This window comes from Schistocerca nitens, chromosome 9, assembly GCF_023898315.1.
Source record: "Schistocerca nitens isolate TAMUIC-IGC-003100 chromosome 9, iqSchNite1.1, whole genome shotgun sequence".
Lineage (NCBI taxonomy): Eukaryota > Metazoa > Arthropoda > Insecta > Orthoptera > Acrididae > Schistocerca > Schistocerca nitens.
Genome location: NC_064622.1, coordinates 230,627,413 through 230,771,591, shown reverse-complemented (window position 1 = coordinate 230,771,591; position 144,179 = coordinate 230,627,413). Strand labels below are relative to the sequence as shown.

The 144,179-nt window shown below is 39.2% G+C and overlaps 1 protein-coding gene across 1 annotated transcript; it reads right to left on the bottom strand.

Annotated features, from left to right (window-relative positions):
• Nucleotides 1-38,410: 38,410 nt before the first annotated feature.
• Nucleotides 38,411-113,640, bottom strand: LOC126204146 (uncharacterized). Its single transcript, XM_049938555.1, has 7 exons — nucleotides 113,542-113,640; nucleotides 107,656-107,920; nucleotides 93,609-93,730; nucleotides 70,251-70,422; nucleotides 66,016-66,143; nucleotides 43,288-43,496; nucleotides 38,411-38,501 (listed from the first exon to the last, which is right to left on the bottom strand). Exons 1-7 carry the CDS (start codon nucleotides 113,638-113,640, stop codon nucleotides 38,411-38,413), a joined length of 1,086 nt encoding a protein of 361 aa, XP_049794512.1.
• Between the last annotated feature and the right edge of the window lie 30,539 nt (nucleotides 113,641-144,179).

Here is a 144,179-nt window from a genome sequence, read left to right as displayed (position 1 = left end):
CTCACGCGCTGCAGTCATGGACTGTGCGGCTGTTCCCGGCGGAGGTTCGAGTCCTCCCTCGGGCATGGGTGTGTGTGTTTGTCCTTAGGATAATTTAGGTTGAGTAGTGTGTAAGCTTAGGGACTGATGACCTTAGCAGTTAAGTCCCATAAGATTTCACACACATTTGAACATTTGAAAGTTCGCTAGCACTGAGTGAAGCAAGCTGCAAATTAATGTACGCCTGCCTACCTCCGTACAGCGTTCGTTCACCATACGTTGCTCTGCATTCGTAGTTACTAAGTACACGATGTTAAAAGCAGCGTTGAAGAAAACCATCGTCCATACTTACGATTAATAGTCCGTGTAACTCAGGTAACAAAATAAACCTGTAAATCTCTAGTAATAACGAGCGAAAGTAGATGCTTCCTTCCTTCATTGAAAATGTCCGCTTCCCGATACTAATGTTTTTTTATTGTCTTTTAGTTATGGTATCAACAAGCCCACATTTACGTCGATAGCACATCTACTATTAGTTAATGCAACTTATATCACACGCAAGATAGCCAGAAATGTACTAAGTCCAACCCGAAATATTACGAGATTAATACAGTCAATACTCTGTTACGAAATGAGTTTCAAACTTGGTCCTTTTGAGTGGATTCTTCAAAGGAAGAGGCTCGCCAAAAAAATGTTCTGTAAATGTATACTGAACACGCCATACAGAATTCTTCACAAAGGCCGATAATTTCACACGCGGTTTCCTCTATAACAAACACTCCAAAATCTCCCAAACTTCACAGAACTGTCCGTAAATGCACCTGCTTCCACGGTGATATAACCCGAACGCGAAATAACAGTCACTTCTTCATTTTACAAATAATTTTTTGGGACACGTCTAACATGACCTTCTCGTTAGCCAGCTTGTACACAACTCTCTCAATGCCGCTGCTCACAGCGCATATAACTTGATAGAGTGCGGGAAAGACTTCACTCTGATTGGTTGATCAAATGAACAGCCAATCAGATCAATCTTTCAAGATCATATTGGTGCCTAAACTGTTTTACTCCAATCAACATTCACAGATACATTTACGTCATTTTATGCTGCGAATATTCATAAAATGTTCCACCAAACCAAACGAAAACTAATACTGAACCAACTTTAGGAAAACATTACTCTACAAATAACTATTCTGGCTACCTTCTTACAAATAAAAGTACGCTTGGATATACGTCTTCAGCAATGTGAGTACAAACGTCTTACCCATGCTATCATTGCGTAATGCATTACATAAAATTAATCTTGAAATTTAACGTATGTCCCACATCCACACTCTCACTCACTCTCATTTACTCCCACAATGACATAAAACACAAATAATAATTTTGTCTGAATTTTATATTACGAAAATGAAAATTAGAGTTTTAATGTGAAAATCTGAATTAATTAATTCAGCATACTGAGAGTACTGTTTACGTTATCAAACAATACCAAAAGATAAACTAGTATAGTTCCTTACTGAACGTAATTCCCTAAGTGTCGGTTTTTTGACATTTTAAGTAATTTTCTTTATCTCCGAAACTATTATAGGTAGCGGTATCAAATTTTGACACAAAGTTCGTCTTAATAACATAAGGTCATGTACCAAATTTGGAATAAAACAGATAATATTTAACATAGTTATTTAGTTTCTTAAGTGAGGTGAATAAGTGATTTTAGTACTCGCCACAGTGAGCATTCTCACGGTCCGCTTTAGCGACAGGTGACGCATACGGCAGGCCACAAGGCGGCCGCCGCCAAATGCTACTATACTGCAGGCTTCCAAAACAGCTTGGCATAACGTAACAAAACTTACTGCAAAAATATGCAGTCGCGTAATAGCTGCGACGCTACAGACCCACGCTCATCTCGTTTATACAGGGTATCCCACATAAAACTGGTGAGCCTCATGCCCGAGATTCTAACTAAAACAGAATAGATAACAGTAACGTTGAAAACATCCAGTTATCTGTTTATAAGAGATGCTGGAAGTAGTACCCATGGGCATCCAGGCATAGCTGACTTCATATAATGATGTTACCAGCAACATGCTGCAATTCTGCAGGCGTTATGTCGCTAATTTCTCTAGTAATGTTCCATTCAAGATCGTCTATTTGTGCGAGGATTGTCAACACACACTTTGCGTTTTAATAATCACACGATGTTAAGTCCAGGAACGTTGGGAGCCAGAGGCCTCTATTGGTCGCAGGGCATACGTTGATGATGTGAACTGTGTGCTTTGGTTGGATGTGTGAGCGGTTGCTCCATCTTGTTAGAATACTGCACGCAGCTTTTCTGCATGGAAATAGTCACAGATCTCTAGATATATGGCACTGTTTAAGGTATAATACATATCCATCGTGGGGATGAGGGGGCGATGGGGGGGAGGGGGGGGGGACACGTTGCAGACAGGCCCCTGCCCACTTCACCCTGCTGCTGACTCCATCACGACTGAGTTTTGGGATCAGGCTCCCAAAAATTAAACATCTTAGATTCAAGTCCTGATCTGGCACACAGTTTTAATAAGCCAGGAACTTAAAGCAAATTGTCATCTTGCACCTCCACACCCAGAATAAATATTGTTTATATACATATTTGTAGCAAATTAGTCCTCTATGGTTTGAAACATAAACATCATCGCAAAACACGTCAGACACAGGAAGAATAACTAACTCTCAGCTGGCATGACGAGTAGACTTCTTGGACTATATGCAAAATGTGTTGAATGCGCTCTATGTCTTGACCGAGCATACAGGAATAACCTGAAACTTCTGATGGTATCATCTAACGCTTTGAGTTCAAGGAGGTACATTGCCATCCTCTCGTCGAAAATTGTATCTCACAGTTGTAACTGAATTCCACCTGTTCAAATGGAGAATGCAAAACGCTTTTGTCGATGAGTTGCCTCATATCGGTTCAATGCGTGGTGGGTAATGAACAAGCGAGCGAACTAGCTGCAGCAGGGAGACCCCCTACCAGCAGTTACATAAACTGGCAACTTACAACTGGCATTAAAGTAAACGACTTGTTAAAATTTACTCAAAGTGTCTGTCTTCATTCACGTAGAAGACACAGTTGTTTTTTTAAACATCCTGTACTACCAAAGCGCTGAAGACACCACGCCTAGACTTCCATTCCTACAGCAAGCCTGTCTCTTAGTGACAACATTAGACGAGCTAGAGCTGTGTATTAGTCGCCCTGCAGGAATTGTACTTCAAATACAAATCCTTAGCACAGACAATATGCTTGCTGCAGATGTTGCACAGTTGTGTCATGGAGGTATCTTCACTACAGCCTCAGAACACGATGTGAAAATCCCCCTTTTGCAACATTTGACGAAGCTTACCTTAATAGACATTCAACCAAACAGAATATCCCAACATCTTGGAATGTCAAAGGGCGTCACAGACTTGTAGAATCTTTTAAAGTTACCCAAGTTTCAGATTAATTAGCTGCTGGGGGCCAAAAACACACACAAACACACACACACACATACACGCTATTCCTAAACTACCACATGGCCAAGTTACCTTACTCATCACATATCCTAGGATGTCACAAAAGCATACAGAGCCAAGATACTGCAAAGACAGTTAACTTTACCAATGTAATCTGAAACATTAAAATACTAATAGTGGCTGAGCGGTTCTAGGCACTTCAGTCTGGAACCACGCGACCGCTACGGTCACAGGTTCTAATCCTGCATCGGGCATGGATGTGTGTGATGTCCTTGGGTTAGTTAGGTTAAGTAGTTCTAAGTTCTAGGGGACTGATGACCTCAGATGTTAAGTCCCATAGTGCTCAGAGCAATTTGAACCATTTTTGAAAATTCAAATAATAACATACAAATCTGGTTTAGTATGCAGAAAATCACACATCACCAGCTAATAATTACACTGGCGCTAGCCATAGCGTAAGTTAATCCACCTGGTGTAGCGTAAGCTAACAGCAGTGTATCTCAGACAATGAGTGTATCCATGCATGCACGTATGTGAGTGGAAGCAAGCTATAAAGAGTGAGACATACGCAGTTCGATGTGCTAGCATTGCACGGTATGGGAATTCTACGATACAACAAGTGGTGTCACCTCAAATCTGAAGGATGATAATCCTCTCTGTGTCAGCAGTATTTCTGAAACTACATGTGCATCCTGATTGGTATCAAATGGCGAACAGCCCAGTCTTCAGCTGCTGAATTCATATTGGGGATTATGGGCAATGCATGTAGAGGCTACTCCGTGACACCAGTAGTCCTCTATAACCTTAGTGCACATTTACTCATTTCTTAAAGAGTGCAACAAAACATGCACTAAAGTAAAGGAGAAAAGTCGCGTGTGTTTAGACATGGCACAAACTGCAGTTAGTAGACCCTACCTTATGCACAGAGAGCAAGCTGTCATCATGTCAAGTGCTAAAAGGGAACCAACAGTTCCTGCTGTCTCTGCACGTAATTATGGATTCCTAATTTCTGCAGTTGCTGCACAAATTATTGATTCCAACTGGACCCAGCAACATAAACTAATGTAACTGGATGCTGTGGTGAGAGAATAATAATTATTTCTTCAGAGAAGGTAGCGGCTACTCTGATTCCATGCCACCAGTGAATCGAAGTCAGTCAAAAAACTATACTTCTGGTACATAAACAGCCTCACAGTCAGCATCACTTCTCTTGAATCTCAATGACTTGTCATTTTTGGCACTACTGTAAATGCAGTTATTATTTTATTTTAATTTTCCTCCACTGTTGTCTGCAGCCAGCATTCTTGATGTATAGTATATTATGTTTAAAGCTGTATCACCTTTGTTTTTATTGTGATAATCCTTACTTCCGTTTCAATAAGAGATGGCTTCAGATTATATTGTTCAGTTAAAGCACTCTTATATTCTTTGCACCAAGCTGCTATATTTTACCTTCATTCTTCGTGAAATCACATAGTCGGTGCACTGCAGGGGCTGTCAACTGCACAGCTGTGGACTCATCTCCTGTGAGTGAGTGCTTTGGGTTTTGTCATCAGCATTCATGTGTCATTGGAAATTCTTTCATGCATGGATATACGCTTGCATTCAAATCAGTGAAAAATACTGCAGTAGGTTGTGGGTAGCTTGCTTAAGCCATTTGTACAACTACGCGGATTCTTGTTCTGTTAAAAAAAGAATGCATAAAGGGGCATTTAATCTATAGGCATGCTGCAGAAAGCACTACAATTTACTACTTTGGGTCATTGTGTACCAATGAGAACACTCAGATGGTACAAATCTCTACAAAAATCCTCAACCTCAAGATTTGCTAAATACTGATGGGGCAGATTGCTGTTTTGGTGAAGCAGTTATCAGAGGACAACCTCTGGGTCATTTGCCACATCATAGTTGTGTGACTCTTATGATGAAAAAGGAATTAAGAAATTTAAATTTAAGTCCAGCAGTTTGGATAGACTGCGAGGGACAACCATTGCTCAGCAATCTTAGGGGTTCTTACTATCGTGGCACCCTTAACCATTTATTTATTTACCATCATAATTAGTGGCTATGGTAAAATAAGGATAACAGTGATAGAATATTACCTATTTCCTCTAATGTATTTATCACCACAAAGAGCATAGGAGGCATTTTCTGAAAGCAATTGAAGGTAAAGCTGATACACAGACATCTTTTAAAAGGCTGTGTAATCGTATATCAATTATTAAAATGGAGACAGCAATCTGCAACCCCCCCGCCCCCCAATGGTTTTGGGGGCTAGTAAAGACCCACACCCTTCCTTGCCTGTTGTAGGAGGTCTTTTTATTGGGTCAAGTTTTTCTACCTTGGTCTTGTGACTTTCTTCAGACTTTTGAAGGTTTTCACTCTTTCCAATTTTTTAGTGTTTTTTCTTTCACCTTTTTTGGCTTTTTAAATTCTCATGCTCTTTTTGGGTTTGACCTCCACTTTCCAAATTTTATTGAAGTGCAGGCCACTAGCAGAAGGATGCCTTACTGTGGTGCATTAACTTCCCACTGTGCAGTGTTATCTTTTGCACTTACCAATCAAGTGGATCTACCTCTGCACCAGAAATCCCGTGTGGCAGCCAGTCCGTCATGGTGGAGTTGTCATGTATCCTCTTCGTGGTAGCCCCCTGACAATGCAGGGAGCGCACTGATGATGTCTGAGCTGTAACCTCCCCATATCACCCAAGGAGTTGGAACCTGTCCACTTTGGGGTACTGAGACTCCAAACAATGGCTACTTTGCCAGGTGGCCTTTGCCTTGGTGGGGTGGCACCAGCAGGGAGAGTCTTTGATTAGAGTGAGTGGCATCGGGGCGGATGATCTGCAATGAAACCGATCAAACTTAATGGTGGCTATGCCAAAACAGCTGTTTCATCAGTCAGGAACAGTGATTTTAACACAGAAGTTTACAATTCTATGCCATTTCTGTCATTGGCAATGCCTCAATACCAGAGCCAGGCATGAAGAAATGGAAGTGGACAGTTTGCTGAGTTCTTAGTTTGTTCCTGCACTGACGGCAGCTCTTTCACTACAACAAAGCCAATGTTTTTCCTTGAAAATATTAAAAATCGGTTTAGGGAGGTTGTGGCAATCGAGAAATGGATCTTTACGGATCAAAACATCAGACAACAACTACTCATGGGCAACTCAGGCCCGTGTCAAGTTAGGAGATCTACCAGTCATCATTTCTCCTCATAACAATCTCAAATAGAATTCAAAGTGTCAGCTTCCATCTGGACCTAACACTACAAACAAATGAAGAGCTGCATGCTAATGTGGTGCAGCACAAAGTCAATTTTGTTAGCCACATCCAGAAAGGACCCAAGGACAACTGAATGGACATTGGGGCTTTTTTTTCTAGCCTTCAACAGCAACATCTTTCTTGAGAAGATTAAGATCATGGTTTATAGGTGTGATGTTAGGCCTTACTTTCCTCCTCTGATGAGATGTTTTAAGTGCCAAAGGTTTAGGCACATGTCCTCCCACCGTTCTAATGAGGGTGTCTGTAGGGCATGTGGATGGACGTCCCATGAGGACAGACCTTGTGACCAACCCCCTCAATGTGTCAGTTGTCTAGAACCACACCCTCCTCATTCACTGCAATGCTCAGTGTTCAATACGGAGAAGAAAATTCAAGAATATACAAAGCTTGACCGCCTGTCTTACCAAGATGCAAGGAAAAAGTTTGAAAGACTTCATCCGGCTAATAAAGTCTTCAATTTTGCGCCTGTCCACACCTCACACAATGACTGTGTCTTGCATGATACCTCCTGGCCCTGGTTGTATTCCATGGCGCGCCTTGCCATTGGGAGAGGGAACATCAGCTCCCTCATCCCCTAGACCTATAGCACTGGAGGTTCCCACATCATCAGTGCAGCCAGACATGCTGCAGAGATGAGGACACCTGTCAAGGTACCTCCTCTCAAGACAAGAACCAGCAGCCACAGGCTACAGGCCAAAGGAAAGTACAATCCTCTGCGCTCATGAAATATAAAATAGGATCTTCACAGAAATCGAAGTCTCGGGGGGGTTTGGATGTTCCACTCCCCAGCCCTGCAACAGTTGAGCCTATAGACAGCGGATCACTGAAAAATTCCTCTCCCCTTTTGGAATCATTGGAGCTGTACAGTTGATATGCTTCTGCTGCTGTATAAAAGATAACTGACATTTTCTGGTGATACAGCCACTGGCCAGGAAATTAGTTATATACCATTAACTTGTGCTACAAATATTATTTTTATAGTTTCCAAAATGTTTTATTCACATCTTGAGGTTGTTAAAATGGAACTAAGAAAAGCTGTTATATCAATGTACTGTCATTATACCTCCACGCCAAATAAAAGAGAAAGTCTTCCACTGCCACCTCCAAAGATCTCCCTCCAAAAACGAATGTCCTCTTAATTTTACTAAACTCATTGGCAAGGTGACCACTGTGAAATCTCTCAAAAAGTGGTGCAAATCAGTGACCTTGCAGGGCCTATATACATAGATATTTTGCAATAACGTCATTCATTTTTCTTTTTAACACAGCAAATTAATAAAATATATTTGATTCTGACAGTGTCGATTGCTAAGTACAGTGCCACCAGATAGCAGGTCAACTTAAACTTGAAATAACCTTCGTCACAGTAAATTCATGAAATATACATATACTATATTTCACAGATACAATATTTCACATGATCTATGGATTATACTTGTCAGTTTGGAATTATCATAACAAGACTCAACGTATACTTTTAATTTAAAGTGGGTGGGAATCTGTTGGCTGTTACGTTTCACACACCCCTGAAAGACTTGTACAGCCGGAGACTGGATGAAACTTTTGAAGCCTGTTTGAGTAATGGAGTGCACAATTCTACAGTGTGGCTGTGAACAGACAACATTAATTTTCTGTTGTGTGTGCATTATAACATTACATAATCAGTGTACCAATGGCACAAACAGTTTCTGTGAAACTTGACTGTAAGACAAAGATGGAGTGCAAGTTCATCAACTTATCACAGAATTCAAAGGTGAATAGGATTGCATCATAGTTAATATTGCACCACTTGTATTATCTGCTCTTAACTAATTTTGGTCAGCAGGTGAAAATATTGGTGTTTCAAGCTTAAGCTAAGTAAACTTTTTGTATTTTTAGTACACAAATACGAAACAAGTAAATACAATATTCAAGAGAAAGAAATAATTAAATGTGATTACTTGTTCTGTTTGTGCATACATATTTTCAAATAAGAGGACACCGTTGTTTCACAAAGTATTTACCTCTGCAGTCTCTGAGCTACTGAGTGGGACAGAAGTAGCATCTGTTACTGTCATTCAGGTGACAAAACATTTCAATATTTTAGCAAAGATCATAGATAGCCTTGAAAGCTCCTGGATTTCACACCTACAGGACAGAGACCACCAAGGAGACCCAAGGAGTGTTGGAGGGATGGCCTCCATGAAGATTTCAACAAAGCATGTGGATGGATGGTGGATAGCAGCAATGGACAGATTACAGTGGAGGAGGAAAGTTGTAGAAGCATGCAGTCCACTGGGCCAGATCATGTAGAAGAAGAAGAAGCAAATACAAATCACATGTGTAACATAAATTATTCATAGAAACGTGGCTTATATGTTGTGGCATACATAATAAATCTTTACATTATAAAATGACATATACAAAACAAATTTCAAAGTGATTCTGTTCACACACTGCCATTCAGATGATCTATAGTTACAATGGCAGTCCTAGTGTTGCAGTTTACATTAAATATGATTGCAGCTCAAATGCTGTAAAAGCACATTTCTTCTTGTATAGTGCAGCTGACATACTGCTGGTTGAGTAACAACTCTTAATAAACCTAATTTTACATCTTTTATTATCAAATGTCAGATGAGCCAAATTCCTAACACTAACTTTCAGTTTCTGTGTGCTCTTACATTTCATGTCATTGTGTAAGGGTGGGCCACTCAAAATATACCGAGGGTCTCATTGAAGCCTTCATTGGCCGTAATTATCCTCCCATCCTTGTACAGAAACAAATCTCCCGTGCCTTATCTTCCCAGTCTCCCACCACCTCCCAAAGTCCCACAGTCCGGCCACAAAGGAGCATTCCCCTTGTAACTCAGTACCATCCGGGACTGGAGTAACTGAATTACAGTTTCCGCCAGGGTTTCGATTACCTCTCGTCATGCCCTGAAATGAGAAATGTCCTGCCCACTATCCTTCCCACCCCTCCTACTGTGGTATTCCACCGTCCACCGAACCTACACAATATACTTGTCCATCCTTACACAACCCCTGCTCCCAATCTCTTACCTCATTGCTCATATCCCTGTAATAGACCCAGACGCAAGACCACTCCCATACATCCTCCTAACACCACCTACTCCAGTCCAGTCACTAACATCACCTATCCTATCAAAGGCAGGACTACCTGTGAAACCAGTCATGTGATTTACAAGGTAACCTGCAACCTCTGTGCTGCATTCTATGTAGGTATGACAACCAACAAGCTCTGTCCGCATGAACGGCCAGCGACAAACTGTGGCCAAGAAACAAGTGGACCACCCTGTTGCTGAACACGCTGCCAAACATGATATCCCTCATCTTAATGACTGTTTCGCAGCCTGTGCCATATGGATCTTTCCCACCAACACCAGATTTTCTGAATTGCGCAGGTGGGAACTTTCCCTGCAATACATCCTACGTTCCCATAACCCTCCTGGCCTCAACCTTCGTTAGTCACTGTCCTCATCCATCCAGCCCCTCCCTGTTCCCATTCGAGCACTACACAGCCATCATTTCACTGCCGCACCCAGTCTTTTAATTTCTTTTATTTCTCTCCTTTCCACTACTTAACACCCCCCCCCCCCCCCCCTCCGCACCTTCTCTCCTGCCCTCTGTCTAAACTGCAACACTTGACTGTCTGCCACTCCCACCATACTATCCCTCCCCGTCCTAGCCTCCTCCTCAGCCCCACCCAGTCGCCACTACCATCATGCACTGGTGCTGCTGTTCGCAGTGTGCTCTCACCTCTTTGAGACTGTAGATGTGTGTGCAAGTTGCGTTTATGTGAGTGTGTGTGCGTGTGTGTGTCTACTGCTGACAAAAGCCTTAATGGCCGAAAGCTTTAATTGTGTGAATCTTTTTATTGTGCCTATCGCGACTCAGCATCTCCGCTATATGGTGAGTAGCAACTTTCCTTTTCTGGTACTGGTAAAATAATTATGTTACAATGGAATGTGGGTCTCCTAAACAATGTCTGAGACTTGGTAATAAATCCAAAATGGTTTTAAAGCAAAAATAAAAAATGAATGCCTTCAGTAACATCCCTCAAAGATAACAAATTCCATCAATCTGAGAGAACACTGGTGAATTTTTCACTCCACCTGGAGCAGTGTACACTGGTTGACTCTGACATAGGGTATGTAGTAACATTCATGTCAAAGCATTCTACCTTTATGTCCAGAAACTTATACTCTGCAAAACAGGATTCTTCCAAAATAATTTTGATGGGAAGAAAGGGTTATGGCTATCTTATCAAATTCTTCATCTGTGTTTCAAATTAAGGATAAAGTTGGTTATAATCACCGCATCCAAAAATTAAGCCATTGTCCATAACTGAATTTATACTCGAAAGGAACTAAATTAAAAATAGCTGCCTAGTAGGGTACAGCACTCCCATTCAAAATTGTGACAAAAGCAACACATTGCTCGGACTCCACAAGACACAGAAAGCCATTCTGATACATTACCTCTCAACAGCCACTCACAAAAATACAGAGATTGATTGGATGCAAGTTTCTTCTTCATAGCATCACAAATATCCTGTGATCTGATGAGAAGGTGAAGGTAGGAATGGGGTGGGGGTCAGAAGCACTTTCTCACTCAAATCATTACAAGACAATTCCACAGTGATGACGTGGTACATTGATCTGTGCTGGAGGTACAGATTACCTTTGCAGTACTCTGTTGCAGGAGCACAAACAAATGTATGTGACTGGACAATATATTCCTGTATCATGCAAATGAATGATGGTAGACATATCATCCTGTGTAAATAATCATCTTCTGCAACATGAGCATTATATTCACTATCTGCCTGAAACCCAGCCTGTCAGCAAGAGGCACACATTACCTCATCTGGGTTTCGATGCACTTGTACATAGGTATGGTCATGTACCAATGTGTGTATTCATCATTCCAAGTGACCTTTTTTCAAGTCTCCAGCATCCAACAGTTATGTTGCTGCTCCCATGTTAATCTCTATCTCATCAAAGACAATCTTCATTCATTTTCACATTGTAATATCTTATCCAGTCATTAAATCAATCATAATTTGCTGCACAGATGCCTCATCTATATTACTACACTACTAACTCGATTACTGGGGCAAGGCCCAAGTTGCAGGTTGTCACTTCAATGACTTCTGGGGCAACATAAATTTGATTTTTGGTATTTCACATAATTATTGTTCTTCTTCTTTAAGTGTCTGGTCTTCCAACAAAATTGGCAACAAGTAGCATGATCTGCTGCTTGTCCATGTCTTTTCTGAACAATGTTTCTGTACGCAAGCCAAACAACTGACTTAAGTTCTTAGATAGGATAATTCTCTACATCCTAGACAACATCTGCCATCAATCTTCCTTTGAAGTAATACTTGCAACAAATGTATTTGTCATCATGCATTTTGTGGGCAAAACATTCAAGTTTTCTTCTCTTGATGGTACTGAGAATTTCTGAATCTTTGTTCACATGCCACAATATTCCCACATTTGTGACTTTCTGACCATGGTATCCTTAATGTCCTTCATACACCCACATTTCAAATGCCTCCAATTTGTTAACTAATACTGCAGTAAGTATCCCTGACTCAACTCCATAGAGATACTGAATACATAGCATTGAAGTAGCTGCATGTGAAGTGTAAAATTTAAGTTTCAGCTAGTTGCAACTTCCTTTGTTTCCTGGAAAGAAGTTCTGGCCTGTTGAATTCTGCAGGAAATCTATTTGAAAGGAGCCCCAGTTACTGTTGATTTGACAAGCCAAATAATTACACGATGAAACCTTTCTGATCTTACCATTACTGAGTGCACAGAGTCCTGAATCTCATCTTGGTTTCTGCTGACAACCATCCATTTTGTCTGCTTGACACTTAAATGTAGCCCTTTGGTGTTGCTCCTTCAGTAACAGTGTTTAGTAGTTCTTGCAGATCTTCCAGTCTCATTGCAAATAAAACAGTGTCATCGCCATATCTGATGTTATTGATGATAACTCTATTCACCATCATTCCTTGTTGTTTTCAATCAACAGCATCTAAGAAAATCTTTTCAGAACAGATGGTGAAAATTAATGGGGAGAGCATGCAGCCCTTGTGAACTCCTTCACAATGAATATTTCTTCTATAGCTGACCTGCAATATGCAAGCCAGCACTTCGATTGTTCTACAGATTCCAATCATACAGTCCCAGTTCACCTAAGATAAGCATCAGTTTGTCATGTGAACAGTGTCAAAAGTTTTTTTCATAATTGATGAACCAAGCATAAGCTTCAACGCAAACATGACATTGCTGAATCAGTATCTTAAGACTGAGTAATGCCTCACAAGTCCCAAAACCAATTTGGAATTCAAAATGAGAGTCTCCAGATGCTCTTTTCACATGTATGTTATATTCTCTAATGCAGTATTTAAGAGGACGTGACTCATTAAGCTATTTGTGCTGTAGACAGTGCAGCACTTTGCATTGGACTGTTTGGGAAGTGGTACACTCATGATTTCATCTAGTTCAATGGAATGACTTTGTTTCAACAGGTACGTTGAACAAACCAACCAGCAAGGAAAGAGACTGTTCATCCTTGGGCAACTTTAGTACTTCAAAAGGCATTTCATCAGGACCTGGAGCCTTTGCACTACGCTCTGCTTCTGCTCTTGTGATATCCACAACATCACTCTCCAACACTATGACCAGCACTTCTGTTGTCCCCCAAGCCGTGGCAGGCAGCATGCTGTAAATATCACACTACAATTACATCACTTCGCTTTGAATGTAAGGTGGAAATTGCACTAAAATTACCATTTCTCTTTGTTTGTTTGCTCAATGTAAATAAAATAAACAAAAACATGTTTTTAGTGCCCTTTCTGTGATAACTGAAAATCAGTATTAATGCCAAAACGATGGTCAGCTGCGCTATGATCAACTCAGAGGAGCTACTGCACATGCTCTGGCGTCACATCATCCCTTCAGGAACTACGAATGCTACATTGCTCACAGCACCAGGTCAGTATTTTTCTTTGGAATTGCATATAACATATTGTACAAGCATAGAGTATGGGGGTTTTTAAAGGTCTGTTGCCATGACTCCACTGTGATCAAGTGGTCAAAAGCGTGGAGTGGTAATTTGAGGACTTGAGTTTGAGTCCCACCAATACTAATATTTTCTTTATTATTATATTTTATTCCTCACAATGTTAAACTATTAATTATAAAATTTAAAAATAACATTTAAGCTTATATACAAAAAAATAATACATTTGATTTAGTTTTCATCACTACCCTTTCAAGAAACAGGCTATAGGCTAGACGGTGGTAAAGCGAACAAGCGTACAAGGAAATATAATATGAAAGTGTTTTCTGCAGATAATTTGCTAAAGAGGCACTTTTACAGTAGATGTTTAAAGAGTTAGGTGGATGTACTGCGGATGTAAATCTAACAACAGAGGGGCATTGGACGAGACTCACCTACATGGCTTACGTAATGCTAAAAATTTCAGAATACTTGAAAGATATTTTGAGCAGCTTCTTAATTGTCCAGAGCTAAGCCATACGCTCAAATATTCAAAACACCTATGAAAATCTAGAAGAAAATTTACTTCCAACTATCAAAGGAATTGGAAGAAGGTATTAAAACCTTATAAAGCTAGTGGAGACGACGATTACAGCAGAACTTTTGAAATGGTCTCCACCAAAATAAAAAAAATGAGCTAAAATTGATCTTTGAGAAACTTTGAAAAACAGAAAAACTACCAACAGAGTGGAAGGCAGCGTCAATATACCCACTACATAAGTAAAGAAGATGTTAACAAGAACAGAGAAATTCTTTGCAACCAGCTGCATACGACATATTTTTCAAGATTGTACTAAACTGAGTAGAAACAGCACTACAGAGTAATTTAGATGAATATAAAGGTTGTAATGGGAAGAGCAGTTCATGTTTTAAATAAATATTTAATTTGAAGTCAATCATTTTCCACAGATTATGGAATTCAAAAGATCAGTATTTTGCATTAAAATTGCATGTAGTTTATTGTGTAAGTGTAGAGTATGAATGATTTTTAAATTGCTATGGTGGGTACGCATATATGAGTACCCACAAGTTCTTTAATTGTAATCAGTCTAGGCAATTGCAAAATGGCTTTAATGTTCCCATTCAGTGCCAATGAGCCTGCAGAGAATCTCCAGTTCCTAGAAATTAAACTCCTGGCTGTCCAAACACACATTTGATCATTTTCAAAATCACACTGCAACATTCTAAATGATGGAAAGCCTCCCTGAGATGTTGGCAGTGTTGGTTCTTGGATGACAGAACCACAACCACATTGTCTACAAACACAAAGCGAAACGGCAGCCTATGCAAAATGATTGATTCATTGCTGCCATATCTGCACAGCATTGCATAGTCAAAACGTCATGAATTTTTTCTCAAATAACCCAAATAGCATGATGCTTGCAGTCTTTGGCATATCCTCTGCTGCCACAGGAATCTGGACATATATCTTCATGCAGTCGAACACACTGAATATTGTCACGCCACGCAGTGCGTAGTTGTAGTCTCTCAGGTATGGTTTGGGCATTCAGTGCATGATAATTGGCACATGGGCATCAGGCTCATCCTTTCTTTGGAACTAAATGCAGGGCAGATGCCCATGGGCTATTTGAAGATCTGATGATACCCTCTCGTTAGTTCTGTTTGCGGATGACACTTCTGTTTTAATTGAAGATGATGCAGAAAAAATTCAGAGCTCCATTGTGAGCACAATGGGTACTCTAGAAAACTGGTTCCAGCTAAACGGCTTGAAACTGAATATTGCAAAAACCAATATGGTACATTTCAAAACCAAACATTTGAAATATGTGGATCTTAAAATACATCATCACAGTCATCCTAAGGAAGAAGTTAACACAGTCAAATTCCTAGGACTAAACGTGGACAACAATTTAAACTGGAGTAAATAAATTGAGTTCCTATCAAATAAACTAAGCAGCTTTGCATTTTACAATGCAAATACTAGCAAACTCTACTGACATGAGTACACGAAAAATAGCATATCATAGTTATTTTGAATCTGTCATTAGGTATGGTATCATTTTCTGGGGAATTCAAGTAGAGTATCTCAAATACTGAAACTGCAAAAGAAAATTGTAAGATACATGTGTAGACGTGTAGTGCACAACAAACAGAATCTTGTCGCCCATTATTTTGGAACCTGTAATTTTTTTTTTTTTTTTTTTTTTTACCATAATGGCGGCTAGTGACAAGAGTAAATCGTGTCTTAAGTGCAATAAATTAATAAAAACCACAGAAATATTCGTAATCTGTGGATTATGGTGTAGAAAACAGTTTCACAGTGATTGTGTTGGTCTAAGCAACAGTGAAATACATCTTGTGAGAAATTCTAAAGAGCAAATTAAGTTTTGTTGTGAAGCATGCGAGTCTGCCTTACATGTTCAGCTGACAAAAGAGGTAGGAACTACAACGGATTGGGAAGCTGTACAATATTTAAGGGAAAGCATGTCAAGTGCAGAAGTGAGTAATACTAACGAGACAAAAAGCTACAGCTACGTTGTAAAAAATAGTGTTTGTAATGACGGTAAAGGCAAAATCGAAAAGTTAAATGAACGATTAAAAAGTCTTCAGCTAGTTGCTGATATACTGAGACGAGATATCACTAAACTTGAGAACGAAAACAGTGAGTTAAAAACATTGGTTGTGAGCAGTAAACGCCAAAAGAGCATAAACAACTTAAACATGCATTCCAGTGAAAGTAATGGTCAAAATTGCGTAAATAGGCCGATTTCAAATGCCAGTGAAAGTAACGGTCAAAACTGCGTAAATAGGCCTAACTCAAATGCCCTTCAAAGTGAAAACAGTGGCCTAGAGTGTGTAAACAATTCAAAAACTATTTCTCGTGTAATGCCAAACAAAGTGACTAAAAAAGTGCCTTGCTCACAATGAAATACATGGAATAAACCTAATCTCATGTGCACAAACAAGTACAGTGTGTTATCAGAAAGCAGCAGCAACTCCATAAACATTGAAAGTGAGCAAGCCACCCAACGTGAAGATAAAAACATTGTAAGAAGCTGCAAAAGCATCGCCAACAGCCAGAAACAGCGAACAAAGAAACAAAATGTGCTTTTTCTAGCGGACAGCCACGGAATAAAGCTAGCAAATATTCTACAGGATCTGAATATGGATCTTCATGCAACTGGCACCGTAAAACGTGGTGCGAGGGCAGAAAATATTGTTGAAGACATCTTAGAACACAATAATACAATAAGGGACAGTGAATTTGTTGTTTGTGTGACTGGTGCAAATGATGTAGCACATAATGATGCCAAAAAGTGTATAACAGGTTTGAAAATTTTTTTAGATATAAGTAAGATGGAAATCACTATTGTTGTGACGATACCTCACAGACATGACTTGATCTATAATTCATGTGTTAACAAAGAGATTCATAAAACAAATATTAAAATCAAACAACTATGTTCCATTTATGCTAAATGCAATGTAGTGGATATTAGCAGACTTGAAAGAAATTTGCACACTGAACATGGTTAGCATCTAAATTATCATGGGAAAACATTTTTGTGCCGGGAGATAAACAAAGTTGTAAATGAAATACGAGCACACAGCAGCCTTGTCATAAAAGACAGTCCCACAAAGCATGACTGTACACCTCCCTTTTTTTTTTTTTCTTTTTTTTTTTTTTTTTTTTTTTAATAGAGAAAATGACATTACAGATTAAGGAAACTTAGAAACCACATTAAGTGGAAACTGCAGCAGTCTAATTCATTCAGATAATTGTGCAAGCCTAGATCATGTAGTGAAAATAAATGAATACAGAAGGTTCTGTGAAAGCAGAATACCATTATGTAGCAGTGACAGTTTCCTCCTCCTTCATATAAATGTACAATCTCTTAGGTGTCAAATCAATGAATTACAATACTGGCTCAATAAAATCAACTGCAGTGTTCTATGCATCAATGAACACTGGATGAAAGACACTGAAATAGACTTGTGTGTTCCTCTTGGATATTCGTTAGTTACAAGCTACTGCAGAAAAAGTATTACACTTGGTGGGGTCTCAATATATGTCAAAAGTAACCTTGAATTGTATTACTCAGTTATAGACCTTAGCAGAATATGCCTTGAAGCTACAATAGAAGTAGCTGGTGTGGTAATGCACAAACAGAAAACTGTAATTGTCTCAATCTATCGAATCCCAGGCTCTGATGAGATAGTATTTATAGAAAAAAATTAATACTTTAATATTGCTGTTGTCAAAATATAAACAGCATAGAATTGTAATTGTAGGTGATATTAACACAGATAAAAGGGCAAAGAGAAAAAATGTAATTCATATGATTAACACTCTGAAGTCATTAAACTATTACTGTCTCAATGAAAAACCCACTAGACTGAATGCATGCCTTGATAACATAATTAGCAATGTACAAAGAGACTCCATACAATGTGATGTAATAGAATTAGGAATATCAGATCACGCAGGGCTATGGCTTCAAATATAAAAGTCAGCCTTCAGTTCTACAGAGAGAGAAGTGACATATAGAATTCTAGGTGAATCCAATGTTAACAAAATGATAAACCAGTTAAAAGAAATGGATTGGACTCATGTAATGGATAACAAGAAAATGATTAATAAATGTTTTTCTATTTTCCTGACAGAGATCAAGCATATAGTAGAAATGACATGCCCCTTGGTAACCAATAGATACCAGAGTAATATTACTCATAACAACAAGTGGTACACCCCACAACTTAACAAACTCATAATACTACTGATGATTATGAAAGACAAATCTCATAACAGTGATAGGGACAAGAAAAATTACACTAAAATGAGAAACCTTTACAGATTAGAAATAAAAAATGCTAAGTGCTGTGCAAATGATGAATATATTATAAACTCTAAAAATAAATGTAAACCTACCTGGACTGTCATTAAAAGGGAAATTAATAATACCAATTAAGGAAGGGGTATCCCTATTGAGTGCAATATTCTCAATGAATATTTTGTAAATAGTGTCACCACCCCACCCATCAATTCTGCCTCTAATACAGAAGCATTGCTCACTTGTGCAAAACAACAAGAAGTGAGAAGTTCACTTGGACCCGAATCACATTAAATGATATTCATAAGTCAATAAACAAATTAAGTAATTCCAAAACAGAAGACTATTATGGACTCAGTAATCTCATCATAAAATGTATAGCAAAAGAAATTAAAATGCCACTTCTCTCACTATCAAACAGAGTACTTGATGAAGGAACATTCCCCGACTGTCTAAAGCTCACAGTTACATTGCCTGTGTATAAAAAAGGTGAAAGAAACCTCCCAAATAACTACAGACCCATTTCAATAGTACCAATCATATCCAAGTTAGAAGAAAATTGTGTGCATAAGCAGATATACAGGTATTTTGAAACCAACAAAATTTTAAATTAACAACCGTTTGGCTTCAGGTCACACCTATCAACTGTAAAAGCAGTAGAAGCTTTGGTGAGCAATGTTTATGAAGGGTATGAAAAAAGGGTATCAATGTCTGGAACACTTATTGACCTAAGTAAAGCATTTGACTTGGTGTCACATGACATACTCATCAAAAAGTTAAAATACTATGGCATTGAAGATGATACACTCCATCTATTCAAATCTTATCTAAGAAATAGGTTACAACTTGTATATGCAAATAAGCAGAGGTCAGAAATACTCCCTATAGAAAGAGGAATACCCCAAGGCTCTGTTCTTGGACCTTTTCTGTTCATTGTCTATGTTAATGACTTCTCGAATTACATACCGTGTAAAAACATACTATATGCTGACGATATGACATTAATAAGTACAGGGGAGAACTTACAGAGTGTACTGGACAAAAATAGAGAAATGATACAATTGGCTAATAACTGGTGTCAGGCTAACCAGCTGTGCATAAATCAAACAAAAAAATAAGAAATAATATTTAATCTCAAAGTAAGTAAAAATGAAAACAAAACAGTGAAATTACTTGGACTAATCATAGACCAACAGCTCTCATAGGAAGGACACACCAATTATCTATGCAGTAAACTAGCACGAGTACTTTTCTTATTGTATAAATTAGAAACAGTGTGAGCAATTGCTACTCCACTCACTCATACTATGCTTTTTTTCATTCCCAACTGCAATATGGAATATTGCTTTGGGGTACCTCCCCAGGGGCTGAATGTATTTTCAGATGGCAGAAGAAAGCAATCAGGTGCATGGAAGGGTTAGCACCCAGAGAGTCCTGCAGAAATTATTTTAAATCTCTTGGTGTAATGACAGTGCCAAGCATGTACATATATAACTGTTTAATATACACAAGAGAAAATCTGAAAAAATTAAACATGAAATGTGATGTGCATGTACAGAGTACAAGAAACAGTCACCTGCTGGACTTGCCTTCCACAAGACTTGCTGTGCTCCATAATAACTATAAGTACTTAAGCATAAAATTTTTCAATAAGTTACAATGCTCAACTCGTACAGTACCACTAAATAAATATAAGAATACATTGCAATCCTGGCTAAAAAACAATGAATTCTATACAACTGAAGAATTCTTAGAAACTAATCATCAAAATATATGTTTTACCTAAGTTATGAAGAAAATGTTTTGATATTATATAAGCTAGTTATTTACTGTGATTCTTTTCTTATGTGTGTATTTAATTATTGTATAAAACATTGTTTTACACAATGCTGAAGAGAAGGTCCTTAGTTCCTTTTCTCCCCTTTCTGTAACTATTTGAATATCGTACTGAAACTAAAACCCTCTGTTAAATTTGAAGAAGCCAACTGTATGAAAAATACTGAAAGGCTAATAAAAATATTCTATTCTATTCTATTCTAACAGTTCGCTCCATATACATTTATGAAATTATAATCTTTGTACACAGCAGACAAAAATTATTTGAGGAAAATCATTTTAACCACCCATACAACACAAGAAATAAAAATAATTTTATGTTACCCACACACCATTTGAAATTAGATGCACGAACTCCACAGTATATGGGGATGACAATACATAACAAGCTAATGGGCAAAAATATATTTAATATGAAGCCAGAGAGTCTAAAAATAAGGCTAAAGCAGATTCTGTGGGAGAAATGCTACTATTCAGTAGAAGAATTCATAGAGGATGAGATGATAATTTGAGCAAGGGGTAATTAATTGTTGGTCTTTTATTGTATGTGTAACAAAATTGTATTATTATTATGATACCATTTGTTAAAATCAATTGTTGTGATTAATTGTTAGTTTTTTTATTGTATGTGTATTTTTATATTGTATTATTGTTATGGTACCATTTGTTGAAATCAGGTGTTTGTTGTATGTATATGGTAAAACTTTACCAAAATTTTGACGTGTCTCCTGTACCTGAATCAAATGATCTAGATTATGTACATTATGAGACTAATAAACCACAATTCACAATTCTCGCAATAGCACATTAAATTCAACCAGTATTACCTTGACACCATGTTCTCTGGCATTCAAATGCTACATGGTACCTGCAGGTCCTGTGACTTTGGCCACTAACCAAGTGTTAACCACACCTGGCAAGACTTGGTAGTGGACCAAAACAACTGCTCCAAAAAGAGCTTGTGACATCCGCTACTGTAAAATCTCATGAAAACTGGCTTAATCCCAAGTTTGATTCTTCTCATTGTGTGCCATACTTTGAAGTGGCAGAATTGTTTGCAGCAGACAGTTAAAATGCTGTTGGTAGCCCACAACAACGCACTGATTCCTGGGCAGGATACTGAGGTCAGAGCCTGTACATATTTAATACTTCTAGGTAGATACTCTGTCAGTTATAAACAGGTACCATCACACGGTTGGACTGCTGGTGTTGTCTATAACAAATCACTGATGGCTTTTGGGTATGCACAGATGCTAGTGGATTTCTTAGCTTGCTTGCAAAATCTTCTATGGTACCAACAGACTGTCTGGTATCTGATGTACACCGCAATCAGGAATGGCTCCTAGATCATCTGAGGTTACATTCTTTGTAGTGTTTGGTATCACCTTGCAACAATGATGTGCCAGAATGAGTGCACAGTATATCCACCTTTGTTGACAGAGCATCAAAATCCACGTGCGAGATTGTAGGTTGCACAATCGCACTACTACATGGCACTGACACACCAATAATCTGGCTCGGAGTGATGAAAGCTGTTCCAGCAGGCTTGTAGAAGATTGTTTGGTACCGTCTCAATATCCGTCTCTGGAGGTGCCACAGGCACTGCAATGGTTTCTATCATCAATGTCCTCCTGCATCAGTTCTTGCCAGATGCAATGCTCCCAAGATGTGAAAACTCAACAAGTTAGTTCTGCTTTTAGCTTGTCATGGGTGTTCCCTAAAGGCAAAGCCATAATGAGATCTTGCACTTCTGACATATAGTGTTGGTCTAATTGGCTCACTATAAGTGTGAATCTGCTTGTGTTGGCTGTGATACCAATATAACAGAAACTGGCCTCAACCTGAGCAAACCAGAGTTGCAGGTTATGTGACAAAAATGGGGGAAGACGAATGGCCAGTCATGACACTGAGGTTTATTCCACCATTCCTGCACTTCTGCAGAACCAGTATATCATGTTAAGGTCACAACTGACAGTATAACTGTACCTGCAGCTCCCTTATTTGAAATAATGTTCAATTACATACATCAAAAATATACTGAATGCACGTTTATTGTAACACTGATGAAATAGAGAGCTGGACAGGTTTAGTTGTCAAAAGTGACTCCAAAACCCAACAACAAAAGAACATACAAAAAGGTCACAAAAACACTCCAAAGACTAAACAGAAAGCATATAAAACTTAGAAAATAACAGAGCTCCTGGCGGGAAACCCAGAACTGCTGTGATTCACTTGTTAACACATCATAACTTCAAAGACACCATATGACTTCCTGGCAACAGCAAATGATGTTTATGTGGATGACTATCACTAGAGACCAGATTATAAGCATTTGCATGTTGCATATGCATTTGCACATTTGGCTCCTTTTCACCAGTTATTGCATATTTTAACTAAAACTAGTTTGTTTTGTTTTATTTTACAGCACAAAAACAAGTGGGTCATATGCGCCCAAGTCAAAACTATGGAACACGGGGACACAGTTCCAATTGACGTAAGAGAAGACAGCTAAAAACTGAAGTGGGAACGTAAACAGCTAAAAAATGGGCATTCTGTCAGGAAGTGGCAGACAGTTAAAACTTGAGCGCAATTTGTATAAAGTGGTGGGGGAGCGCCACTTATCTAATGATGATGGCTAAAAAGGCAGTGCCCAATACGCAACCTATTTAAAATGACCTCCTCCGGCAGGAGGGCTGAGAGGAGGTCATCCAAGCCGTTACGAGAAGCTTAATAAGCTGGAGCTTATTCCCATGAAGGGAGGACCAATGGCAATGCCAAAGGGACACCACCTCCTGACAGATGGGAAGTCAGAGATCACTGGAGGGAATATAGGAACTAGTGGGCAGAGGTACAAGGACTGCAGCCTTGGCAGTAGTGTCAGCAGCCTCGTTTCCTGGCAGACTGACATGACCAGTAACCCACATAAACATCAGATTGGTTCCACCAAGAGTGAGCAAGTGACAGTTTTCCTGGACCCATTGCGCTAAGGGATGGGCGGTGTACAGTGAACATAGACTTTTAAGGGTGCTGAGAGATTCTGACCAGAAGACACAATTGAAAAGTATGTGTTGCCGTATGTAGCTTGGCTGTAAATATTAGGACTGTGCAGGGAGCTGATATTGAGAGATGTTTGCGCCAATGACAAAGGCACACCAGACACCACAATCAGTCCAAGAGCCATCAGTGTACACAAAGGTACTATTGTGAAGTTCCCTGCGAAGGTCATGACTAAAAGCTAGTAACGACGCATATTTTCACTCCATGTTTATAGTATTTTAAAAATTTAGATGGGCGTTCTCTAGCTCGATCTAGTTTTGATGTCTTACAGATTGACTGCGACATAGAACTGCATGCAATCGCTAACTGCGAGGCCACTGCCTAGCAAAATCATTACAGAAGAGGAACAGGAACAGGCAGACAGAGTCAATGCCCCTGTGCCCGTGCCCCTGGTTAATCCCTTCTGGTGTCATATCGTATGCATCAGCAACAATTAAACTACACAAGCTTTTAGTCTCATGTCCATTGTTTCAGTTTAGCTCTCTATTTACTTGTACACAGCTGAACGTGTATACAGTGTGTAGTGTGTTATGTGTTGTGCGCCATGCAGGCAAAAAAAGAAGCATCGTTTCTTGGATAGCTGACCATTCTAGAACATTTACATATGACAGAAATGTTTTATATTGTCAAGTTTGTGAGAAAAATGTTACGTGCAAAAAAAGTTTGAAAGAGACCAGCACGTCAAGTCAAGTCTTCATATCGCAGGAACTCAGAAGAAAGGACCAGGACAACAACTTCTGACAACAGCAAGTCGCAGTAGCAGGGATTTGTCCAAATGTAACCAAAAAGTCGGCTAAGCTATCTCAATAATTTTATTTTTACATGAAAGCCTGTACCTTAATCTACAGTCTGATTCTTCCTTGTTTACATTGTGTACTGAGTGTTTAAGATGCCTCCGATAATTGTGAGTCCCGCCGACTGTGACGTATGGATTGTTATAAGATTTCTTAGTGCTAAAGGCCTAAAAGCGATCGATATTCATCGTGAGATCTGTGCAGTTTACGGAGAAAACCTTAATAGTGATGGAATGGTAAGAAAGTGGGTGAGAGCATTTAAAGATGGCCGCACAAATGTGCATGATGAACAACGGAGTGAGCGTCCTTTGGTTGTTAATGAAAGTTTGGTGCAGGAAGTAGACAATAAGGTGAGAGAAAACAGACGCTTTATGATTCCCTTCTTGCGGGATGACTTTCCTAATGTTTCTCGTAGTGTTTTGTATGGCATTGTGACCGAGCACTTGAATTATCGAAAATTGTGCGCACGTTGGGTACTGAAAATGTTGACGGATGTGCAAAACACCAAACGTTTAGCCAGTGCATTGACTTTATTTGAGCGGTACCACAACGACGGTGATGATTTCTTAAGCCCAACTGTTATGGGCGATGAAACACGGGTGGCCTATGTCACACCAGAACCAGAATCAAAGCAACAGGCCATGGAAGTTGAGCAAGGGCATCATTTTGCTGCAAGACAATGCCCGTCCGCATGTGGTGAATCAGACCAAAGATCTCATCACATGTTTTCGATGGGAAACTCTAGATCATCCTCCGTACAGCCCCGATCTTGCGCCCAGTGACTACCATCTGTTCCTGCACTAGAAGAAACACCTAGGTGGTCAGCGTCTTCAAGACGATGACAAAATCGAAACAGTGATGATGCAGTGGTTAACAAGTCAGGTGGCAGACTTCTATGAGGAGGGTATTCAAAAACTGGTACATCATTATGACAAGTGCCTCAATATTGACGGAAATTATGTAGAAAAGTAGATTAAGGTACAGGCTTTCATGTAAAAATAAAATTATTGAGATATCTTAGCACGTCTTTTTTTAATTTCAAAACAGTACTTACTTAAGAAACATGCCTCGTATGTGAAGCATTCGTTGCAAGCAATATTCCTCTTCACTAACTTACAAACCCTATCTTCAAAGGCTTCCTGTGCAAATATTGCTTAAATAAAAATATATCAGATGAATCAATATTGTGTAAAAATTACATACCAACAATTTATGTAAACGTTCTGGAAGAAATACACAGTGGACTCAAGGACAGCATTATCTGGATTTCAGTTGATGGAACCACAGACACTTGTGGCCATTACATTGCAAATTTAATTGTTGGTGCTTTAAAAGAAGGGCCTTCGTCTTCCTATCTAGAGGCCTGCAAAGAAATTAAAGAAGTAAATCATTCTACGATCACTAGATTTGCAAATGAGGGTATTAGAAAAATATTTCCAGGATCTTCTGCAGATGAAGGGGTGTTTGTGTTTATTTCAGATGCTGCTCCATTTATGATCAAAGCAGGAAAAGCCCTCCGAGTATTTTATCCTAATTTGATTCATGTGATGTGCTTTGCTCATGGACAGCATTATCTGGATTTCAGTTGATGGAACCACAGACACTTGTGGCCATTACATTGCAAATTTAATTGTTGGTGCTTTAAAAGAAGGGCCTTCGTCTTCCTATCTAGAGGCCTGCAAAGAAATTAAAGAAGTAAATCATTCTACGATCACTAGATTTGCAAATGAGGGTATTAGAAAAATATTTCCAGGATCTTCTGCAGATGAAGGGGTGTTTGTGTTTATTTCAGATGCTGCTCCATTTAGGATCAAAGCAGGAAAAGCCCTCCGAGTATTTTATCCGAATTTGATTCATGTGATGTGCTTTGCTCATGGGAGTACATCGCCTTGCCAAAGAAGTACATTCCATATTTGTGAATGTAAATAAATGGATTTTGTTCACAAAGAAAGTGTTCCTCAAGGCTCCTGCACATACCAAGACCTACAAAGAAAAACTACCAAATGTGTCTTTACCTTTCGAACCAGTGGTAACTCAAGAGTACGTGGGTCGAAGCTGTGTTGCTTTACAATGAACATTTTGAGGCCATTAGAGGGGTAGTAAATGACTTCAATAGTACAGAGGCTTTGGCAGTTTGCCAGTGTGAGGAAGCTTTTAATGATTCCAGTATTAAATAAGACACTGTGATTAGCATTCGTTTTTCCCATATACCAGCAAGTACTGAAAAGCTTCAAACTCAAGGTTGGTGTTGAATGAATCTATTCAGTTAATGAAGAAAATTATTCTAGTAAACTTCTCATTGCTGGAGTATTCCCAAGAAAACATTTTAAACAATAACCCAAGCTTTCAAGCCTTGTGCCAAATTGATAGTTTCATTAATGGGACGGGTGAACTTTTACAAGAAACAGTAAGTGCCAACATAGCACACAAATTCAAATACAGCCAAGTTAACTCAGTTGATGTAGAATGGTCCTTTTCTGCTTATAAAAATGTTTTCAGTGATCGAAGACACAACCTTACTACCGAACATTTGACACGGTACTTGGTCATTTATGTTTACAGCAGTAGAAAAATGTACAATAAATTGTAAATAATGCTTTGGTCCAATAGTATTATTTAAAAGTTCATGCTGTTCAAAAAATTCATGATTGTATGTTGTTTTTTAAATAAAATATTATTGAGTTTTTGAACATGTCCCTCTGTGTGCAATATATCTCAAAGTAGGTCCTGTAATACGACTGTTTCGCTGCGACTCACTCACTTAAAATCTGTTTGTTACTGACAACAATACCAAAAAAGGAACAATTCTTGAAATATCGTGTGTGTCCCAATTTTTCAGATTTTTAAAAAATAATCCCAGAAAGGCCTCCTTCCTAACCTTTACTAGGAAGTATTCAGAAAATGATATGTGTTCTAAATATACCAATTTTTCACGTGGCTGGCACTCTTCCTCGTAATTGATATGCACAGTTTGTACTTTGAGATATAATACACGCAGAAACTACCATGTATTTTTATTATTTGATCTTGCATAGTTCAACACTTTTCATGCATATTTTAAGACTTTTATGATGCACATAATCCGATCTCTAATTATGACAATCAACACATGTTGTGGTTGCTAAACTATCATTGTAATCGGAAGGCTATAGGCCAATGCATTGTAGCACACTGGCATAATTTTGCATGCACCACCACTGACGTCATGTGATTTTCTGTGTTTTCCCTCCACTCACCAGTTTCTCATCAGCAATAGTGAGGATGTTGCTGTCCTTGTTTATGAGGAGCCCACTTCCTCTGCTGTTTCTTTATTTTCTTGTACATGCTGAATGAATCATACTTTGCATTCAGTACTTCTATTTTGCTACATCACTGACTATCAATGAAGAAATAAAACAGGCAAACGTCACAATGTCTTACACACACTTTCTTGTAGAACCTCTTTTCTATCACACATATGAAAGAGAGTTTGAGATCTTACTGATAAAAGAAGTTGTAAAATTGGACTGGCCACCACAATAGTTTGCTGAACTGCTAACACACTCCACTACAATAACAAAGTGACCAATGTTTGCTAGTTGTCACAGGCACTCAGTCTGTTCTTAGTTTGTAATTGAAAATAGCTATTTTGAGTGTCCTCCAATCTGACTCCAACCAACACCATTAAAGTCTACGGAGAGGCAGAATGTTTGTAGTGCTTGTTAAAAATCCATATCTGAAGTTGCATATTCATTTTGGAGTGTAATGCCTCAGAGAATGGCCACAAGTGAGCCAATAGCAAGTAAGTCTGGCAAAAAATTGTTTCACACATAAAAGTATAGGTAGAAATGGTATGACATAGCCTAAAGAATGAGGATTTTAAACTTCTCAATTTGATTTGTGCTCACAGTCATGAGATTTTTGTCCTATTGAGCACTTTTGAGGAAGCACTGCATGAAGAGTGGATATGCATATCTTGCAAACTGAAAATGTGTATCACTATATACACTGCTGGAGGAAGGAGGGGGTCAGGGGAATGCAACATCTTCAAGACTGTGTTCAGCAGCTCCTGTGTGAAGCTGGGTGGGCATATCGAGAGATTGCTGCTGATATTGGGCACTGTGTCTCGTCAGTGTGTCGGTGCTTTCAGCAGTGCTCTGTGGAACATTCCCATACTCTCAGAAGAGGTTCTGGATGTCCGCATAGTACAGACACATGCCAAGACTGATGCAATGTGCAAGCAGCGGTGGCCAACTGAACATTGTCCAGGGAAGAAACCTGAGCACATGTTAAATCTGCTGTGTCACCAAGGACCAATGGGTACCATCTGCCTTCAGAAGGACTTAGTTGTGTGTCACTGTTCAAGCTACTGCTGACACCATGACACCATCAAGCACAGCTGCTCTGGTGTCTGTAGGTATACAAGTGATGGACATACATGTGTATGGCATAGACCTGGTAAGCAGCCTACCTATTATGTAGTGCATCTGCCTATGACACGCAGGTCCTACCCCAGGCTTCATGGTGTGGGGGGACCATCAGTTACAAATCGGGCTCACATTTGGTGTTTCTGCAGGATAAAGTAACCAGTACTTACAACATTTCACAGGCTGTTATCCCCATGCTACTGTCCTTTCTTCATCAGGAAGGTGATGCGATTTTTCAGAAATACAATGCATATCCACATATGGCTGTGCTCTTTGTTGTGTACAACTTCCCTTGTCAGCAAGATCACCAAATTTCTTACCAACTGAAAATGTATGGAACATACTGAAATGGGAACTTACTTGTTCTCCAGAGCCTGTGAGAATCCTTGCTGAATTGCAACGAAAGGTGAAAGATGCTTGGGACAATATATTGCAGGACATCATTCAGCACCTTTATGATTGTTTGCATTCAAGAATGCACAACTGCATTGTCACCACAGGATGTGTATTGATGAGACTGTTTGTACACAATTTATTGTGACATATGTTTTTCATTTTGTCTGAATTTGTAATCATGTACTCTTACAATGATGAAGTATGCATCACATCACTTGTCAATAAAATGACCTTGTCCTTGAGAGTGCTGCATTTTTACTTTCTAGCAGTGCAGATTCACATGGATGATTGATACTGTAAGTGTCTACATATCTTCAAGTTCACCAAGGTTGGTGAGCACTACTGAATGTGTTTGCTGATTTGGATCAAGCATCTGATATGAAGGTTGCTAAAATTGTTTGTGAGTCAATGAAATTGTATTCTGAACTGCTCTAAATGACACTGAACAAAACAATACAGTAAGTTGAGATGACTAACACCTGTTAAAGAGTGTTCACATGTGGCACCACAGCTCTAGAGGGTAAGTACTTTACCTACTGTTGCAATGTTACGTTATCAGGGTTAAGCTTTGAGTGGATGCTCATATTCACACTGAGGAAGTTCAGGTGATATGAAAATCCCTCTAATATGTATCAAATAATGATCGTTCAGGTCACTTATCTCTAATGTCACATCAAGAAGAAGAAATTCTAATTTTTACTGGCCCAGTATATTTTTGAAACTCTTTTCGTATTTTCATTCATCAATCTGTTTTTGTCATTACTAGGGAAGTTCCTGACATTTCTGTGTACAAGCTGACTTCTCTTATGGCTAAAAACATGATTGTTAATGTGTTGTGATGTGGAATGTTAAGTTTTGACTTACATGAAAATATCTTGGAGGAATAAAAAGTTAAGATCATACACAACATTGCAACCTGAAAAGATGATGTAGATTAGACTGACTGAAATGCCACAGTGTCTCAACACTGCCAGCTGTCTGGAGACTCAAGAGCTTTTATTCGGTAGTGGCATTGTTGCAGTCTTTAGTCCAAATTCTGATTTGATGCAACTTTCTGTGCTAGCTTATAATGTAGAAGGCTCTTCATCTCTAAATAACTACTGCAACTTACACCTATTTTCATCTGTATACTGTATTCATGCCTAAGTCTGTCTCTACAATTTTTACCTCATAATACTTCTATACATTACCGAAACAACTATTCCTTCATGTGTTAGGATGTGTTCTATCAAACCAGTCTCTTCTGTTAGTCAGGTTGTATCATAAATTTCCTTTCTCCCCAGTTTGATTTAACACTTCCTCATTATTAATTTGATGTACACATCTAATCTTCAGCATTCCTCTGAGCACTGCATTTCAAAAGCTTCTATTCTCTTCCTGCCTGAACGGCTTTTTTCAGAAAAGCTATTCTTGTAATACCAGTCTGCATTTTATATCCTATTTTGGCCATCATCAGTTATTTTGCAGCCCAAAGTGCAAAACATGTCTACTACTTTCAGCATCTCATTTTCTAATTTCCTTCACATTGACTAATTTAATTCAGCTACATTACATAACGTGTGTTTTATTTTTGTTGATATTCATCTTGTAATCTCTTTTCAAGACAGTATCCATTCCACTCAATGGCTCTTCCAAGTCCTTCACCATCTCTGACAGAACTACGTCACCGGTAAGCCTTGCAGTTTTTATTTCTTTTCCCTGAATTCTAATTTCCTGTCCAAATTTCTGCTTCATTTCCTTTAATACTGATTCAATGTATAGATTCAATAACATCTGCTATCTACAGAACTTCAATGTGTGTAATCCAGTTGATATTGTTAAAAGTTTCTTCTAAATCTACAAGTCCTATAAATGAATGTTTGCCTTTGTTCAATCCTTCTTCTGAGATACAACACAGAGTGAGTTTCGCCTCATGTCTTACCACATTTATCTGGAACCCAAAATTATTTCTGTGAGGTTAGCTTCTGCTAGTTTTTCCATTCTTTTGTAAATAATTTTATCAAAATTTTTGCACCATGATCTATTAAAATGATGGTTCAGTAGTATTCAAACCTGTCTTCTTTGGAATTAGAATTGTTATATTCTTCTGGAAGTCTGAAGTTATTTCCCCTTTCTCATACATATTATACATTACATGGAATAGTTCTGTCATCGCTGGTTCTCCCAAACAGCTTAATATTCTGTGAGAATTTTGTCTACTCCAAGGGTCTTGTTCCTACTTAGGTCTTTCAGTGCACTGTCAAATTCTTCTCACAGTATCATATCACCTTTCTCTTCTTCAACTGCTTCCTCTTTTCCTTTCTATAATATTGTTCTCAAATTTGTTTGACTTAGACATTCCCTCTATATACTCCTTCCACCTTTCAACTTTCCTTCTTTGCATACTACTGGCTTGTCTTTTCTACAAAGGTTTACCTAATTTCCCTGTAGGTGGCATCTATCTTTCCCCTAGTCAAGCATGTTTCAGCATTTGCCCTCTAGCCATCCCTGTTTGACCACTTTGAAATTTCAGTCATACTCATTTTTTAGATGTCTTCATTCTCTTTTGCCTGCTTTATTTATTATATTTTCTTCTCTCATGAATTAAAATCAATATTTCCTGTGTTACCCATGGACTTCTACTATGCCTTGTCTTTCTATCTATGTGATCCTCTGTGCCTTCACTATATCATTTCTCACAGCATTTGTCTTCTGCTATGTTTCCGTCCATCTCTATAAAATTCTATCAGTTGGCTTCCTATTTCATTCCTAGCCTCTCTTCCCTCAGTCCATGTCCTACCATTTTCCTTCCCCGAAATGGAAAATCCAGGATGGAATAATTAGAATATTATGAAAAGGATTGTTTGCTACTCACCAAATAGTGGAGATGTTGTTGTTGTTGTTGTGCTCTTCAGTCCTGAGACTGGTTTGATGCAGCTCTCCATGCTACTCTATCCTGTGCAAGCTTCTTCATCTCCCAGTACCTACTGCAACCTACATCCTTCTGAATCTGCTTAGTGTATTGATCTCTTGGTCTCCCTCTACGATTTTTACCCTCCACGCTGCCCTCCAATGCTAAATTTGTGATCCCTTGATGCCTCAAAACATGTCCTACCAACCGATCCCTTCTTCTAGTCAAGTTGTGCCACAAACTTCTCTTCTCCCCAATCCTATTCAATACCTCCTCATTAGTTACATGATCTACCCACCTTATCTTCTGCATTCTTCTGTAGCACCACATTTCGAAAGCTTCTATTCTCTTCTTGTCCAAACTGGTAATCGTCCATGTTTCACTTCCATACATGGCTACACTCCATACAAATACTTTCAGAAACGACTTCCTGACACTTAAATCTATACTCGATGTTAACAAATTTCTCTTCTTCAGAAACGATTTCCTTGCCATTGCCAGTCTACATTTTATATCCTCTCTACTTCAACCATCATCAGTTATTTTGCTCCCTAAATAGCAAAACTCCTTTACTACTTTAAGTGTCTCATTTCCTAATCTAATCCCCTCAGCATCACCCGATTTAATTTGACTACATTCCATTATCCTCGTTTTGCTTTTGTTGATGTTCATCTTATATCCTCCTTTCAAGACACCGTCCATTCCGTTCAACTGCTCTTCCAAGTCCTTTGCTGTCTCTGACAGAATTACAATGTCATCGGCGAACAAGTTTTTATTTCTTTTCCATGGATTTTAATACCTACTCCGAATTTTTCTTTTGTTTCCTTTACTGCTTGCTCAATATACAGATTGAATAACATCGGGGAGAGGCTACAACCCTGTCCCACTCCTTTCCCAACCACTGCTTCCCTTTCATGCCCCTCGACTCTTATAACTGCCATCTGGTTTCCGTACAGATTGTAAATAGCCTTTCGCTCCTGGTATTTTACCCCTGCCACCTTTAGAATTTGAAAGAGAGTATTCCAGTTAACATTGTCAAAAGCTTTCTCTAAGTCTACTAATGCTAGAAATGTAGGTTTGCCTTTCCTTAATTTATTTTCTAAGATAAGTCGTAGGGTCAGTATTGCCTCACATGTTCCAACATTTCTGCGGAATCCAAACTGATCTTTGCTGAGGTTGGCTTCTACCAGTTTTTCCATTTGTCTGTAAAGAATTTGCATTAGTATTTTGCACCTGTGACTTATTAAACTGATAGTTCGGTAATTTTCACATCTGTCAACACCTGCTTTCTTTGGGATTGGAATTATTATATTCTTCTTGAAGTCTGTGGGTATTTCGCCTGTCTCATACATCTTGCTCACCAGATGGTAGAGTTTTGTCATGACTGGCTCTCCCAGGGCCATCAGTAGTTCTAATGGAATGTTGTCTACTCCCGTGGCCTTGTTTCGACTCAGGTCTTTCAGTGCTCTGTCAAACTCTTCACGCAGTATCTTATCTCCCATTTCATCTTCATCTACATCCTCTTCCATTTCCATAATATTGTCCTCAAGCACATTGCCCTTGCATAAACCCTCTATATACTCCTTCCACCTTTCTGCCTTCCCTTCTTTGCTTAGAACTGGGTTGCCATCTGAGCTCTTGATATTCATACAAGTGGTTCTCTTCTCTCCAAAGGTCTCTTTAATTTTCCTGTAGGCAGTATCTATCTTACCCCTAGTGAGACAAGCCTCTACATCCTTACATTTGTCCTCTAGCCACCCCTGCTTAGCCATTTTGCACTTCCTGTCGATCTCATTTTTGAGACGTTTGTATTCCTTTTTGCCTGCTTCATTTACTGCATTTTTATATTTTCTCCTTTCATCAATTAAATTCAATATTTCTTCTGTTACCCAAGGATTTCTATTAGCCCTCATCTTTTTACCTACTTGATCCTCTGCTGCCTTCACTACTTCATCTCTCAGAGCTACCCATTCTTCTTCTACTGTATTTCTTTCCACCATTCCTATCAATTGTTCCCTTATTCTCTCCCTGAAACTCTCTACAACCTCTGGTTCTTTCAGTTTATCCAGGTCCCATCTCCTTAAATTCCCACCTTTTTGCAGTTTCTTCAGTTTCAATCTGCAGTTCATAACCAATAGATTGTGGTCAGAATCCACATCTGCCCCTGGAAATGTCTTACAATTTAAAACCTGGTTCCTAAATATCTGTCTTACCATTATATAATCTATCTGATACCTATTAGTATCTCCAGGATTCTTCCAGGTATACAACCTTCTTTTATGATTCTTGAACCAAGTGTTAGCTATGATTAAGTTATGCTCTGTGCAAAATTCTAACAGACAGCTTCCTCTTTCATTTCTTCCCCCCAATCCATATTCACCTACTATGTTTCCTTCTCTCCCTTTTCCTACTGACGAATTCCAGTCACCCATGACTATTAAATTTTCGTCTCCCTTCACTACCTGAATAATTTCTTTTATCTCGTCATACATTTCATCAATTTCTTCATCATCTGCAGAGCTAGTTGGCATATAAACCTGTACTACTGTAGTAGGCTTGGGCTTTGTGTCTATCTTGGCCACAATAATGCGTTCACTATGCTGTTTGTAGTAGCTAACCCACACTCCTATTTTTTTATTCATTATTAAACCTACTCCTGCATTACCCCTATTTGATTTTGTATTTATAACCCTGTAATCACCTGACCAAAAGTCTTGTTCCTCCTGCCACCGAACTTCACTAATTCCCACTATATCTAACTTTAACCTATCCATTTCCCTTTTTAAATTTTCTAACCTACCTGCCCGATTAAGGGATCTGACATTCCACACTCCGATCCGTAGAATGCCAGTTTTCTTTCTTCTGATAACGACATCCTCTTGAGTAGTCCCCGCCCGGAGATCCGAATGGGGGACCATTTTACCTCCGGAATATTTTACCCAAGAGGACGCCATCATCATTTAATCATACAGTAAAGCTGCATGTCCTCGGGAAATGTTGGCACAACAAAAAGACTGCTAAAAACGTAAGCTTTTGGCCAGAAGGCCTTTTTCTGGTATAGAGCCCTGTCTCTGGCTCCTGGAATCAGACTGATTATGAATCCTGCATTATCCCACTGCATTACCCCACTTTGACTTTGTGTTGATAATCCTGTACTAACCTGACAAGAAGTCTTATTCTACCTACCACTGCACTTCCCTATTTCCCATTATATCTAATTCAAACCTATCAATTTCCCCTACAAAATTCTCTAACCTTGATTATGGAATATAACATTCTGTGCTCCAATTTGTTAAATCCCACTATTGTTTTCTCTAATGATGACGTTGTCCTGAGATCCGAAAGGGGGACTATTTTACCTCTGGAATTTTGTACCCAACAGGATGTCATCATCATTAAGCCATACAGCAGAGCTGCATAACCCTGAGAGAAGAAATAATGGTTGTAGTTTCCCCTTGCCTTCAGCCCTTCACAGAATCAGGACAACAAGGTTTACTACTATTACACAGCCAGGTCAGATGTCCATACTGTTGCCCAGCAATAACAGAAAACACTGCTGCCCCTCTTCAAGAACCATGTGTTAGTTTAGCCTCTCCACAGATATCCCTCCATTTTAGTAGCAGTTATGGTATGGCTATCTGTATCACTGAGGCATACAAATGACCCCAACTTGCCAAGTGGTGCATACATTGAGAAAACCCACCTTCATACTTACTCACTGCTCATTTTATTCCTTTTCTTTGGCTATCAACTGTTAATACATAATTTCCTTTTGACAGGATCATGATTTTGTATAACTTCATCTCATTCAAACAAAACAAATATAGTGAAAGAAGTATATTACACCTTATGATGGACCCAAATGGTGTATGGCTGTAAGAAAATAAAGCCCATAAATTTTGAGAGTGAAGAAACTGTATATTATACTTCCTGTGAACAGTTAAACTACTTCTGTCCCTTAAATGTTTGAAAATCCACTGACACAAAAAGATAGGGCAATCCAAACAAGGTCGAACAGTATTAACCATTGTTCTTCCTCATTATTGGGTCTATGTCTTAGCATATAATTATCTTATGGCATCTGTAAATGACAAATGAAAAATCTTAAAGTATCTCATAAAATTCAACAGTAAAGTGGTCCATTTGAAGTAGGTACTCATCCTTGCCCTAAACAGCTTTGAGATCTCACCCATTACAAGAGTTTGACTATACCATGTTATTCATATTTCTGAAAATTCCTTCCTACTTAGTGTGAAAAAAGACCTTCATTCATCTGGTTAAAGTCAGTTAAATTTGAGCAACAACCCAGTTACATAGTTTTGTAGCATCACATCTGCATCATTCACCATCTCTTTGTCCATCATCAGCACCAAAGCCAACAGAATCACTCTGAAACTTAGTTAGCCATATACTCCCATAGTACCTGCTGTCATAGTCTTTTTTCCGCTGAGTCCATTGTTAGTCTCTATTTACACATTTTGTTTCCTGGGCTGTTTTATAATTCAAACACAGCAATGAAACATGTATCATTTGTCTTCATTTAATCTGCAATCCTAGGCAGTATACAGCTTTCCCTGTATTTTTGATGAAAACAGAATAAAAGAAGTGTCCAGTCTCGAACTGCACCTGCCAGCTTTTGGGTAGGATACAATACATACCAATGTGGAGATACAATTAATAATATGTAACAACAAAAACAATCAACCTTTGAAAAAATAATTTAATTAGATAGGTAAAAAAATCTACTCACCAAGCAGCAGCAGAACACACACATAAAAGAAGGTTGTAATTAAGCAAACTTTTGGAGCCTGTGGCTCCTTCTTCAGGCAGGATCAGAAGGAGAGACTCTTCTCTTCTCATCCTGTGTGGTAAGTCCCTCCTGACATGTGGTTATGGGTGACTTTCCTGAAATCTATCCCTTTTCCTTGACATCTACATTCATTTTTCTGCACCCCTCTTCCTTCCCCTTCAACCCTTCTGTCTAAAGAAAAAACCATTGGCTCTGAAAGCTTGCCTAATTACAACCTGTTTTTGTGTGTGTTCTGCCGCAGCTTTGTTAATAACAGGTGATATGAGAGGACTCCTCAGTGCCAGTTGCTATGATGTGCTACACAGCTCAATGCATAAGACACCATTCTGTTGATTTTCTTTTTTGGGTATTAATATGACTCTCATTCGTGAAATAAAAATACTGCTTGAGTAGGTTTGTTTGCAACTATCCCTTTGTATGTAGCTGCAGATAAACGTAGGTAATTTTGTGCTATTTCCAGATTGTGAAATGTACATAATTGGTGACACATAATTTTTTAAGAATTTTATTTCATATCTGCATATTCACAATGTCTCATACAAGGATGGTAGCTGTCTAGAATTAGCCCACTTTGGCATGACATAGTGTACTCTCAGCTTGTAATGGGAACATATGACAGATGAAACATGTACATTTTCACAATGAATCTGGTTCTACTTCATAAATGGCTACAACTTAGTCTCAAGGTACACTAGTGATAAATATGCAGACAAGTCAGATATCCAGTATGTGAAGGTGTAACAACATTAGAAGTGACTTGCTAGTGCACTTATTTCTCGGTTGTCTCCTTCTGATGGCAGTGATTAAACCAAATATGAAAATATAAAAAGTCAAAATACATATAATCAGAAACCTATGAAGCTTGTGCTTCCAAAAGGTTCAACCTACAATACAGGTTTTAGGTTTTCTGATCTGAACATCATTCATACAATAATGCTTCACTAAGCGCTATAAGCATACTTGTAAAAATACAACTGTGAAAACACAAAGCTTATTTGCAGGGTATTAATTTCCCATTTCCATCATGAAACAGCGTCATTAGACAGCTTTGTGAAATGAGCTTTTACAGCTGTTGTGTATAGCACTGGTAATTCACAGCATAGTACAACATTTTTCTGTTAGCAGGATGCATGACATGGAAACTTCACATAATTGGGCATGAAAGGTACAAATTCAGAAGTATAATATTTTAACAGGACAAATCCTCTGCTAATGTTTTTGCTTAAAATTGACAGTCCAGATATACTGATATACCAGAAATGTGATCATGTGTCAGAAAACCATGGATCACTTAAGCAATATTTAGGCCAAATCCCTCTTGGCCCATGAAGTAAAGACAATTCGATACATTAAGCAACAGAAAAATTTAGACATTGAAGCATAGATCACAACAAATTTCATAATGGACTAAATAAACATTTACTTCTTCTGTGAAAGAACTTTCCAAGGAACATAATCTAAACTGGATGCTAACATGTATGAAATGCCTATGCATAGCAGGCACTGGTCAGACTGGATAGCTGGACACTTGCAGATTCAGTTGTCATCATCAGGCTGTCATGACTAATAGTGGATGCCACTTGCAGGATACACTCATGGCAGCGGTGACAAGAGGCCAGACTCCAGCCGGGGCATCTTGATGGGCAGCAAATCACATTCCTCCTCACTGTTATCCAAAGCACTCCTGTGCAGTAATCAAAACAAGCTATTACCTATATGTGAGTTGCGGGAATAAAATATTATATGACTGCAGCAAGCTCTGAAATAAACCTGTTACCTAGATACTTAGTTTTAACTACAACTAGTTTTGGCAATGGCTAGTTGTAGTTTTCGCAGTTGCTCACCATAAGACTGTTGTACAAAATTAGTGAACACGGTGTGACTTGTGTTTTTATTTCGCAGTTGTGTTTTAAGAAGTTCCACGCTGCAGTCATTTGCTCTCATACAATACAATTATATCTATTTCCTTGCGTATCTGCCTTTGTTACTGATGTCTCATATGTACATTAGTGTGGAAACAAATAACTCAAGAGGTAGATGGTTCAAATCATTGTAACAGAAGAAATTTTTTTCTCAACAATTTATTTGGAAAGGTAAGGATTGTTGACACACAGTTCCTGATCACTAGACTGTGCACCCATGGTGTGAGCTAGGTTCCAGTCCTGCCTGCAGTATCACTTAATAAGAAAGCAGGTGACAATGTCTGAGGTGATCCATTTGCCAAACGAAAGCATTAAGCTTGGTTGCCCTCTTGGTGGCATTCACAAAGGATGACTAGGGCAGCTATGAGATTTACCTCTTCCTTAATTTTCTACAATGAAGCTATAACAACACATAGCCTTTATACAAGTCCGTGCAGTTCATTGTGACCACTGCCTATGTTCAATATCAATGACCAATAAACTCACAGTCAACAGGTGGCAGCATTAGCAGTGAAGGGTACATAAAGCAAGTTTTGGGAACACGGAAAACAGTACAGCCATTGCCGTCATGCAGAACTGGAGCAACTTATCTGATATCCAAAAGGGTATGATCTCTTGCTTTCAGATGAAGGATGCAAGCATTTCCATAATGGCTAAGTTAGTAAATCATTCACATGCCACCATAGTTAAAGGGTACTGTGCATGGCAAAATGGTGCTATCCAAAATTGGTGCTGAGGCAACTGCTGTGCCCCCACAGGTCACAGATGACATGGGAAATGGTAGCTACAGAGATGTGTATAAGCAACAGACATGCATCTGTTGAGCAAGTGACCACTGAGTTGAAACATGGGGTTATTAACAGTATCTCCTCAATGACTGTTCAATGAATGCTGCTGCGTATGAGCATCTGCAGCAGTTACCTGGTTCATGCAGATGGCCTTTTCAGATGGATCATGTTTTATGCTCCATTGGACAGATGGCTGCTGACAGGTATGGCATGAAATGTCTCAAAGTAAATAGCCAGAAACAATCATCGGAAGGGCCCAGGCTGGAGAAGGGAGGCTTATAGCCTGGAGAATGTTTCTGTGGCATATCCTGGCTGATCTCATCAATATGGAGGTTACTATGAATCAACACAGGCATGCATCTATCCTTGGGGACCATTTCAGGCTTTTGACAGGCAGTCATATTAATGTGACTGGCAGTGTATGTATGTATAAAAGTCATCTGTACTTAAAGATATACACATAAGGCAACACTTGTAAACCTCGAATGAAAGTCGATGTGGAATGCAAAGGAAAATATCTATTATAATTAACTACTGAAGAAGCCCACAGGGTCTTTTCACCCAGCAATGGCACTTACAAAACAAAATACTACAGTAAGTGGATACTTAAAAAAAGGTAAAGAAGAAACAAATAAGAAAACTAAGAGTAGAAAAATATATGAGGAGCCAAATATTTTAAAAATTGTTCTGGAAGCTGCCTTATAGTGTGTTGTGAAGGATACACTGTGTATCACTATCATTTACCCTCCTCATATTACATTTGCAAATCATTCTTGGAAAGAACAAATGCATGTAAGATTCAATATATTTAATTTTAGCATCATGGTCATTTCATATCCTATGTGTAGGGCAAAATAATAAATTGTTTGATCCTTCTTTGAATATAGATTCTTCAAAATTTAACCATAATTCTCTCTAACAGACTCAATGTCTCTCCTATAACATTCACATTTGGAAGAGCATCTCTGCGATACATTTGTGCAGACCAAATTAAAAAAATATGCAGCTCTTCTCTGAATTTTTCTCCTCTGCTCATCAAACCTCCTATAGCTACCACACTGACAAGTAACATTCAAGAATTAGTTGAGCAAGGACACTGTAAGGCATCTCCATTGTGCATGAATTGCATTTCTTTATGATAATTTCAATGAATATCAGCTTGGGAAATGTTTTTGCTATAACTAATTTTATTTAAAGTTATTCTGATTGCAAATGACTGGATATTTTTTTATTATGAATGTTTAAAATGTCTGATTGCAACTTGTTTAATCAAACAATATTTGTAAGTCTCATCTATTTGTGATAATACACAGAGTGTCTCATTTAAACATATATATTAATATAACATGTAATAACTTGAGAAGTAATTGAGATATTTGTAGATGGCATGTTTCTGTAAGCATGATAAATCAATTTCATTTTATTTTATTTTTTAACACACACCTGATACATCTAAACATGCACACCATTAGTGGCCCAACGGACATCTAATATGTGTTTCACTTCTCTACAAGTGGAACATGGCATTGTGCACCATCCTGTTGGAAGATCACACCACAAGGAAGTTGTAAGACAGCTTACAGCTCAGTGTAGCAGACTTTAGCTCTGTGTGGGGAAGCACACAGAACGGCTTCTTCTGTTGAATACACTACTGACTTGCGTTTACATGAACAAAGGAGTTATGCCCATGCATGAGTTATGCCCATGCATGGACACTCAGTAACAACTGCTGCAAGTAAATACAGAAAACGTTTTGAGATATCATGCTTGTAGAAGAAAATTGTTAATGAATATCTTAATAATGTCTCAAGTTAATACATTTGATACTATTATACACTTAACCCAGACACCCCGTATTACATTTGTATATACTGAGAGTCAACAAGCAGTACCTGCACTGACACTAAGCCATTTGGACACAGTGGTCATTGCAGCTGCTTGAGTACCCTAGCACACCTCCGGTCAGATCCAAATTCGTAACTTATCACATGCTACTAGTCGTGGATACGTATGGAGGGCGCGCATTGCCACCTGCACCGCCCCCACTAATCAGCCCGCACACTATTCGTTCATTTCTTTCATCAGTTGACTCAACTGAATCAAAGTTACTGAGTAGTTGTACTTTCCTATGTAGCACTCATGTCCGCGTCATCATATTTTATAAGTTTCTGTCTGGCACATTATATAGCTAACATATACCTACAAGAAAAATTGTGGCCATTCTAGTGATCTCGATATGTTATTCTGTCTGGCATTTGTTCAAGAAAAGTCGCAAATATTCTACTGTTTTCTTGTACAGAGAACATTCAATACATAGCATTATAAATATGGACTATTCTCCAAATAGGAAGCTAGTTTACACTCAGAAGCAGAAATATTAAGACTGAATAATAAATAAGTAAAACGTCCTAGTTGTAGCAAGTGCAAGTGTGAAGATTAGTCAAGAGTGAGTGTGATCAGTTGATGGTGAAGTATTAATAATAGTAATTCATAGTAATTTCTTGGTAAAAATATTGTTATGAGACTCGTAACAATATTTTTAATAATAATGCAACAATAGTAAAAGTAAAGCTAGCTCAAGATATCTTTAGTGACTCCTCCTTGAGGCTCCTTGCATCCACCACTGTACACTACTAATGTAGTGCCCCTTGCCCAATACCATCATTACTCACAGGATTCCATGGATTCTTGTAAGAGTTCAAGCCTCGGGTGCACTTGCACTGGTGAGATCACTGGCTGTCTCGCCTTAATCATGTATATATGTGATGCCTGTTTTTTTGGTCATGTCCAAAAGAATGGACACCATTTTGATCCTGCAGTTATTATGAATCAAGACACAAAGGAATTAACGACATTTAGCTGCTAGTGGGCATTGATTCACATAAAAGGGGAAAGTCCAGCACAAATTTTCATCTTCGCTATTGATGTAAATCAGTGCCCACTTGCAGCTAAATGTCATTTAATTCCTTTGTATTTTGATTCATAATGGCTGCAGGATCGAAATGGTGTCTGCTCTTTCAGACAAGTCTGAAAGAACAGACACCACATACATAATTAAGGTGAGGCTGGCCAATGATCCTTTCAGTGCAGACGCACACCACGATTGAACTCTTATGGGAATCAGTGAAATATTGCCAGTAATGAGGATAATGGGCAAGGGTCATTACATTAGTAGTATGAGAATAAGTTGAGAATTTGGATCTGATGGGAGTTGTGCTAGGGTAGCCTGTGCAGTTGCAATGGCTACTGTGTCTGGATAGGTTAGTGGTGAGAGCATCTGCCTAGTAACCAGGAGACCCAGGTTCAAATCCAAATCCAGCACAAATTTTCAATTTTCCACATTTATTTTAATCAGTGCCTGCTCTCATCCAGTGTCTGTAATTCCTTTGTGTCTTAACTCAAAATGGTTGCTGGATTGGTGTCTGTTCTTTCAGGCATGTCCAATTATACCTCTGGTGATTACTACAGATAGAGGTATCTCAAAAAAAAAAAAAAAAAAAAAGTCTGAACAAATTTATATGATACTGTGGGACCAGAAACATGTTAACAGTTTTTGATACAGCAGAGATACAACTGTCTTCTTTAGAATGTACAGATTTTATTGCATCAAAGATAAGGTCACAATTCCTACTACAAAATCAAAGATTTGTCCAAACAGTAACTTTGGTGGGTATTATAAAGATATTTGCTTGACAACTGTACCTCAATACTCTCCAATGCAAATATTTTGCGATGGTTGCAGTGTGGTAAAGATACTCACATGGTTCTGACAGTAGCATGTGGTGGTGATGCATATGCATCAGGATCTGGAGGTTCTGCCTTGACAGTAATGGTGGATGCAGTACCAGTTGTATTAGCTGGTATGGTGGCTGTACGGAGTGACACTTGGGATGCCGATGACCGTAGCAAGCGTTGGAGACGTACAGACATCGGCATTGGAAATGGCCCAGCACACAGCTGTGCCGGCACCTGTCAATATTTTTTTAAGCATTAGAATACAAACAAAAACCATACATGAACCATTAAAGTAACACACGCACACACACACATGCACATGCGCACACACACACACACACACACACACACCCACACACACACACACACACACACTTCAGCAATTACACATCTCTTAAGTTTTCCAATCAAAACATTTCAACATTGGATTATACACTCCTCATCTGAAGACATTTATTTGTGCCATCAGAGATCCACTGCAGTAACTTTCATTTTGGTTAAATAATACGTATTCAACTAGTTGCGAAAGAGTATCTGTGGCGTAACTTGAGCAAAAGCTAGTCATCAGTTGTGAAAGACAGTAGACGATCTGGTATCAGAGAAAATGTGTTGAGAACAGAGTAAATCTCACAAAAATCCCAAATGTACTACATAATACCTAACAAATCATTTTGGTGCAAAAATTTAGTAAGATTACACTGTGCTGATGCTAGTCAAAAATTTCAGCATGCTTCAAAATAGCATTCCAAAGAATACTTTCTTAAACCTGCTTTTATGCACTGACCTACAGAAACCTTATACTAACAACGTTGTGAAAAGGAAAGTTGTTAATCAACATACTGGGGGGATGCTGAGACGCAGATGGGCACAACAAAAAGACTGTCACAAATATAGCTTCCAGCTAGTAAGGCCTCCATCAAAATTAGATGACAAACACGCATACACAACTCACACACACATGACAGCAGTCTCCTTTTCACAATATTGTTACATTCCATCCTGGATTTTTCATTGTTTGAAACCTTATACCAGATAGATCAGGGCTTCATACATAATGTGCCCTGTGAGCAGACAGCAAGTGCAGGCATATGAGCAGCGAGTACTGTAGCCCTTCAATCCCCCCCCCCCCCCCCCATTTCCACTCCCTTCTTTACAGCATAGGTGTAGGTGGTGGGGAGCCATGTGGAGACTTGAGAGGGGACAAGACATATTTCTCGGGCTTATTAATTTTGCAATCACAAACATGTAGGTCACTCGAAATAACATTTCACTGCCATAAAGTAAGTGGATAAACTAAAAGTGCAATGGCTCCATATACTTTTATTATTAAGTAGTTACTTATTTCTCATTTTATTTAATCAGATATTATACATGTAATGATTTTTAATCAACTCTTGCAGTCTTGACCTTCTTTCTGTTTTACCTGTAGGAAATAGTGCCTATATTTGGCACAATCATTTGTGGGCATTGTACACAGAGCATGCAACTCAGGTTACCATCAGACAATGTTTCACAAATGTGTATTATTGTTCATCATGGAAAATAGTTGTTCACAAACATGCATGGAACTGAACACTGATGTGCCTGCATTTGACTCGTGTAAATGAGAAAATCAATCCCAAGGGAGATGCTTGTAGAAATTATTAAATTTATCTTTACCTTCCCCATCACATTATAGAACAATTACTTCAAGCTGCAAATCAACCTAAATGTCACAATATCCAATGGAGAGGAAAACATAAAAATCATCTTCTAGTATCATCGCATCATTAAATCGAAACTAGAGTCCTTTCTTAAGATCACATGAGCATTTGGAAAGTATTTGAAGCTTATGTTAATACCAGAGTCCTTCAGTGAAGACAACTTTGGAAAATGAACTGTAACTGCCTTGTCCAGCTGATCCTCCCAAATGACAGTTTCATTCTGCACGCTTGCATATGCTTGACCAAATGCGTTATCAACAATTCTTTACCCTGACATGTTCAACCTATTCAGACAGCTGGTTATATCAGCTAGGAATGCAAGGTCACTTTTCCATGAAGGTCATTTCAGTTCAGGAACACACACACTTTATTCATTGCAATAAAATGTGTATTATTGTTCTTCATAAATCCATCTCATCTAAAAGACAAAAATTGATTTACAGTTGGTCCCTAAGCCAGTGCACTTCAGTGTAATAAAGCAGATTTCCGTACTGGCTGTTGAGCTCTTCACAAAAATTCTCAAACTTGTGCTGTTGAAGTCATGCTTCCATGTATGATTAGTCATACGAACAACTGCCACCACATCTTTCAAAGAAACATTCTTTGAACAGCAATTATCCTAGTGAATCATGCAGTGAACGTCCCTGATTTCAATGGATACAGGTACTGGACATTTATTCATTTTCTCTTTCAGAAGTGTTATAAATCCCAATGTGACAGGCACTCTGTCTGTAGGTACAGAAACAAATAAATTCTATGACAAACCAATATTTGCTACACTTTTTTAAACAGTACTAGGAATGTCATATCCAGTTGTCATTCTGTTAATACCTACTATGTCCAGGAGTTGTTCTCTGATCTCAAGTTCACAATTTGTACCTCTGATAAAAATAGCTAGTTGATCTGCACCCATGATATGTACACGTTTATCGTAACAAACTGTTTGCAAAAATTTGCAAACTGATCTTGAACATCATCTATCATATCATGTATGTGTATCATAACTGTCATGTTTGGTAATGGCACCATCCTTGAAAGAGTGCAAGAATTTTGCTAAAAGTAGTGCAATTTTGTAGCTGACCCAAATGGCAGACTCATTTGATTTTTCTTTATCTTCGTCCTCATCTTCAGAGAGCTTCCTTTTACACTTTAATATCTCTAGTATATGCTCCAGTTCATATTTTTCGGCGCCAAACTTTTTAGCATAATTGAGACATTTAGTGCCTTTGTAGCTGAATTTCCTAAAAGTATTCAGTGTCTTGCAACACTCCAAACAGTTTGGGAACCCATCTTTTTGTGTAAAAATAAGATTCCTCCCACTATGGACTGAAGAGCAAAGTCACTGGTGGTGATACAAAATGCTGGCTCAACACACCAGCTATTAGGTAGCATCACTGTCAAAACTGACCCTCCCCCACTTCAGAGTTGGTGCTCCTCCAGTGTTATTGTAACCATGTGCTACACTCATTTCCCTCACTTCCTGGCATACTACAACTGGTCCATTTGTGGGTAGGATCCTGGACTAGCACAAATGCTCCAGTTCAGAGTGAGTGAGTTTTTAAACCCTGGACTAGATGCTGCAACAAGAAATCTGATGATGTAACAATTTACAGGAAGTAAAAAAGAGATCAAATGAACTAAAGTCCATCTTTGTTGCTTGATATATCTGACTCATTGAGGTATTTGAACATTGCCCATGGAAGAATATTTACCACCTGGATTTGACCTACAGCAAAGGTAAAATTATCAGCATACAGTTCCTGAGGACCAGATAGTGAGCCAAAGACTGACATACAATCTACACGTCTTCACTGTCTCTTTGGAATGAAGGAATAAAGCACTATGGTAGATATCAATCTGTGGATAGAGATTTTAACACTGGATAGTGCATTTATTTGACTTGAGAGCTAATTTCACTCTCTCCCCTCCTTCACATTACCAGCAAAAACAAAACAAATGATACACATAAACAAACAAATGGTACACAAAAGTCTTCAATCGCTTTTGGAAATTCAGCTGTGTAAAATCAAGCAATATTTTAGCGAACTGACTTCGTGACTGATGGGGTGGAAGAGATGTGTCTTTGTGATATTGCCTCAGCCTTTCAATTAAGAGTGGTGTGGGTGATTTTTTGAACTAGCTGGTGTTGTTTTTAGAGCTGGCTTAAAACTAGGACCCATGCTTTACTAAACCAAAAATTATTTTAGCTGTCTTAAGCTCCGAGCTACTGAGTTGGTAGTCATGTGTGCGTGAAGTGTGCTTGTTTGTGTGAATGAATGGTGTGTGTTTCTCTTTCTTTCCCTGGCAAAGCCTGTGGCTGAGAGCTAATGTGTAAGTGTTTTTAATTGTGCCTGTCTGCAACTTAATGTGTCATCTTTATGGTAAGTAGCAATCTATCTTTTTGTTACATTGTTTGATCTCTACTAATTTCCTTTTGACACAGTGCCAGAAAGTATTGGTTTGACTTCATGTTATGCCCTGTGAAGAGGCAATGCTCTGCAACAGCCACTTCATTAGCTGTTACTTACTAGTGTGGCACCTGTGCTCCTCTCCTATACAATCTGAATGGTCAACCTAGTTAAATGTTCTTTCACTGGCATGGGATGATGCAGACTCCTGATTTTTCAGAGTTTCATGTTATCATTCACAGAGCTTATTAAAGCTTTATTTTTTGGCAGCAAATTGAATATGCATTTAATTTTTTATTTCCAGTGAATGTTTCCAATTTCATCCAAAGTATTTGTGATGTATGGAAAGAACTCTGTCACTGTAGGTTTTTTTCTTGTTCCTCTCCAGCAAAATGTGGGACAAGCTACATCAGTTTCAGGGTCCATCAGATCTGGTGATTGTTGTAACCATTAATTCATAAATCTGAGTGTAAGTGTTTTAACTTCATTACCAGGATTTCATCAGTGATTTCCTGGGCTGTGTATACCGAAATACTTTAAGACAACATGCTGTTGTGATGGATGATGACAGTTGGAAGCATGGAAGCACAAAAGTGTATGTGTAGGATTTCAGTATGCTACATTAAGTTGCTACATTAAGCCTATACCTCCTGGGCTGCACCTGAAAGTAATCAATGGTGAACCAGCTACAGGATTATAAATAAAGACAATGGTTTTCAGCTTACTCAAGTGACAGCTTTTAGGCTGCTCAAAGCTCAATGTCACTCAATTTGAAGACACCATCACACACACACAGCAGTGTGGAAAGAGCAACATGTAATGGTGTTTTCAACAAGAATGCAACACAATCTTCATGGGTATGGCACAACAATGAAATAATTTTTCAATTACCTGACATTGTCAATTATGTAGGAGGTGATTAGTAATTATCAATGGTGTAGTCTTCTTGTGTGATCACATTATTAGCCATGACTGCAAATGTGTGTCCATTGATAAGTAGTTTCAGCAAATTAAATTGCAATTTTCATATCATTTAATACAAGTCAGTAGTGTATCTACAATGATTTCTGTGGGTAAACACTCTGCCATAACTGTGTTTTTCAGTTTTTGTATAGTACAATTGTTTTGCAATTTCCAGATAAATTTGCTGAAAGTAGTTACCTATGTCCAATCATTTGGTATGAAGGCTAATAAAGTGCTCCTACAAGAAGAATACAGCACTGAAATAGTTTTTTATGTGAAGTTCTGTGTGTAGAATGAAAAAAGGACAACCTATATGGGAATTTAGAAAGTTATCTGCTAACACAAATGTGTTAACTTCGTGTATCCTACCAATAATGTCATTTTTCAGAATAACAGTGAGCTACTTCAAGTGACCATATGATCAAGAATGGACTGAAAGGCATTACGAACAATCTGAATGAACGATTTGGCTATCCAGACTGACACATACAAGGCATTACGAACAATCTGAATGAATGATTTGGCTATCCAGACTGACACATACAAGTACAGGGTGTGTATGTGGACAAGGAAAAAAAATCCCTGGATTTTTCCCGGATAAAAATACACTTTCTCTCGGGTGAAAATACACTTTTTCAGTGTTAAGTGACGGTATACTTTCCATTGGAACTGTAAAACTTATCAATCCTTTGAATGGTTATTGTTTTTTACATCAGTGTAGAATTTCCCGGCACTTTAGCAAACGAAACTCCGGAGAAAAAAACTCAATCTGGAAAGATCTTTGTTGTGCAGTAACATGTACGCCGCATATTTTCATATAACAAAAGTTTAAATTTGAATTCCACTAAGCACCATGTTACTTTCTGAAACATTTAAATCGAGAATGCAATGCGCTTTTGTAAGCCAGTCATAGCTCATGTCACATGATCTTGCCAGTCAATGACAGTGGATATTCAAAGCATAGGACACATGATGTAGGCACCCAATAGCAACATCACTGTTGAGTAGTGCGAACACACAAATAGAAAAAGTTAATGGTTTAAATTAATATACATATTGTTGTTACAAGAAAAGCAAAGCTTTCACATGTAATATTGGTCTCTAAGATTAATAAGCTGCAAGAGAAGCTTTCACATATAATGTTGATCTTTTTTGCACATGTTGCACTTTACAATACATCACACAAATGTGCCAGTAAAATTTTTAATAATGACATAAATGTCTGATCTTCTGGACTCAAAATTCTTCTAAATAGTTTGTCATCAAAGAGCTGATTTTTAAATGAGAGTCATACGCTCTGTCATTTAAGAAATTCATCGTACATTCTCGCACATAGTTCATCTTGTGTAAAAGGAAACAAGTTTGTTCCAGCAGTTGCCAGAGAGCACCAGATAACAGGTGTCACTGTGCTTGTGCAGCTACGATGATGCAGGAAGCCCCGAAGATCTTACATTATGCCATAAAAGAAACAAGACATCAGAGGATACTCCAAGAGCATCGGAATTTCGTGAACCATATTAAAATGCATAATTTGGCTTAAAGTGCAAATTCATATATCCAGATACTCAATGAAGTAAGCCTCAACCTGATTTTAAGTTTATCAGGGTAGGTTTTGGGATGTAAATTTTCTTGGAGTACCAGTGCTGTATTATCTCATGTTTGGTTCTTTATTATGGCATGACACCACATGTGCTAGAAGATGAAATGTGCACTTGAAATGAAGGAAACAGATAAAACTAGCCAATAGTGCAGAATTAAACACTTTCTTTCAAATAAATTGACTGCCTCAGCAGTAAAGATTAATAAAAGCCAAATTTCTGTAGCAAACCGACAAAAAAAAAAAAAAAAAAAAAAAAAAAAAAAAAAAAAAAACTTCATTCTTCAGCAAGGTGATTAATGCTGATAACACATTTTAGCCTTCCATAACTAAGTGAATGTATTTTAATTCATTTGATAACTCCTAGCCACAGAAATCCATTCTGGTTTTATTTGACGTGAGACAAGTAAACGAAGAGAAAACAGCAAAATCACTAAACATAAACATGGATCACGTAAGGCTATATCACCTCCCCACAACAACTCAGGTTGCTCTGCACATCTGCTCCAGATTTACGATATTTCTGAACCGGGTCAATACTAGATAGTGCCCCCCCCCCACCCATCAGCGTTTGAGATAGGACTTTTAAAAATATGTCCTTCCTGAAGAGTCTGAGACATAAAACATACATGTTTGACAAAATATAAGACATGTTACTTGATCCTAGGTGTGTAGAAGTGCTCCCTGTGGTCCGGCACACAGTTTTAATCTGCCAGAAAGTTTCATATCAGCGCACACTCCGCTGCAGATTGAAAATCTCGTTCTGGAAACATCCCCCAGGCTGTGGCTAAGCCATGTCTCCGCAATATCCTTTCTTTCAGGAGTGCTAGTTCTGCAAGGTTCGCAGGACAGCTTCTGTAAAGTTTGGAAGGTAGGAGATGAGGTACTGGCAGAAGTAAAGCTGTGAGGACGGGGCGTGAGTCGTGCTTGGGTAGCTCAGTTGGTAGAGCACTTGTCCGCGAAAGGCAAAGGTCCCGAGTTCAAGTCTCAGTCCGGCACACAGTTTTAATGTGCCAGGAAGTTTCATATCAGCGCACACTCCGCTGCAGAGTGAAAATCTCATTCTGGAAACATCCCCCAGGCTGCGGCTAAGCCATGTCTCCGCAATATCCTTTCTTTCAGGAGTGCTAGTTCTGCAAGGTTCGCAGGAGAGCTTCTGTTAAGGTTGGAAGGTAGGAGACGAGGTACTGGCAGAAGTAAAGCTGTGAGGACGGGGCATGAGTCATGCTTGGGTAGCTCAGTTGGTAGAGCACTTGTCCGCGAAAGGCAAAGGTCCCGAGTTCGAGTCTCCGTCTGGCACACAGTTTTAATGTGCCAGGAAGTTTCATATCAGCGCACACTCTGCTGCAGAGTGAAAATCTCATTCTGGATGTATATTTTGTAATGGATGCCATCAAACTATATTCAGGACAGTGGAAATTAAAATGTCCTGTGGTGCCTCTCCTGCTCCCAGTCAGCTGGTTTGACTTCTAACCCTCTTTAAAAAAATGTCACAATTAATACTCGATGGGATTATTTGTAACCAGGAGAACAAGAACTCTTCAGAAAATTTGCAATCTTTATTGCCTATTTGCTAATAACTTGCTGTTTTGTGTGACATGAAATTAAATAGAGGATACATAAAACCAATAAAGACAAGAGACAAGCAAGACAGCACACATTTCTTCAATCCTTAGGTCCTAGCAATTTTTTCTCTCTAATCTTGTTACAGCTTTACATGATGCCCTTTGCTTTCTGCGAAAGAATCTATTACCTAATCAAAGTTCATCAAACGTTTTGCTAGATGAAAAATCAAAATGTCATTGTCTAATACTGAAAAAGCTGTTAATGCAAATAGTACCCAAGACTGGTGTGGTTTCTTGATCTTATTATGCCTAGTTTGTCACTGCTAGATGAAACAAAATAGGCCTTTCTAATATTGCAGCAATTGTAACATACATCAAATAAACGAGAGTTTTTTGGCACAAATGGTCATTTTTATACACGACAAATATAATTCACAAAGTACCCATATTAAATGTCTAATACACCTGGGGCAGATATCCAGTTTCCCCCCCCCCCCCCCCTCCTCCTCCAGGCCTGCTGCACATGGTGAATCTGGCAGCCTGGGTGAGCAAGTAAAATTTTTCCAGGTAGCATCATCTGCTGAAAATAATTACCGGGACTATTTAGTTGCATGACAGCACATACTTCCCTGTGTGTTTCAACAACTAGCAGAGTATAAATAGTGTCTAGTGATTGCGTTTTGCTAATTTGTAGAAATTCCTACATCTCATTAGCAAATTAAGTCATGATTTTTGGAGTCTCGGAGTACAAACTACAAAGCTGTCAGTAGCTCATGGTCTTACTGTCACCATTTCTGGTTCTTGATCATGGGGCCCTCAGTTTTCTCTGCTTGGGACTGGGTGTGTCTGTGTTGTGCTCTGGGTAATTTCATAATCATTGATGTTTAGTAGCCGAACTCCACAGAAGTGGACTCCTTGCCAAATATACCATATGCACATTCTTTACAAAGAAGGATGGTCTACTCAAGGAAAATTTCTATATCTCATAAAAAAATGAAACTAAATACTTGAATTTTTCCAGGAAATAACTTTAATGTCCTTATTTCAGCTGTAGCACTACAACATCTTAATGTTTGTTGTGGGTGTTAGATGCTATATGCTTCTGTTGTGGGTGCTGGTTGCTGCATAATTCTGATTACTGCAACACAATCAACACGTTCTACTATGGATTACATCAAATATTTATAAAACTGATCTTAATTCAGTCTCAAATGAAATGGTTGACAGTAAATGTCACAATGGCAGAAGCAGAAATTTGCATTTTTAACAGAGTTACTGTGGATTTTCTAATAAACCTTTCACATGATCTACCTCACCACAAATACAAAGTGTGTTTGCCTGATATGACATGGAAAGACTATGTTTATAATTATAATACAATTTCTCACTGTAACATGTGAGAACACCCTGATCATTTACATGACCACATTTCACATTAATTATAACCTACATTTAATGGCTAAATTTTGAAACACTCTCGGAATATTCTGGTTTGTATGTGTTAATAACTTTGTTGTGTATGTGTTTTGCCATTTAAAAAATTCAAAATAGTGGCCATTTCTTGAAATGTACTAGCAGTGACCATGCTTGTGGTATCTGAAAAGTGAATGACGCAAAAATAGATAGATCAAGGGCCGTATTAATCTGTGGATGTTATGTGAAAAAGCGTCACTACATTTGATGTAAGTATGAAGCTAAAATAAGAAGCATTTGCAATACCTACATTAACAAACACAACAAATTTATTAATAACACAATCTCAATTTTCAAGAAATTATTCTGTAAAGTGAGAGCACATAAAGCTCCTTGCAGACACTGACTGGTACTTGTGGTTTATTTTTCCCATCAAAATATTGGTGTATGGGCACCATTCAAGGTGCCACAGTATTAGATGCACTATTGAGCCCATGTTTATTTATTTGGTCTATGTGATCTGACATTACACAGTGTGTTACATATGCAAGACAAAGTATGTCAATATTTACACTAGGTATATTATGGTTTTTTACAGTACTTGACAACACATTTATATGAAATTTGCTACACTGAATATTTCATGTGCTTTACTTAACCATAAACAGCACATTTACTGTTCTAGGTATTCTTTTATAGAGTAAAAACAGTGACAAAGCAAATAAGACTTCCTGACTTTACAAAATTATGTATTGTATTCCGTAGAATTTATATGTGTGGGGAGATAATTGAACAACTGAATGCCCATGTGGAATACTCGTTATTTTGAGAAAGGTGTGTGTTTCACATAACAAGTGCAGGTTTGCATTTATTCTAGTGAAATGTTTGTGACTTTCACTGTTTAATCTGGATTCGATTGGCACTACATGGTTTCTGGAATGCATAAGCAAGGCAGAGTCAGAATGTCTGTCCTTCTGAAAATGGGTTTGCAAGGATCTATAATTTTGCTTCCATTAATGATCATCACGTCTCTCCTCTGGATTCTAAGGATGCTAAGGGCATCTGGAGAATTATCTCTAAATATCACAACATATCTTAGGGATCCTGTTTGTATACTTTTGTCTGGTATTCATTCAATTTCAGATATCTTGTACATGCAGACACAGAAGTTTGACTTCTGTGTTAGTACTGCCTGAGTGCTTATCAATGGTTACAAGTGGTTGACAAGGGTTTGTGTCCTCTGTCATGTGGAAATTCACAGATACAGCCTTTTTGCTGTTTGTTGTTAGTCTGTTGTTTGTAGCCCAGTTGCTGAGTTGTTCAGTAGTCAACTTCACTGTTTTCTGCACTGCTGCAGTTTTGTCCCTTTGAGGGGTACAATTGTGTCCTCTACAGATATAATGGTTCCATGAGCATCTACATTCAGGCTGAAGTCACTGACAACAGGAGGAATACCAAAGGTCCCAGTATTGGTCCCTGAGGCACACTTTGCTTAACTATGTTACAATCAAACAAAATTTAAATTACTGAATAGAGTTGCTGTTTGTTTGCGTACATCAAACTTCTGTAACTGATTGCTTAGAAACAATGCAATCCATTTGTTTGTCAGTCCTCCAATAACACACTGTTCAAATTTTGCGAACAATATTTTAAGATCCACTGTGACAAAAGCATTTCATAGTATGTAAATTGAAGGAGGATTACTGCTATGCCTGTAATGGGTTGTTTTGTATGCAAAACATCTAATGTCAAGTTAATACAGTTATATACAGCAGTTTGTGTTGACTTGTATGTCTAAATCCGTTTCAGATGCACTCAGTATATTTTTATTGTCAATGAAATCTGACAGTTTTTCATATATACAGGTGGCACTTCAACTTTACTTTTTCTCATTTTATGTTCTTCGCGATTTCATGCCATAAATTCATAGCCCCTGTCAAAAACCCATAAGATAAGGACTAAAAATTCACTGATTCTACATTTCTTCCTAGCGTGGTTTACTTCAGTTCTACTTTCTTACTCGACATCTTGCTTCACTTTGTCCCATTTTCTTCCTATTGGCATTTGTTGTGACTGAACAAGTTATAAGAGGCAAAAAACACAGACGGTTCACACCACAGATGGTGGCAGAGTTAAGCGAATATTTTAGGCCATTGCAGAGAGGGGAGACACGAGAGAGGGAATGCTGACATAATCCATGATCAGTGTTGCCAACACAATTTACAATGTTTAGCTTCTTGTGCAATTATGATACAACTACGTCCTTCCAGGCTGCAACAGTAATGGAAAAGCACAACAGTTGACGTGAAGTGTTCTGGACTGAGTCAATACATGATGAAGGGGCCCAACTGCCACCTTTTCTTGATACACTTACAACTCTGATGTAGTGTATTCAGCAACAATATCGATCCTCAGCCTTTTAAATTCAAACACTGAGTCTCAAGGAATATGCTTGGTTAGAATCAAGGAAACATCGGCCATTTCCAGCTTGTGATCTCTTATTGGCTGGCTACTTGTTTCATCACCCAACAGCCAGCACAGCAAACACACCACATGAAAGACAACTTGACATGAGTGACCTTCTGGCCAAAATCGATTACTCAAAATGCATGTGCCTTACATGCCCTCATATAAACCAGCAAACAACTGTGACTCAAGTGTGTCTATGATGTCAATGATCTAGAGATTGTGCCAAGTGTGGAGTTATAAATTTCTGAATATGATGCATACTGTGCATTTGCAGAGACAAGGGACTATGGTGGCATCTGCTAATACTGAAAGTTATAACCTATTCTGGTTGAGCCCATGCCTATTATAGAATAGATTTTGTGCTTTTGTATCATCTTAATCTTTGTTGTGTTGTTTGCTTTGTTTTCCTGGCACACTGAAAAGTTACACAAGGTCTTGATATTTTTCCTTACCTACTATAGCTCAATTCTTTTATCTTGGTGGCTCGCGCATGCCCACCGAGACGCGGGAGATTGCTGCATTGCCAGTTGCAAATGACGCACGCGCCTAGAGACGCAGTGCCGTAGTATAGTATAGTTCACAAACTTAATGTTTAGGGGGGAGTGCGCAGTTTATGAAGTAAAGCCACCATGGTCGCATTAACCCTTTCGCTGCTACAGAGACGTGACCCCCACATTCTATGCTGTGCGCGATTTTGTCATCACTGCACTGCTCGCCTGTGCAGACCCATGGTGTTCCGACTGCTTTGACACACTTATCATTCAATTTCACAAAAACTATTTGGCCCAAAAATTTGATTTTTACACATCTTCTTGACTGATACCTTCGCCCCATAAATGACTTAATTATGTTTCGATGTTCAACACAGTTATTGTGCAGCATTAAATGTAGTAAACCATTGCACGAAATTTTGAAGAGTTTGCAGAGGTAAAAGGTCATAGTGTATACTTTCCATATGGTCAATTTTAGTTGCCACAATGCTGAGAATGAAATGTGGCCAAGATACCTAAGCTTCGTATAAAATTTACTGTATAACAATATCTCATTTAAGTACCAGATAGGTGTCGTATGTAATATTGAGAAATATTCTGCCTTTCGTGACTGTAATAAAAGTTTTATTTTTACCAGAGTCATTTCGCTTTTTTCTATAAAGTTCTGATCAAAACAAAGTTGGCGAAGTACACAAAACTGAATTAAGGACATAATAAAACATAGAAACTAAAATATATTGTCAGTGAGGCGCAGTGCACAAACAATTTGTGTTGCCAAAACATAGATCAGTCGACGAAAACATTGAATATGATGATGTTGCCAAAGCAGCGAAGCAATGAATTGCATCAGACAATCAAGTAGCCCGGCAATGTACGTGCCGAAATTCTGCTATAAATAATACTTTTAATACTGTCGCAAAAGAATATATCTCAATATGAATAGCAAAACAGCGACTGCGGAAGAGAAGATATGCAAACAAAACAGACAACATGAATATTGTATGTGTGCCTTTTCATTGTTTGTAATTGCTGTGAAAAGAAATATTGGAGGACAAAATTAGAAAAACCGAAAACTTATTATGATTATAATGAAGAGACAAAGCACTAGAAATTTCAAAGAATTACATTCAAACGAATAAAATTCATGAAGTAAAACACTTCGATACTGTTTTTAAATAAAGAAAATATTGAGCACCGAACAAGGTTTGAACTGAGAACCTATCACTTAGCAGCCAAACTCCTTAACTCTCATGCTAACGCAGCTCATCATTCAACAGGAGTCCTGGAGGACTCTAAAACATCATGCAAAATACCAACAGACACTGTTGGTATGACTATGAATTACTCACGTTTTGTCGAAGTACAGTAGGAAATAAACAATTACCGCTGTTCTTTATTGTGAATGATACAAACACTTGCTATCGCCTGCATTAGGAGGCTTATTGCTTGTTTAGTTTAATTGATTAATAGAATATGAAGCAACTGGTATAAAGAATGCTTTTTCCAAACTTTCTATAAAAGAAAGTCTGCTATCAAGATATTGCTTTTATTCAATTACTTTATTTATGACTGAACGTTTCTAAAACTGAAGACACTCGTCCATGCTCTGCACTGCAGTTGAGCTCTGGCAACGTCATTCTCTGTTCATTGGCTGACTGTGTTTTGTGACGTCAGATGCGCAGAACGAACCTAAACTCGGCCGCCGTCGTGAATGACGCGCACTTTAGTGATCTCCTAGAAGAGAGACATAACTGGAAGCAAAAAGCATTTACATTTTACAGAGCAAAAAAAAAAAAAAAACCTACACTGTGCATAAATAAGAACCTAAATAGATAAACATGTTTTAATTAAAATTATTTCAATAGCGAAAAAGTCAGAATTATTGGATGAGAAAAATAATTTTTGTTGTTATGTGACACTTAGCAAGGAAACCAGATACAAAGGATAAAGGAAAAAGGCAATATTTACTGCATTCTGTATACTGTATTATGTGTTTTCAAGTATATATTTTCTCAAGCAAATACATGTACATGTTCTGAAGTGTCTGGATGACACTTTTCCTATTCTTTCAGTTCTCATGAGTGTAGAGAAGTTACCACACAAATTTTGGCAAGAAATTCCACTACAGTTCTGCTTGGGTCATTGATCAACTCTATATTGACATTGTTTGTTCCTACATTTTGTTACTATATTACGATTTTTCTATAAAAAGAATAGTCCTTCATATCCTCTCTTTCACCATTCAGATGCCAAACTGCACAACAGACAGCTATCACAACAACAGCAATTTTGACCCTGATGTGTAAATGAAAATAAGCAGCACTCAAGACAGACGAGAGTCAGTACAGGGGAAAAAACCATGGAGGTTAAAAAATAAGGGAGTTGTCATTACATCACAAACTTGAAGCCAACGTCTACCATCTTATGTAGCCCAAAACATTAGATTCACCACATTTACACCTTCATGGTTAATGGAGATGATATTTCCCTGTGATGTCACTCTGATCCGTCTATGCTCATTTTCGGGTGCTGGGGATATCTATTGACTTTGCGGTCGTATCCCGAATAGCACCTGGTGCCCTGACTGTATGGAGATGTAATTTTTTCATAAAAAATGCCAGCTTGAATAATTTACGGGTGTACTAAGCAATCCGATTGTTATGTAAAGTTTAAAGGAGTTTCATCTCATTCGTAAGGTGGAGCAGTTGAAGCAAAATCTTCTTTCGTGTATATAAATTATGCTTGCCCTGTTTGCTTTTATTCATTTCTGTGTTTTTCATTGCCTTCCACCCTGCAAACAAACCAACATTCAAGCCACTCACATTTCCTCCCAATTTAAAAAAGATTCTGGCTATAACAGCCAGTGACAGGGGTCATGAGTGTGTGTTTTGTGTGTATGATTATATGAATGTGTGTCTGCTTCCTTTCTGAAGAAGGTTTCGGCCAGAAACTTATGTGCACACTCTTTTCCTAGTGCTTCATGACATTCATTATATTACATTAAGGTTCCCTTAGCACAAACAGAGGTTTCACAATGCTACAACCAAAAGTTTTGATCACTCATCCAACCAAAAGTTTTGATCACTTACTGGGTGATGTAAAATGCCTGACAGACAGCAGAGTAAAATTTGAAACTAAACTGAAAATGTTTCTCTTTCACAACTTCTCCTGCTCTGCAAAAGACTGTCTATTACTGTAATGTGTAAATGGCTACTGGTAGGAATTACTAACTAACATCTGTCTGTCTTTAATTAAGAAACAAAAATCTAATAAATGATCAGCATGGAGGCATATTTACAAAACAACATTAATTGAGAATAAAATGACTTGCTCCACATCATTATGAGTTATCATGCAAATGATATGTGGGACATGAAATTAACAAACCAACAAACTAACTATTGGTACATCACAAAGAATGGTATAGACTTATATACTTTTAAAACCTCAAAATGAAATTCAAAAGTAAACTGAAGCAGATGATCAAAGTAGACACACATTATAGTTGGGATATGTTCGGTTATGCCTGAAAAACTGACAGTTACTGGCGAGAAATATTCCCACAAAATAAACAAATAGGCTACTGTTGGAAAGGTAGGACTTCGTGTTACACAAGTTAGGCTATAATTACTTTAAAAAATTACTTACAAACATGTTAAAGCAAAATATCCATTTTACAGGGTCTAAGTGCTTGAGACCATTCTCTTAATCACATTTATAGTATTGCACAAAGCTGAAACATGATTAAAAAATTATATCGTGTTTTTATCCTGTAAATTGCTATAATTGGTCACACACTGAATGACACTGCTTGAGACCATTCTCTTAATCACATTTATAGTATTGCACAAAGCTGAAACATGATTGAAAAATTATATCGTGTTTTTATCCTGTAAATTGCTATAATTGGTCACACACTGAATGACACCTCATAGGCAAGTGAAAAGCTGTGTAAACTACAGTGAAACTAATGCCCTGAGAATCTAATAAAACAAGAACTCTACTCTGAATGGAGATACACCTCTATGCTGTCCTGTTTCTATGACACTTCAAAAATCATTAACTTTGTTGACATGCAAAAGACATGATAGCATGCCTTCTGTCCTCTGTCATTGCACATGTTTATGGGCTTAAAAAAGAGACTTTCGTGTTCAAATCTGACACGATACTGTTGAAACAACTGCATACAGTACTCACGTATATACTTTGCATCACACAATGTAGATCGTAAAGATTGGCAGCAGAGCTAGAAGGCACGAAGTGAAACTGTAGGGCCTGAGCTTTCTTTGAAATTTACATTTTACACAGTGCACAGAAATTCACATCCCCACATGTTAAGACTCCAATGCCTTTCACCGTATTTCACAGTTTTCGGTTTAATTCACCATGTTGATCAATTCTTGCTTTTATCTGGATGTGCACAAAGGAAAACTCTCTTAAAAACACATGTTTTAACACATAATTTGTCATCACAGCACATGTTAAGACTCCAATGCCTTTCACCGTATTTCACAGTTTTCGGTTTAATTCACCATGCTGATCAATTCTTGCTTTTATCTGGATGTGCACAAAGGAAAACTTTCTTAAAAACACATGTTTTAACATATAATTTGTCATCATAGCATGTAGGAAAATAGCTCAATTACCTTATACCGAGACATCAATTTCAATGTTTGACAAGTTTTTACTTGCTGTTACACAACTGTGATTTTGTAAGAACTGATGACATTCATTATCATAAATTATTGAGTAAACATTGTATTGTACATTTAATTTCCTTCACTGATACAGATTTTGTACAATGTATTTGATATGATTAAGGTTTTCAATCATATATGCCAATTACTCATGTTTTTGTATTATTCTGGAAGTTTTAACATTTTCCTTGATTCTGAGTTTTCTTCAGTTTTGGGTTCTTAAGTCTGGACCACACCAAAATGTAAAATTGGGGTTTCACTGTAGTTTTAAAAAAATGCTTTACAGAAGCAGGATGAGACTGTGATAGTTCGATTTTTGAGATTTTGGGATGTCATCAATGTCAACTGTGTAAGAATTTTGTAATGCCCTAAGGGAGTTTATATCATCCTTAGTGACTGTACTAATACATACTGACCCTGAGAACATGCAGATCTTCTGATTTACTGGTCGATATTTTGTGTTTTAAGTTATTTAAAACCAATTCTTCAGCTATGCTTCTTAAGAGATTGTTGGTTGAATGTGGTAATAACAGTTTCATGTTTGGTAAAATATTTGTTGTTGTTTTTAGTTTTTCTGTTTGTGTGCATTGCTTTGTTTTCCCCTCCTTCCCATTTTATAATATTTCACATTGATTTTACTTTGTTACTGGATTTTTCAATCTACTCATCACTGTGCATCCTTTTAGCCTTTTTTCATTTACCTAGTATGCTGTTTTCAATACTTTGCAGTTACTTAGAGGGCCATCTAAAGGATGTTGCTCTTTGTGTGATTTATGAGCTATAAACTTGTATGTAGAATCTGGAAGCAGCAGCATTTTGTTGCAACTCTGAGGGTTTCAGATAGCAAACCACCCTATCCCATATTAAGTCATGTGAAATGCGGTTCTAAGGTTTCCTAAAGGGGCAGTGATGTACTGCACTATAAGATTAAAACTGTACTACATCAAAGCCATATGGGATGTTACAGAACCACAAGCTGGTTTTATGGAGTTTGCCTGCAAAAAAACTTCCTCCATTTTCAGCTTTTAATTTGCATATAGAGTGATATACATCTTTTTAATAATTATCTAGAGTTTCTCAGATGAGATGCTGCTTCTATTTCATTCCATGAAGCATTCATTCTAGTGTATGTCATCAAGTTCTTAACTTTCAAGTTTTACAGTCCAAGCATTTCATAAGGTTTATGCTTTCCTCAAGCATTATCAATATTTTCACATATTTTCAGTATTCTATAGAGACACTGCACTGCATACACTGCTATCTGTTTTCTTCTCTACTATCACAAATTGACCATTTCATTTTAACTTACAGCACACACAAAAGATCGATCTTATCAAGTGTCTATTATGACAATTTGAAGCAAAAAGATTAGTCTATTATGAATTTGGTTTGAATTTGGACAGTTATTCTGGTATTTCCCTTGCATATTCTGTTCTGGAAGCAGCTGTACGCACCACTCATACAACACTGCACACCAATTTTTCACTCATGAGTTTTCCATTTGCCATGTTACCTCACTGTTTTGACAGCATCCGAATAAGGAATGTAATGGTTGGCACATAAACTTGGCTGCATATCTACTGCAGAATTAACCGTTAAATATCTACTGCAGAATTAACCGTTAATGCCTTAGTACAATCACTTCTTTCAGTTTCGGAGGCACAATGAATTATTCAATGGCCAAATTTCATTTCATCGTCTTGTAACAACTTAAAACTGTCTTTCAATCCATATCATATAACATTTTTAGTGTAAATTATTACTTCGTTCAATAGCAGCCTCTCTCTTTCCTCTCTTTTTCTGAAGTGGGACTGCTAGCTTCAGTCAACCAAGTGTTGTAAATAAAATCTGAGCCTCTCAGTAAATATCTTTTATTGTATGTTTGCTGTTCAAGACAAATTCTTGAGTTATTTTGGAGTTATTAGATAAAACCTAATGGCAAAAGTCACTCATTTTTTTTTCTTTTCTGGTATCCGCTTCCATTCACTTTCTTCACAGTAAAAAAAGTCCTGGATGGAGTAGAATGGACATAGTTTCAAATCTCTTAAAACTTTGTTCTTGAACATCTCCAGTGGCAGCAGCAGCATTTCCACTGGTAGTGATCCAAACATTCTCAGGGCAATGTTCAGCCTTTTTTTTTTTCTTTTTTTTTTTTATAATATTTTCTTATAGCCTGTAGAGTGACCCCATAGTAACTGGCCACAGCTGATATGGTTGTGAAACAATGAATAACATACTATTAGGCTATATGGATCAGTTATCACATGTTTCAATTTTCTCAGGAAGCATATGACTTGTGACAGCTTGTCACATACATGTGTAGTGTGGTGTTGTCAAGTGGGTTTGCTGTTCACTGTGAACCCTGGGAGTTTCACAACCCCTACCCCATTGTTTTAAGTATCTTTTCACTGAGCCTACATATCAATTTTTGCGTTTTTTTTTTTCTCTCTTCACTGATTTTCATTTCAGCCTCTCTCTTTCCTTTTCTGAACTATTACAATATAAACATAGAATTTTCTTAACATACACATACACACGAACACACACATGTATGCAAATGCATGTAAAATATAACTGTATGATTGATCATTCATTATACTTCTGGTTTCAAAGGTTTTACCGCGTGTCTCATCATCGGTTAAAATATCCCTATTTTAGTTCGCTGCTGTAACCTCATTTGCACACACAGTGCATTCTACTGAACTGTAATATACTTAAATGCATTTATTATAAGCACCACAAATAGGAAGTCCATGAGCCCAGTATAAAAAAAAATTCTTCATTTTGTCTCTCCAACTAGCAGGAGGAATGCAACACACAGATTGTTGCTTTTACCAACCATTGCTTGCATCTTTTCTTTCCACTGGTACATGATGTGGCTTAACAACAAAATTTCAGGCTGTAGGTAAATGACACATTCTTCAAGTCTACTACTCTCCAGGCCTCCTGGCTGCTACCTGACTGCTGGTTTCCCCTTATTCCTGTGTGCTCTGTTACTCATCATACTACATCCTCTTTCCAATGCTTTGATAGTAAGAGAATGAAGTCCTTTATGTTCCCCTACATTCTTCTCCCATATAAAATACTTCAGTGCTTGAAGAACATTAAAGAAATTAGAAAATTGTACACTTAATTTCTTGGTATTTTGTGAAGCACTATTTTTAATTTAAGAATGCTAATTGGCATGCATGACAAGCCCTTTGTTATGAGTGAGCATTTACTAATGTTGTTTGGTCATAGATTGTTTCAGTCCATGAGAACAGAGAAGCAACCAATGCTCTGTAGGAAAAAAAAAAAAAAATAATAATAATAATAATAATAATAATAATAATAATAATAATGAAATGATCGTGTGGCATTGTTGGCTGGGAGGCCCCAACCAGGGAAGTTTGACCATTGAGTGCACATCTTATTTCAGTTGACACTACAATGTGCAACTTGCATGCCAGTGATGAAGATAAAGTGATGATGAGGACAACGCAACACACAGTCCACAAGCAGAGAAAATCTCCAATGCAGCTGGGAATTGAACCCGGGCTGGCTGCACAATATACATGCACATTACCACTGAGCTAAGTAGGCAGAGGTGGGATAGGGAAGATTTACAAAGGCAAATCTCTCGTAATTGCAAAAATGTTCAAATGTGTGTGAATTCCTAAGGGACCAAACTGCTGAGGCCATTGGTTCCAAGCCTTACACATTCCTTAAACTAACTTACACTAAGAACAACACAAACCAATCACCCATGCCCAAGGGAGGACTCGAACATCCAGCAAGAGGGGCCGTGCAATTCATGACATGGTGCCTCTAACCGTGCAGCCCCTCCATGCGGCAGGTAATTGCAGACACAGCATGGTGACAGCAGGACAAGTTTCACAATGCTACATGAAGTTTTGTGAATAACAGCAGTAATATGTAAGGAGTTGAATCCTAAGTTGTAGGAAGCCAAAAAGTTATTACAGATTGTGAACATTTAATTCATCAGTGCTGGAATATTTAATTGTTATTAACTTTTGAGACTGCCTGCTTGACATGACATGAAGGTGAGCAATCCAAATTACTTAATGTTGTGTAAACAATGTAGTTTCCTGATTCTTGTCCATATGCATTTGTTTAAATGAACGTACCAAGGTTTTTCCGATGAGAACACTTTCTTTTGAACTGTACAGATTCTACCAAGAAGTAACTATGCTATCAAGCATGGACTCAGTAGCAGTGTTTTGTACTGATGCTTACGGAACAGTACAGCAGAGTTATGTTACCAAACTATCATTCATGGTAACCAGAAAAAGGAGCTTGTGTGATACCTAGGAAAAGAATTAAGATTACTATTTACCATGGCCCAGAAATGTGTGATTTGCAGGTAGCTTGTGCTTGTGTTTTCAGAATGCTGCTCACTGTCATGGAGTAGGGATCAGAAAATCAGAGGTAGGTAAGAAACCAGAGAACAACCTCTGATCCTGGCCCAAAGCACAGTGTACAATATTATTGCTACCCATTTCCTTTTCTCATACCGGTACCTGAAATACTTCATGTACCTCATCTGTAATTACTCCCAAAGATGGCAATGATATATTGATATAGCATACATACTGATATTTTGTAGCAATAATTCCCTTAGTTATATACTGATATTATACTATCAATAAGAGTACATCAGTCTATTACAATTCTATTGTTATGTACCTTTATAAGTAGTCCATATTTTTCATGCATACCATCAAGTGTTATTGTCATTGTCTTCAGTACAAAGACTGGTTTGATGCACCTCCTACTGAGCAAGGTGGCACTCACATTCGGAAGGACGACAGTTCAAATCCCTGTCCAGCTATCAAGATTTAGATTTTCCATGATTCCCCTAAATTGCCCCATGCAAATTCTGGGATTTTTCCTTTCAAAAAAAGGTACAGCTGATTTCCTTCCCTACCCTTAACCAATCAATGCTTGTGCTCTATCTCTAATAACCTCATTGTTAATGCGATGCCCCACTCTAAATCGTCTTTCTTCTTCTGATTTAACTCCTGTGCAAGTATCTTCATTCCTGCATAATTACTCCAGCATATGGTGGTCATTTGAACCTGCTGACTGTATCAAAACCTTAATCTCTCTCTAGAAAATTTACAAACTCTTCTTTCTGTTACATAATTAATTATACCTTGAAGCTGCTTTCAAAATATTGAAAATATCAATATTTTGCATCCAATATATTAGAATTGTCATCATTTACATTTTCATTAATAAATAAATAAAGTTACATGAATTTTTTAAACTCCAGATGGAGTATAAGCTGCACTGACTATATATGACAAGTTATGAGTAAATAAACACTGAGCAGAGAGAGAGAAAGAGAGAGAGAGAGAGAGAGAGAGAGAAATTAAGGGAATGGAAACTGGCTGAGCAAAATACATTGCAAGTGTCTCATCCAAGTGAAAGTTGATGCCTTTTACCTGCACAGTAGGAGCAAGCTTTCCATCAACAGTAAACATGGGATCCCGACAGCTGGGTGCTGTGGGGCCAGAGGCACAGCTGTGGTCACTGTGGGCTTTCTGCTCAGCCTGGCTGCTGTCCTCCAGATCTATGCACAAAAGGCAGCTCTCATTCTTTTATCTCAAGACCAAACTTTATTTTGACACAGAATATAGGTCATAACTTGCGGATATTAGTTCAAAAGGACATGAAGCATTATGAAGAAGATAACAACATGTAGGTGCACATTTATGAAGTTGGGTATGTTTACAAGATACAACGTTTTGTTTTTTCTCTCATTCAAAGTATTTGCTTGTATGACAAATGTCATGAGCTTATCTATGTTGAAAATGGTTTATCATTCTATTCAAATCTATTTATCATTTAGTTCAAACTTAAAATAAATGCATATGTGATCTGAGCCTTTATCACTGTATATGCTGATTCCATGGTTCTTTGGTGCATTAAGGTCCATGATATTCTGGCGAGTAACTATTCTATCATCATCAGACATTGCTGATAGAATGATGCATCTGCTCCATGATGGCAGTATTTATGCTTCCTGGCCCAGAGTTTAGGCCTCACCGGCCCCACACCATGCTTGTTTGTCAGGCCACATGCACCTAAACAACTACAGAAATTCTTAGAACATCTGAATTCCATCCATAAAAACATCCAAGTTTAGAATAGGCCTGATTGCCCACTTGCCCACCGCGTATAACATAAGCCAATGCATACGAATTTACATCTCCAAGGCTCCAGCTGCCATTATCCTTCACAGAACAGCATGCTGAACACTCTAGTACACAGGGCATACTCCATATCAGATGAACAAAGCCTGAAAACAGAGCTGTGGCACCTGGAATCTGTCTTCCATGAGAATGGATACAGTAACTGATAGATCTGGATGGCCCTGCAACACAGGAACCCCAAGAATGACTCAGGCCAAAAATACAGAAGAAGGTGATAACAGCATTTTCATACCCTTTGCTGGCAATGTTTTGTCAAAAATTGGCAGACTACTGTGAAAACACCACATAACGCCAGTTTTCACCAACTAGAGCCAACTAGAGCTTTATTACGGACAGTGAAAGGCGACCTATGACTCAAAAAAGTTGTGGTGTACTAAGTTCTGTGAGAATGCAGAAAAATTTGTATTGAACAAACAACCCACACAATCAAAAATCAATGCACAGAACACAAGCACCACATCTGCTTCTTGCAGCCCAACAAGTCTGCAATAGCAGAACACTGATTTGAAAATGTACATAAAAATGAATTACCAGAAAAAGAAAGTTCCTAAATCTTGGGACTCAAATTTCAAAGAAGCAATTGAAATGTGTGACTGATAATCTAATCAACGTGGACACAGGCTTACAACTGAGCAAGGCACGGGAGCTAATACTACACTCCATCTATGCAGACCTGGACATGAGATGCAACAAGGATGGTGGGTGGTACCACCAAGCAAGCATGGAGTGGGGTCGGCAAGGCCCAAACTCTGGACCAGCAGGTATAAATAGCACCAGCACACAGCAGATACATCATTCCATAAGTATCACCTGATGGTGGCCGAATGGTTATTCATCGAAATATTGTGGAACTGTATGATTGGATCTCTCCCATGACCTCTCCTCAACTTATAAGATAAATTTTAGTGAGAAAAGTATCCTCCAAATACAGATTAAAATTACACGTCAAATTTTGTCCAACTAGATACTAATAAATGTTAATGAATACATAACAAACAGCAGATGTTAGTCAAATACCACATATAGCAATTCTTGTTGTGGATGTGTATAGTGCATAATGAAAAATGACAGTTGTGCAAAAACAACTAGAAGGTGGTGTGGCAGTAAATTTGGTAAAAAACTGAAATTTTCATAAAAGTTTCATGAAAAATGAGTCCAGGTATTCATTATATCTACAATTCAGTGTATATCTGACAAGTTATAATGAGGACATGTGCAATGTGGCATACTGAAATTTTTACTAACTTTTCTTTTTCTTTTTTCTTTTTTTTTTTCTTTTTTTTTTGGGGGGGGGGGGGGGGCACACCCATACAGCCATATCAATAATGTAACTTCAGTTATGAAGATACAAACATAAGGACAGTACAACACCCAGTCTCTGAACAGAGAAAATCTCTGACCTGGCTGGGAATTGAGCCCGGGCTCCTTTGGTTAGCAACCAACTGCGCTGACCACACAGCTACCAAGGCAGGCATTTTTACGCTTTTGGATGATGTCCTTCTCTAGGGCTAATAAGTACTGCATAAAACAACTGTTCAATTTCAGTGCCCGTACAATGTAATCGACTGGGGCAATGTTGCCATGCAGGTATACAAGAGTTGTATGTGTATGTCATTCTGTCTAGCTATCTACAAAAAAGGAAATCATCTGAAATCTTAGCAATGTCTATTTGGCTATCGACTGCTGAACACCTAAACTATACAAAACAGTATAGCCAGCTGGGACAATGTAGCCATGGATGTGTGTATGTATTCTCTGTACTGCATACAGGTCTCTGAAAAAGGCCATCATTCAAAAGTTTAGAAATGTTTTCAGTCTAGTTATGTGCCACTGACAGCTCGATGTCTCTACTATATGTTGAATTGTTATGTTTTCTTGTTCCATTATTTACACTCCTGGAAATGGAAAAAAGAACACATTGACACCGGTGTGTCAGACCCACCATACTTGCTCCGGACACTGCGAGAGGGCTGTACAAGCAATGATCACACGCACGGCACAGCGGACACACCAGGAACCGCGGTGTTGGCCCTCGAATGGCGCTAGCTGCGCAGCATTTGTGCACCGCCGCCGTCAGTGTCAGCCAGTGTGCCATGGCATACGGAGCTCCATCGCAGTCTTTAACACTGGTAGCATGCCGCGACAGTGTGGACGTGAACCGTATGTGCAGTTGACGGACTTTGAGCGAGGGCGTGTAGTGGGCATGCGGGAGGCCGGGTGGACGTACCGCCGAATTGCTCAACACGTGGGGCGTGAGGTCTCCACAGTACATCGATGTTGTCGCCAGTGGTCGGCGGAAGGTGCACGTGCCCGTCGACCTGGGACCGGACCGCAGCGACGCACGGATGCACGCCAAGACCGTAGGATCCTACGCAGTGCCGTAGGGGACCGCACCGCCACTTCCCAGCAAATTAGGGACACTGTTGCTCCTGGGGTATCGGCGAGGACCATTCGCAACCGTCTCCATGAAGCTGGGCTACGGTCCCGCACACCGTTAGGCCATCTTCCGCTCACGCCCCAACATCGTGCAGCCCGCCTCCAGTGGTGTCGCGACAGGCGTGAATGGAGGGACGAATGGAGACGTGTCGTCTTCAGCGATGAGAGTCGCTTCTGCCTTGGTGCCAATGATGGTCGTATGCGTGTTTGGCGCCGTGCAGGTGAGCGCCACAATCAGGACTGCATACGACCGAGGCACACAGGGCCAACACCTGGCATCATGGTGTGGGGAGCGATCTCCTACACTGGCCGTACACCACTGGTGATCGTCAAGGGGACACTGAATAGTGCACGGTACATCCAAACCGTCATCGAACCCATCGTTCTACCATTCCTAGACCGGCAAGGGAACTTGCTGTTCCAACAGGACAAAGCACGTCCGCATGTATCCCGTGCCACCCAACGTGCTCTAGAAGGTGTAAGTCAACTACCCTGGCCAGCAAGATCTCCGGATCTGTCTCCCATTGAGCATGTTTGGGACTGGATGAAGCGTCGTCTCACGCGGTCTGCACGTCCAGCACGAACGCTGGTCCAACTGAGGCGCCAGGTGGAAATGGCATGGCAAGCCGTTCCACAGGACTACATCCAGCATCTCTACGATCATCTCCATGGGAGAATAGCAGCCTGCATTGCTGCGAAAGGTGGATATACACTGTACTAGTGCCGACATTGTGCATGCTCTGTTGCCTGTGTCTATGTGCCTATGGTTCTGTCAGTGTGATCATGTGATGCATCTGACCCCAGGAATGTGTCAATAAAGTTTCCCCTTCCTGGGACAATGAATTCACGGTGTTCTTATTTCAATTTCCAGGAGTGTATATTCCCTACAGGATCTGGCATCTTTACCACTAGACAGATTTCATATTATGTACTTCTAAATGTAATTACAACAAATATTTCATAATTTCTATTGGTGAAAATGTAGGTCCTTTTAGATGTTTGTGGGTGTGTTACACAAAATGAAATACCTGTTCCTGAGGAAGGTCCTGGTGGGGGTTGTACACCTTCAGAGCTACCAGTCTTGACAACTGTCTCCAGTGTTGCATCCAACTTCAGCAGATAGGGAGTCAGCCTGGACATCAGCAAAGAGTAGTGTGCACCTGCTATGTAGCCTGAGAGACGTGCAATGGCACACATTATCTGTCAATCATAAGAGAAGGAAAAGAGATGTTGTAACACCACATGAAATTCAATCATTTCAATTTTTTTCTTTACAAACATTCATTAACCTGAAATGGTACACAGAAAAATTGGTTCTCAATGCAACACATGAGTGTTGGAGTACACCAACAAAAACATTTTTTTTCCTTGTAATTCTTTTAATTATATCATTATACTGATGAAGCGTTTCTTTAAAGAATGAAGTACAAAAATTATTTTATTCTACAGCATGGCTATACTTTAGTTTGATGTTCAAGACACAAGAACTGCAGTGCTGCCACAATTTTTTGGGTTTTACTTTGGAAGTATTGCAGTGTAGCACTTGCAGAAGCCACAGGTAGCCAGCAAGTGCAGGTGCCCATGGGCATGTGCACTCCTTGGACAGCTGTCAGCAAACCAACTGACAGCTGCCCAAGAAGCGCACATGCCCGTGGGAAAAAAATCTTCGAGACCAGTTGACAGTGCTACATTAGTTTGTAACACGAGGGTTACTCGATATACGCAGGCCTGAAGATGACATAATGTAATGTCGAAACTGGTTGGCTAATAAATGGTATTGTATTATTGGAAATCGCCCACCTGAAGTCCTGCACTTCAGACATAGGATGGAGTTACATTGATAGGAACTACTGTGAAAGAAAGACTTATTAACTATTCAAATAAATCGCATCACTAAAAAGGTGTTCTAGAAGCATTGGATAAAGTGAACTATACTAAAGGTATATTACTCAATCTAACCAAATCATTGGATACAATGATCGCAAAATACAAACTGAAAATAAGGGGTGGGGCAGGGGTGGGGGGGGTGGGGGGATTAGTGAAGAAGTGGTTCCAGTCATATCTAGAAAACAGAATAATATATATATAAAATAGAGGGAAACATTCCACGTGGGAAAAATATATCGAAAAACAAAGATGATGTGACTTACCAAACGAAAGCGCTGGCAGGTAGATAGACACACAAACAAACACAAACATACACACAAAATTCTAGCTTTCGCAGCCAACGGTTGCTTCGTCAGGAAAAAGGGAAGGAGAGGGAAAGACGAAATGATGTGGGTTTTAAGGGAGAGGGTAAGGAGTCATTCCAATCCCAGGAGCGGAAAGACTTACCTTAGGGGGCCGGCCGCTGGTGGCCAAGCGGTTCTGGCGCTACAGTCTGGAACCGTGCGACCGCTACGGTCGCAGGTTCAAATCCTGCCTCGGGCATGGATGTGTGTGTTGTCCTTAGGCTAGTTAGGTTTAAGTAGTTCTAAGTTCTAGGGGACTTATGACCTCAGCAGTTGAGTCCCATAGTGCTCAGAGCCATTTGAACCATTTGAACTTACCTTAGGGGGAAAAAAGGACGGGTATACACTCGCACACACACATATCCATCCACACATATACAGACACAAGCAGACATATTCAAAGACAATGGTCTTTGAATATGTCTGCTTGTGTCTGTATATATGTGGATGGATATGTGTGTGTGTGCGAGTGTATACCCGTCCTTTTTTCCCCCTAAGGTAAGTCTTTCCGCTCCCGGGATTGGAATGACTCCTTACCCCCTCCCTTAAAACCCACATCCTTTCGTCTTTCCCTCTCCTTCCCTCTTTCCTGACGAAGCAACTGTTGGTTGTGAAAGCTAGAATTTTGTGTGTATGTTTGTGTGTCTATCGACCTGCCAGCACTTTCGTTTGGTAAGTCACATCATCTTTGTTTTTAGACATTCCACGTGGGAAAAATATATCTAAAAACAAAGATGATGTGACTTACCAAACGAAAGTGCTGGCAGGTCGATAGACACACAAACAAACACAAACATACACACAAAATTCTGCTTTCGCAACCAATGGTTGCTTCTCAGGAAAGAGGGAAGGAGAGGGAAAGACGAAATGATGTGGGTTTTAAGGGAGAGGGTAAGGAGTCATTCCAATCCCGGGAGCGGAAAGACTTACCTTAGGGGGAAAAAAGGACAGGTATACACTCGCACACACACCCATATCCAACCACACATACACAGACACAAGCACACATTTGTAAAGGCAAAGAGATTCGGCAGAGATGTAAGTCAAGGCAGAAGTACAGAGGCAAAGATGTTGTTGAAAGACAGGTGAGGTATGAGTTGCGGCAACTTGAAATTAGGTGGAGGTTGAGGCCTGGCGGATAACGAGAAGAGAGGATATACTGAAGGGCAAGTTCCCATCTCCGGAGGTCTGACAGGTTGGTGTTAGTGGGAAGTATCCAGATAACCCGGACAGTGTAACACTGTGCCAAGATGTGCTGGCCGTGCACCAAGGCATGTTTAGCCACAGAGTGATCCTCATTACCAACAAACACTGTCTGCCTGTGTCCATTCATGCGAATGGACAGTTTGTTGCTGGTCATTCCCACATAGAAAGCTTCACAGTGTAGGCAGGTCAGTTGGTAAATCACGTGGGTGCTTTCACACGTGGCTCTGCCTTTGATCGTGTACACCTTCCGGGTTACAGGACTCGAGTAGGTGGTGGTGGGAGGGTGCATGGGACAGGTTTTACACTGGGGGCGGTTACAAGGGTAGGAGCCAGAGAGTAGGGAAGGTGGTTTGGGGATTTCATAGGGATGAACTAAGAGGTTACGAAGGTTAGGTGGACGGCGGAAAGACACTCTTGGTGGAGTGGGGAGGATTTCATGAAGGATGGATCTCATTTCAGGGCAGGATTTGAGGATGTCGTATCCCTGCTGGAGAGCCACATTCAGAGTCTGATCCAGTCCCAGAAAGTATCCTGTCACAAGTGGGGCACTTTTGTGGTTCTTCTGTGGGAGGTTCTGGGTTTGAGGGGATGAGGAAGTGACTCTGGTTATTTGCTTCTGTACCAGGTCGGGAGGGTAGTTGTGGGATGCGAAAGCTGTTTTCAGGTTGTTGGTGTAATGGTTCAGGGATTCCGGACTGGAGCAGATTCGTTTGCCATGAAGACCTAGGCTGTAGGGAAGGGACCGTTTGATGTGGAATGGGTGGCAGCTGTCATAATGGAGGTACTGTTGCTTGTTGGTGGGTTTTATCTCGGAACTGTATAACTTATCAGTCCTTTGAATGATTATGGTTTTATATGTTGTAGTTGTTGTTGTCTTCAGTCCTGAGACTGGTTTGATGCAGCTCTCCATGCTGCTCTATCCTGTGCAAGCTACTTCATCTCCCAGTACTTACTGCAACCTACATCCTTCTGGATGTGCTTAGTGTATTCATCTCTTGGTCGCTTCCACGATTTTTACCTTCCACACTGCCCTCCAATGCTAAATTTGTGATCCCTTGATGCCTCAGAACATGTCCTACCAACCGGTCCCTTCTTCTTGTCAAGTTGTGCTACAAACTCCTCTTCTCCCCAATTCTATTCAATACCTCCTCATTAGTTACGTGATCTACCCATCTAATCTTCAGCATTCTTCTGTAGCACTACATTTTGAAAGCTTCTATTCTCTTCTTGTCCAAACTATTTATCGTCCATGTTTCACGTCCATACATGGCTACACTCCATACAAATACTTTCAGAAATGGCTTCTTGACACTTAAATCTATACTCAATGTTAACAAATTTCTCTTCTTCAGAAACACTTGCCTTGCCATTGCCAATCTACATTTTATATCCTCTCTACTTCGACCATCATCAGTTATTTTGCTCCCCAAATAGCAAAACTCCTTTACTACTTTAAAATGTCTCATTTCCTAATCTAATTCCCTCAGCATCACCCGACTTAATTCGACTACATTCCATTATCCTTATTTTGCTTTTGTTGATGTTCATCTTATATCCTCCTTTCAAGACACTGTCCATTCCATTCAACTGCTCTTCCAAGTCCTTTGCTGTCTCTGACAGAATTACAATGTCATCGGCGAACTTCAACATTTTTATTTCTTCTCCATGCACTTTAATACCTACTCCGAATTTATCTTTTGTTTCCTTTACTGCTTGCTCAATATACAGATTGAATAACATCAGGGATAGGCTACAACCCTGTCTCACTCCCTTCCCAACCGCTGCTTCCCTTTCATGCCCCTCAGCTCTTATAACTGCCATCTGGTTTCTGTACAAGTTGTAAATAGCCTTTCACTCCCTGTATTTTACCCCTGCCACCTTTAGAATTTGAAAGAGATTATTCCAGTTAACATTGTCAAAAGCTTTCTCTAAGTCTACTAATGCTAGAAATGTAGGTTTGCCTTTCCTTAATCTATTTTCTAAGATAAGTCGTAGGGTCAGTATTGCCTCACATGTTCCAACATTTCTGCGGAATCCAAACTGATCTTTGCTGAGGTTGGCTTCTACCAGTTTTTCCATTTGTCTGTAAAGAATTCGCATTAGTATTTTGCACCTGTGACTTATTAAACTGATAGTTCGGTAATTTTCACATCTGTCAACACCTGCTTTCTTTGGGATTGGAATTATTATATACTTCTTGAAGTCTGAGGGTATTTCGCCTGTCTCATACATCTTGCTCACCAGATGGTAGAGTTTTGTCATGACTGGCTCTCCCAAGGCCGTCAGTAGTTCCAACGGAATGTTGTCTACTCCTGGGGCCTTGTTTTGACTCAGGTCTTTCAGTGCTCTGTCAAACTCTTCACGCAGTATCATATCTCCCATTTCATCTTCATCTACATCCTCTTCAATTTCCATAATATTGACCTCAAGTATATCGCCCTTCTATAGCCCCTTTATATACTCCTTCCACCTTTCTGCTTTCCCTTCTTTGCTTAGAACTGGGTTTCCATCTGAGCTCTTGATATTCATACAAGTGGCTCTGTTTTCTCCAAAGATCACTTTAATTTTCCTGTAGGCAGTATCTATCTTATCCCTAGTGTGATAAGTCTCTACATCCTTACATTTGTCCTCTAGCCATCCCTGCTTAGCCATTTTGCACTTCCTGTCGATCTCATTTTTGAGACGTTTGTATTCCTTTTTGCCTGCTTCATTTACTGCATTTTTATATTTTCTCCTTTCATCAATTAAATTCAATATTTCTTCTGTTACCCAAGGATTTCTACTAGCCCTAATCTTTCTACCTACTTGATCCTCTGCTGCCTTCACTACTTCATGCCTCGAGCTACCCATTCTTCTTCTACTGTATTTCTTTCACCCATTCCTGTCAATTGTTCCCTTATGCTCTCCCTGAAACTCTGTACAACCTCTGGTTTAGTCAGTTTATCAAGGTCCCATCTCCTTAAATTCCCACCTTTTTGCAGTTTCTTCAGTTTCAATCTGCAGTTCATAACCAATAGATTGTGGTCAGAATCCACATCTGCCCCTGGAAATGTCTTACAATTTAAAACCTGGTTCCTAAATCTCTGTCTTACCATTATAGAATCTATCTGATACCTTTTAGTATCTCCAGGATTCTTCCAGGTATACAACCTTCTTTTATGATTCTTGAACCAAGTGTTAGCTATGATTAAGTTATGCTCTGTGCAAAATTCTACAAGGCGGCTTCCTCTTTCATTTCTTCCCCCCAATCCATATTCACCTACTATGTTTCCTTCTCTCCCTTTTCCTACTGACGAATTCCAGTCACCCATGACTATTAAATTTTCGTCTCCCTTCACTACCTGAATAATTTCTTTTATCTCGTCATACATTTCATCAATTTCTTCATCATCTGCAGAGCTAGTTGGCATATAAACCTGTACTACTGTAGTAGGCACGGGCTTTGTGTCTATCTTGGCCACAATAATGCGTTCACTATGCTGTTTGTAGTAGCTAACCCACACTCCTATTTTTTTATTCATTATTAAACCTACTCCTGCATTACCCCTATTTGATTTAGTATTTATAACCCTGTATTCACCTGACCAAAAGTCTTCTTCCTCCTGCCACCGAACTTCGCTAATTCCCACTATATCTAACTTTAACCCGGAGATCAGAGTGGGGGACTATTTTACCCCTGGAATATTTTACCCAAGAGGACGCCATCATCATTTATCCATACAGTAAAGCTGCATGCCCCCGGGAAAAATTACGGCTGTAGTTTCCCCTTGCTTTCAGCTGTTCGCAGTACCAGCACAGCAAGGCTGTTTTGATTAGTGTTGCAAGGCAAGATCAGTCAATCATCCAGACTGTTGCCCCTGCAACTACTGAAAAGGCTTCTGCCCCTCTTTAGGAACCACACGTTTGTCTGGCCTCTCAACAGATACCCCTCCGTTTTCATTGCAGCCTACAGTACAGCCATCTGTATCGCTGAGGCACGCAAGCCTCCCCACCAACGGCAAGGTCCATTGCGCATGGGGGGAGGGGGTTTATATACAGGCATAGAATTTCCCGGCGCCGAAAACTAAACACAGGGAAGAAACGTGTTTTGGAAAGATCTTTGATGTGCAGCAAACATGTACGCTGCATATTTTCGTACTACGAAAGTATATATTCAAATTCCACAAAACACTGCATGTTACTTTCCAAAGCATTGAAATCGAGATTGCGATGCACTTTTGTAAGCCAGTCACAGCTCATGTCACATTGTCTCGCCAGCTGATGTCAGCGGGTATTCAGAGCTTAGGACACGTGATGTAGTCAGCCAATAGCAACATCACTGTTCAGTAGCGCGAACACACTAACAGAAACCGTTAATGGTTTAAATTAATATACATAGTGTTGCTACATGAAACACAAAGCTTTCACATGTAATCTTGGCCTACAACATTAATATGCTACAAGAGAAGCTAAGCTTTCACATATAATTTTGGTCTTTTATGCGCATATTACAATTTAAGATATATCACAAAAATGTACCAGAAAAATTTTTTATCACAAAAATGTACCAGTAAAATTTTTAATAACGACAGAAATTTCTGATCTTCTGGTCTCAAAATTCATCTAAATGGCTCGTCATCGAAGAGTTGATTTTTAAATGAGAGTGAAACACTCTGTGATTTAATAAATTCATCGTACATTCTCGCACATAGCTCTGGTGTAACTGCCAGAATGGTACTTTGATGGTAATGCTTTTCAAACCACCATTCCGAATATTTTCCCGCGACCTGTTAGAAATAGGTTCATTTCTGCAGTTGCCAGAGAGCGCAAGATGACAGGCGTCACCGCGCTTGCACAGCTACGATGTCATAGGGAGCCTGTATGTTCGTATGTGTAAAACATTAAAAGATCTTACATTATATCATAAAAGAAACAAGACATCTGAGGATACTCCAAGAGCATCGGAATTTCATGACCCATACTAAAATATGCGCATTTAAAGTGCACATTCCCAGTGAAGTAGGCCATGTCCTGATAATAAGTTTTCAATGTGGTTTTCGGGACGTAAATTTTCTTGGAGTACCAGTACTGTGTTATCCCATGTTTGGTTCTTTATTACAGCATAATGCCATACGTGCTGGAAGTTGAAAATGTGCACTTTAAATGCAGCGAACAGTGTGTGGAATTAAACACTTCATTTCAAATATATTGTCTGCCTCAGTGGAAAAGATTAATAAAAGAAAATTTCTGTAGCAAACTGACAAAAATGACTTCATTGTTCTGTAAGACAATTAATGCTCGACTGTCAGAAAGGGGAAATAAAATCAAATCTGCAACTAGTAACTCATTTTAGCCTTCTGTAATTATGTGAATGTATTTTAATTCACTTGATGGCTCCTGGCAACAGAAATCTTTTGTTTTCATTTGACATGAGAGCAGTAAACGAAGAGGAAACAGCAAAATCACTGAATGTAAAAACAGGGCACGTGGAGACTATCCACTTCCCCACTAACTCAGACTGTTCTGCACATCAGCCCCTGATCTACGATATTTCTGAACCAGAGTAATACTCCGCCACTCACTCGAGCGTTTGAGATAGGACGTAAAAACAAAAAATGTTCATTTTGCAGCACACATCTTTCTGAAGAGTTTGATGGATACAACATATGTGTTTGAGGAAATGTAACATGTGTTACTTGGTCGTAAGTGTGCCAAAATGCAGTGTCTCGCCTCCTCACAAAGCATTCTCCTATCGTACATCACTGTGCTTCGCTCTGTGGAACTTAAATGTGTATATTTTGTAATGGATGCCACCAAACCATATTCAGGACAGTGAAAATTAAAATGTCCTGTGGCGCCTCTCCTGCTTACAGTCGGCCGGTTTGACATCTTGTCCCTCTTCTTCTTCTTCTTCTTCCTTTTTTTTTTTTTTTTTTTTTTTTTTTTTTTTTTTTTTTTTAAAGAAATCTCCAGAAAATTTGCACTCTTTATTCCCTATCAGTTAGCAACTTGCTGCTTTGTGTGACATAAAATGAAATATAGGATACATAAACCCAGTAAAGACATGAGACAAGCAAGACAATACACATTTCTTCAATCCTTAGCTTCTAGAATTTTTTCTGTCTAATCTTGCTACAGCTTTACATGGTGTGCTTTCCTTTCTGCAGAAGAATCTATTACCTCAAAGCTTGTCAAACGTTTTGCTACATGAAAAGTTGAAATGTCGTTGTCTAATACTGAAAAAGCTGTCAATACAAATAGGACCCAAGACTGGTGTGGTTTCCTGATTTAATTACATCTATTTTGTCACTGTCTGCTAGATAAAACAAAATAAGCCTTTCTAATACTGCAACAATTGTAATACACATCAAATAAACGAGACTGTTTTGGCACAATTGTCCTTTTCTGTAATGGCAGAATATAATTCACAAATGTGATTTGAGACTTTCTCGGCGTATTCCATTCGTGAAATCTTCTTGGGTGATCAGCCGAGTAAAGGCGTCGTCTTCTCGCAACGTTTCGAAGGGTTTCGTACCCATCATCTTCGCTTGAAGATGATGGGTACGAAACCCTTCGAAACGTTGCAAGAAGACGACGCCTTTACTCGGCTGATCACCCGAGAAGATTTCACGAGTATAATTCACAATGTACCAATATCAAATGCCTATTAGACCTACTACAACCAAACAGCTTCATGTTAGGAAATAGTTTCACACTTCATCCATACGCTCCAATTTCTCAAGTATGAAATTGAAAAGCAGTAGTACAGAATTTTTATAGAAACTGGAATCGTCACATTGTTCCACAATTTGTGTGATGCACCCGTTTCTTCTTCCTCTTTATAACAAACAGTCTTGTTATCACTAATTCTGTAACTATTCCTGCCAATGTCAAAGCTTATTCACAGGTTAACCTCAATAACTCTGCCAGAATCACCGGTTTAGTTATCCCATGATTATTCTACGGTCAGGTGTTGTTACATGTTCGTACAACGCGTTTTCCACGCTTCTTGCAGAATAGAACTTAATGCAGCTGCTGGCCAGGGACTGTACAAATGGTTCAAATGGCTCTGAGCACTATGCGACTTAACTGCTGAGGTCATCAGTCGCCTAGAACGTAGTACTAATTAAACCTAACTAACCTAAGGACATCACACATCCATGCCCGAGGCAGGATTCGAACCTGTGACCGTAGCGGTCACACAGTTCCAAACTGAAGTGCCTAGAACCGCATGGCCAGGGACTGTACAACTGGCCCTTACTAGTATAGCGATAGTTATAACAACGCAAACCCAATCAACCACACAATCAGACAGCGGTTGCCATACATCTGTTTGGCCTTGCTCCGCTCAGCTCGTACAGCCCATTTTGTCTGTAGGAAAGTTTGTTTCTACATGCGACGAGGATTCCCCTGACAGAGACATCATGTATACTATGCACGCATTCACAAATCAACTTATGATTCATTCAGAAATCAAATGGTTCACGTGGCTCTGAGCACTACGGGACTTAACTTCTGGGGTCATCAGTCGCCTAGAACTTAGAATTAATTAAACCTAACTAACCTAAGGACATCACACACACCCATGCCCAAGGCAGAATTTGAACCTGCGACCATAGTGGTCGCGCGGTTCCAGACTGGAGCACCTAGAACTGCTCGGCCACTCCGGCCGGCTTCAGAAATCAACTTAGAATGTATTCAAAAATATTCAAAAACTGCCGGGAATGCGTTTCAAAGTCATATGAATAATCGATAGACTAACGTGTGCTGGATGCTAGTCGCTTTGTGAAACAGGGTTTTTTCCCTCAAGAATATGAATCTCCCCCCCCCCCCCCCCTACCCCCGCCCAGATCTGGGCCTGTTGCACATGCATAAATCCGGCAGCTTGGGCACTCCAGTAAAATTTTTCCCGGTAGCATCTAGCTGCTTGCTGTGACCACTTGCACAGCCAACAGCCACATTTCTGTAGCCAGAAGTGGGAGAAGGTACTACTCAACTGCACATGCGCATGATCCTGCTCGTTACTGCTAAAACGGATCTAGTGTAAACAGTTGTGACATCATGCTCATCGGAGGCAATTTGTCACGAAGCATTGCATAGTCTTCCTAAAGCCTTTGACACATTTTGCTGTTGGCAGATGCTTGTATGAGCACTGTGTTTTATTGTTGTATATGGTGCATTTCTTTTGCAACTGAAGTTTTATTTTCGTTTTTTCTCTCATTCATGTTTTATTGCTTCAGTATTATTCTGCAGTAGCGGGATACAGTAATATCCTTTGTTAGAGTATCAGTTCTTACCAGTCAAAATTACAAAAATTTAACTGAAAAAAGAAAAAAAATGGAAAATACCCAGAATTCTAAAAAATTCCCGGGTTTTTCCCAGATCTCCCGGTTGTCCTGGGTCATATACACCCTGCAAAACTAACCTGAACTGTAAAATTTTAATTTCTACATTCAGTTTGAGTACATTTTAGAAGTATCCACAAATGTTAAGAATCACTGTACTGGAATGTTCTGTAACTGTGTATATATTGTATGTGTTCTGGCCGGAGGCAGTTCACTCTGCACTCTTGTATGTGCAAGTGCTGAATAAACCTTCATTAAGCGAAGTTAATATTCATCATTCATCTAAGCACACCTTTTTCTACGTGCAATCATTCTGATGGAGGTGCTGGTTACTGGAACTTGTGATACCGCACATTATCAATGACACAATGGCTCCCATCAGGCCACGACAGAGCTGCCATTTACGTGGCGAGAAACCTGAGTTTGAGCCATATTCAACAGATCACAATCTATCAGAGACAGAAGAAGAAGAGGGCATTACGATGACGGCAACTGTGTGCCACCAGGTGAGACATCCTTCCGGGTTCTCTGGTGACGATGGCCAAGATCGAAACAAGTGGCTAAAGGTATATGAGTGTGTAGCCAAATTTAAATGGGATGGCACCGTGTGTTTGGCTAATGTATTTTTCTACTTGGAGGGTACTGCCAAGCAATGGTATGAGAACAACAAGGAGAAGTTCACAAGCTGGGAAGTATTCATGGCAGAACTGGCCAAGTATTTCGCCGACACACAACAACAGGAGTGCAACGCTGAAGATAAACTAACGTGCAGGGCACAGCGCCCAGAAGAAACTACAGCATCCTACATTCAGGATATCTTGGAGCTGTGTAAAATAGTGGATCCTAGAATGAAGGAGAAAGATAAGGTTGCACATCTCATGAAGGTTGTTGCTGAGGACATGTATCAATCACTACTCCTGAAGGAGGTTTCAACAGCAGTTGACTTCATGAAATGGTGCCAGTATATCAACATAATGCATCAAAAAAAAATTACATGCAAGAAGTATGAACGGCTGCCAAACGCCATATCGATGTCTGTGACGGAGGAAGGAACTGATTTCACAAGCGTTCTTTGTCAGATAGTGAGAGAGGAAGTTCAGAATTGGATTGCAGGGCCAGCAAAAAACCGAGATTCTTCAAGAGCTCATAAGGGGTGAAGGGGAACAGACACTGAACCCAATCTCTCGTCCTTCATTTCCCTTTAGAAAGGTGAAAAAGTCGAGACCCAGGCGAAGTTACGTTCCTACAATGCCGCATGAGGAACCTGCTTGGGCACTAAAGAAGACTGACACCTGGAGGACACAGGATAACCAACCAGTATGTTTCCACTGTGGATGACTGGGACATGTGGTGTGTTATTGTCGAGAAAGGCAGCATATATTTTATGACGCCTGCGCCAGAAGACAGCAGACCAATCTTAGCTGATGCCAACTCCGGGACGACGAAGATGAACAAGAAGATGTGGGTGCTGGATGACGTAGGTCACCATCGCCGCAAGCTAGCTGCTGGAGAGGATGCTCCCATACAAGCCAATCAATGTCTCCATTGCCATTTAGAAGCTCCAGCCAATTACCTAGCTGCTGCAACCTGGAAAACTAAAGGGTGCGACCTTCATTGGAGGTGAGGCCGCTGAAGAGAAAAATCCTCCACCATTGATCACTACAGAAATGATAGGAAACTACGTCAATTTCCTCATGGATGGTCGATCAGCCCAAGCTCTTGTGGACTCTGGAGCACCAAATTCAGTCAATCCGTAGAAGTTCCGTCGCCAGTTGCAGAAAACCATATTCGTTGACAACAAAACATCTCTGCTGAAGGTGGCTAATGGGAAATATGTAAAACCTACAGGAAGATGTGTCATGCATGTGGGTATAAGTGGCCGTACACAGCCCCTAGAATTCATCGTCTTACAAGAGTGTAGTCATGACGTCATTCTCGGATGGGACTTTTTGAAAGCTTCTCAGGCAATTATAGACTGTGGTCACTTGAAGATTATGCTAGATGAGATGAGAGACTGTGGACAGGAAGATGTGCAGCCCAGTGTGTGTGTGTGCTGGATGAAGTGCAGTCGGCGCTAGAAAGGTAACTGTCATGTGTCATGCCATGCATCAACCCATGGATCTTGTAGTGGAATGTAAGAAAAGGATACCACTGAAAAATAACTTGGTCACCCCAGCCTCTGTCATTTCGTTTAAGAACAGATTCAGTGAATTGTGGATAGTTAACTGTTGCCGAGAACCACAGATCCTTCCAAGACACATGCACATTGCAAATGCTGAGCCGTTAATTGCCAAACAGCTGAGCATCATAGAAACCTCCCATGCCGATTCTGTGGGTAAAATTGCTGCTACCGCTATGAGACAAGATCTTCCAGCTCAACTATCACCAGATCTCACTAAGGAACAACAGAAGAAGCTACTTGCAATTCTTCAAGAGTTCTCTGAATGCTTCAATTCACAGGTAAAGAGCAAATTAGAAAAATCGACGGTGAAGCACCAGATTAGCACTGGAGACCATCAACCAATAAGCCAGAGAGCATACCGTGTGTCAGCAACGGAACGTCGAATAATTCGCAGTGTGGTAGAGAAAATGATGAAGAATGACATCATTCAGCCTTCACAGAGCTCATGGTCGTCACCAGTGGTTCTCGTCAGGAAGAACAATGGCAGTTGGTGCTTTTGTGTTGATTACAGGAAGCTTAATAAGATAACTAAAAAGGACGTTTACCCCCTTCCACAAATTGATGATACACTAGACAGTCTGAAGGGGGCTAAGTTTATCTCAACCATGGACATGTACTTGGGATACTGGCAAATCGAAGTAGATGAGGCTGATCATGAGAAAACTGCATTTTTCACCCCTGAGGGCCTGTATGAGTTTAAGGTAATGGCATTTAGTTTGTGTAGTACACCAGAAACTTTTCAACAGATGAAGAATAATCTCCTAAGTCACGTGAAGTGGACGATGTGTCTTTGTTATTTAGATGACATTATAGTGTTCTCAGAGACGTTTGAGGAACACATAAAAAGACTGAGGGCCGTTCAAAGTGTCTCTTTGGAGCAAAAGAAATCAAAATACTTGAGACACCTTGTGTCAAACAAAGGTGTGCGGCCAGACCCAGAAAAGGTGAGATGTATAATGAAATTTCCTATTCCTAAAAGTATTAGAGATGCAAGAAGCTTCCTCAGATTATGTTCTTATTACCGTAATTTTATCAAAGACTTTTGTATCACAGCCAGGCCACTCCAAGAGTTGTTAAAAGCCAATGCTAAATTTATCTGGGGTGGTGCTCAACAAGATTCTTCGGATGTGCTGTGAAAAGCTCCGACAACTGACCCCGTACTTGGTCTGTATGATGAGAGAGCACCTACAGAGCTACACACAGATGCCATTGGGTATGGGATTGGTGCTGTTCTGCTGCAAATTTTGAATGGAAAAGAGAAGGTTATAGCCTATGCTTTTAGGGCACTTACAAAAGCTGAGAGAAACTACTCAAAGAGAATGTCTTGCTGTGATCTGGGCCATGTGCAAATTTTGACATATCTCTATGGAGGACCATTCACAGTTGTCATAGACCATCATTCAAATTGTTGGTTGACAGGTCTTAAGGATCCAACAGGACGACTCGCCAGGTGGGCACTACATCTTCAAGGGTATGACATTACCATAGTGTACAAAAGTGGAAGACAAAAGGTGCCAACTGTCTCTCAAAAAACCCTGTGCAAGAAAATCAAGACTTTGATGAAGATAGTGACTGTCTCACTGCGCTCCAGGATCTCTCTGCTGAGCAGAAGAAGGACGCCAAGATATCTCAAATTATGCTTGCCTTAAATCGGTCAGAGGATGTGAAAGGACAATTTAAGATAGTTAATGGATTACTTTGCAAGAAAAACTTTGATCCGTTTTGAAAGAGGTTGCTACCAGTGATTCCTAGCATATATGTTCTACAGAAATTCCATGACACACCTGAGGCCAGACTTTTAGTATTTATTAAGACATACGGTAGAATCCGCAAGAGATATTTCTGACGAGGTTTATTTAGGAGTGTCCATCACTATGTGTCGCACTTTTGAGAGTGTCAGAGGAGAAAGGCAGTTCCTCAGAAACCACCTGGTCGACTCACATCAATTCCACCAGCCGAAACGCCTTTCCAGTGTGTTGGGATTGACCTCGGATGATTTTCAACATCTGCTAGTGGCAATAGATGGATTATCGTTTACACTGATTATCTGACACACTATGCCATTACAAAAGCCACGAAAACAGCTGAAGCATTCAAGGTAGCCAAATTCATCGTGGAAGACATTGTATTAAAACACGATGCCCGAAGGTCATAAATTACGGATCAAGAGAAAGTTTTTCAATCGAATCTTGTGACAAAGGTAAACCGCCGGTGCAACATTACTCATCACATGACAACTGTCAACCATCGGCAAACTAACAGGCTTATTGAATGCCTTAATAAGACCTTGGCTGATATGCTATCAATGTTCATCAACGTTGAGCAGAGCAACTGGGATGAGGTGCTACCTTTCATAATGTTTGCCTACAACACCGCCAAACAAGACACCACAGGATTTACACCATTTTACCTGGTGCATGGACATGGGGCGACTACAACAATGGACATTGTGTTCCGTTACATCCTGATGATGTGGACGATGACTACATCAGCCAGGTGTTAACCAGTGCTAAGGAAGCGCGGCATTTATCTCGACCCCGCATGCTACAGGCTCAAGAAAACGATCGCCGAAGGTATGATGCGAGCCACCACCCTGTTGTCTACCAGCCTGGTGACCTCATCTGGATCTTTACTCCTGTTTAAAAGGTTGGTCTCTCTGAGAAGCTCCTCAGGGGCTACTTTGGACCTTATAAGGTTGTAAAACAGTTGTCTGATTTTACTTATGAAGTCGAAGATTTCTACCCCGACACAAGACGACGAAAGATCAGAGATACAGTCCACGTCCTTCGAATGAAGCCCTATAAGGATCCTGCAACCCAGGGTAAATTTGAAGCTCCAGCAACAGGCAACAAGCAGAAAGGTGATGAAGAACATAGCGGCAAAGGAAGTTCCAAGGAGATCACTGCCAGGTCGAACCTCAGTCATATTTTAGTACATGACATAAATTTCACTTGATACATCTACTGCTTCCTGAGAAAAAGCGGTCTTAACAGATAGATGGACAGACAGACAGTCGAGGGAGGGGAGGATGATAATAATGATAATGATAATGATGATAATAATAATAATAATAATAATAATTCCCGTGGAGGCCCGGGAAAAGAATAGGCCTCCGGTATGTTCTGCCAGTCGTAAAAGGCGACGAAAAGAACAAACCACTAATAGGGCTAACCCCCCTTTTAGTGTGATTAGTTGGTTCAGGACAGAACTAAAGAAGCCTCGGACAAGCGCCGTCATGGTCGGGGACGACGCTTGAACCCTATGCCCGCCCACAATGGTAACGACACTGCTAGCCTACTGGAAAATGATTTAAATCCAAATAGAGGTGTTTTGCAGGATATGCTTCCTGCAACCACCCTAGAAGGAAAACAAAGACAGAGGATGAGATGGTTAGATGAAGTTAATCGACACCTCATGTTCTGTTATTACCAAGCAATAAACCTAGGAACCAACACAACTGGATACAGATCACAAGTATACACAACATTTATTACCAGATACCCAGAATTAAAATTTTTAACAGAACAACGACTAGCTGATCAGATCTGTGTAATAATCAAAAATAACAGGATACCCCAGTCAGAATTAGAAAACATCAAACAACAAGTACAACAAATACTGGAACAAAATAATGTGCAATCAGAAGAAGAAGACAATACAGTAATGGACTCAAACATCCCAGAGCAAACAAACAAAGAACAACACGCACCAATTAAACAATCAGAGGAAAACGAAATCTTAAGACAGCCACCAGAACAAGCACAAATAGAACACGAAGTGACACAGATGTTAGATATAGAAGAAAAATTTCAGCTAACATATATAGAATACAAAGACACAAATACAGACATTAGACCATTCTTGCATAGACCACCAAATAACCCACAAGTCGAAACAACAATAAAAACCATCAACACAATAATACACAACAAAATAAATGAAAACACAACTATGGAAGAGTTACAACTACTGGTTTATACAGGAGCACTCACTACACTAAATATACACACTAGGCAGAGATCAGAACCAACCAACACACAGAAGAAACCCACAAAACCAGCATGGCAACACAGGCTACAGATCAAAATAGAAAAACTGAGAAAAGACATCGGACAGCTAACACAATTTATAAGAAATGAAATCTCGGGGAAAAAAAAAAAAAAAAAAAAAAAAAAAAAAAAAAAAAAAAAAAAAAAACGAAAAAGGTTAGGTAAAATCTCACAACAAGAAGCGACAGAGCAATTAGACGAAAAGAAGCAGAAATTACAAGCATTAACCAAACGACTCAGAAGATACAAAAAAAGTGAAAATAGAACGAAACAAAACCAAACATTCAACACAAACCAAAAGAAATTTTACCAGACAATAATTAACACACACATTAAAATAAACAATCCACCAAACATAACAGACATGGAACACTTCTGGAGCAACATATGGTCAAACCCGGTACAACATAACAGGCATGCACGGTGGATACAAGCAGAAACAGACACATACAAGATGATACCACAAATGCCTGAAGTGATAATTTTGCAACATCAAGTCACCCAAGCAATTAATTCTACTCACAATTGGAAAGCCCCTGGAAATGATAAAATAGCAAATTTCTGGTTAAAGAAGTTCACCTCAACACATTCACATCTAACTAAATTATTTAACAGTTACATTGCAGACCCATACACATTCCCTGATACACTTACACATGGAATAACTTATCTGAAACCTAAAGATCAAGCAGACATAGCGAACCCAGCTAAATATCGCCCCATAACATGCCTACCAACAATATACAAAATATTAACTTCAGTCATTAAACAGAAATTAATGACACATACAACACAGAACAAAATTATAAATGAAGAACAAAAAGGCTGTTGCAAAGGAGCACGAGGATGTAAAGAGCAACTGATAATAGATGCAGAGGTGACATATCAAGCTAAAACTAAACAAAGGTCGCTACACTACGCATACATTGATTACCAAAAAGCTTTTGATAGTGTACCCCACTCATGGTTACTACAAATATTGGAAATATACAAAGTAGATCCTAAATTGATACAGTTTCTAAACATAGTAATGAAAAATTGGAAAACCACACTTAATATCCAAACAAATTCAAATAATATCACATCACAGCCAATACAGATTAAGCGTGGAATATACCAAGGAGACTCATTAAGTCCTTTCTGGTTCTGCCTTGCTCTGAACCCACTATCCAACATGCTAAATAATACAAATTATGGATACAATATTACTGGAACATACCCACACAAAATCACACATTTGCTACACATGGATGATCTAAAACTACTGGCAGCAACAAATCAACAACTCAACCAATTACTAAAGATAACAGAAGTATTCAGCAATGATATAAGTATGGCTTTTGGAACAGACAAATGTAAGAAAAATAGCATAGTGAAGGGAAAACACACTAAACAAGAAGATTACATATTGGATAACCACAGCGACTGCATAGAAGCGATGGAAAAAACGGATGCCTATAAATATCTAGGATACAGACAAAAAATAGGAATAGATAATACAAATATTAAAGAAGAACTAAAAGAAAAATATAGACAAAGACTAACAAAAATACTGAAAACAGAACTGACAGCAAGAAACAAGACAAAAGCTATAAATACTTATGCCATACCAATATTGACCTACTCATTTGGAGTAGTGAAATGGAGTAACACAGACCTAGAAGCACTCAATACACTTACACGATCACAATGCCACAAATATAGAATACATCACATACATTCAGCAACAGAAAGATTCACATTAAGCAGAAAGGAAGGAGGAAGGGGATTTATCGACATAAAAAACCTACATTATGGACAGGTAGACAATTTAAGAAACTTCTTTCTAGAACGAGCAGAAACTAGCAAAATACACAAGGCAATCACTCATATAAATACATCGGCTACACCACTGCAATTTCATAACCACTTCTACAACCCTTTAGATCACATAACATCAACAGATACGAAGAAAGTAAATTGGAAAAAGAAACCACTTCATGGCAAGCACCCGTATCATCTAACACAGCCACACATCGATCAAGACGCGTCCAACACATGGCTAAGAAAAGGCAATATATACAGTGAGACAGAAGGATTCATGATTGCAATACAGGATCAAACAATAAACACCAGGTATTACAGCAAGCATATTATTAAAGATCCCAATACCACAACAGATAAATGCAGACTTTGTAAACAACAAATAGAAACAGTAGATCACATCACAAGTGGATGTACAATACTAGCAAATACAGAATACCCCAGAAGACATGACAATGTCGCAAAAATAATACATCAACAGCTTGCCTTACAACATAAACTTTTAAAACAACAAGTTCCTACATACAAGTATGCACCACAAAATGTACTGGAGAATGATGAATACAAATTATACTGGAACAGAACCATTATAACAGATAAAACAATGCCACATAACAAACCTGACATCATACTCACCAATAAAAAGAAGAAATTAACACAACTAATCGAAATATCCATACCCAATACAACAAATATACAAAAGAAAACAGGAGAAAAAATTGAAAAATACATCCAACTGGCTGAGGAAGTCAAAGACATGTGGCATCAGGATAAAGTTGACATCATACCAATTATACAGGAGTCATACCACACAATATCCACCAGTACATCAATGCAATACAGCTACATCCAAACATATATATACAACTACAGAAATCCGTAATTATTGATACATGTTCAATTACCCGAAAGTTCCTAAATGCAATATAACACATACCGTACAGTGACGCTTGATCAAGGTCCGCATCACTTTCCATTCTTAACCAGACTTAACGTCTGAGAAAGTAAAGAAATAATAATGTTCATGAAAAGATTCCAGAAGACCGGAAAATGGCTCTTATCCAACTTCTGAGGTCATCAGTTGCCTAGAATTTAGAACTAATTAAACCTAACTAAGCTAAAGACATAACACACATCCATGCCCGAGGCAGGATTCGAACCTGCGACCGTAGCGGTCGCTCAGCTACAGATTGCAGCGCCTAGAACCGCATGGCCACTCCGGCCGGCAACAAAATCTAAAGACATAATTGTAATATTTATAGATTTTAAAAATACATTTGATTTGGTTGATAGGTAAACACTAGATAAAGCGATTTGAGAATTCGGTATTATTTCTAAACTAGCAAACGTTATTCATGACATCTCACACACACCAAACCAAATATAAAGTTTTGTGGTGAAATACCTAAGACATTCAAAATGAAAACTAGTGTAACACGTGGTGACAGTCTGTCTCCACTCCTCTTCAACTTGTCCTACAGAAATAGTAAGAGAATGGAAACAAAAACTAAAAGAACATAAGCTATCACCAATTAAGACTGGGGACTAAGAACAGAGGTACTGAAATCTACTGTCTAGCATTTGTGGGTGATTTTGCCATTATTTCTGAAAACCTAACAAATGCAGAAATACAAATCAATCTCATAGAAGAAATAGCCAACAAAGCTTGTTTAAGAATTTCTGTAGAAAAAACAAACAAAAAAATGCTTCAGAAATGCTAGTAATAGATACTGGACAGATAAAGAGGGTAAATAAATTTACATATTACTGAGAAGTGGTTCAAGAAAATGGCTTGCAAAAATTTTCTGTACCAGAAGAAGTACATAAAATGGAGAGAGCATATGGTATAATCAGGAACATTTACAACAAAAGGCCTCTCCCTAAAAAATTGAAAATACAACACTACCACTCAGTAGGAAAACCAGACTCACTCTATGCAAGTGAATTTTAGTACTGAATTACAAGTTACACAAACTAAGAACTATATCACAGCACAGAAAACATAACTGGAAAACTATGAAAGAGGTGACTGCTACTTTATGAACATTTATACGAAATTAATGGCAACAGGTTAATCAAACAGATTTTTAAATATCTTTGGGACAAGAAGTCAACAACAGCCTGGATTCAGGAAGTTAGTAAATATTTGGAAAGAAACAACATAAGTGAAAAAGATGCAACAGAAAGTGAAATTTTTGAGATAAAAGTGTTAAAAATGGAAGGATTCCAAGGCAGGAGGGAGAAGAACACAGGGTCAAAATTGTCTCAGGGCAGAAAAAGAATAGATAGTGAGAAGATGAAAAAAATACTCGAGGAAGAAGAAAGAAGAACAATGAAATTGGCGCTTGGTCATGAGATGACTCAAATGGAAGAAGAAGAAGAAGAAGAAGAAGAAGGATGTTCATGTGATATAATCACAAAATAACAATTCTGGGATTACGAGGTGTGGCTAGAAAAAAACCAGACTAGTACTGGTGAAACAATAAAACGAATGCAATAAGGCTGAAAGTCGCGTGGCCTGTCACGTGACTCTCGCTCCACCTACTGCTCGAGTTTCATCTGCCTCCTGCACTCAGTCTGCCCGTGGCGTCTGTTTTAAGTAGTTGACGTTTTGTCTGTGCGTTGGAAAATGTTGAGTGTACAGAAAGAACAGCGTGTTAACATCAAATTTTGTTTCAAACTAGGAAAATCTGCAAGTGAAACGTTTGTAATGTTACAACAAGTGTACGGCGATGATTGTTTATCGCGAACACAAGTGTTTGAATGGTTTAAACGATTTAAAGATGGCCGCGAAGACACCAGTGATGACACTCGCACTGGCAGACCATTGTCAGCAAAAACTGATGCAAACATTGAAAAAATCGGTAAACTTGTTCGACAAGATCACCGTTTAACAATCAGAGCAGTGTCTGAGTTAACAGGAGTTTCCAGGATGTCTGAACAAATCATTCTTCGGCGTTCCTTCTGTTCAATTGTGAGACACTTTGGAACCATTTTTGAACACACTTTGTTCATGTTGAAACTTTCATGAAGAATCTGCCTAACACTTTCCTTGTCAACTCCTGTTAACTCAGACACTGCTCTGATTGTTAAATGGCGATCTTGTCGAACAAGTTTACCGATTTTTTCAATGTTTGCATCAGTTTTTGCTGACAATGGTCTGCCAGTGAGAGTGTCATCACTGGTGTCTTCGCGGCCATCTTTAAATCGTTTAAACCACTCAAACACTTGTGTTCGCGATAAACAATCATCGCCGTACACTTGTTGTAACATTACAAACGTTTCACTTGCAGATTTTCCTACTTTGAAACAAAATTTGATGTTAACACGCTGTTCTTTCTGTACACTCAACATTTTCTGACGCACAGACAAAACGTCAACTACTTAAAACAGACGCCACGGGCAGACTGAGTGCAGGAGGCAGATGAAACTCGAGCAGTAGGTGGAGCGAGAGTCACGTGACAGGCCACGCGAATTTCAGCCTTATTGCATTCGTTTTATTGTTTCACCAGTACTAGTCCGGTTTTTTTCTAGCCACACCTCGTATTTCTGTAGTTGTACTGTGAAACCTTGCTTCATGCAAAATTTCATGATTCCACAGCAATGGGAAGTACCCTGCAGGATTTGATAAGCAAGTTTGTGAGTATCAAATTATTTAATGTAAATGGCTGTATCTTTGGTTTGCACTGACTTAGAAGGGTCAATTTTTTACTTCGACACGGAACTGTAAACCTTAGTATGTGGCAGAAATTTCGCCTTGATATGTCTACCTGTTCTTGAGAAAATAGTTGGACTGAGAGACGGGTGGACAACAAAGTTATCCGTAAGAGTTCTGTTTCTACCAACTGAGGTATGGAACCCTAAAAATATTGACTACACTCTTAAGAATTATTTAGTACATGATTTTGAAACTAGACAGCCATAATTTGCAACTCAACAGAATAAAATTAAGTGAAAACTCAGCAGGGTTTATTGTACAATGCCATTAAATTATATAACAAATTGCCACAATATATAATATGCATTGCTGCTACCTGCTCTTTCAAAACAAAACTAAAAAATTATTTACAAAATAAATGTTTTTATATGACAGTGGAGTACCACAATTAAAACTGGTTACTTTATTTAAGGAGTTCTGTATTCCAAACTATATATAAATAATAATTATTTAAGACTAGAAAAATAAATGTAATTAGATTAAAAGAGAATTTACTGTCATTAATCATGTAAAAATTAATTTTAAGCTGTTAATTTTTCAATGTTTCAAATGACAAATTCCATACAATTAAATTGTTTCATGGATTAATAAAGAAATAAATAAGTCACTCAATATATGTAAAATAATTATTAAGAGACCATGTGGTATTTACATTATTAGAGAGAATTGTTTCAAATTAATTTTTTTTGAATCATCATTTGATATCCTTGAACTTAGAAAACAATGTTCACAATAAAGTATCTTGCCTGTTGAATGTCAAGTGATATAATGGCTTTGTTGGTGCCATAACAAGCATGATGTAAATATCTACCTAGAAGAGGTGTCTCATTTTCCTAAGCTGCATGTATATTACCATATATCTAATATGCTTACCTCGTTATAAAGGTAGGCAGCATGTCTTGAACATAGAAAATGTGCTGTTATAGTCTGAAATGTATATTTTGTTGAGTCTGCTACATACTGTGTCTTCTCCAAGATTGTAGACAGTGCAATATCTGCAAAATAGGAATAAAGCCTCATTGCAATTGAGTTATGTTACATCACCCATGTAAGTAACTCTACCTTACTTTCATAACAAACATTAACAGTAGCATTATCACATGTCTGAATGTGGGAGGGGTGGGGGTGAGGTGATAGCTTGGTGGGTCATTGGGTGTTGGGGGCTGAGAGAGGGCAGCTAGGTGACATAAAAGTGATAAAAAAAATGACAAATGTTAGTGATATATCCGTAACAGTTGGGTTGCTAGACTGAATGGTATCAATACTGATGACAACTGATCCATAGGGGTGAGTGGAAAATGGATTGTATGTAAAGTGTCGGTATAGAATGTGTGAAACAACTTCAAACAAGCTTGTTACACTTATCACTTGGTATATGGAAAATCAGTGGAGCAAAGGCTTGCCGCACTTCCCACTGTAGGCGTGAGTATGGGACAGTTGTGACATGGAGGGGGGAGGGGGAAGTATTGACAGATAATAGTGTCAAAGGTCTTCAGGTCTGCTGATTAACTGGTGACATTTCACTCCTATTGGAGGGGCAGGAGTAGAAATGTGCTGACATAAATAGGCAACATTGAGTTTTCAGCTAGTATACAGTAACTAACATACTGTACGGCTGCGTCGGCACATTCCTCAAAAGGAATTAACTTCTGTTCAGTACAGAGATAGATGGCACAGCGCTGAGATGTGAGAGGGTGCATGGTGAATGGCTCCCATGCCCATAGCTCACCTTCCACCAAATGGTTCCTGATGGTCCTAATCAATGCTATGGTTTCGAAACTTTCTGGCAGATTAAAGTTGTGTGCCGGACTGAGACTCGAACTCAGGACCTTTGCCCTTTGCAGGCCAAGTGCTCTGCCAACAGAGCTACCCAAAATGAAAAATGACCCATCCTCACAGCTTTACTTCTGCCAGTACCTTGTCTCCTACCTTCAAATTTCACAGAAGTTCTCCTGCGAAACTTGCAGGATGAGACTCCTGGAAGGAAGGATATTGCAGAATCATGGCCTAGCCACAGCCTGGGCAATGTTTCCAGAATGAAATTTTCACTCTTCAGTAGTATGTGTGCTGATATGAAATTTCCTGACAGATTAAAATTGTGTGCAGGACTGAGACTCGAGCTTGGGACCTTTGCCTTTTGGGGGATAGTGCTCTACCAATTGAGCTATCCAAGCATGACTCACAAACCATCCTCACAGCTTTACTTACACCAGTATCTTGCCTCCTACCTTTTAATCCACAATATCCTTTATTCCAGAAGTGCTAGTCCTGCAAGTTTTGCAGAACGTCTGTCAAGTCTGGAAGGTAGCAGATGAAGTATTGGTGAAAATAAAGCTATGAGAGTGTGTTGTGAGCCACGCACAGGTTCCTCAGTTGGTAGAGTACTTGCCTGCAAAAGGTAAAGGTCCCAAGTTTGAGTCTTGGTCTAGCACACAGTTTTAATCTGCCAGAAGTTTCATATCTGCACACAGTCAACAGCAGAACAAAAATTTCATTCTGGAATGCTATGGTCTTATTCAATAGCAAGCAATATTGGTCTGAATTTGTGCTGCAATCACTTTGTGATCAGTAGCAAAGAAAGATAAAAGCAGTAAGGAGTAACAAAAATGAGACCAGTGACGAACTTAACATCAAAAGTTGGGAATACAAAGCAGATGAAGTGAAGGAATTCTGTTACGAAAATAATGTATGGTGGATGAATCAAGGAGGATATAAATAGCAGAATAGCACAGCGAGTATTGCTTGCCAAATAAGCCTACTAGTATCTAACATTGGGCTTTATTTGAGGAAGAAATTTCTGAAAATGTACACCTGGTGCTGAGCATTGTGTGGAAGTGAATCGAGGATGATGGGGAAACTGGAAAAGAAGAACACTAAAGTATTTGAGATGTGGTGCTAAAGAAGCATTCTGAAAATTAGGTGGACTTATGAGAAATGAGAGTTTTCTCTGCAGAATCATACAGAAAAGAAATGTATATAAAACACTTAAAAAGATGACAGAACATGATGATATGACACGTGTTAAACCACCAGGGAAAAATTTCAATGAAACTAAAAAGGCTGCAAAGGGTTAAAACTATGCAGGAACAAAGGTATACCTGTTCCAATGGTTCAAGTTGTTGTCAACCAGAATCTGGATGATGAACACATACACTGTGAAATCAGGGAAATTCAGTTACACAAATTATGGAGCCTTATTCATTGTGGCAAGTCTACTATGTTTAATAACACAATATGAAACTCAAAACAACAAATCTGCACTGTACATATTATGCAGTTATGTAATTTTGAATCATTGCTATTCTTAGAAATGTTTGGCTTTTATTTCCTAGTAGTACATGCAGATCTAATTCTAAAAACATTTCTAATCTGCAATGACTGTTTCTTTCAGCAAGGACTCCATTGAAGAGTGATTACTCCATCCAGAACCAAACATTCTTTTTTCCAAACAATACGAAAAGGCAAAATGTCAATACTTCAATACTGTCTGCATGTAATCAACACATCCAATGATATATTTTAAAAATTTCTTTGATTATCAGGCTAAAACATAACCAGTAGTTATAGTTACAGTTTGATGATGATTTGTGATAAAAGCATCTAGTGGACCATGCACTTCTGACCAACTGCTGTGCCACTCTTTGCCTAAGGCACCATTTGACATCATTATGAAGAAATAATTGGTTAAAAAAAAAACACTTTTCCAGCCTTTAATGATAGCTTTCATTTGTTCATTTTATTTAGCAGCTTTGGATGTTCATATAGTGATCAGATCAAAACAATATTTTCATTTTCAGCTTTACAAAATAATAAGTACATACTGTGGTGTCACCGCCAGACACCACACTTGCTAGGTGGTAGCCTTTAAATCGGCCGCGGTCCATTAGTATACGTCGGACCCGCGTGTCGCCACTGTCAGTGATAGCAGACCGAGCGCCACCACACGGCAGGTCTAGAGAGACGTACTGGCACTCGCCCCAGTTGTACAGCCGACTTTGCCTGAGATGGATTACTGACAAATACGCTCTCATTTGCCGAGATGATAGTTAGCATAGCCTTCAGCTACATTTGCTACGGCCTAGCAAGGTGCCGTATTCAATTGATATTGAGATTCTATCAATGTATCATCAAGAGCGATGTTCTACAAATGTGGATTAAAGTTAAGTATTCCAGAAGCTACGTACTTTTCTTTATAGCATTCATTACGTATCCTGTTTCAGACCTCACGCCAGCCTGCGTGAGTTTAAGCGCATGCCTTTCGGCTTCCTCTCATTGTGTCTAGGCTGTCTTGTCTAGACACAACACATACACTATTTAATAATTATCAGAGATACATCATTTTTAATACAATAACACCTTATGTAATTGTGGCTATTACGTGTCAAAGGGCAGTAATACCGCACTTTAGACGTCGAATAGACATTTATTTAGCACAGAAGTAAGGGAATACAACATTGCAGTGCAAATGTAGTGTGCTGAGAGAACATAGAAAAAGATAAAACAAAGATGATCGAGCCCAAAGATATGGCACTTTACGCCAGAGGCACCACAGAGCACTCCCCCCCCCCCCCCCCCAGGCAGTGCTTTATCACTCAAACACAAAATCTTCATGCCAGCACGACAGTTGGAGGTGGCGTCCAGTATGAGAAGTGGGCACGTCGGAAACTGCGCTGACAGAGTCACGTGCATTGGACTGCTGCATAGATGGTGGAACATCGCTCGAGATCATGTCGGCAGTGTCAGCAGGCATGGCAGTGAAGGCAGGCAGATCAGAAGTATCAGAATGTGGTTCGGAGAGGGACCACGCCAGTTTTAAGTGGTTAACGGAAACTGTTAGAGGTCGTTCATTGAGATGTATTATGAAAGTGTTCACTCCATGACGTAAGATGTTGTGTGGGCCCCAATAAGGTGGTTGCAATGCTGCTTGCAAGGAGTTGTCGCACAGCATCACGAATTCACATGATGCCAGGTCCTGGTGGATGAACACTGGCGGCATGGTATAAGGGCGAGGCGGGGCAGGGCATAGGCAAGCGACGTGCGCACCGACCCGTTCCACAAGCAACGTAAGGTCGATGGTGTTAGCCAGCAATGTGTCCTCGCGACCCAAGAATATAAGAAAGTACAAGCTATGGACTGCTGTTATGTCAAAGAGAGGGACTGCCTCCACCCAATGGGTTACGCGGTCGATCATAGATAATACGTATTTGTACCCCTAAGAAGGGGGGAGCAGGCCAACCATGTCAATGTGGACATGCTGAAGGTGAGCCCTTGGGACGTTGAACTTGCCTAAAGGAAGCTGTGCATGTCTGCCAACTTTACTACTTTGGCATGGGACGTGTTGGTGCAAGTGCAGCAATCATGCCACACGACAGGCCAGACAAACAGTTCAGTGACTAGTCTCATCGTTGCCCACTTTCCGGGATGGGCCAAGTTGTGTAAAGTATCGAAGATCCCATGCCGAAGAGCAAATGGTACCAAGGGGCAGGGGGAGCCCGTAGAAATGTCGCAAAGGACTGGGGTTGTCGACCCATGCAGGACAAGAGATCATTGTCCAAAACTAATCACTGTGTATCTATGTCTTCGGTCTGGAGTCAGGCGATTTCATCTAAGTTCAAGGGTGCGGTAAGCACCGAGAAATGAGATAGATAGTCAGCTACAACATTTTGAGCACTGAGGATGTAGCAAGCATCTGAGGAATGTTGGCAAATACAGTCCATATACCAGAAACATTGCTGCAGAAGATCATTCTCCAGGTTGTGTATTGCATCCATGAGAGGTTTTTGATCCAAGTAGTTAGGCGAAAGAGCACCACTGCATCATTTTGCAGTTTGTTTTGACCTTCAAATGACTTTATTAGTCAATAAATGACAGCGTCATCTGCAAACAACCAAATACGGCAGCTCAGATTGTCTCCCAAATCGTTTATATAGATAAGGAACAGCAAAGGGCCTATAACACTACCTTGGGGAACCCCATAAATCACCTCTGTTTTACTTAATGACTGTCCGTCAGTCACTATGAACTGTGACCTCTCTGACAGAAAATCGCAAATCCAGTCACATAACTGAAATGATATTCCACAAGCATGCAATTTTACTACGAGCCGGTTGTGCGGTACTGTCAAAAGCTTTCTGGAAATCCAGAAATACAGAATCGATCTGAAATTCCCTGTCAATAGCACTCAACACTTCATGTGAGAAAAGAGCTAGTTGTGTTTCACAGGAATGATGTTTTCTAAACCCGTGTTGACTGTGTGTCAATAGACCATTTTCTTCAAGGTAATTCATAATGTTCAAACACAATATATGTTCCAAAATCCTGCTGCATATTGACGTTAATGAGATGGGCCTGTAATTTAGTGGATTACTTCTACTACCTTTCTTGAATATTGGTGTGACCTGTCCAACTTTCCAGTCTTTGGGTACAGATCTTTCTTCAAGCAAACGGTTGTATATGATTATTAAGTATGAAACTAATGCATCGCATACTCCAAAATAAACCTAATTAGTATACAGTCTGGACCAGAAAACTTGGTTCACTACTCCGAGGATATTTACTTTTACATTACTCATGTTGGCAGCTGTTCTCAACTCAAATTCTGGAATATTTACTTCGTCTTCTTTTGTGAAGGCATTTCGGAAGGCTGTGTTTAGTAACTCTGCTTTGGCAGCACTGTCTTCGATAGTATCTCCATTGTTATCGAGCAGAGAAGGAATTGATTGTTTATTGCCGCTAACATACTTCACATACAACCAGAATCTCTTTGGATTTTCTGGCAGGTTTGGAGACAAAGTTTCGCAGTGGAAACTGTTATAGGCATCTCGCATCGAAGTCCGCGCTAAATTTCGAGCTTCTGTAAAAGATCGCCAATTTGGGGATTTTGCGTCTGTTTAAATTTAGCATGTTTCTTTCGTTGTTTCTGCAACAGTGTTCTAACATGTTTTGTGTACCAAGGACGGCCGTCTTCGGAATATCCGGCAGGTGCATAGGAATTTGGTGACACGCCTTCGAATAATCCAAGACAGAGAAGAACTTCGAGCCATTAGTAATTGCGTGAATCCTGGATTTAAGGAATGGGATAGTTATCAATAATTGTACGAGCATTATGGGACCTCTAGTCCCTGCACATGCGTAAGGAGCCACCTATCTTAGGAACAAGGTGGATAGGTGAAGACCAGTTGCTGTCTGGTGGTTGGAGCATGCCGGAAGCCAATAAATCCTGAATGATTGCTTTTGCTCGCAGAAGTTTGAAAGCATTAAGATGCCTAGCTTTATAACATGCAGGTGAGCTGTCTGTGGCAGCAGATTCTATGAAAGTGCCATTGCTGATGGCCGATACCCATGAAGGGTGGCAAGCAGGGGGGCTGGTGCAACAGTGGTTCACTGACCTTGCTGGACCGGAACGGCATGGGCTGGGCGTCGGCAGCAGACGATGACAGAGGACATTGCACGGCAGTCACATGATGCAAGGGATCCCGCAAAGTGAGAACATGAGCATCCTGTAGATTCGCCTGTGACAACGTGGACATGGCAGCAGGCGGAGGGAAACTCAACGAGGGAGGGATGTAGTGCGAAGGCACAGTAGATGCAAGTGATGGTTGCAGCTCTGTAGACAGGCTGTGAATCACACTCCGTGCATGTGATAATTCAGCAGAGGAGCCAACAATGCGAGTGCATAATGCCTCATTATGTGTGCAGAGCTTGTCGATTTGTGTATGCATGTCCGATAAATCAGAGAGTTGTGCAGTAATATGCTCGAGCAGAGATGCACATGTAGAAAGCATAGCCAAGAAGATGGAGAGCAGAGTCGTGCTGAACTGGTTCGAGCACAGAAAGGTAGAGCCAGAGGTATGGCGGAATGCAGGTCTGGCTAAAGTTCGTAATGGTGTAGGAAGTCCAACCCAATCACAGGTTCATCCACATCGGTGACGTGGAAAGTCCAAGGGAAGGTGTGGGAGGGCGGGGGGTGGAGGGGGGGTTTCCGGCTGATCCAGTATCCTGCGCCGGCGGAACGGGCAGTGGCATAATGAAAGCGGGCAGAAGGCGACCGTGGTGCGACCACAGAGCGATGGTTGTGGAAACCAGCGTGGTCAAGGCGACCGGCGTCACTGAGACGGCGTGCGAGGGATGGGGCGGGGCAGTGAGTGTTTGCGTTGTTAGGCATATAAGAATGCATGACCCCGTGCATTGGAATGTTCGAATTACTGTTCTCGAACTTCGTCGGCACATCAAACCAAACCGAAGGTGACTGCATAGCTGAGGGGTGAACCACAACGTCCTTCACTGGACTATCGTTCACAATGTCACTAGGTAGCATGCACTGTCCATGTAGCAGCTGTTTCTGCATAGTTGCACTTGACGGTGGCCATGTTGAGCTGGTTAAAGTTAAGTGGCCGCAGGCATGGCTGGGCATAGGTAATTGTTCACTTTTAACAAAATGCACATTAGGTACACTTGTAAATACGCAAGCACAGTTAATAGGGTGGGAGGCACTAGTGCAGAAAGACACTGGTAGATCCATTGTTCCGAAGACAAAGTGAGCTGGCACATGAAGTCCGATAATGATGAAAAGAAACACAAAATAATTCGCGAACATATGACAATGATGTCAGGGTCACCACTGTGATTATTATGTGTCATAGGGCAGTAATAACACACTTTAGACATCCAATATACATTTATTTAGCACAGAAGTAAGCGAATACGAAATGGCAGTACAAATGTAGTGTACCGAGAAAACATAGAGAAAGATAAATCAAAGATGATCGAGTCCAAAGATATGGTGCTCTACACCAGAGGCACTACATAACTACAAATTTTGAATCTACTGTACAATTTACCTATACACATTTTAGTTCTAATACATCATATGTAAGCACATACCTTGAATCTACTAACCATATGTCTACACTAATTTTAATTCTATTACACTGCCTGCCTATTTGCAATGTTTTGCATATAGCACACAGTCACTGACTGAGTAGAAAGAACTTTCTAAGGAATAGTTTTAGTGTCTATTACACCACATGCCCATTTCCAATGCGTTACATGTAGCACACAGTCACCGACTGAGTAGAAAGGACTTTCTAATGAATAGTTCTAGTGTGAAATTTAAAACTTTATAGGCATATAGATTGTCCCACAAAACTTCAGGCAAACTGCCAAATGTCTGCAACTTGCTGCCATGAAATTTTGGAACAGAGTCTTTTGCCCATCTTCATGTGAATACCGGTGGAAATACACTGCGCTCAGTGTGTTTTTGCCAGCATTCACCTGAAGATGGCCAGAAGAGTCTGCATCAAAATATTGTGGCAGCAAGATACAGGCACCCGACAATTAGCCCAAAATTTTATGGAACAATAGTTTATTCTTTCGTTAAATGCCTCTTTCAAGGTGATGTTTGAAATATAAGTACTGTAAAGTTGTATGGTTCTATTGCCATACAAGTAATGCTTCTTTCAAGTTTGGCAGTGTTCTGTTGAGGAGCTTTTAACTTTATACAGTTTCTGGTAACATGGCTGTGTATGTCTCTATTTTTATTGAACTTGTTCATATGCTCCCATGCAAATAGTAACATTTTATATACAGAGTGTCCCACAAGGAACTGTTAAAATTCAGGGATATGACAGGAATTAACTTCTAAGCTAAAAATTCATTGCTTTTGATATTTTGAGATGTGGTAATATGGATGAAAATAAGATAGAAATGTCTGGTAAACATGGGCTCTAAAGTGGACAGCTTATGTGAATTATGGGCGCTTGTTCATGTTCACTACTGTGAATCGCTTTTCTTCTACTGAACAAGTGTTCATAGCTTCAAGCCCATTTTAGGTACTGGATTTTTTCACGTGCTTTGGTCCATACTAACACCTGCCAAAACATGGAAAGCAAAGAGCTTGTGGAAGAAGAGATTTGTTTCACAGTATCGAAGATGAAGAAATGCTCATAGTTCTTAAGATAAATATTTTTAGAGCCCATACTTACTACACCTTTTTGCTATTAATTATTGTTCCTGTCATATCCCTGAATATCATTCATCCTGGTGCACCCCATATATATGCAATGTAGAACGTTGGAATTTGAAGTTTTTTGAATAGTGGCTTATAGCCACCTGATCTTCTTGCATTAGCCACTATTTTGATTGATACTTTTTGCGGTTTGAATATTTTAATTGTATCCCTCAACTTGACCAATATTTCTACCATGAAGGTCATTACAGCATCAAAATAAAAGAAATGCACCATTTTCATAACCTTATTTGCTACTAGTGGGTCAATGTTCTGGAGAACAAATATGGAGGAACTCAGTTTGATAGTTTTGGTAGCAATGTAATCTTTCTGCAATTATCTACAGTGAGTCCTAAGAATTTTTTATTTTGAACTGCATCTATATCCAGTACTTGTAATTGTGAGGACCCCGCCATTCTTCTTCTGTTGTTGCAGTATAGGTTTCAAGCCACTGAGTAATAGATTCAAGTATCATTTTCTTTTTTTTATGGTACTTTATAAATTTGTGTCAATGGTGATGTGGGTGGCATCATCTGCAAAAAGAATTGTTTCACTTTCAATGTTTTGTGCACTATGATTTACTTGTTCAAATTTCGATTAATATTCCTTTATACTGTTTTCTATTTTCAGGTATGATTTAATGATACAAAGAGTTTGTTCCTCTAATCGCTTAGTGCTCAAGTTTCTTTATAGGTCAATAATTTTAGTTAAGTCACAAAATATATCATGAGGATTTTGGTCTTGTTCTAATAACGCTGAGATTATATCTATACATTCAAATCAAGTTGAAATTGTTAATTTCCATTCTTTGAAACCAAACTGTCTGCCATTTGTAATGATATTTCTTTCAAAATATGACATAAATCTAATGTACATTTTTTTTATGAATTTGTGATAATGGGTAGTTGGCTAACTGGTCTGTAACTGTCAGAGCACATTGGACAGTTGCAAGACTCTAGTTATTTTCATTCTATCTGGAAAACTATCTTCCTTCAGCCAGAAATAAACTGAAGTCACCACTTCTGCTGTAATTAACACTTCAAACGGTCTCACAAGACAGTGTGCACCCTGTTCCAGTCCTTACTTCCAAGAAAAATTCTTGTTCATACTGGGCACTGAACTCAAGTCCTTCACAGCTATTGCTTAAAAACAACAGTTATTTTTGTTTTTCAGTTAGTCCTTATTCCACTTTTTCCAAATAATTTTATAATTTTCACTGAACTCAGTGCTACTCTCCATTAATTCTAAACCATAATTTTTACCAGCTGCAATGCTCCTATTCATCTAAGACCACATGTCAAATTACTTTTCTCATGTTTCTTCTGAGATCTAGACAAGGCCACTCACAAATTCACATTTACAGAAAGCTGTCACGCCATCTGTGGTTTTCTCACAAGTGGAAACAAGTGAAAGTCCAATCAGAGCAATACGGATATGATTGATATTAACTCTCAGAACAGTTTGTTGATTAGGACCTGGCAGTGTTCTACATGTCACTTCATGGAGATAGTACTGGAAACTGAGCACCACACATATAATCACTGCCATGAGAATATGCAAGACAGTCATTATTCTCTTCCTCAGAAAAATTATTACACCGCTGTGAGGTTTCCCCAGATTTTGATGTGTCTGTAGCAATAAAATTCTTGTTGTTGTTATCATGTATTATATTATTCTATAGCTTTCAATTTGGTCTTACAAATATAACATTTTCCTAGATTGTGCCATACTGACAAAAAAAATTGTTACTTTTTGTTATTTTGCTCCATTTTACCTTTTACATTTTTCTTATTTTCCTAATATTTGCAAAGAAAAGCTGATGTTGTTTGTTATTAATTACTTTCTTTCCTCAAGCTGTGGGTTCTCTCGTTTAATGAGCATTACAACCTGAAGGTGAGCAACTGACCACTTTGTGGACACTCAAAAGTACTTCCCATCTGGAACTTCTAATTGGTCTTCTATTATGGGAGACGAAACAGCAAGGATTATGTGCTCTATCTGTAATAATATTTGGAGAAACCTACTGGCTACATACATAAAAGGTATTTTCACACAGAAAATAACTTCATAATCATGGAAACTTCCCTGCCTGCCCAGATAACTGTTCGAGTTAAAGTGTCGTTTCTAGGACAGGCAGGTGCGCTGACCCTGGATTGAGTCCGCCAAGCAGATCAACAATGAAGGGCGGTGTGCCAGCCAGCCTGGCATTCAAGTCCTGCCTCAGTTACACAATTTGCAACCACTCAGAAAATTTTCACTCCTTAAATTAACCATGCCACATCAATTAATAACTGTGCCAACCCTGTACAGATGTAGGACAAACACACAAGAAAAGGAACCATGGAAACTTCTCTAATTTAACTGGAGCATCAATAGTAACCACGAATGAGATTTTCACTCTGCAGCGGAGTGTGCGCCGATATGAAACTTCCTGGCAGATTGAAACTGTGTGCCGAACCGAGACTCGAACTCGGAATCTTTGCCTTTTAATAGTAAACATGTTCACACAAGTGCTTAACCAGTATTAGATCTAATTACATTTGTTACAAAGATTTTTTTCAGTACAGGCGTTGCTTTAATGTCTTGGTAAATGAGAACTATAGGTAGCTTGCAGCTGATGTGGTTAGACATAGGAAAACATTGAGACTGAAATATTTTCAACAGTTCAGTCTGGAGCCAGCCTTACACAGGAATGCAATAAATATTCTTGCCTTGAAGCCAATTACAATAAATTATGTTCTCTTACACTATGCTATTGTTGGAGATGAGATGTTTTCCTATGAGAAATGGTTTGTTAGGAAGTAGGTTACAGTACGCTTGTTCGCCCACTGCTTGAATACTGCTCAGCAGTGTGGGATCCGTACCAGATAGGGTTGATAGAAGATATAGAGAAGATCCAACGGAGAGCAGCGCACTTCGTTACAGGATCATTTAGTAATCGCGAAAGCGTTACGGAGATGATAGATAAACTCCAGTGGAAGACTGTGCAGGAGAGACGCTCAGTAGCTCGGTACGGGCTTTTGTCAAAGTTTCGAGAACATACCTTCACCGAAGAGTCAAGCAGTATATTGCTCCCTCCTACGTATATCTCGCGAAGAGACCATGAGGATAAAATCAGAGAGATTAGAGCCCACACAGAGGCATACCGACTATCCTTCTTTCCACGAACAATACGAGACTGGAATAGAATGGAGAACCGATAGAGGTACTCAAGGTACCCTCCGCCACACACCGTCAGGTGGCTTGTGGAGTATGGATTTAGATGTAGATACTATGAGCAAGCTCTTGACGATTAAAACAAAAAGGTAATCAACTACCATGTGAGCTTAACTTCAGATATTTCTGAAACATGCATTTGGAATTTTAGTATCCATATTCCAAATTTTTGAAAGTAAACTGAAAATCTAATACTAACTTGAAAATCTTCTCAGATAGCTGCTTACACAATTTTCTGAGTCAGTATATTGAGCAGAAAGTGAAATAATCTGTAGATGCAAGAGGCATTTCCAAACTTCTAAGAGGATTCATCACATGACACCCTGAGAACGAGAGACCATTTCAAGAATTAATTTAATCCAGTAAGTCATCACTTGTTGAAGCCTTACTACCTGATATACAAGCAATGATTATATTTGCCATGATTCCTTTTTTTGTTAGCATTACAACAATGTATTCAGGATTCTCTGGCTATAATATTGCAATTTAGATTGTGATAATTTTTGAGCACTTTCTGGATTATCCAGAAAAATGATGTGGCATCTGCTCCTCACTCAAGAAAGATCCAGCTACAAAGTCTACCAGAATAGAAATATCCTAAAAGGTGAAACTGCTTGGTAGTTGTATTCATTCTATCACAAATCTTCTGATGCCAATTAAAAAGTGTTATTTGAAGACTGAAAACAAGGACTCACTCTCATAGCTATCCTCCATATATGAAAAGATCTGAACATGTACAAAATATGACTGTTTATTGAACCCTTACAGCCTCACAGTGTACCATTTTCTTACTGTTATTTTTACATAGGTTACAATGAGAATCTAATATTCAATATGGTTCAAATTCCTGAATTTCTATCATTCCATGCATCTCAGAAGCCTCTTTACTTTGGGAAGGGTTCTTAGGTAACCAAAATTTTTGCACCTTGGGCAGTTTTAAAAAACATATTTGATAGAAAAATATTAAATTAACTACTCTGGATAAATATAATAAATATAGCTAATTAAATTTAAGACAACAGTACTTTCAAAGAAACTCTTAAATATTTTGTCACACATTATTTTCATTATGCTCAACAATGAGAAACTGTTTTCATGCAATGTACATGAGCTTTCTACAAACCCCTACAACATGTAAATAACTTGGCACACATAATAGTTCAAATGGGAACCCAAGTTGGAGACAAATTGTTTCTTTTCCACAGAAAATGACATGCTTTTATGTTTCACTCTTACGTCTTTGCTGCCTGAAACTCTCTCTATGGCATAAAAGAGATATGTAAACCATGTTGGATAGTCATGTTTATGCATGCTATCTTCAGAAATCCTACCACAAGGAAAAATTTAAAACATCTCCATTGTTCCTTAGCTGAGTGTGCTAGATACAAAGGGTAGGCAACTTATCTTCAGTTACTATACAAAGCAAACCTGTGGATGGGAGCAGATAGGAAGAAATATCAACTGAATAAATATATCTCATTATATCCGGCTAGCAGTACTGCTTTGTAATCGACACAAACTGTTTACCTCTACGCAATTTAAAAAAATAAAAATAGGTTCGAGTTGACTGAGACATTAACATAGCATAACTGATGCCCTTAGGGTTGCATACTGAAGAAGTACTGTGTTTTCCTTTCCACTTACGGGTTCAAATAATTGCTACATTTGTTACTATTAATGAAATAATAACACAATTACTTGGAGATGTTCTGCAGAATATAGGAAGGCTGACAGATTCTTGTGCAATTTTTTCCTCTGTCGCCTTCCAGTTCTTGGTAGTCTGTATCAAGAAATTACGCATGTTATTTTTTGTTCTGTCCTGCTGCTGCTGATCACTAAGTGCCCACAAATATAACAGTCTATTGTTGATGGAACTGTTGCATTCATTGAAAACTGTTTTTCTGTGCATAAATTCTTCTTCCACATTACGAAGAAGCTGAGCCTCTTGATATAAAATGCAAAGCTGAAAACGGACAGAAAATAAATGTTGAAAGCAGTGGCTAGTGTAATTAATAGACTAAGGCTTAAGTAATGTCTTACAACAACTGTTACACCAGTATAAACAAAATGATGTTCCATAACATTACTGTTTAGTGCTTTTACTGAAAGGTGATAACTATAGGGTGGATTTTTGCAGCTGTTCATATATGTACTATATTAAACTTTAAGAGCATACTTTTTTTTGTAAACATGTATTATAAAAATTGTCTTGTTCTCTTAGTAAATACTAAAAAAGACGTAATTTAGGAATGGGAAGTAAATAAGCGAATTCCTGACTTGGTCACATATGAGGATTGAATAAAAAGTAATGCCTCCACCTTCTTTAATCGGGTTTTGATGGGAATATTTTAATAAATCAAATGCATAAATAATCCTTAGAATGTGATCTTTAATTACCAATATTCATTCTTCCACATAATCACAAGCCAATTGGATACATTTCTGCCAACAATGAACAAGCTTTCTGAAGCCATCATGGAAGAAGTCGACACTCTGTTTGCGCAACCACAGTCTCACAATTCTCTCAGCATCATCAGAAGCATAATAATGTCCCCACAGAGTGGCTTTCATTATCAGGAGGATGCCATATGGTGGTGAGAGTCAGGAGTCAGCATCTGGGGTACCAATCATGCAAAGCAATAATGTGACCCACATGTTCTTGTGAAATGCCGATTGTGCTTGCAATTTCTCTCTGAGTGCTACAACGATTGTCCTGAATCAATCTGTCAACATTTTGCTTGGAAAGTCACAGGATGTCCAACTCTTTGTTTGTCATGCAGGTCAGATGTTCCTGCCTCAACATCTTTAAACTTACTCGCCCAAAGATGCACAGTACTCACATCAACACAATCGCCATAAATTGCTTTCATTCTCTGATGAATCTAATTTGGGGTGACACCTTCTGCTGTCAAGATTTCAATGACTGCACGTTGCTTAAATCGCACTGACCAACCATCTGCGCAGGGTTCCATACTTTACATGTAATAACATAACCATTCAATGCTAAGACTACCCACCAACTGGAGCTGTAGAGAAGAGGCTACAGAACAAGCCAGTTCCTGCCATATACCAATGCTGCCAACTGTTGAAAAGTTAGAAAGGTGGAGGCATTACTTGTCAGTCAACCCTCATATATCCTTCTGTGTGAAGTTGAAATTCGTGTCGGTTGTGAGCATACTTCAGGTGTGACATTCTTATATGTGTTTGCTGGTTTCAATGGCTGTGTCAGGAGTAATTCAGTTTTAAAATGGAAGCTGAAATCAAGTCAGGTCAGATTACATATAGTAACCAGCATTCCAACACCAAAATTGAAATCTTCGTGGAAAGAACTCAATGGAAAATCATAGAACTTGAGAGAGGTGTGTGGGAATAGTGTAGTGGATCATAGCACAGTCTTACAGTGGTCTGGTCATTTCTGTGAAGGTCAAGTAAACATGGAGGAAACCCAAAAAGCAGAATGACATCAACTGCAACAGACCACACTTCTCAGGTTACTGTCCATGAAACTTTGAGAAAGGATCAACAAAACACATGGGAGGAAATTGCATTTGAGGTCAGAATGCCTGTCACTTCAGCTTACAGACTAATAACTGGGCAGTTAAAGATGAGAAAATTTACTGTGAGGTGAGTTCCACATGCTTGCAGCTGGTGTCCTCATTTTGCACGATAGAGCAAGAGTCCATACCACCCTACCAGTGAGAGAAATTCTTGACAAATCTGGACAAGAAATACTTCCCCGATCATCATATGGTCCTAATATGAACCCACCAGAGTTTTTATTTGTTTTCCAAATTGAAGGAACAGCTCTGTCGAAAACGTTTTGATACACTTGATGAAGCCTCCAGTGAGGTGACCTGATTGCAGACAGTTAAACAATGAAGGTGTGGAATATAGAAGTTACCAAAATGTTGGGGGGATGCCATAAGCAAGAATGGAGATTAATTAGAAGGCCTGTAAAGGTATTTTGTAAAATATATTATGTTTTTCAACTCTGTCTTACAGTGTGCAGAACTTTTGAAATGATCCTCAAATAATAATTTAACTAGTGATTTAATAACAATTTTTGCATTTGGTGGTGAGATGTGCTGTACCTTCCATTTAAATCAATAAACATTTTTGTGTGAACTGTACATATACTGTAAAATGTGATTTCCAATTTTTTCTCTGCATTTTAACTTTAATGAAAATATTAATTGTGGAACATTACATAGGAGTACTTGAGTACCCTATGCTTTATTTATCTCAGCAAACTCTGGAAGGCAGTGCTAAATATTGTGTTTCTCTGTACTTCCATGTCTTCAATTACATATCAGGACAATGTATGAGACAGAGCCAAAGGACTTACATTTTCCATGTAAATAATGGTTTGAGGGGCACCAGTATCTCCATATAACAGTTGTGTGAAGTATATTTCTTTTTCTTTCTTTCTTTTTTCTATCCTTTGATGGTTTTCAACTCATATTGCTATAATGTATGTTAATAGTCAGAGCCAATTCAAGAGCATTTCCCCACACCCCTCCACCCCCCTTCCCTGCCCATACCACCCTTTTTCCCTTGAACACTTTCACCCATGTCAGTTTTTGCTACAAAACATGACAAACACTGTGTATAAATCTTGCACTCGGGTTCCCCGGTGCCCTCATGCACCAAGTGGCTGCTACTAATTATGATACACCAAGTATCGAAATTTTTCAGTTACCTCTAGCACCCACTTAAGCTTGGTGTCCAAAGTTGTTTGGGCTTTAAAGAAGACCCTGTTAGTAACTGCCTCTTGAGTATACACATTCCCAGCAGTAGTTTTTTCTCTTTAGGCTCAATTTCTTATGTAGAAAAAATTTATAGCATTTTGTTTGAAGAACACTCCAGTGAAGTTTTGGTAAAGCAGAAAGTGCAATGTAAGTATTTTACAAGTAGAACAATGATGTTAACAATGGAACGTATATATAACAATTGCATCTTGATCTTGTGGCTAACAACAATCGCAGCATGAAAAAGTTTCACTTTGCACATACAAAGATAATCAGCTATTTATTTCAGTAGGAAATCAGTCTGATCTCCCTTCTGATGGAGGGGAGGGGAGGGGAGTCAAGGGGAGAGGAGAGGAGAGGAGAGGAGAGGAGAGGAGAGGAGAGAAATAACAACATTCATTCACTAGGCATGTAAAAATTGTGTGAACGCCTGAAAGAATGAGAGAATGACTTCCACTGGAGTAACTAGTAAGAAAAAAATCGTCAAATGCCAGTGGTAAATCTTGTAATTCATAATACAACGAATAAAAGGGCTACTGTAGATGTGAAAAGTCTATTGTAGCTTAATTATTATTATTATTAATCATTTATTATTCATAAGGAAAATATGTAGATCTTTACAGTGAGTACTCTCGTGGAACTAATGGGCCTAATGCTGACCTTTAATCATTCACATATACACTCTACATGTGGCACCACATATATGAAAATTCTGGAACACATTTCATACTACAATCTTCTCGAAACTTCCTGGCAGATTAAAACTGTGTGCCGGACCGAGACTCAAACTCGGGACTTTTGTCTTTCGCGGGAAAGTGCTCTACCAACTGAGCTACCCAAGCACAACTCACGCCCCTTCCTCACAGCTTTACTTCTGCCAGTACCTCGTCTCCTACCTTCCAAACTTTACAGAAGCTCTCCTGCGAACCTTGCAGAACTAGCACTCCTGAAAGAAAGGATATTAAGACATGGCTTAGCCACAGCCTGGGAGATGTTTCTAGAATGAAATTTTCACTCTACAGCGGAGTGTGTGCTGATATGAAACTTCCTGGCAGATTAAAACTGTGTGCCGGACCGAGACTCGAACTCGGGACCTTTGCCTTTGCCAGGAAGTTTCATATCAGCGCACACTCCACTGTAGAGTGAAAATTTCATTCTACAATCTTCTCAACATTTGATCATTCTCAATATAAATGTATTATATTCCAACACATGTACTTACATTAATATCACAATTAAATTACCATACCAAAGCACTCCTTGGATGGATTTACCCTTACAGCTACTTAAATCGCTGCAGATATGCTCTGTTACCAAATCTTACAGTGTGTCATGCACAATGCGCTCCTTGAGCTGCGACTTATTTTTTTAAGTCAAGGGCTCCAGACCTAGGTTCACTTCTCCCACTGTCGGTTGTCTCTAATGTTCTCTTGCTTGAGACAGAGGTGAATAATTACCGCGTTGCCATCCTGCCTACCCAGTGCCTTTACGTTTTCCAACATGGGCACTAGGATATGTCATGGATGAAAGCCCTCCTATGGCAACAGGCCTACTGTCCAGGACTAAATGAAGTTGTGGAGGTCATGGGGCACAGCTAATATTATTTTGCCTGCCACCAGGCTGCTCTGGCCCAGTCAGGCTCACCCTCTGTTACCCTTTGGACTACATTTATTTGGAGTTTTCTGACCCCTTTCTGGGCTCTAGATACCTCACAGTCATGGATGTTTATTCTAACTTCTCATCAGCATGAGGTCCACCATCCCTGATGCCACCCTCAATGCACTCAACCAGATTATAGCAACTGAAGGGCTTCCCTGCACCACTGTACCCAACTTGGGGTGGCAGCTTTCAGACAATTCTGCACCTCCAATGGCAACAAGCACATGTTAAGTCCAAAGTTTCATCTGTTCTCCAATGGAAAAGCAGAGCAAATTGTGTGCACGTTTAGACAACAAATATTAAAAGTGTCGGGCACTTGCACCACTACAGCTAAGCTCACAATGTTTCTGAGCACCTACAGGACCACCCCTGTCCAGATTGCAGTACTGCTGTATCTGTGGGCCCTGATGTCACAGTTGCAAACACTGCCATGAGGAAATGCCTCCTTGCCGGCCTATCAGTGCCAATGGCTGTCCTCTAAAGCCAGCAGTGCGGCAGCTTTGCAATTTCTCTGCACTACTGTGCTGATCTCATTACTCGTCATTCTCAATTCACTACTTCTTACAATTTTGATCTTTGTTTACTTGCTGGACTTGTTATTCTGCTGTGTCATCTCCATTATTTGTATTCCTCTCATTCTTTTCCACCTGGTTGCTCTCAGGTGACTTGTTCTGATGGCCTCGGCCGGTCAGCCATTTTCTACTGCTTCTTGGGTCATTCCCAGTCTTGACAGATTTGGTCACAATAATTATCTTTATAAAAAAAAGTTTTGAATATTGCCGACATATATAATTTTATGGTTTCCTGTTGTTTTAGCATAATTTTCTATTCATGCCTTTGATGTAAAATACATTTTTCTTTTTAATTGGAATCATTTCATCATAAACTTGAAAATAATTAATAATATTTCCATTTTTGTAGCTCAAAAACTTTGCCATCTGAAATTTTTGAATTTACAGGCTCTTTTCAAGTTATACAATGAGAAAAATAATTTTCATTATTAAGAACATTACCTGTGCAACCACTATCATATAACCAACCGATCTGTATGTTGTCACCTGACTTAACATTATTGCATGCTATAGTGAACCACACCTCATTCACAAAGCTGTTCATGCCAGTTCCCTTCTGTTCACATCCTCAATATCAACCATACCTCTTGAGCCAAACTGCTCACCTTTAGTACGTGACAACTTGCTGTTGCTGCTATGCTGATCATTTTGCCCATGCTACCAGCTGCTGTGCTGATTAAAATTTCCTTGGTGAAGTCTGTCATGTGTCCATCAATCACTGCTTCTTCCTGACCAGTGACAGTGCCTCTTAAAATTCGCTGGTTTGTCACATCCGTAACACAACTGCTCCTGGTAGTTCATAATGGATTTCTTTTCAGCATCTAATGCATTGGATTTTACACCTTCACTTCAATTCTTATCTTTAAAATCCATCAACTGAATTTTACACTTAACATATTCAACTATCTGATCTTCTTTCAAAGTAGACCAAGTCCCCAATATAGCTCAAAGTATCTGGCAAGATCCTCAACACATACTTTGGCTTCTCCTTTTCTGTCACTTTCACACCAGCTAATTTTAATTAATTCATTCATTGTTTTTCTAAAAATTTGGTAAGAATATTGCCATGTCATTATAGCCTTTTAACTTCAGATTGTCCAACTTGTTTCTGCAGTTCAATTACTTCGAGTATAATTCACTGGATGGCAATACTGACCCTCTGACTTATCTTAGAGGATAGATTACAGAAAGGCAAACCTACATTTCTACCATTTGTAGACTTAGAGAAAGCTTTTGACAATGCTGACTGAAATACTCTCTTTCAAATTCAGAAGGTGGCAGGGGTCAAACACTGAAAGCAAAAGGCTATTCACAATTTGTACAGAAACCAGATGCCAATTACAAGAGTCGAGAGGCATGAAAGGGAAGCAGTGGTTGGGAAGGGAATGAGACAAGATTTCAGCCTCTCCCCGATGTTATTCAATCTGTTCATTGAGCAAGCAGTAAAGGAAACAAAAGAAAAATTTGGAGTAGGAATTAAAATCCAAGGAGAAGAAATAAAAACTCTGAAGTTTGCCGATGACATTGTAATTCTGTCAGAGACAGTGAAGGACATGGAAGAATAGTTGAACGGAAAGGAGTGTCTGGAAAGTAGGATATAAGATGAACATCAACAAAAGCAAAACGAGGAAATGGAATGTAGTTGAATTAAATCAAGTGACGCTAAGGGAATTAGATTAGGAAATGAGACACTTAAAGTTGTAGATGAATTTTGTTATTTGGGAAGTAATGATAGTAATATAAAATTAAGAAGTTTGTACAGTCAAATGGCAGAAATATCATTCAAACAAATGGACAATTAATTCACCTCCTACAACACAATGAATGAAAATGTTGAATGAATATGGAATAACTACTGTTGGTACCATTGGCGGCTTGTAGCTACATTTAGTAGGGGTGATGCCCTGGGCAAAAAGATCTATGATTTTCTCTTTGATCTGCGAATGATGTCTGGGAAACCTGTTCTCCATTAAAAGCACTGCAAGTGCATTGAGTTTTTTTAAAATTAGTGATGCTTTTTAGAAAAGTTGTTTTATTCTTTTCAGTGTAGAAACACAGCATTCTGCATCTGATGTGGTTATGGAAACTCCCAAGAGGATTTATATCACTTTTGTAATTTCGTTACCCCCCATGAACCATGGACCTTGCCATTGGTGGGGAGGCTTGCATGCCTCGGCGATACAGATAGCCGTACCGTAGGTGCAACCACAACAGAGGGATATCTGTTGAGAGGCCAGACAAACATGTGGTTCCTGAAGAGGGGCAGCAGCCTTTTCAGTAGTTGCAGGGGCAACAGTCAGGATGATTGAGTGATCTGGCCTTGTAACACTAACCAAAATTGCCTTGCTGTGCTGGCACTGCAAATGGCTGAAAGCAAGGGGAAACTAAAGCTGTAATTTTTCCCAATGGCATGCAGCTTTACTGTATGGTTAAATGATGATGGCATCATATTGGGTAAAATATTCCGGAGATAAAATAGTCTCCCATTCGGACCTCCGGGCGGGGACTACTCAGGAGGACGTAGTTATCAGGAGAAAGAAAAATGGCGTTCTACGGATCGCAGCATGGAATATCAGATCCCTTAATCGGACAGGTTGTGTTGTTGTTGTGGTCTTCAGTCCTGAGACTTGGTCTGATGCAGCTCTCCATGCTACTCTATCCAGTGCAAGCTTCTTCATCTCCCAGTACCAACTGCAGCCTATATCCTTCTGAACTGCTTAGTGTATTTATCTTTTGGTCTCCCTCTATGATTTTTACCCTCCACACTGCCCCCCCTCAGTACTAAATTGGTGATCCCTTGATGTCTCAGAAAATGTCCTACCAACCGATCCCTTCTTCTAGTCAATTTGTGCAACAAGCTACTCTTCTCTCCAATTCTATTCAATACCTCCTCATTAGTTATGTGATCTACCGATCTAATCTTCAGCATTCTTCTGTAGCACCACATTTCGAAAGCTTCTATTCTCTTCTTGTCTAAACTATTTATCATCCTCGTTTCACTTCCATACATGGCTACACTCCATACAAATACTTTCAGAAAAGACTTCCTGACATTTAAATCTATCCTCAATGTTAACAAATTTTTCTTCTTCAGAAACACTTTCCTTGCCATTGCCAGTCTACATTTTATGTCCTCTCTACTTCGACCATCATCAGTTATTTTGCTCCCCAAATAGCAAAACTCCTTTACTACTTTAAGTGTCTCATTTCCTAATCTAATTCCCTCAGCATCACCCGACTTAATTCGACTACATTCCATTATCCTCGTTTTGCTTTTGTTGATGTTAATCTTATACCCTCCTTTCAAGACACTGCCCATTCCGTTCAACTGCTCTTCCAAGTCCTTTGCTGTCTCTGATAGAATTACAATGTCATCGGCGAACCTCAAAGTTTTTATTTCTTCTCCATGGATTTTAATACCTACTCTGAACTTTTCTTTCGTTTCCTTTATTGCTTGCTCCATATGCAGATTGAATAACATCGGGGATAGGCTACAATCATGTCTCACTCCCTTCCCAACCACTGCTTCCCTTTCATACCCCTCAAATCTTATGACTGCCGTCTGCTTTCTGTACAAATTGTAAATAGCCTTTCGCTCCCTGTATTTTACCCCTGCCACCTTCAGAATTTGAAAGAGAGTATTCCAATCAACATTGTCAAAAGCTTTCTCTAAGTCTGCAAATGCTAGAAACGTAGGTTTGCCTTTCCTTAATCTTTCTTCTAAGATAAATCATAGGGACAGTATTGCCTCATGTGTCCCAACATTTCTACGGAATCCAAACTGATCTTCCCCGAGGTCGGCTTCTACTAGCTTTTCCATTCATCTGTAAAGAATTCACGTTAGTATTTTGCAGCTGTGACTTATTAAACTGATAGTTCAGTAATTTTCACATCTGTCAACTCCTGCTTTCTTTGGGATTGGAATTATTATAATCTTCTTGAAGTCTGAGGGTATTTTGCCTGTTTCATACACCTTGCTCACCAGATGGTAGAGTTTTGTCAGGACTGGCCCAAGACTGTCAGTAGTTCTAACACAATGTTGTCTACTCCTGGGGCCTTGTTTCGACTTAGATCTTTCAGTGCTCTGTCAAACTCTTCACGCAGTATCATATCTCCCATTTCATCTTCATCTACATCTACATTCCATAATATTGTCCTCAAGTACATCGCCCTTGTGTAGACCCTCTATACACTCCTTCCACCTTTCTGCTTCTAAATCTCTGTCTTACCATTATATAATATATCTGATACCTTTTAGTATCACCAGGGTTCTTCCATGTATACAGCCTTCTTTCATGATTCTTAAAACCAAGTGTTAGCTATGACTAAGTTATGCTCTGCGCAAAATTCTACCAGGCGGCTTCTTCTTTCATTTCTTAGCCCAAATCCATATTCACCTACTATATTTCCTTCTCTCCCTTTTCCTACTGACGAATTCCAGTCACCAATAACTATTCAATTTTCGTCTCCCTTCACTACCTGAATAATTTCTTTTATCTCATCATACATTTCGTCAATTTCTTCATCATCTGCAGAGCTAGTTGGCATATAAACTTGTACTACTGTAGTAGGCGTGGGCTTCGTGTCTATCTTGGCCACAATAATGCATTCACTATGCTGTTTGTAGTAGCTTACCTGCACTCCTATTTTTTTTATTCATTATTAAACCTACTCCTGCATTACCCCTATTTGATTTTGTAGTTATAACCCTGTATTCACCTGACCAAAAGTCTTGTTCCTCCTGCCACCGAACTTCACTAATTCCCACTATATCTAAATTTAACCTACCCATTTCCCTTTTTAAATTTTCTAACCTACCTTAACCTAGGTTAAAGTTAGATATAATGGGCATTAGTGAAGTTCGGTGGCAGGAGGAACATGACTTTTGGTCAGGTGATTACAGATTTATAAATACAAAATTAAATAGGGGTAATGCAGGAGTAGGTTTAATAATGAATAAAAAAATAGGAGTTCGGGTTAGCTACTACAAACAGCATAATGAACGCATTATTGTGGCCAAGATAGACACAAAGCCCATGCCTACTACAGTAGTACAAGTTTATATGCCAACTAGCTCTGCAGATGATGAAGAAATTGATGAAATGTATGACGAGATAAAAGAAATTATTCAGGTAGTGAAGGGAGACGAAAATTTAATAGTCATGGGTGACTGGAATTCGTCAGTAGGAAAAGGGAGAGAAGGAAACATAGTATGTGAACATGGATTGGAGGGAAGAAATGAAAGAGGAAGCCGCCTTGTAGAATTTTGCACAGAGCATAACTTAATCATAGCTAACACTTGGTTCAAGAATCATAAAAGAAGGTTGTATACCTGGAAGAATCCTGGAGATACTAAAAGGTATCAGATAGATTCTATAATGGTAAGACAGAGATTTAGGAACCAGGTTTTAAATTGTAAGACATTTCCAGGGGCAGATGTGGATTCTGACCACAATCTATTGGTTATGAACTGCAGATTGAAACTGAAGAAACTGCAAAAAGGTGGGAATTTAAGGAGATGGGACCTGGATAAACTGAAAGAACCAGAGGTTGTAGAGAGTTTCAGGGAGAGCATAAGGGAACAACTGACAGGAATGGGGGAAAGAAATACAGTAGAAGAAGAATGGGTAGCTCTGAGGGATGAAGTAGTGAAGGCAGCAGAGGATCAAGTAGGTAAAAAGACGAGGGCTAATAGAAATCCTTGGGTAACAGAAGAAATATTGAATTTAATTGATGAAAGGAGAAAATATAAAATGCTGTAAATGAAGCAGGCAAAAAGGAATACAAACGTCTCAAAAATGAGATCGACAGAAGTGCAAAATGGCTAAGCAGGGATGGCTAGAGGACAAATGTAAGGTTGTAGAGGCTTGTCTCACTAGGGGTAAGATAGATACTGCCTACAGGAAAATTAAAGAGACCTTTGGAGAGAAGAGAACCACTTGTATGAATATCAAGAGCTCAGATGGCAACCCAGTTCTAAGCAAAGAGGGAAGGCACAAAAGGTGGAAGGAGTATATAGAGGGTTTATGCAAGGGCGATGTACTTGAGGACAATATTATGGAAATGGAAGAGGATGTAGAGGAAGATGAAATGGGAGATAAGATACTGCGTGAAGATTTTGACAGAGCACTGAAAGACCTGAGTCGAAACAAGGCCCCGGAAGTAGACAACATTCCATTAGACATACTGATGGCCTTGGGAGAGCCAGTCATGACAAAACTCTACCATCTGGTGAGCAAGATGTATGAGACAGGTGAAATACCCACAGACTTCAAGAAGAATATAATAATTCCAATTCCAAAGAAAGCAGGTGTTGACAGATGTGAAAATTACTGAACTATCAGTTTAATAAGTCACAGCTGCAAAATACTAACACGAATTCTTTACAGACGAATGGAAAAACTGGTAGAAGCGGACCTCGGGGAAGATCAGTTTGGATTTCGTAGAAATGTTGGAACACGTGAGGCAATACTAACCTTATGACTTATCTTAAAAGAAAGATTAAGAAAAGGCAAACCTATGTTTCTAGCATTTGTAGACTTAGAGAAAGCTTTTGACAACGTTAACTGGAATACTCTCTTTCAAATTCTGAAGGTGGCAGGGGTAAAATACAAGGAGCGAAAGGCTATTTACAGTTTGTACAGAAACCAGATGGCAGTTATAAGAGTCGAGGGGCATGAAAGGGAAGCAGTGGTTGGGAAATGAGTGAGACAGTGTTGTAGCCTCTCCCCGATGTTATTCAATCTGTATATTGAGCAAGCAGTAAAGGAAACAAAAGAAAAATTCGGAGTAGGTATTAAAATTCATGGAGAAGAAGTAAAAACTTTGAGGTTCGCCGATGACATTGTAATTCTGTCAGAGACAGCAAAGGACTTGGAAGAGCAGTTGACATCAACAAAAGCAAAACGAGGATAATGGAATATAGTCAAATTAAATCGGGTGATGCTGAGGGGATTAGATTAGGAAATGAGACACTTAAAGTAGTAAAGGAGTTTTGCTATTTAGGGAGTAAAATAACTGATGATGGTCAAAGTAGAGAGGATATAAAATGTAGACTGGCAATGGCAAGGAAATCGTTTCTGAAGAAGAGAGATTTGTTAACATCAAGTATAGATTTAAGTGTCAGGAAGTCGTTTCTGAAAGTATTTGTATGGAGTGTAGCCATGTATGGAAGTGAAACATGGACGATAAATAGTTTGGACAAGAAGAGAATAGAAGCTTTCGAAATGTGGTGCTACAGAAGAATGCTGAAGATAAGGTGGGTAGATCACATAACTAATGAGGAGGTATTGAATAGGATTGGGGAGAAGAGAAGTTTGTGGCACAACTTGACTAGAAGAAGGGATCGGTTGGTAGGACATGTTCCGAGGCATCAAGGGATCACAAATTTAGCATTGGAGGGCAGCGTGTAGGGTAAAAATCGTAGAGGGAGACCAAGAGATCAATACACTAAGCAGATTCAGAAGGATGTAGGTTGCAGTAGGTACTGGGAGATGAAGAAGCTTGCACAGGATAGAGTAGCATGGATAGCTGCATCAAACCAGTCTCAGGACTGAAGACCACAGCAACAACAACCTACCTTCCCAATTAAGGGATTTGACATTCCAGACTTCGACCCATAGAACGCCAGTTTTCTTTCTCTTGATAACGACATCCTCTTGAGTAGTCCCCGCCCGGAGATCCGAGTGGGGGACTATTTTACCCCCAGAATATTTTACCCAAGAGGACGCCATCATCATTTATCCATACAGTAAAGCTGCATGCCCTCGGGAAAAATTACGGCTGTAGTTTCCCCTTGCTTTCAGCCGTTCGCAGTACCAGCACAGCAAGGCCGTTTTGGTTAGCATTGCAAGGCCAGATCAGTCAATCATCCAGACTGTTGCCCCTGCAACTACTGAAAAGGCTGCTGCCCCTCTTCAGGAACCACATGTTTGTCTGGCCTATCAAGAGATACCCCTCCGTTGTGATTGCACCTACGGTACGGCTATCTGTATCGTTGAGGCACGCAAGCCTCCCCACCAATGACAAGGTCCATGGTTCATGGACAGGTAGGTTAGAAAATTTAAAAAGAGAAATGGATAGGTTAAAGTTGGATATAGTGGGAATTAGTGAAGTTCGGTGGCAGGAGGAACAAGACTTCTTGTCAGGTTAATACAGGGTTATAAATACAAAATCAAATAGGGGTAATGCAGGAGCAGGTTTAATAATGAAAAGGAAAATAGGAATTCGGGTAAGCTACTACCACAGCATAGTGAACGCATTATTGCAGCCAAGATAGATACGAAAACCCACACTTACTACAGTAGTACAAGTTTATATGCCAACTAGCTCTGCAGATGACGAAGAGATTGATGAAATGTATGATGAGATAAAAGAAAATATTTAGATAGTGAAGAGAGACGAAAATTTTATAGTCATGGGTGACTGGAATTCGGTTGTAGGAAAAGGAAGAGAAGGAAAAGTAGAAGGTGAATACAGAAGGGGTTAAGGAATGAAAGACGAAGCTACGTGGTAGAATTCTGCACAGAGCATAACTTAATCATAGCTAACACTTGGTTCAAGAATCATGAGGGAAGGTTGTATACATGGAAGAGGCCTGGAGATACTGGAAGGTTCCAGATAGATTATATAATGGTAAGACAGAGATTTAGGAACCGGGTTTCAAATTGTAAGACATTTCCAGTGGTAGTAGTGGACTCTGACCACAATGTATTGGTCATGAACTGCAGATTACGACTGAAGAAACTGCAAGAAGATGGGAATTTGATGAAATGGGACCTGGATAAACTGACAGAACCAGAGGTTTTAGAGAGTTTCACAGAGAGCATTAGGAAAAGATTGACAAGAATGGGGGAAAGATATACAGCAGAAGAAGAATGGGCAGCTTTGAGAGATGAAATAGTGAAGGCAGCAGAGGATCAAGTAGGTAAAAAGATGAGGGCTAGTAGAAATCATTGGGAAACAGAAGAGATATTGAATTTAATTGATGAAAGGAGAAAATATAAAAATGCAGTACATGAAGCAGGTGAAAAGGAATCCAAACGTCTCAGAAATGAGATCGACAGGAAGTGCAAAATGGCTAAGCAGGGATGGCTACAGGACAAATCTAAGGATGTAGAAGCATATATCACTAGGGGTAAGATAGATACTAACTAAAGAGACCTTTGGAGAAAAGAGAACCACTTGTATGAATATCAAGAGCTCTAATGGAAACCCAGTTCTAAGCAAAGAAGGGAAAGCAGAAAGGTGGATGGAGTATATAGAGGGTCTATACAAGGGTGATGTACTTGAGGACAATATTATAGACATGAAAGATAATGTAGATGAAGATGAAATGAGAGGTATGATACTGTGTGAAGAGTCTGACAGAGCACTGAAATACCTAAGTCAAAATAAGGCCACAGGAGTAGACAACATTCTGTTAGAACTACTGATAGCCTTGGGAGAGCCAGTCCTGACAAAACTCTACCATCTGGTGAGCAAGATGTATGAGACAGGCGAAATACCCTCAGACTTCAAGAAGAATATAATAATTCCAACCCCAAAGAAAGCAGGTGTTAACAGATGTGAAAATTACTGAACTATCAGTTCAACGTGATAACACGAATTCTTTACAGATGAATGGAAAAACTGGTAGAAGCCGACCTCAGGGAAGATCAGTTTGGATTCCGTACAAATGTTGTAACATGTGAGGCAATACTGACCCTACGACTTATCTCAGAGGAAATATTAAGGAAAGGCAAACCTACGTTTCTAGCATTTGTAGATTAAAGAAAGCTTTTGACAATGTTGACTGAACAGCTCTCTTTCAAATTCTGAAGGTGGCAGGGGTAAAATACAGGGAGGGAAAGGCTATTTACAATTTGTACAGAAACCAGATGGAAGTTATAAGAGTCGAGGGACATGAAAGGGAAGCAGTGGTTGGGAAGGGAGTGAGATAGGGTTGTAGCATATCCCCAATGTTATTCAATCTGTATATTAAGCAAGCAGTAAAGGAAACAAAAGAAGAATTTGGAGTAGGAATTAAAATCCATGGAGAAGAAATAAAAACTTTGAGGTTCACCGATGACATTGTAATTCTGTCAGAGACAGCAAAGGACCTGGAAGAGCAGTTGAATGGAATGGACAGTGTCTTGAAAGGAGGATATAAGATGAACATAAACAAAAGCAAAACGAGGATAATGGAATGTAGTTGAGTTAGCTCGGGTGATGCTGAGGGAATTAGATTAGGAGATGACACACTTAAAGTAGTAAATAAGTTTTGTTATTTGGGAAGAAAAATAACTAATGATGGCCGAAGTAGAGAGGATATAAAATGTTGACTGGCAATGGCAAGGAAAGCGTTTCTGAAGAAGAAAAATTTGTTAACATCGAGTATAGATTTAAGTATCAGGAAGTTATTTATGAAAATATTTGTATGGAGTGTAGTCATGTATGGAAGGGAAACATGGACGATAAATAGTTTGGACAAGAAGAGAATAGAAGATTTTGAAATGTGGTGCTACAGAAGAATGCTGAAGATCAGATGGGTAGATCACATAACTAATGAGGAGATATTGAATAGAATTGGGGAGAAGAGAAATTCGTGGCACAACTTGATTAAAAAAAGGGATTGGTTGGTAGGACATGTTCTGAGGCATCAAGGGATCACCAAGTTAGTGTTGGAGGGCAGAGTGGAGGGTAAAAATTGTGGAGGGAGACCAAGAGATGAATAGGCTAAGCAGATTTAGAAGGATTTAGGTTGCAGTGGGTACTGGGAGATGAGTAGCTTGCACAGTATAGAGTAGCATGGAGAGCTGCATCAAACCAGTCTCAGGACTGAAGACCACAACAACAACAACAACAACAACAATTACGTTAAGAACATTATCAGGATTTTTTGTAAGATAAATTCAGAAGGTTGGTTAATTTATAATATCTGTGAATATCACACCCTACAATATGCTTTTAGTTCAGGTTCACACTAATTTTGTTATTAGGGGATATTCTCAGAACTAGCAAAGCATTTCTTGTTTAGCAGCAGCTAAGTGTTTAGTGGAAGCATATTTGTCCATTATATCAAGACATGTACAATCACACACTTTGTTTGTTTCTACCATGAGCATCCTTGAAGGCTTCCCACAGTACTTAGAGTTTCTTAACTCCAAAATAGCCGTTTCCAATGTTGTTAATTAACTTTCAACTCACAAATTTCTCCAGACTGTGTTCATTTGTAAATTATTTCAAAATGAGGCATAATCTTGTGAAAAAGCTCTAACCAAAACTTGATATAAATAGCATTCAGGTATCTAAAAATTCCTGTTGCTTCTGCGATTGTTTGATCGGCATTTGAAACTTCTGGTTCAATGTGGCCTGCCACAAAGCCATCACCTGTGCTGTCATATACTCCTGAGAGAACTGTGATAAATAATTTCTTACAGACAAAACATTCCTTAAAACTGATAACATAGATTAATTGAGTTTATACTGTGTGAGTCAATTAAAATTTCAAAATTGGATACTGAAGGACCAAATATAGTAAACTGCACTGGGCTCACATGTAGTTAATAATAACTGTGAGTTGCTATATCAATGAAATAAACAAGACCGTGATGAGATGATATTGCGATCTTCAGCATTGTAAAAAACTTTAACCCCCATGATTGACTTTCAAGATAGAACTTGTGATCTAATTAAGTATCATCTTTAGAGCTGTACCGTGGAGTGCATCTGTGGACAAAATTAAGCATTTCCACAGTTGCATCTCATAGTGGACAGGTAGCACATTCAGTTATGGCATAAGAAGTACATTGGCACAACTGTACAGTGTACACCACATCTCAAACACTTCAGTTCTCTTCTGCTCCATTTTCCGACTGTCCATGATTCAGTACCATAATTCACTCCAAAGTTCAATGGCTGCTCATATAAAATTTTACCAATGTGGTAGCCTACAGCACTTTGAGTTACAATGGTATTAACTGTAACCAAAATGAATACATTCAATTTTACTTGCATAAATTGAACTGTTTAAATAATTTAAGTTCTGTAACTAATCATTTTACATTGAGAGGAATAAAATAAAATGATAAATAAATGCAGTGATAGCAGTGGGAATCAAACCAAAGCCAATGAATAGGCAGTCAGTACATTTGACCACTTGGCTCTGGGACTTATACATGAACTGCTGCTTGAAAACTCTTTATATGCTATGTGTAAATCTCTAGAGAATTTAAGCACTATTGACTTGTTTACATGTCCAGTCTCGTCTACCCTCTCAGTGCTGCAGACATGTTACTTCCATATCTCGGTGAACAAAAATGAGCTCCTTTGCATGCTATCATTCGTAAAAACCTTGTTTCAATATCTTGAGCTGTTTATAGAATACGACAATAGTTGTCACCATGATTCCTTATGCACAGGGTTGGAAAGGGGGGAGGGAGGCTGTGCATGACTGTCCTCCAGATATAAAAACCAATAAATCAAGAAGAAATTGACATATCATTCTGCTCTCAATCTTAAATAAAATTTCGAGGTCTTATCTACATTTCATACATAGCAATGTATGGCTAAAATCAACTGCAGGCCAAGTTTACACAATGTGTTTTTACCTCTACAAACTCTTAAAAATTTCATTCAATGATTTACTTCATTTGATGCAAACAGTAACTAGATGAGTAATGAAAAGAAATTCAATCCTTTATTGAACAAAAATGTCACTATGTAAGTTGTGCAAAAATCAAATTAGCTTTCTTAAAATTGGATGATAAGTATTTCATAGTGGCTGGAATGCTCTCTCTCAGCATAAGAAGTAGCAGGAGCATAACTGAGCAGTACAGCAATAAAACAGCCGCTCTCAGCATGGAATGTAGAGAGCACATCTGCAGCGGTCAAAGGGTTAAATTTTATAATTAATAGTTTAACACTGCAAGGAATGAAACAATATGGACAAAAAAGTAAAGAAATAAAAAGTTTTTAAAAATGTTGGTAGCAATGGGAATCCAACCTGAGCTGACTAACTGCCAGTGTGCTTTAGCACTCGACCACAGGGCCATTAGGACAAATGCTCCTCTAAAACCCCTCACACTTAATACTTGCACAATACTTTATGTGCAGTGTTCAAAGAAAAATAATGACCTGTTGTTGTGAGCAATGTAGCATCCTCAGTGCTGGCAGGGATGACTTCACATCAGAGCATTCACTGTTGAAAACAGACAGCTGCTTCCTTTCTCTGAGTTGCTCGTAGAATGCCTGCCTGTCATTTCAGCACTCAACACTTGTTTCTAGTTATCATAGAGAGAGCAATACAAAAAATGTTTCATCCATTTTATTTGCATTCCAGCATACATTAGAAGAGAACAGAAGAAATTTTAGTGTGTATTTGGTTCATACTCAATGAGAAATAGCGTAATTTTAGTGCTATTTCTGGCTTGTATTTGAAGAGAAACAGCTTAATTTTAGTGCTGAAGCATTTTAACACATGATTACCAGCTGACACTGCCAAAATTACATTTTCAGAATTTCTTCCTCGAATTAAGGCTGATGTTAGACATGAGTAGATTTCTTCTGGCCAGGAATGCCTCTTCGCCTGTTATAGTCTGCTTTTTATGTCATTCTTGCATCGTCCTTCATGGGTTATTTTGCTTCTAAGGTAGCAAAATTCCTTAACTTCATTATTACCAATTTCGATGTTAAGTTTCTTGCTATTCTCATTTCTACTACTTGTCATTATTTTGGACATGTCGAAAAGAACAAATAACACACATATAAATACATCTGCTCTGACAGCAAATAAAACCATCGGAGTGGATGCACTCCTTGTTTGATCTCTTATGGAAATTGGGTGAGGCTGCGAGCATTGAGTATAATCGACAGGGACATGTAAGTAGTGTGTCTGTGACATATGAGAATTTGGCTTGGATTGTTCTTTCAGATACATCCAAATAGAGCAGACACCACACACATAAATCAATGAAGTATTTCTTTCGTTCCTCCAGGTTTCTTTGCAGTTACCTTCCTTGTATCAATGTTTGTCTGTATGACATTTGTGATTTCCCTTTTTTACTCCTCTTCAAATGAACTGCCTAATCTGGTATTCCTTATTCACACTATCCACATCCTTAGCAAACTACAAATTAGTCTCATCATTCCTCAGTGCTTCAGTATTCCACTTCCTTCCATGCAGATTCCTCCAGATGTTTCTCTTAAACTTCAGTCTACTCTTCATCATTACTAAACTGTGACCTGAGTCCATATCTGCACCTAGGTATTCCTTACAACCCAAATCTGATTTCGGAATCACTGTCTGACCATTATGTAATGCAGCTGGGTTCTTCCCATGTCTCTGGGTCTTTTCCAAGTATAATTCCTCCTCTGTGATTCTTGAACAGAGTATTTGCTGTTACCATCTGAAATTTATTGTGGAATTCAATTAGTCTTTCCCTTCTCTGACTCCTACTGCCAAGCCCATATTCTCCCTTAACTGTTTCTTTTATTTCTTCCCCTTCAACCACATTCCAATCTCCCATGTTTCTTTTATTTCCATTCTTCTATACACACTGAATTGCCCATTCAGTACCCTCACATACTATCTTCTGCTTGCGATGTTGGCACATACACCTGGACTATCACTGGCGGCATTTGTTTGCTGATGAATCTGATGAGATCAACCCTACCAGTGAACTGTTCACAGTAGCTCATTGCCTACTTTACTAGTCTGCTACCATTATATAATTTTCTGCTGCTGTTGACATGACCCTATATTTGTCTGACCAGAAATCCTTATCTTTTTCATGCTTCACTGCACTGAACCCCACTATATCTATCTACAAACAGACATTTTCGAAACATGTCCAATTACTCGAAAATACATTTTGAGAAGACATTTGCAGTTTGATTTTCTAAAATAAAAAAATCCCCAAAAATGCTCAAATATTTCTCCATTCAATACATAAGGTATAACAAGAACCATATGAGTGTGTTCTGAAACATCTGTTGTGCCATCAGCCCCATGAAAGCCACAAAGGAAGCTTTTCTAATTTCCGTCCTTATCTCCTTTGTAGCAGGCATTCTCATATCTAATTCTGAATGGTCTTAAAAACACCTTTCAAGACTTCACTGGTTTCTAAGTGATTCTTCAAATCTGAATCTAATTTAGGTGCAAAATTTACTAACCCTCTGAATACCCCTGGATTTACTGAATTTTCTGTTTTGTCATGTCCAAGTGTGGGAGTTTCAAGTTTCCACAAAGGAAAATGCAGTATATTATTTTTCACAAAATTTCATGGCTCTTTCCAACCTTTATAGTATGCTCATTGATTGAAAGTATATATGCCCCACTAAGTTTCTCCCTTATACTAAAGGTTCTTAAAACTGACTGCAAAACTGTATTATTGTCATCTCCTTTCAATTCCTATGCTTTTCAGATTTTCTTTCCTTTTGTTTAAATTTATAAAACCATCTTTGTCCACATTACATCATCTCCAAACAGCAAATATGGAAGTAGAACAATGCGTTTTTTACTTCACAGCCACAGAACCAACTTTTCCATTCAAATCATTCAGAACTAAAGCTACGAATATATTTCTTCTTGTTGTCTATGTGTGGGTGAGACATCAGAATACCAGGTGTTGAATGACCTCTTTTCTTAACTGTAAGTTCCTCATAGAGAGACAGCTGTGAAAATTTAAGCTTTTGAAATTCACTCGCTGTCACACAACTTACTTTTTGCTGATGCACGGCCATAGTTTACATTTTCTGTAAAATAAGAGAACCGAAAAAAGAATCAAATGGTATAGCTGGCAGCAAGATAATAATCTAATTCCACACTTTACATCATTCAAGGAAATGGTACACAGTTAAGCATGGAAAACGTGTGGGGAGCGGGGGATGGAGGGAACTGTCTTCCACCAGCATGCTAGGGTCGGCACTGTGGGAGTGTCAGTGCTTCTTCCCCCTTACAGCCTCAAATGCTGTGCACAACAGCCAAAGACCATGCTATGGTAACTGTGAAGTGCACTGTTCGATGCAACGATTTTTGTATTTTTTTCATAAATTGGGTGATGGCTACTGACATTAAGCTTATACATTATACACTGAAGAGCCAAAGAAAACTGATACACTGGCCATGTAGGTACCCCATAAGCATGCAGAAGTGCTGCAACATGACATGGTATGGACTTGACTAATGTCTGAATTAGTGCTGGAGGGAATCAACACCATGAATCCTGCAGGACTCCATAAATCCATAACGATATGAGGGGGGGGGGGGGGGGGGGAGATCTCCTCTGAACAGCATGCAGGGCATCCCAGACATGCTCAATAATATTCATTTATGGGGAGTTTGGTGGCCAGTGGAAGTGTTTAAATACAGAAGAGTGTTCCTGGAGCCACTCTGTAGCAATTCTGGACATGTGGGGTGTCACACTGTCCTGCTGGAATTGTGTGAGTCTGACGGGATGCACAATGGACATGAATGGATGCAGGTGATCTGGCAGGATGCTTACGTATGTGTCATCTGTCAGAGTCGTATCTAGACATATCAGGGATCCCATACCATTCCAACTGCACAAGCCCCACACCATTACAGAGCCTCCGCCAGCTTGAACAGTCCCCTGCTGACATGTAGGGTCCCTGGATTCATGAGGTTGTCTCCATACCTGTGTATGTCCATCTACTCAATACAATTTGAAATGAGACTCGTCCAACCAGACAACATATTTCCAATCATCAACAGCCCAATGTCAATATTGACAGGCCCAGGCAAAGATGTAAAGCTTTCTGTTGTGCAGTCATCAAGGGTACATGAGTGAGCCTTAGGCTCCGAAAGCCCATATCTACAAGGTTTCTTTGAATGGTTCACACACTGACACTTGTTGTTGGCCCAGCATTGAAATCTTCAGCAATTTGCGGGAGGGTTGCAACTTCTGTCGTGTTGAATGATTCTCTTCAGTCATCATTGGCCTCATTCTTGCAGGATATTTTTCCGGCCACAGCTATGTTGGAGATTTGATGTTTGACCAGTTCCTGATATTCACGGTACACTTGTGAAATGGTTGTACTGAAAAATCCCCACTCCATCGCTATCTCAGAGATGCTATGTCCCATTGCTCATGTGCCAGCTATAACACCACGTTAAAACTCACTTAAATCTTGATAACCTGACATTGTACCTGCAGTAACTGATCTAAAACCTGCGTGAGACACTTGGCATTGCTGACCATAGCACTGTATTCTGCCTGTTTACGTATCTCTGTATTTGAATGCACATGCCTATACCAGTTTCTTCGGTGCTTCAAGGTACATTGTGCAGGTATAAAAAAAAATTAAAGTAGAAAGCACTCATTATAGAAACTTATCAATAATACCAAGTGAAAATCGGGAGGAGGGGTGGCTGCAGTTTCACAGTGCCTATACGCAGGCTGTCACTGTTGGATATTATTGTAAAAAGGTCATTTATCTATAGGGCTCTTCAAAAAATCACTTCAGTTTTGATGTTATTAAATTAGGAACTTTGTTTTTAAAACTCACTAAAAAAATTACGTAAACATGTTCATCACACCTTACCATTTCCAGTATGGAAAATCACGTGACCTCCTCTACTGCAATGGCTTGCAACAAGTCTGTCTGTGAAATCCCCTATGACAAGACTCCACTTGCATTTCATGAACTACAAGTAGAATTTCCTCCTTTACCTTAAAGATGTTTTAGGATTCATTAACATACACCACTGATTTAAGATAACCCAAAGAAAAAAATCGTAAGATGTTAAGTCACATGAACTTGGCAGCTATTGATGGGTCACCATTACGGGAGTTAATTCAGGAATTGCGCATGGAGCAAGTAAACTGTTTTGTGAGAAGTGTGACAGATGGCACCATCCTTCTGAAACCACAGCTCTTGAATGCCAATTCCACTGAAATGAGGCAAGAAAAAGTCTTATCACCAGACATTATTGGTTTGCATTAACTGTCACAGCTGTCCTGCCTCATCTTCAAAACATAAGGGCTGATGATGACACACACCCAAACGTCACACCTAACCATCACTTGCAGTCAATACAATACCCTCTCTTGAACAACACAAGGTTTTTCTGACCCCTTGATATGGCAGTTCTGTCTATTCAGATCTATTTAATTGGAAGTGTGCCTAGTTGCTAAAGATGATGTTCCTTGCAAAACCATCATCTTCTTGTCATCTTCTCAGAAACCAGTTGCCTTTCTGCAGGATCAGCTACTTTCAGCTGCTGTGTTAACTGAATTCTGAAAAGGTGATAATGGAGATCATGCCAAAGAATCCATTGTACAGGAGATTTGTTAACGCTGTGGTGGGTGATGGACAAATGTTTTGTAAAACTTTGCAAAATTAGAGTTAGTCAGTTCACCTTTCCTCTATAAATCAGCTCAGAGCACCCACATGCTAATGCACAATACAACCCAAGCACAATACAGTTCAATAGACCTCCATAGGACGTGGTTGAACTTAATAATGCAGCTACATTTTACGCTGAAAGGACAAACTCACACCTGCCACACTGTACCTGGAATACTTTTTTAATAAATGCAGGCAGGAACTGATACCCTAGAAATTAGGTACGCACTCACAGTTCGTTCAAGTTTTTGTAACTGAACTTTACTGTTTCTCCGATAAACACAAAAAAATAGAAACAAATTATAATTCACAGTTTATCCTTGAAAACTCACAATCAAATTGAAGGTTTACATATCAGTGCAGGCTATCAGCAATTTGTGATAAATTCTGCAAGCTTTCCCCAAGAAAATCATTAAAGTTCCACACCTTCTGTTCAGACTACAAGTCCCACACTGGCTTCCTACTAAAATTAATCTAAACCAACTTGTTGCTGGGTGCAACAGTCTATAATTGATAAAGTCCCCATGAGCTTATCCTACTTGGAACTAAAACACAGCGGACTTATCTGAGTCCAGATTGGATACTTAGAATAATGCTGCACATACAAACAAACAAAAGGTCACAAGTTCCTACAAACGACCCATCACGAAATTCTATAAGTCTTGCTGGGGCCTTAGAATAATTCAGTGCTCACAAACCACAGCTATGTTGCTGCTCATCAAACACGATGACTCACAGAGGCTGCCTCCAAGGCAAGTCTATACTGAAGTATCCATTTGAGGATGGCTGCCACTGTTATAAACCTTCGGTCTATGACCGCTGAAATCAAATCAACAACTTAGTAAGACAATTGCTGAAATTCATAATTTAAACATTTGACATACCTATTACACATAAATTTATATGGGAATTTTCTGAAAAGTCTCATGTTGCCATTTGTCTTCTGCTGTTTGATATAGTTTCTTTATGAATAATATTTTTTTGGCTATCCTTGGTTTTTCAGATTTTTTAGAAGTAAGAATTAATAAATATTTTAAGCTATTCATTTTAATAATTTACTACTTATTTTTCGTTTATAGTACCGCAACTACTTTTAGGATTTTTTTATAGCTATTCAGCAAGAAAGACTCTTTTTACTGTGAAAAATGCACATTTTAGCCTGGCATTTAAAAATTGTACATTTTCAGTGAGTCTACTGTGATTGTCCAATACACACCAGATGTATCCACAGACACCTTATTTGTTGTAGTCGCATAGTGTGTTGCCAATATATTTGCTTTTTTGCTTCAGAAAATATACATAACATTTAATTTACAGTAACTTACAAACCAATTCAGATAGTGACAGTGCTTCAACACTTGCATAACTCTCTCTTTTCTGCTTAAGGTGAGCCTACTAGCTTCTTAGTGAGACATACGAATAAAGAGTTATTAATTTATGAATAAGTTTATTTTTCACATAGTTGTGCAAATGCACCCTCAGAAGGTCTCCATTGTCCCTCCAAACAGCATGGGTTTTTCCCATCTGGAAACAGCACATCTCTCTCCTTGGGCTTTTTATATCTCAAAGACACCGCCATCTGTGGAGAAAAGTCTGAACGGCCCTCCCTTTGCTCCTGTCAAACTGATCTTAGCTGTCAAAACACATGTGCATTGATTTTAACCGCAACTTAGTCAATCATGGACACATGTTTATGTCCAAAATCAGGGTCTCCTGCCTCCCCAATGGACTTTCTCCTTACATCAACTCTTGGAAAAGAGAATGAAACATGGACTAACAACCACAATGTCACAAACCACCCCAATGTTTTCCACAGATTTTCTTCCAGAATGAGGACAATAAGAAGTCTTAATGTTCACTGTTGAACACACTCAGCTGAACTTTACAATACATCTGCAGGCTGCCGATTCATTTGGTGCTTCATTGCACACTAGAACTGCATGAAGATGTCTCACAGTTGCTGCGTAAATGTCTCCATTTTCATAAAATGTCTTCATTATTACCACATGCTGTGCAATAGTAAACTGCCCCATGGCTAGACACCCAATGAAGAAATTTGAGAAATTCAGAGTGAAGCAACAGTCAAAATTACACACAACACCTTGATTAACCGACAAACAAAATTATACTACACAATTCAAAACCAGCATACTTTTTGAATGACCCATTATTTAGTGTTTAATTCTCTTGAACAGTCACAAGTGCACTTACACTTATGAACCAAAAATTATAAAAACCAGTAACATAAGCAAAAGGAAAAATTAAAGAACAATATCCAATTTTTCCAACCACTCAGTTGGTTTTATTGAAGTCTTTTCACAGATCCAGCAGAAGTACACAAATACCAGTCCTAAATGGTACGTCACAATATCAGTACCACTTTGCAGCAGTCTGATCTAGGAGCTGTGCAGAGTAGCCAATGAGCTTCCACATCTGATTTTGTCATGTTTGCACCTCGTGTTGCAAGGAAGGTTGAATATATGGAATTCTGAATTCCCCATCAAATGGGATAACTGTATGTAATGAGGAAGATCAACACTCAGCTGTGCTTTCACAAGAAATCCTACGGAAATCAGGCAACCATCGATGACAATTATGTGCAAACTGATGCTACTCACCATATAGTAGAGATGCTGAGTCGCAGATAGGCACAACAAAAAGACTGTCAAACAAGTAAGCTTTCAGCCAAAAAGGCCTTTAAAGAAATTAGACAACTCTCTCTCACGCAAACACAACTCACACACACATGACCACAGTCTCTAGCTGCTAAGGCTAGACTGGGAGCTGCAGCGCATGATGAGAGAAGCAATCCAGGTAGTGGGGTTAAGGAGGCAGCTGGAGGGTGGAGGAGAAGGGATAGCAAAGTAGGAGTGGGGGACCATAAAGTGCTGCTTGTGGAACCATACAGGGATGAGGTTAAGAGAGTTTAGGGTAGCTAGATGAAGTCAGGAGGTTAGATGGAGGGCAGGGGGGAGGAGGAAGCAGTGGAAAAGGAGAGAATTAAAAAGACTGTGGGTGTATTGATGGAATAGAGGGCTGTGTAGTGCTGCAGTGGGAACGGGGAAGGGGATAGATGGGTGTAGGACAATGACTAATGAAGGCTGAGATCAAGAGGGTTACTGGAACACAAGATATACTACAGGGGCAATTCAGAAAATCTTATGTTAGTAGGAAGGATCCAGGCACAGGCCCTTTGTCAAATTTTAGACTGCACTTAGCTTCTCTACCTTCTCTCCGCCTCATCTCTGTATGCTCCCACATGCAGAACTTTACCATCCCACACTCATATCCTACTATCTCTCTTCCTTCCCGTCCCAGCCTCCTCCTTACACCCACCACCTTCTCCCATCACCCGCTGCTGCTCGCGGACTGGCCTCGGCAGACAGAGACTGTGGTCATGTATGTGTATGAGTTGCTTCTTCATGAGTGTGTGTGTGTGTGTGTGTGTGTGTGTGTTTCGTCTAATTCTGATGAAGTCTTTTTGGGCTGAAAGCCTACTTCATTGATAGTCTTTTTATTGTGCCAATCTGCAACTCAGCATCTCCGGTATATGGTGAGGAGCCATCTGTCATTTTCATGATATGGTCAAACTACTGAATTAGAGAGAAAAAGTGTTTTACAATCACACAAAGGAATATTTGGAGGACGTTAACTCTTTCCAAAAAAATTAACGTATGTGGTAAGAGATTTGCTGAAACTCTTCAACACAAACCCAACTGTAAGACAACCAAACAGGAAAATAACAACTTCATCATCTAGCACTAGCTAAATTTTAATAAATACACAACAGAACAGATGCCACTGGTGGTACAGCAGCTATACACAACACGTTATTAAGAGAAATCATGGTCTCAGCAGCCTACAGGCATTGAAATAACTCACTGGTGAAAGCTGAAAAGTTTTTGCAGAACCAGGACTTGAACCCAGATAGTTGCTTCTCTAGGAATCAATGACGATGGCTTTGAGTACAGTATTTTCAGTACAGATGCACCATGTCTTCCGAACCCCTGTGGTGGGGCTAGTGGATGGGTATTCTACTTGTGTGTGACAGGTTGAGAATTTGAGTTGGATGGAAAGCATGTCCAGATGGGCAAGATGGTTAATGGAATCATTCTCGAGAAGCAGGAGCACCCCTGTTTGATAACTGGTCTGGCACAAGTTTTCAACCTTCACCACTGATTTATTTCAATGCCTGTAGGCAGTTGAGGTCCTGATATCTGTTGATAACACACACAAATATGCCTGTAACTAGAGTTGTGCTGTACCAAAACTATGGTTCAGTAGTTTTTGTACACTACATAAATGATGCAGTAAATGATAGGATTACCAGTCGTATTGGTAGAATTGGCAGGGAAAGAAACATAAATGAATGTGTAAAAGAGAAAATGGGAGCCGATGGCTTCTCTTTGCTTTTTGTTTGTTTTGCACAGAGTTAGAACTGCACATCATTTGGTGTTAGTCCATTGTGTATTTTATATCCGTACAGAATATAAACTATATTTTATAAGTAATAAAAATTAGTTGATTGAGTAAATTCTGTGCTTTTATGTAACATTACTTTTGATACAAGTACACTTTACACACACACACACACACACATAAATTTGTACTCAATAGTATGTTCTTCATCACGATCAAAAGCAAGAATTTTCTGTTATTATTGAGAAATGCAAAAGTCCTTTATGAGTAACAGAAACATGTTTTATATACGTTGAACGAAGCATTAAGGTGATGTTTAATATATTTTTGTTTAGCTGTGTTTTCTATTTTACCTTTTTGTTCAGGAAATTGTGTTTCTTAGTGCTATATGACAAATCTGTATCATTTTCTTAATTTTTACAACAATATCCCTCTGTTTCACATTGCAAATCAACAATTTTCGAATAAAAGCTGAATTAAACATTGACAATTTCAGTTTTTCTGTAAGTACTATTTATTCTAAAGTAACAGAAAGTAGGATAACTATATAGAATGAAAATATTCCATAGATTACCCAGCCCTTTATATATCATCATTCAGCTTCATGACAGATCACCACTTCTGGTGTTTAAGGGAATCTAGTAAGACACTGATTGCAAACGTAAAGAAAGTGGTCATTGTGCAGTAATATCTGATTGGTATGCAACCCATCCAATGTACAGATAAGATGGGTATGACCTTAACTAACCAAAGTTACTAGGAAAACTAGCATGACCTACACTTACTTATTGCAGTCTACAGAAGCCTATGCTAGTTTTACAACTGTGCCTATAACACACATGTGAAAAACAAAGGGTTTTGTGGCCACTAGGCTTAAATTCTTATGATGACTACTGCAAGAAACTCAAAACTCCTTGGACTAAGAGACACAATAAAGAATTTCAATACTGATGCAGAACATTTTGTTTTTCTCCTAAAGGCAGCAATACTACGAAAAATCTCCATCTTGCAAAGTCTGTTTCTTTAACTGATGAAAAAAGTCTCAAATTTCTGTTATATAAAATTTGTGGGGATACATGTTTGGGTGGGCTAAAGTGGGAGATATGCCTAAGCAATCAAAATAATTTAAAAGCTGATATCACTTATGTATGTTGTTAGAATTCATGTTCAAAATACAAGCGGCTTTTTTTATTTTTTATTTCATTGATCACATTCAATGTTTTTGGAGTCTCAACTGTATCATTCATGATTTAAATAATGAAAATAGCACCAGTTAATCAATAAACACTTCCGGGCTAAGTTGCCGTGGTCGATCTGTAAAACTTCTTCTCCCCAACGTTTCGTTCTCAACTACGGAGAACATCTTCGGAGGTGAGTCAACGACTGGCTGCTAGGAGCTGGGGCCGCCGCTTATATGGATATCGTAGAGGGAGCCACCGCACGTCACGTGGCGTCGATGTGCAGCTATCTCTGGCTATCGTCTGTTCTCTCGATTGCAGGCAATCGATTGTCACGTGATTGATGCAACGTCGACCGCCATATCTTATCCAATTTTAATCCTTCTTCTTTACGATTAAAATTGTATTGATGTTTGTGGATTTCAATTGCCTCTCTACACATACGTGTATAATAATGCGACGTCCTCGCTAGCACGCTGGTTTCACCAAATTTTATTTCGTGATCTCCATCCTTAAAAACATGTTCCGCTACTGCCGATTTGTCGATATGTCCCAAGCGACAGTTTCTTTTGTGCTCCGTCAACCGTGTATTGATGCTTCTTTTTGTAGTTCATATGTAAACCCTGCCACAACTGCACGGAATTTTATATACCCCTGGGGTGGCTAGGGGGTGACGAGCATCATTTGTTGATCTTAGGCATTCACTAATTTTCTTAGTAGGTCTGAAAATGGTCTCTACGTGAAACTTGGCTAGTACTTTCCCAATGCGATCCGTGATATTATGGATGAACGGAAGAAATACTTTTCCAGCTGATGGTTGTTGCTCTCTCCTATTTTTAGGCATTTTTCTATTTGGGTGAAGTGCTCGGTTAATCTCGTTTTTCGTATAACCATTTTTTGCAAAGGCTATTCGTAAATGATTTAGTTCTTCTTGTAAGTAGCCTGGTTCACAAATATTATTGGCCCTATCCACTAATGTTTTTATGACCCCCCTCTTTTGCCTAGGGTGGTGGTTTGAGTTCTTATGGAGGTAGTGATCAGTATGTGTACCTTTCCTGTAGACCTTATGGCCTAAGGTCCCATCCGCCCGTTTGATAACTGATACATCCAAGAAGTTAAGTTGTCCGTTCTTCTCCTTCTCCATAGTAAATTTAATCTTTGGGTTGATGCTATTTAAGTGTACCAGGAAATCATTCAAGTCTTCTTCCTCATGATTCCATATTACAAAGGTATCATCCACATACCGATACCACTTCGAGGGGCGTTTTTTGGCCGACTGCAGTGCTTGGTGTTCAAAATATTCCATGAATAAATTCGCAATTGCGGGACTTAGGGGGCTTCCCATGGCTACCCCATCGATCTGTTCATAAAATTCGCCATTGTACTGAAAATAGGTCGAGGATAGACAGTGTTGGAATATAGATACAGGAATTCGTCAGTTACCAGCATATTCTGCTGACGAAATTAGAATGGAAACCTCCAGGATATTACCCAAAGCTAAGCCACCCAGTAGCAATCTGTCTCAAGGGGAAAGGAAGGCATTGCGAGAGATCAATGCAGACAAGAATGTTATTATAGTTGCCGCTGACAAGGGAAATGTTACTGTTTTAATGAATACTGAGGATTATCACAAGAAGATCAGTGATCTCCTGGAACCCAGCACATACAAGAAGTTGAAAAAGGATCCCACAACGAATGTGCTGAATGCCACCAATCGTCTGATAAAACAGTCTTCCATTCCTACAGAAGTTAAAAAGTATCTTTGTAAAACGGAGGCTTATCCTCCGAGATTATATGGATTACCAAAGATACATAAGCCTGATGTTCCTTTGAGACCAATAGTCAGCGCAATTGGAGCTCCTACCCAAGAACTAGCCAGAAACCTTGCCTCTTTGTTACAACCTTACATAGGCAAAACTGAAAGTCATATTAAAAACTCTCTATATTTCATTGAGAAATTGAGGGAAATTACTGTCGGTCCTAATGACATCCTTGTCAGTTTTGATATAGTGTCTTTGTTCACGATGGTTCCAGTTGATGAAGCTCTCTCCCATATAGCCGATATGTTCCCTACTGATGTAGTAGCCTTGTTCCAACACTGTCTATCCTTGACCTATTTTCAGTACAATGGCGAATTTTATGAACAGATCGATGGGGTAGCCATGGGAAGCCCCCTAAGTCCCGCAATTGCGAATTTATTCATGGAATATTTTGAACACCAAGCACTGCAGTCGGCCAAAAAACGCCCCTCGAAGTGGTATCGGTATGTGGATGATACCTTTGTAATATGGAATCATGAGGAAGAAGACTTGAATGATTTCCTGGTACACTTAAATAGCATCAACCCAAAGATTAAATTTACTATGGAGAAGGAGAAGAACGGACAACTTAACTTCTTGGATGTATCAGTTATCAAACGGGCGGATGGGACCTTAGGCCATAAGGTCTACAGGAAAGGTACACATACTGATCACTACCTCCATAAGAACTCAAACCACCACCCTAGGCAAAAGAGGGGGGTCATAAAAACATTAGTGGATAGGGCCAATAATATTTGTGAACCAGGCTACTTACAAGAAGAACTAAATCATTTACGAATAGCCTTTGCAAAAAATGGTTATACGAAAAACGAGATTAACCGAGCACTTCACCCAAATAGAAAAATGCCTAAAAATAGGAGAGAGCAACAACCATCAGCTGGAAAAGTATTTCTTCCGTTCATCCATAATATCACGGATCGCATTGGGAAAGTACTAGCCAAGTTTCACGTAGAGACCATTTTCAGACCTACTAAGAAAATTAGTGAATGCCTAAGATCAACAAATGATGCTCGTCACCCCCTAGCCACCCCAGGGGTACATAAAATTCCGTGCAGTTGTGGCAGGGTTTACATATGAACTACAAAAAGAAGCATCAATACACGGTTGACGGAGCACAAAAGAAACTGTCGCTTGGGACATATCGACAAATCGGCAGTAGCGGAACATGTTTTTAAGGATGGAGATCACGAAATAAAATTTGGTGAAACCAGCGTGCTAGCGAGGACGTCGCATTATTATACACGTATGTGTAGAGAGGCAATTGAAATCCACAAACATCAATACAATTTTAATCGTAAAGAAGAAGGATTAAAATTGGATAAGATATGGCGGTCGACGTTGCATCAATCACGTGACAATCGATTGCCTGCAATCGAGAGAACAGACGATAGCCAGAGATAGCTGCACATCGACGCCACGTGACGTGCGGTGGCGCCCTCTACGATATCCATATAAGCGGCGGCCCCAGCTCCTAGCAGCCAGTCGTTGACTCACCTCCGAAGATGTTCTCCGTAGTTGAGAATGAAACATTAGGGAGAAGAAGTTTTACAGATCGACCACGGCAACTTAGCCCGAAAGTGTTTATTGATGAAGACGCCGGCCATGAACGCCTACATGGAATGAGCACCAGTTAAATTATTCTGTCATGCTTAGCACAATGTGTTTTGAGAGTTTATTATTTTCAAGTGCATAAATATTTTTGTGATATGAAGAGAAAAAAATCCCGGCTCCTTACAAGGGACCATACTCAAATGTATGACCAGCTTTCCTTAAGCAGGTAGTGTTTCTCAAAAAAATAGCAACCTAAAGTGAATGTAGCTTTCTCCACAAACAACAAGCTACAACAGAAATTAATCCACACCTTAAACAACAGAAAAGATAAAATTCCCAGACTCAGCACTATACAAAATCACATGTAAAACTTGCTCAAGCTACTACATAGAACTAACTGCCAGGAACCTTCATTGGATACACTGAACACATCAACTTTACCACATAATCAATAACAGCAACACATACAGGGTGTTACAAAAAGGTACGGCCAAACTTTCAGGAAACATTCCTCACACACAAAGAAAGAAAATATGTTATGTGGACATGTGTCCGGAAACACTTACTTTCCATGTTAGAACTCATTTTATTACTTCTCTTCAAATCACATTAATCATGGAATGGAAACACACAGCAACAGAACGTACCAGCGTGACTTCAAACACTTTTTTACAGGAAATGTTCAAAATGTCCTCCGTTAGCGAGGATACATGCATCCACCCTCCGTCGCATGGAATCCCTGATGCGCTAATGCAGCCCTGGAGAATCGTGTATTGTATCACAGCCGTCCATAATACGAGCACGAAGAGTCTCTACATTTGGTACCGGGGTTGCGTAGACAAGAGCTTTCAAATGCCCCCATAAATTAAAGTCAAGAGGGTTGACGTCAGGAGAGCGTGGAGGCCATGGAATTGGTCTGCCTCTACCAATCCATCGGTCACCGAATCTGTTGTTGAGAAGCGTATGAACACTTCGACTGAAATGTGCAGGAGCTCCATCATGCATGAACCACATGTTGTGTCATACTTATAAAGGCACATGTTCTAGCAGCACAGGTAGAGTATCCGGTATGAAATCATGATAACGTGCTCCATTGAGCGTAGGTGGAAGAACATGGGGCCCAATCAAGACATCACCAACAATGCCTGCCCAAACGTTCACAGAAAATCTGTGTTGATGACGTGATTGCAATTGCGTGCAGATTCTCGTCAGCCCACGCATGTTGATTGCAAAAATTGACAATTTGATATCATTGGAATGAAGCCTCATCCTTAAAGAGAATATTTGCACTGAAATGAGGATTGACACATTGTTGGATGAACCATTCGCAGAAGTGTACCCGTGGAGGCCAATCAGCTGCTGATAGTGCCTGCACACGCTGTACATGGTACGGAAACAACTGGTTCTCCCGTAGCACTCTCCATACAGTGACGTGGTCAACGTTACCTTGTACAGCAGCAACTTCTCTGACGCTGACATTAGGGTTATCGTTAATTGCACGAAGAATTGCCTCGTCCACTGCAGGTGTCCTCGTCGTTCTAGATCTTCCCCAGTCGCGAGTCATAGGCTGGAATGTTCCGTGCGCCCTAAGACGCCGATCAATTGCTTCGAACGTCTTCCTGTCGGGACACCTTCGTTCTGGAAATCTGTCTCGATACAAATGTACCACACCACGGCTATTGCCCCGTGCTAATCCATACATCAAATGGGCATCTACCAACTCTGCATTTGTAAACATTGCACTGACTGCAAAACCACGTTCGTGATGAACACTAACCTGTTGATGCTACGTACTGATGTGCTCGATGCTAGTACTGTAGAGCAATGAGTCGCATGTCAACACAAGCACCGAAGTCAACATTACCTTCCTTCAATTGGGCCAACTGGCGGTGAATCGAGGAAGTACGTTACATACTGACGAAACTAAAATGAGCTCTAACATGGAAATTAAGCGTTTCCGGACACATGTCCACGTAACATCTTTTCTTTATTTGTGTGTGAGGAATGTTTCCTGAAAGTTTGGCCGTACCTTTTTGTAACACCCTGGATAACAATCATTGGACATCCTATCAAAAACATAGAAAAAGATCTTAAAAGTTCTCCACCACTTGCAAAAAATCACATACTATGGCGGGGCTGGATATTTTTGTATACCAAAAAAGCAAGGAGAAAAAATTCTTAATGACAAACTACATTGCAAATAAGCTAATTTTTTCCCAATGTTTCTCTTTCCATATGATAACTGTAGAAACCTCCTAGACACTACTCAACATCTGCAAGAAAACAGAAACCTAATCAATACTTCAGCAGTCAATAATGGTAAAATAAATTTTATAATTGACAACTCTGTGTATATAATGTAGTCCACAGAAAAATGTAACACCTCTGACTGCAAGCAAATGCTCTGGTGAAACCACACTGTCATAATATTTCTATAGTGTGTTTTGATTACAAAAATCAACAGTGTAAATGAAGATTTGCATGTGTGTGATATTCTGTGTAATGGAGGAGGCACAATACTTGTAAGGAGACAAACAAGAAGACTATCTCTAATTTCAGCATATAAAAAGTGTCCACAATTCATTTTGTCCAATTTTCCACTTGCAGTGTAAGTGCAAAAAGACAATTACAGTGCAAAGAGGCAGAAAATTGCACATTAAAAGTCACAAAAAATATTTATGCACTTGAAAGTTGAATAAATTCTCAAAACATGATGTGCTAAGAGTGAGGGTGTGGTGTAAGCAACTTGTGCAGGTTTTTGTTATTTAAAGCTGCTTTTCACTGGTGACAGTGTACCACTGCAGTATACAGTAACTATTATTCTATTAAATTATTTTCTGTGGTAACTGGGGAGAAAAACTGATTCTCACAATGACTGAGAAAGCTAAATGCAATTTAGGAAATCCTACGGACCAATATTTAAGTGTCTGAAAGTACTGCCTCTGCCTTCTTTGTATGTAAATGAAATATACTAGCCTTTACAAGAGAGAGCATTTTAACATAACTGAATCATTTGTTGTTAAAGAGGCATGTGGCCACAGGAATCAATGTAAAAATGTTACAATGTGCCATTACGATATTTCTGCAAAGGGACTTTGTCAATTGTCTAGTCTCTTGCATCAAAATAAATTTCTGAATAAATTAAGAGAAAAGACTGTCAAAAGTCACACAGTGCCTGGTGAAATCTATGAATGTGTGAAAGATCAGAAGGTATGATACTGCCTGAAGAGTTTGACAGAGCAGACCTGAGTCAAAACAAGGCCCCAGGAGTAGAGAACATTCCATTCGAACTACGGATAGCCTTGGGAGAGCCAGCCCTGACAAAACTCTACCATCTGGTGAGCAAGATGTATGAGACAGGCCAAAATACCCTCAGACTTCACGAAGAATATAATAATTCCAATCCCAAAGAAAGCAGGTGTTAACAGATGTGAAAATGACAGAACTATGAGTTTAATAGGTCATGACTGCAAAATACTAACACGAATTCTTTACAGACGAATGGAAAAACTAGTAGAAGCCGAACTCGGGGAAGATAAGTTTGGATTCCGTAGAAATATTGGAACACGTGAGGCAATACTGACCCTATGACTTATCTTAGAAAATAGATTAAGGAAAGGCAAACCTATGTTTCTAGCATTTGTAGACTTAGAGAAATCTTTTAACAATGTTGACTGGAATGCTCTCTTTCAAATTCTGAAGGTGGCAGGGGTAAATTACAGGGAGCAAAAGGTTATTTACAATTTGTACAGAAACCAGATGGTAGTTATAAAAGTTGAGGGGCATGAAAGGGAAGCTGTGGTTGGGAAGGGAGTGAGACAGGGTTGTAGCATATCCTCGATGTTATTCAATCTGTATATTGAGCAAGCAGTAAAGGAAACAAGAGAAAAATTTGGAGTAGGAATTAAAGTCCATGGAGAAGAAATA

Bases quoted from the DNA above. Each gene is read 5' to 3' on its own strand.
- LOC126204146 (XM_049938555.1), bottom strand. From the start codon at position 113,640: ATGACAGACTTCACCAAGGAAATTTTAATCAGCACAGCAGCTGGTAGC. The intron at 107,921-113,541 runs GTGAGCAGTTTG...GTCCGTTTTCAG, and splicing joins CAAGTTGTCACGTACTAAAG to CTTTGCATTTTATATCAAGA. The intron at 38,502-43,287 runs GTGAGTATCTTT...ATTACTGCACAG, and splicing joins CATGCTACTGTCAGAACCAT to GAGTGCTTTGGATAACAGTG.